Source organism: Chamaea fasciata, unplaced genomic scaffold, assembly GCF_029207755.1.
Source record: "Chamaea fasciata isolate MVZ Bird 193981 ecotype frontalis unplaced genomic scaffold, bChaFas1.0.hap1 SCAF_7, whole genome shotgun sequence".
Classification (NCBI taxonomy): Eukaryota; Metazoa; Chordata; class Aves; order Passeriformes; family Sylviidae; genus Chamaea; species Chamaea fasciata.
This window is the reverse complement of record NW_027094092.1, coordinates 39,873,697-39,978,320: the sequence shown is the minus strand read 5'-3', so window position 1 is coordinate 39,978,320 and position 104,624 is coordinate 39,873,697. Positions and strand designations below refer to the sequence as shown.

Genomic DNA, 104,624 nt, shown 5'->3' with positions numbered 1-104,624 from the left:
CTCAACCCACTCTCTGTCAGCAGCGCTGACTGTAGCATGGCTCCATGTTCCCTCTCTAGACACACAACATGATGGACATCTGCCTGCAGCTAACCAGGGACTGTTGGGGTCATTGGGAAGGAGACCAGACAGCCAGAGTTCAGCAGCAAAGCTGTCATGCAGGGTGCACTGCTGTGGACACAAAGAAATAGCTTCCCTGCACTGAGAAGTCATCAATGTCTGGCCAAGTGATGTCATCACTATCCTGTCCATACTATCAGAGGACCTGCAGCACCATAACCTGAGCACCTGTTGTGGGACAGACTTTATGGGCAGGATCCAGGGGAATAAGTGAAATTCTCCCTGCACACACCTGCAAACTCACTGCTCCTGGTGTCCCCCAATGCATTCACTTCCAGCATGGCACAAGGGATCTCATCCCTCCCCTTGGCCCTAGAGAGGCTTGTAAAGCTGGGCAGAGGCTGCAGGGCTCAGAATAAAACAGGATGGAAATGCAGAAAAGGGGATTGAAATACCAGTGGTGGGAGCCTGCCCCTCTGTGGATGTGGCTGGGGAGCAAAGGGTAGAGAAAGGGCTCATAGGATGTCATCTGAGTGGCCTGAACTCCCCCCAAGACACACTGCAGCTGTCACCCTCCCAGCTAGTCTGGGAGCCTCCAGGAGCCAGGGTTCCCACCTCTGTTGGTCTTAAAGGTACAGTGCATACCCAAAGCAAAGTATAAATAGTAATTAATAATCACAGCAGCTGGGTGTGTGACAGGGACATCCTGAAGAATAAACACCATGAGCAGAGACATCCCGGCATCTTGTGGTCACACAGCCGCGTGCCATGGGCCGCCAATTACTGCAGATGATGCTGTTAAGCCATCCCAATTATTCTCACCACTTTTTACCTGCACCATGCTGAATACTAACTCACCAGGCAGATCTGGACTTTGCTGCACCCACTGAGGAACCCATGCACTGCTCACAGCCAGCGAGCTTCACTCATTGAAGCACTTCCTCTGCACCTTGTTGCCCCAAGGCCAGGCTGTCAGCCATCACTCCACTAGACAGGGTTCACAACCCGGAGTAATTCAAGCACAAAGTTCTCCAGATAAAACTCCAAAACTCCTGCTGCTGCCGCCACCAACGTGCCGTGTGTGCCATGGCATTGCGACAAAGCCGGAACACCATGGTGAAGCTGGCCACTTATCTCCTGCCAGCTCCAGCACCATAAGCCCATCCCAGGGCATTGTGCATGATCACAGTTATAGTCCCAGGGCACTGATCAGCAGGGAGGAGAGGAGAGGAGAGGAAAATGTGCTCAGTAAAGGCAGCATATTCAAACCCAGTGACAGATAGGATGATGCAGGACTTTTCTGATTATCAGACAAGATCCAAACAAGGTGAGCACAGCTGTGATTTATTTCCTTGATGGAACCCCATGAGATGCCTGCAATAAAAACCCACACAATCAAGAGAAAGCTGGGGTTTCCTGTTGTGTCCAAGAGCTTTCTGAAGATGGATGGTCACATTGCACAAGCTGCCTCTTTCCTGTGTGGCTGGGCAGCGATACTGATGCTTCTGCTGGGGGCTGGGTAAAGGGGTCCTGCTACTCTCTTGGTGCAGTGGCTCTTGAGTAAAATGGGTCAAAGGTAGCAAAGGAGGAAGTGCTGAGAAGAAGAAGGAAAATGCCACTATACTTAGCTAAGGAGATTTTGTTACAGATGGAGAACAAAGCAGCTGAAGTGAAGGGACAGGATGTTGAAGACTGTTTAGCACGGGACAAAAAGAAACCTTCTTTTGTTGTGACTGGGAAGTGCTCTGGGGAAAGAAAGGTTCAAGGAGACTCAGGACAAACAAAGGATCGCAAAGGATAGTCTGGGAGGAAGAAGGACGCTCTAAGCCTTTGTAACTGCCTGGAGAAACAACCCTGTTTCACTGGCGATAGTGCCCAGGTCACCTTTCTCCTGCACCATTCAGCGTCAGACACCAGCATGCCAGGTGGGCTGGCTGTCCTGGAGGACAGTCATGAGCACAAGTAAGGCCTCCCTTTTTGAGTCCTCAACCCTTGTAGTGATATGGCTGTCACAGGGACTCACAGAGACTCAGCCTGCCCTGGCCCACGGGCAAGTCACATTCAGTTCCTGCTGCTGAAAGGAAATGCCAAGACTTGAAAATGTGTTTTGCACCTTTCTCCAACTGAGCCATACCTCTGGCTGGACAGCCAGGCTGCACTCAAGGCAGAGACAAAGGGAGCAGTCAGCTCAGTGCAAAGATCCTGCCACTGCAGGAATAGAGACCCCAGTAATGGAGAAAGAGGAAAAAATAATAAGACATGGTTACATGGTGAGAGGCCCTAGGAACAAACATTGGGAATACCCCGGGAAGCTGAGGTTCCTTAGATGGTATTTAAGAAATGTAACAAATACAAAATTCAATATTATTAAATTGTCTGGGGTGAACAGTGCCATGAATACGTAAACATGTAAACAGTGCAGAGCACTGCCAGCCCAGCCCCGAGGCTTTGATCCTCCCTATGCATCCAGCTCTGCCAAGCAACTTGGTTTGGCAGGGGGTAGCTGCTGGAAGAGGAAACATCTTTTGTGTTAACTCATTCCTATGTATCTGTGCAACCAGAGTTAAGCACATGCTGTACAGAGAGACCTGGGAGTAGGACATTTACAGATCATCTGTGTGCTCTGCTCCACCTCTGCACAGTGAACAGGGTTTGGGGAGAGTCTCTTGCTCACAGCTCATCCCAAGTCATCCAGGCCCTATACCAGTCTCTGAAGGGATTGTCCATTTTCTTCCCCATCAAGGTCATACATTAAACATGTAGACAATAAACATATGACATAAACATTTGTGAGGGTCTAATGCCTCAGAAAGTCTAGGCCTGAAAACTCAAGGACCTCTCACAGAAGAGGGACAGCAGTCCAGTTTGGGACTGTTTGACTTGGTGATTGCACATGGAGGACAAGTCCTCTATACTTTCCTCCCAGGAGCCTGGCTGCCAGGGCCACAGCTGCCAAGCTAGTGGAGTCTGGTTAATTTGCTTTGTCGCTGTTTGCTTTAGGATCTCAGTAGAGCTTAGTGGGCTGCAAAACTGGCACCTCCCACCCATGTGAGACACCAGCTGACAGTGCTGGCCTCCCTGGGCACCGAGTGCCAGTGTGGATGTGGGCAGGCACTGGCCTGGAGAGAAATGTGCACTGCACTTCAGCACAGAGCCCCAGTAAGGTAAGCCTGGAGGGATCCCCATTCCTGGTTCCTCTAAACAGGGGTTCCCTCCTGCCTTCTCCAGGCAAACCTAGCATTTCCCAGGAAGCTGGAGACAGCCTGGAGAGAATGGCCTGCTACTGGTGAGGAACTGGCATATGGAGCTGTGAGTTTGGACTCATGCAGCTGAAACGGGGCACCACGCACTTGGCCCCACACAGCACACACCACCCTCTCAGGGCCCACTGTCTCCCTCCTGCCGTGCAGCACAGCTGTGCAGGACCCCTCCAGGCTGCCAGGCCCACCTGGACTAGACACTGGAGTTTTGGGGTGCTTGCTGATGCCAACATCCCAGCCAGGCTTCCAGATCTCCCCACCCTGACAGCCTGCAGGTTCAAAGTGGCAGGTAGTGTGTGTGGGATTGTATGAGCAAGTACGTAGGGCAGTGGACACATTCAGTGTATTTGCACCCTACCTCCAGACAAGTGCAGAATCCAGAAAAACCAGCAAAACATTGTTAAAAGCTGTGCTGTCAACCTGGCACCCTCAGAGAGACACAAATCACTGCAATGTACTGGGGTCTGGCATTGGTTAGCGGGTGGCGAGCATTTGTATTAACTTGTTAGATTTTATCTCCTTTCCCTTTTATTATCATTATTATTACCATTTGCCATTATAATTGAATTTAACTTTGTTTTCAATTACCGTTCTCATCTCAACCTACAAGTTTTACCTCCTCCCCAAGTTTTACCTCCTCCCCGTTTCACCAGGGTGGCAGGGAGAGAGGGCAGTTGAGCGAGAGGCTGCGTGGCGCTTGATTTCCAGCTGGGCCTAAGCCCCGACAGTCCTTTTAGTCCCCGCTGGGCCCCTCAGGCCCGGGGCCACCAGAGGCGCAGCCCCGGCCCGGCCGCCGCGCCCCGGCCCCAGGCGCGGACCCGGCGCTCGCCGCACCCGGCGCGGCCCGGGGAGGGGGCGGTGGCGGCGCGCGCGGGCCCCGCCCCGCGGCGCCCCCGGCCAATCGCGGCGCTGTTGCCGGGGCCGGGCCGGGCGCCTGACGTTGCCCGGGAGACGGCGGGACGTTGACAACACACAAACCCGTGACGTCGGCGCGTGGTTCCCGTGGAAACGCGATGGCGACGTCATCGCCTCCCCCTCCCGCCTCCCCCCGCCGGAGCGCGCGTCAGCCGCGCGGGAGGGGCGGGGCCCCGTGGCCACGGCGGCGGGCGGGGCGCGGTCGCCACGGCAGCGGGAGCGGCTGTTGTTTGTTTGGGAGGCGGCAGCCGAGGGCGGGCGGGGCCTGCGGTGGCCCCGACCTCCCCGCCGGCGTCCCGCCCACGCGGCTGCCGGCGGGGCACCTTGGTCTGGCCGGGCCCGGGCAGCCACGCAGCCCAGGGTTCCCCGCGGGCAGAAGGCAGCGGTGTGGGTTGTGGGTTAGCGGAGGTCCCTGCAGCCGGCAGCCCCACGGGCGGCTTGTGGCTGCTGGGCGCGCCCCCGCCGTGCGCCGGGAGGGCGCGGGCTGGTAACCTGAGCGCGGAGTTGGGTCCAGGGTTAAAAATAATGCCGCTGAGAAGGAGGTTTATTTTTAACTGGAATCAGCGGTGCAGCCGTATGCACTGAGGAGTCCGGCCGGCAGTGCGAACAGCCCAGCTGCAGGCAGAGCCCGGAGCTGGGAAGGTCAAATGGGGGGATGGATGGATGGATGGATGGATGGATGGATGGATGGATGGATGGATGGATGGATGGATGGATGGATGGACGGACGGACGGACGGACGGACGGGCCACAGAGGTCACTATGCAGGCACTGCTCTGAGAGAAGTGCACGTGAGCTCTTGCCCTGCTGCAGGTACTGGCTCGGTACCCCCAGCACATGTGCCACAGGTCTGCTGTGCCCATTATCCAGGTTGCTGAGTGGAGTGTGGATGTAAAGTGCATGTCCAGCAAACCTGAGAAATCTAGCCTTGAAACTAGTGGAAAGAAACCAAGAGGTGAACCACAGATGTTGCCGTGTTTTCTGGTCCATCTCTTAAAGACTGGCCTGATCCCTCAGCATCCTTTGCCAGCCGCATCCTCTGAAAAGCCTGCTCTGCCAAAATTGCCCAGCAGACCACACAGTGTCATCCATGCTCCTGTCACCAGCAGAGGCCAGACAGGCCAAATGCTCCTCCCTGCATCCCGGGGCAGCAGGGACTGCTCCAAAGAGCCCTGCTTCTGGTGCACTGTTTCCTCCGCGGCAGCCGGCCTTTGGATGTTCCTTCGGGCGTCTTTCTCTCTGACATCAGCTTCCTCCCTTACAATGTGTGTAGGCCAGATCCCTTCTAGGTGAAACACCCGACGAAGAGGGCGGCTGGCGGAGGGACCCACCCACCGGCATCCCCGGTTTCCCCCTGCCAGGACCGGCTGGGCGTCTCCCTGAAATCCCAAAAGCTGTCTTAGCACTGGGGGTTGCGCAGGCGCTGCTGGCAGACGCGAGCGTAGGGAACCTCGGGGCCGCCCCGGCCTCGGCCGCTGAGCCGGGTGCCTGCGGGGTGGGAACTCCCAGCGACTGTTCCCGCCGCCGCCATCTGCTGAGGCCAGCAAACTGGAAACCAGCTGCTTGCCCAACCCTCGCCAGCAGCCAGGCTGTTGTCATTGCTATTTGCTTTACATCAGCTCTGTTTAGTTTGGCAGGCTGAGGGCAGGAGGTTCAATCCCGGCGATTTTACGAGGGCTGGTTCCTGTCCCACACCCCTCGGTGGGGAACACGGCGTACATTGAGGATACCCTCCCCCTGCAGCCCCAGGGCAGGAAAGGGTGCGGCTGAAATTAGTGTTTGCTTCTCAAGGGCAAGCCTGAAGTGCCGGTGTTTGGGAAGGTAATCAGCGGGCGTGAGAAAAGGCTTTCCGCACGGTCACGGCAGCTCCCCGCATTCCGCGGGTACCCGGTCACCTGCTCCCGGAGACTGCTGGCCGTGTGGGAAAGTGTGGGTAGGTGGTCAAAGGCAGGGATCAGGCCGGGGGTTTGGAGCTGCAATGCAGAGCATGTCCAAAGGCACCCGCCAGGGCTGGAGGGATGTCCCATCAGGCCATCAGGAGGTACCCAGTCCCATCAGGAGGTACCGTCCCACAGCCCCTGCCCCGGTTAGTGCCTGCTACTGATACCCGCACAGGGGGGATACTCCTGATGCATCCAGGCAGCTGGTGCCCATGGTATGCATGAGAGGATGTTTACATGAGAAAGGAAAAATATCACTAATTACTCCAAATATTCTTGCTGCTCCCCTTGTCCCAAAACAGGCTGGCTGCCCTCTGGTCCCATCCTATCCCAGGGCACAGGCAACAGTGATGCTAGCACAGGCACTTAAAACTCCTGGGGAGCCACAGAGGCCAATTAGCCCAGTGTCCTCCTCATTTGCTCATGCCGCATCTCAGTCAGCTGGATATTTTCAGTCCCCTATCCTGCCAGCCACGGCTGCCACTGGGTTGCCACCCTGTCTACTATGGGACCTCACCTGCAGGAAGGGAGGGAGCAGTGGGGCAGAGGACAGGGAAGGACCAGCAGAGCAGAGGGCAGAGTTCAACACCCAGAAGTGCATCTGCCCAGCCCTGTCCCTGCTGCTCCATCCCAAATCTGTCCTGCCCTGTGTCACACAGGCCTGGCTGAGTGATGCTGTGGGACAAGAGCAAGGAGCTGGACACCTGAGATGTGGGGGGAGGGGCAATGTAGCCCTGTGGTGCTCCTAGTCCCCTCCTGCTTGAGTTGCATATTTCGTTTCTTTGCACTAGACATAGGAGCATGTAGACATATGACAAGCCAGTTCAGAGAGCTGTTTCCTGCAGGGAAACAGAACATTTTATTTCAGCAGGTTTTATTTCAGAAGGTCAGCTCAGGCCAGTTGCTGCTCAGGCTTGCCATGGGCTGAACTGCCAGGGTACCCTCCTCACTGGGGACCCCATTCCCAACTCTTTGTGAGGTCCAGTTCTCAGCTGTGGGGTGAGGAGTTGCCCTCTTGTGCTACCCCAAGAGAAAACACTTTGCCGTCTTTTGTCAATCTGTCCTCTGCCATTTTATCATGGTGAACTGATTGAGAGCAGTGTCAGGAGTCAGCCAGTGCATGGAGAAGGCTAAGGTCCCATGCCAGGAGGAGTGGGAAAAGCCAGCCTACGGCAGCTTGGCTTGCATTGCTGCAGAGCTGCAACTTGAGTGTATGGGCACTTGCCTGTGCTGGCACAACACAGGGTGTGGTGCTGGCAGCTACCCAACTCTCTGTATCAGCTGATTCAAATCTGGGAGGCACAGCCAGCCACCTTCCAAGCCAAGCCGGGGTGCACAGTGCTGCTCAGGAGCCCTGCAAGGAGCTGTGCTGGAAGACGACTAACCCCACAAAGACAAAAGATGATGGCTCCTCTGCCAGAACAGCTCCTGGATCTGGTTTGCCAGGCAGTTGTGTATAATGTTGTGCTGGCACAACAGGGAGGGTCTGAGCGAGCTCTGTGGAGTTGGTATTGCTTACACCACTTCAAACAGCCTCAGCACCAAAAAAGTATAGACATGGCCACAGAGGCAACTTCAAGCTAACAGGACTCCAGTTATCAGCAGTGTCTGAGTACAAGCCTGGGGCACGTCCCTACTGAATTGCTGCATTAGGAAAGGAGAGCTGGAGCTGAGCTCCTGCAGGAGGACTTGCCCTTTCACACAATATTTGAATATGTTTGCACTTCTCTGCAGAACTGAGAGGAGGCTAGCTGGCTGCTCTTCCATTCCAGTATATTCCAAGTCTATAACATTTTCGCTCCCTGAAGTATTTTTCATTTCTTCGTGCATTTCTTTTTTGCTCTGGTGCCAGTTCTGGCAGGTTTAGTGACCTTTGCCCCCGGGCAGCATTCCACATCAGTATTGGAGGGGGCTGCCTTACTGCATTACTGTGCAATAGCATTACTCCACTCCTGTGTCCACACCCCATCTGTAGGTGCTTACAGAGCTGCTGCACTCTCCACACATATACTCTCTCTCCACACACACTCGCATAATCTTTGGGATGCTCCCCCATATCCTACACTCCTCCTCTCGGCTCTGATTATCCTCTCCCTCCCTAGCAAGAAGGAGCACTCTGGAGTGAACTACTCACTGCGATCGTGACTGTTGTGAAACAGTTTATCTTCCTACGGGAGCGGCAGCCTTGCCTGTCAGCCTGTGCCTGGCGCTCACAACGCCTCCAGCACTCGCAACCCCGCTTCCTTCTCCCTGACGTGCACATATGCACGCTCCTGCACGCACACCCGGCCCTCCTCCGGCATGCCTTTTGCGCCCGCTGCTTTCCCCGGGGATTGTGCCAGCAAAGGGGATGCGGTGGTGTGCTGAGGGGGCTGGGGCTCCTGGCGCCAGTAGGGGATGCATGAGGAAGACAGATATGGGTCCTGTTGGGAACACCCCAAGGATGTAGTTCTCCCACCCCAGCCAGTTGCAGATTGGGTGGGTGGGTGGTGGTTGCACATGGACCACAGCCCCCTTGTCCTGCAGGTTATCCCTCACCCAGCAGTGCCTCCTCGGGAGCAGCCAGACAGAAGGTATGGGCATTCAGGCAGGCACATGCCCGGAGGGGGAGGGAGTCGGATGCCGTGGCCACCGCAGAGGCTCGGCGGTGTTCCCAGGAGGTGACTCTTTAGGAAGTGGGTGCGTCCTGCCGGTGCCACGGCGGGAGGCCCAGAGGGAACTGCGTGGGAGCGAGGAGAGCCACGGAGCAGGCTGGGTCCTAGCCTGACCCCTGGTCATTAGGGAGAAGGCGGCTTTGACATGAGTCAGCAGGAGAGCTGAGCACAGGGTAAGCAGTACCCAGGGACTGGAGAAGCAGGGAGGTGCCAATCAACATCGTGACACGTCCTAATTACTTTAGCTTGTGCTATTAAATTTGCTTGCTTGTACAAGAAACAAAAGCAAGAGGCATTCCCTAAAACTCCCTCCAGGCAGAGGGCTCTAGCACCTTACCCAAATGTTGGCAAACTCTTCCTATGTCAGACACAGAAAGGAGTCCTGGTCATGCCACCTCTTGCCAAAAATTCCCAAGCAGGCAAGCCCAAAGCTTGCTGCCCTGCCTTTCTAGCCTGGGACCAAGCACTGGAGCATCGCTGACGAATGCACCACCCGTGAGGGCCAGGCGTGGAGGAGCCACAACCCACATGGGCGAGAAGCCCTGCGTAATGCCTCCCCTCCCTGTAGTTGGGAAATGGCCATTGCGCGGAGGCTGGGCGCTGCGGTCAGCCAGCACAGGACAGGATCCCCACCGGTTGCTGACCACGTAGTGCCTTACGTGCGGGAGGTTAGCCCAGGGAGCGGCCCCTGGCGTGTCACAGTGGCTCGGCCAGTGCCAGACAGAGGTACCCCAGAGTACCAGGAACCGCAGGCAGCTAGGGCAAGAGCCTCCCACATCTCCTGCATCCAGTGGCAGCAAGCTGCCCAGCGCCCAGTGCCAGTGCTTGCCTGGCTCTGCCAGTCACCTCTGTGGCCCATGGGCCTCCTGCACACCCACATAGGTCCCACCAGGAGAGCAGCCTCCTCCAGCTGTGGCTGCTGCTGCTGCTGCCACCTAATGGAGCCGCTCCTCTTGCCCGGGTGAGATGAGAGCGGCAGTGCTCTGCCAAAGCCTGCACACCGCGGGCAGCCCGCTGCCCGCTTGTGCCCGTGCCCGCTGTGCTGCTGGCGGAGCAAGTATGATGTGCTGTCTCTGGAACGGGTGAAACCCCTGGGCGTGTCACTGGAGCCAGTCTCTCCCTGTAGATGGTGGCCCCTGAATCTCGTTGACACACTCTCCGTACGCAGGCACACACGGCACACACCCACGGCACACCAGCCCACGCAGCCGCATGGAGGTCTCGGCTGCCGGCAGCCAGCGTCCGAGCCTCTGGTTTGTAGCGGCTGAAAGCAAAGCAGCTCCCAAGCGACGCGGGTCATGGCAAGATGCTTTATATAACCCACCGCCACAGAGAAAACCAAAATAGCTGCCTCCCTGCTGCTCAGTTCGTCTCTTCCATCAAACACGGATAAAATTAGAGCAGGCCGTGACGTGCACCTACGTCTGCGCAGGGACTCCAGGGAGACGGAGGGAGCCGGCTCAGGGCTCTGCCATTAGTGGCACAGCCTGCCAGTGCTTTCAAGTAAGATCTGTCAGCAAGGCTGGTGTGTGGCCGCAGGGGATAGATGTGTGGAAGAGGAGGCGGCAGGGGGGAGCACGGCTGCCAAAGGCTCACGGGGACGGCTCCACGCCTCATCGCTGCCTTTTGGGAATGCAGGCTCAGTGCTCACACAAGCTGGGCTTCAGCGCTACGCTGACCCTCGCTTTTCCAGCATGGACACACCACCGTGGGTGGAGTAGCGCTACTCTCAAGGCTCTGAATTCATAGTGTCTGAGACCAAACTCCCGAGCAGAGAAGTACTGGAATAAGAATACTTCTGCCAGAGCTTTCTAGCAAACTTGCTTCTGTGGGCTGGAACCCAGAGCTGTTGCTGTTCCCTGGGAGGTGACCTGCAGAACTGGCCAGCTCCCCTTGTCTGCTGACTTTGCAACCTGGTAGAGCCATAGGCTGTGTAGTACTGAAAGGAGGTGAAAAGCTGACTCAGAAACACTGGGTGTAGACTCAGACCCTTTTAAGAAGAAGAAGAAAAAAAAAAAAAAAGAAAAAAAAAAGAGAGAGAGAGAGAGAGAGAAATAAAGCCAGGAGAAAAGCCTATAAAGAAGCTGGAAAACAGTTACTCACACTCCTGTACAGACACACAGATTAGGTCTATGAGACTTTCCCTGCTGACATGTGAAACCTCAATTGCTCAAAGCTCCTCATTACTAGGTATCATTACTAGGTAATAGTGTCATTGTCCAAAGCACACACAGGTGAAGTTGTCTAACTTCTCTTTTGGATGTGTTCACTTTGAAATTTTTTTGCCTGGTTTACTGATCTGAACAGAGGAGAGGAAACAGGAATGTGGTAATCTGTCATTCCGTGATATTGCTCTACTCTGTGACTTTGGGCACAACTTTCCCTGATGTCTGTCTGTATGGGTGCTTTGGTGTCCCATCCATTCTGGGGCTACTGTTCTCCATCCTTATTCAGATGACAGGTTGAAGACTTATGAAAGGGAGCAAGTTAGTATAATGTCAAACACTAAAGATGACAAGAGCCCTGGAGAAACTTGTTTTCCCTTATTTATTGAAAAACAACAACAACAAAAAAAGGATAAAAGGTTTAAAACTCCTTTCCTATCCTGAGGAGCATGTGCCCATATGCTACGTCCCCTGGACCTCTGCCACCTTCTCCCTCCACCTCTGTCATATGACAGTGCTGAATACATCTCCTTTTGGAGAGGTGGCTCGGATCCCAGACAGATCCTGGAGACAGGAGTCACTGATATATATATATATATAGCAGTATGGCAAGAGGTGAGTGAGGCAGCCACGGGAACAGTTCCTCATGCTGGGCTCAAAAAAACCAAACTCCAAACCACTCAGAACAAATGAAGTCTGTTCATCTTCCCCATGAGTTCCTGGAGGTGAAAGCTCAACAGGAATGAAGTGGCTGGATGAGAGGGGGAATATCTGTGTCACATGGTGAGGTCCCTCCTCGTTCAGTCCTGCCCTTAGCCTGGCAAGTTCCAGCCCTCAGCTGGAAGTTTCTTGCATATCCTTGGGGACTTTGTTTGCTGAGTATCCATTGATTACTGTTATCTCACTGGTTTCTGAGGAATTGTCCTGCTGCAATCCAAATGTCAACCGCATGGTGCAGAACATTTGGTGTGTCCCCTGTGTCTTCTGTTATTGTCTTCTCCTTTGGCCCATGACAATTCCATGGGATATGGAGTGTTTGGAGTGGCACAGACTGGTATTGTGTATTCAGTGAGGCAGTTCAGAAAGTGTGTGTGGGAATCAAAGGGCCGTACAGCAAAATCCAGCTTCCCTGGGTTGGTACTGAGGTCTGTGTGACTCCCCCAGCCACAAACCCCTGAATGCACAAATCAGTGCAGCCTCATGCCTCTGCAATGCTAATCCCAGTGGGTCCTCCCCAGTGCTGCCCGTGACAATGACCCCACGTGCAGGCAGAGCTCTGGGTGCTTCCTGCCATTAGGCAGGGGGCATTAATCTTCTGGCTGCCCAGGTTGCCAAGTTCTTTCATTCCACCAAAATTGCTTGTTTATTTGTAGAAGAAAACCTCTGAGAGAGCAGAGAAGACAGAAGTGGAAAGCGCCAGCAAGAATAGGACAGGCCAGGAGAGGCCACAAAACATGTCTTTTCCCCACAAGCTACAAGTCAGCCCTGCTCAGGCCCGGTGGGCTGTTGCTGAAGAGTTGAGGCAAAGAGTATGAGGCACCAAAGGCAGGTGAGGCAGCCAGGGACCAGCTGCTGGGAAAGTAGAGAGAGGGTCACACATCTCCACAGCCCAGAATATTGTAAGTCTTTTGTGCTTCCACTGCACTCACACCTTACCTGTGTCTTCTCCTACAAATCAGCTCTGAAGGATTGGAAGATGTAACACATGCCCATGAAACACCAGGGAATATTTGTTGCAGGAAAGGGCAGGAGAGCACTGTGATATGGTCTGGGATTTCCCTGAGGCTGTTGGAGGACTGGTTTTACTAGTGGGATCTCTGCTGGGATGAGATGAATGGGAAGCAGGATTAATTTGCAATCCCTCTTACGTCAACACTTGACAGAAGACTTAATGACTGGGATTTCCCTCTGATTATCCTGGGGGAAATGGAGATCGTTCTAGGAGCTCTCTCACCCAGTGTCAGGCAAAGAGACATTCTCAGGCTGACTCTCTTTAGATGTCAAGAATAAAAATTGTTTCTTGTGAGCAGCAGCATTGAGTGTCCTGGCACAACTGTGGTCTGAAAAGGATACTTAAAACAGGAGCATCTTTTTCCTCAAACCCTCAGCATATTCCTCTTTCATAACTGTTCTGTAGCTCAAAATAACCTGTCCTGGCAGCTGGTGTTACTTGCATAAAGAGGAAGCTGATGTCCTCAATGAGGTCAAAGGGAAGAGCACCCTGTCTAGACCAACATCCCTGGGGATTTCAGCCCCTGCCTCCTGGAAAACCCCTCGGTCCAGAATTGCCCTGGTGAGTCAGAGCCGCTTGCACAAAGCCAGCACTGAGACAAACTCCAGAGCTATCCCATCACTCTGACACTTCTGGGGAAGGCTTCTGCAGGGCAAAGGAAATTTCCACTTTGCTCTTACCACTTGATCCTCATCAGTCTTCATAGCCATGCTACAAGATGGATGAGAACCTGTGATTGCAAATCCCATCCATCTTCACCGTGTGTTTTTCCATTCCCTTCAGCTAGAATGCATTCCTTGTGCAGCTCTCCAAAAGGCCTGTCTACTGATACTCTCCATATCAGACATTGCAATGGCCAGGCAGGTCTTTGGTGCTCTCTGAGACAGGCACACTGGCAAGGGCTGCATGTTCCACTGGCCTTGGGTACAATGCTTAGGAGTGATTTAGTGACTTGTTGCCTATGGCCCACAGTGAGCAAAGCAGTATCTCCTAAGTACCTCTTCCCTGGATTTTGGGGTGCCTCCTGCACCCCACCCAGCCTAGCAGCTCAGTTTGCCTTTGCAGAAGGAACTCTTCAATGCAGAAGTTGCCCATCTGCACCGAGTGGCCATGGAGGCTGTGGTTTGGGTGAGCCATCCTGCCCCCAGAAATCTTGCTGTAGAGGAGTTATTAATATTCCTATTGCCCACGTGCCATGCTGACTAGCTTCCAGAGATAAAAGTGCTCTGCTCATGTGCCTGTGGAGAGAGGGGACTTCCCAGGCCTAATTCAATGCTTCCCATTCCTGCTTTCTTACACACCAATCTCTGCCGAGGCTATGAATATGTCCTGCTGAATCAGTGTTCATCCAGCCAACTTCCCTTTTTCACAAGGGGAAATATTTATAATCTAACAGTCAAGCCACCACGCAGTGCAGCTGGTGGAAGACATCCAATAAACATCCCATCTAACTGCTGCCTTCGCTGCCAAGCCTCCTCCCGAGAACTGGTGACTTGAGCAGCATTCAGCTGCGCTGTTGTTGATATACAAGAGCTAATATTCATTAGGCATTATGTTTGTTAGATCCTGGTCATTCGGACAAGTTGCAGGAAGGAATGTTCTTCATGTTAATCTTCAAATAATCAGCAAGGTTGTTCTGAGTTGAAAAAAATATGTCAATCTGGAAGAATTCATTAAGCGTTCTCTTCAGTGGGGAACCGGGCTTGGTACTCCCCATTAGATCTCGCATGATGATATCTTTGAAATAGATAGCATTGCTGTGCATAGATGTCCTCTTTTTATTCTTACCAGGTGATATGAGGATAATATAATTCAGAAATCATGGCTCCATAGCTACAGCTGAGATTAGTTTAGTGTTTCAAATTAGAAATTTGAGCTCTCTATTGTCTTGGTATTTCCTCCCCAGTGTTCTTGCACTTATTCTCAATGTATAAGAAAGAAAGAAGGTCTAAGAACAGAGAGATAAAAATGCCAAATATCTGAAAAGTTAAAAAAAAATTAAAATTAGGCCTTGAAGAAATACAGCCTCTAGTAATAAAACGTTTCGACATTTAATCATCACTGTCGTAGAATAATTGAAAGACTTCAGGCTTCCTACACAATAAAAGCTTCTTGCTGTCATGTGCAAAGCCTACACAAGTGTGTTTACCTTTTTAATTCCTGAGTATTTTTCACATAACTTTTGACATGTGAAAGTCTCTCTGGATGGTTACATTAAGAATTCAGTTCAGAATTTTTCTTTGAAAAATGCCACTGATGTCACAGCTTGTCTTAACTGGAAATCATTTGGAAGAGTTGTCTGTAGACACACTGATACTCAAGCCTTTCCTGGTACCTAATCTGGTACTTTTTCTCATCTACTTCCCTCAGTTGCTGTCTCCTCGCAGCTTAGGCAACCACCTTCCTTGAGAGTGAAACTGACTATGTTCCTATCAGGTACAACTGGAAGACAGGTTCTGTGACAGGCTTGCAGTTGCCAATATCTGAAACTGATTTTAAGGAAATACCTTTGCAGGCATCGGACAGCACCTGTGGAAAGCATCTGATTAAAGAGTTCAGCAGTATTAAAAACATTGAAATTTATTTGGCTGGCAGAAAGATCCAGATTTTTAAAAGGGAGTGTATGTTTTAAAAAGGATAGCGTGTCTTCTTCTGAGGGCCTCTGGTTAGGTCTACCTCACTTGTTTGATGCTGGAGTAAATATGTCCTGTCTTTCTGCTGTGGACTTCTCCATTGTCCTATGCCATAGCCATATCTAGCTTTTATCAGAGAGAGGACAGTGGAAGAACTGGTCTGAGTGGTGTGGAAGCTGGCCTGGGGGTCCTCATCAGGTGGCAGGGATGAGGAGAATGAGGACTTGAGCTGAGCTGCAGGGTGGACCTGGCCAATCACCTCTTATTTAAGATGTTGTACACTGGTAAGGACACAGCTCAGTCAGACTTCTGTATAGCATCAATACACAATGTAACTGCTGATTAGACCTTGATTTCAGCATGAATTCAGTTTGAAGAAACCTGGAGTGAGATTTATCTCACCAGTCTGGTTCAGGATGAGAAGGCCTCCCTAGAATAACTTCTGTCTCTCCATTGCTTGGAAAGGGGATGCAGCCCTCACGGCGCATGAGATCTAGAGATATGTATTTAATCAGATGGATCTCCGCTATGGTCTTTTAAGAAAAAGTAACTATAAAGTTATGACCCATACATCAAATATACTCTCTTCTGTGTTGTTTTGAGCCTGCACTGTGATTCACAACTGAAAGAAAAATAATGGTATGACTTAACACTGGAGAGTTTGCCTGTTGAGACAAGACTATATCCCAAGCTTCTATTTCTTTAGAGTTGTGGCTTAGGTATCAAAACCTCTTTTGCAGAGATTCTTGTAAGCCTGTGTAAACAGTAATTTGTTACCCTCCCTGAGCAGAGGCATGTTTATCACAAAGGTCAGAGGATGACAGGGCTGGGGCTTGAGAGGAGGTAGCAAGGTAGCTGCTTCTTGCAGAAGTTGGGGGTTTCTAGGTGAACTCTATATTGGTGTTTGCCAGAAAAGTTAATCCCAACACTGTTGCTAGTGAGCAGGAAAGGCAACAGGCCTCTGCTGGACAGGGAGCTGGCATGGTTCATGCTACTGGGACTGTGAGAGAAGCAGGGCTTTCCCTGGAGTGATCTGTTGGGAATGGAAAGGGATATGGGCTTCCCTTGAGCTCCAGGAGGGCAGCAGGTGAAAGTTGTTGGGAAGTGAAGTAGGAGGTTTCCTCAAAAAGATAGGAGGCTTCTACTTAAAAGCTGAAAACCTTCCTGGCAGCAGGAAAAGCTCTGGGGAGAGATGAGAGAAGAATCATGAATGCTCGCTTCCTCAAAGTGGTTTGTTTGTGATTGAATCTGGGTTGTCTTTGATGAAGGATGTTTTGTTTCCTTAGATGAACTCACAATTTAGATTAAGCCGTGTACGCTTGATTTCAAGCAATTCACATCCATGCAGGATTTTGAAGTACATTGTAGGAATAACTTTACACGTGGTGACATGGAAGCAGATACATATAAATATACAGTAACAATAGTTTGTCTCCTGAAAGGATTCAACTTAAATGATTCTTGATATCTAAAGTTGCTTTGTCCCATGCCTCTTACCCAAACACTATATATTTTAGCTATATGGCCAGCACACAGGACATGTGGTCTCTGGGACAGATTACAGGAGAGACAAAGCAGTGCAACACTGTTTTATGGCTGTTTAGCCACTGATTTATTTTTAGTTGATTGAAAAACATCTCTATCTGGATTGTGATCATGATGATGACTGTGAGAGTTATATCCCAGCAGTGAGTTCAAATATAGCCCCTTAAAAGAAGTGGCCTTGCACTTTCTAGAAGTGGTGGATGGATAATTTTACATGGTTAGTAAAAACACTGATTAGCATCCTAAAGCATATGTAATTTTTATAGAATTTTCTCAGTAGCTTGTAGTGGGTTGCCAGGTGCAAGGCAGAATGCAAAAGGATTAGAGCATAAAAGTAAGTCTAGAATAGTTTTTAAGAGGAACATTGTTTCAACTTTTTATTGTCCAAAAGAAGAAAATGCAAAAATGCCACAGCAGCTGACGCAGAAGCAGTGAGAAAAAAAGTTCTAATTACGTAATTCATACACATTCATACACATTGTTTCACAGAGAGAGCAAATTAGTGTTGTTTTCTGCCATTTACCATAGACAAAAGATACATTTTGATGTGGCAGGAATTCACTACTGCTAACAATCTGTGAACTTTGTCAGTTGGGAAGAATTAGAAATTTGGTGGGAAAAGGCATATTTTCTTCAATGGCCTTTGCTGTCTCAGACTGTAGTGACATCCAAAGGTTTCCATTGCTCTTTTGCTAAAACAGAACTGAAAGCTGAATAATTAATTGCTCTCTTCATCATTTTCAAGATGGCAATAAAACAACATTAGGGATATTTGCAGAGATAAAAGATATCTTTTATCACACGAACAAAATGGCTTGAATTTTGTCAGTGTATTGTGATTGGCAGCTGATGTTAATGTTTACTTTGGGGATACACCCATTTGTCTATGGATTGGTGGCAGTGAGAAAGAATACCTGCTTCCAGCTGACTGCCAAGCTCCCACAACGCTAAATGCAGCAGATTAAGCTAAAATAGGTCATAGCTTCATCTGGAAAGTTGTGTAACAAGTTATCAATCTCCCCTTCACCTCTGCTCAGGGTTTTTGAATTACAGGAAGCATTTCATTTTGTTTAGCGTCCACTATGTGGAAACATTAAGACATGTCCCTGCAAGACTGTTATTTCTTAACCTGCAACTGAAAGGATCTTCAAATGCTTTCCCTCTGCTCTAAGTTATTTGCACACTCAAGGGAGGTTGCCCCATTGCATGTTTAAGTGCTTTAAAAAGCCAGAAACTGGGCATTGTGAGGAGACTCACAGCAGCTCTGTACCATTTTTATTCCATAACACACTGAATCACTAAAGGAACTCTGAGGGGGTTTTATAATTAGATCTAAACTTGCCTATGTGGCAGTTTCTAGAATAATGTTTCACCAGGAGGAGACTACAACAGAAAGCAGGGATTAAATTTGTTGGTCATAAATGTAGCTCATCTAATAATGTACCATAACAAAATGGCCACAATAGAAAGGGATTGTAGTCAGTCACACATATGCTTTTTGATGGTTGAGTTGACACTTTGATTTACAAAAACGAGGCTACTTCAACATGAATGAACCACTTTCTCTGGAAAATAAGGCATTATTGAATGTTTTAAACATGTTACAAGGCTGGATACATATCATTGGTTTGAGGAATGTTCTGTATGAAGAAATTTGTTATGCTGTGCCTGTTTCATTAGGAATTTTATGGTACAACATTTCATATCTTCATATTCTAGTAATCTGTGTTTCTTAAATTTTGTGAAATAATAGCTATTTCTGCCTTAAGTGCAGAATGGAAAGAATGTTTTCATTTGCAAATATACTTTGACATATTGCAGAAAGAGCAAAATATTTATTTTATTATAGTTACGTTTCCAAATAATTTAATTGTCCAAGTAAGGGAAGGTTTGTGAACTGAAAAGAGAAACAAAAATGTATTGAAATGTCTATCAAGTGACTGTAAATCCCACTTTAAACAATAAACTGGAGCTTAAAGTAAAGGCAAAGGTCTAGTGCTAGGAGGTTTTTATTGGTTTGGGGTTTGGTTTTGTTGGGGTTTTTTTGTCAAGGTTCTTTTTATTTCCCTCCAAGCAATGAGGTCACTCCACAACTGTACATTGGGGCTTAGTGCGTATTCCTGCAGGAGAGCTTCATCATATTTTCTCAGTAAGTATGAGCACAAGCAGGTAAAAGCGCTGAACTGTTCTTTAAAATATTCTGCAACTGAACATCCAGGCATGAAATTTGTCACTTAAAGCTTCTTTAAGTTGATGTTTGTACCAACTCCTTGTTATTACTTGTCATTAAAGACATGTTTTGACCAGAGAGAGAACACAGCCGGTGATATTTAAGGAATAAAACTGGAACAATGGTGTAATTATTTTTTACTCAAGCTAAAAGAAATAAAAAATATATTTTGCTTTCTAGCAATGTTACTATCCATGTCTTTCTTCCTGCTTTTCCTTACATCTTAGCACATCCAAATGTTTGCAGCTGACCACAGGAGCTGACTACACCTGTGCAATTTTCCTCCTCCCTGTTCCCAGGTCACACCGCAGAACAAGTCACTGCTCCCATTTGTGCGTGTTCTTCCCGGCAGCTCCACTACCAGGCCAGGAGGCTGGGAACGGAGGTGATGTGGTGCCAGGGGAAGCAGCAGACTAAAGCCGGGCAGTGGTTACTTAATGTTGTCTTCCTAAAGAGTAAAATGTATCAGGAGGAAAAAAAAAAAAAAAAAAAAAAGAAAAAGTAGATCTGAGTATATGCTGGAAAAGGAGAGAAAAAAAGTAATGCTCTCTTCAAAAGTCATCATAATTTGATTTGCTGTTAAAAACACTTTGATACTCCTATTGAATGGTATTCGCAAGGAATTGATGCAAAGCAGCGAGACATCTGATAAAACCGAATTTTCTTGTGTGAAGAAGTCAAGAGGGAAGTTACGCGTCAGAAACGAAAAACCCCATACAACAAACTGCAAGTGTCCCTCCCAGTGAAGGACTTCAGCCGTGAGGCAGTCCCACCGAGACTCAAACTGCTTGACGCCCCCAGAACGCTCCTCTGCCTCAGAGCACGGTTTGGTTTTGTTCTGATTTTCCAATTCTTTAACGAGCGGAACCACTGTTACTTGTTCCCCTCCGTTATTAGTGGATTAACTGCATTACTCATTTGTTTCATAAGCAGACAGCCCCACGAAGGCTCACGCGTGGGCCCCGCGCCCCGTCCGCGCCCCGCCCCGCCCCGGCCCCGCCCCGCGTGACGCACGGCGGCGGCGGCGGTCACGTGCGGCGGAGGCAGGCCCGGCCCGCCGCACTCGGAGCCGCCGCCATGCCGCTGCCGCCGCTGCCCGGCCGCCCCCGCCTCGGGCGGGCCCCGCTCCTGCCGCTGCTCCTGCTGCTCCTGCTGGTGGGCCCGGCGCGGCCCATCTCCTTCCAGCTGCCGGGCAAGGCGCGGAAGTGCCTGCGGGAGGAGATCCACCGCGACACGCTGGTCACGGGCGAGTACGAGATCACCGCCCCGCCGGGCTCCTCCAGCGGACCCTCCGCCAACCTCAAGGTGCGGCCTCGGCCGGCCGGGGGGCGGGGGTGGCCGGGGCGGGCGGCGCGGCCCCGCCTCCCTTCGCCGGCCGTGCGGGGCGGGGAAGGAAGGAAAGAAGGAAGGAAGGAAGGGGTGACGTGTTCCACGCGTGACATCGGCCCACGCGTGATCCGAGCGCTGCCAGGCCCCAGCTTGCGCCGCGCCGCGGGACTCGCCCTGTGCGAGGGGCCGCCAGCCCTGCAAGAGCTCCGGGTGCTGGGCAGCGAGGGACCAGAGCAGCGTTTTAGTTTGAGCCAAATAGGAGCTTTTTCTCCCCAAAGATCGAGCTGCAGCGGCCCGTCCCGCAGTCTGCCATTTAATCCGCACACGATGCAGATTATCTGGCGCCTGGCGAGATGGGCCGCTGCGGTAAAGCTGTACCACGGCTGCTGACACCGTGTGAGCTGGAAAGAGTTATGGTGACGTGGCTTTGCGAGGGCTCCCTCCATGCCTGGGGCCTGGCACAGCAGGATCCTGGCACAGGGGAATGGTGGCTGAGAAACCAGATTCTGGTATATGGAATGGCCATTCTCATCTTGCTGTGTCGTGGCTTGCATGGATTTTAGGTAGGCAGATGTTCGCTGCAGGGAAGAAAATGATCCTGAAGGATCTTCAGGAAGTACAGGGTTGGCAGAATATACGTGACTAATACACCTATGTGACACGCGGGCATTAAACTTCAGCAGCTTCACTTTAATTCAGCAACTTCACTTAATGCTGCCCACGATCTGCCTTTCCTAGGCTTTCTTCAAAATTCCAACCTAGTTAAGTCTGTTGCTGCATACTCAGTTCATAACAGTCTTCTGTCCCCTTTTTTTATTTCTGTCTACATTCCCAAAAGTTTCAATAGTAAGCATGCAAACAGAGACAGAATGGTCTGCTCAAGAGTTCCTGAACTTTGTGTTCTTGAGTATTTTAGACCTCATGAAATCAGGTTGCCTTTCCAGCATCTTCATGCCAATGCCTGAAGGCCCTGGCATCATTGGCAGTTGTGGTTGGTTATGGCTGGAGGAGGCTTCTTCTGGAGTCTTACTTTTTAAAAAATCCTATTCTTCTGTTCTTGTATCATTTGTAAGAGGAGACTTGTCTGTGTATAGGCAGAGCCAAGCAGCATTAAGGCTTTAAAATGTTGACGTAGTATTTGCCTGGTAAGGCACATGTATTTGAGATAGAGTGCCATGTTCCCATTTGTCTCTTACTGCTTGGTAAGCAAGCCTCCTGGTTTCTCGGGTTCTCAACCGACTCTTAGGTCAGTTGACCCCAAGGTCTCTTCCAAAACTCACTTTTATGACATAAGACTTATCTAGGGAGATGATGGTGAACCAGTGAGTCCCATGTATGAGTCTTGGTTGGCTTTGCTGATGAAGCTGGTATCTAGATGGTACTGCTTATAGAAGTTCTTTTTTGTTCGAACCGTAAAATGAAATAATTTTTAAAAGCCCTGTATAATTTGAAAAGCTACAAAGGAGAAAACATAATGTATGCAGTTCTTGCTTTCCTTCTTATTGTTCAGGTATGCTGTGTCCTCCCAGTATGCTGGGCTTGTTATAAGTGCTGAAATCTCTCTGATAGGTGCCTGCTTTCTCTGCGGTCTGTGTGGGAAAGGTCAGTTCAGGACATGATATCTGCAGGTACTCTCTGTTCTGCACCGGATGGTCTGCTTTTGGCTCCTTGGATTGGGCCACCGAGCAGGGGAGGGAGGAGGTTGGTAGTTAATTCTGTGCAGGCTCAGTTCTGTTCCTGCCGGTGAGCTGAGATTTGTGTGTGTGATAGCTTAGCGCTAACAGTGGCACCCTCTGTTTTGGAGGAATCCGCGGGTTCTGCCAGCTGGCGGCTGCTGCGGGGGGCGTCGGGCGCCTCAGCTCTCCTTTGGCAGCCACGTGCCTCTGCCCCATTGTCGAGCCCGACGGTATCGGGCTGTTTGTCAAGGGCAAACAATGCCCTGTCTGTAGGGGATTGCCTTACCGTAAATAACGTTAGAATAGCATGAAAAATCCCTTTCAGGTCGACTCCCCCACAAGCGTTCTGGCTGGGCTATTAGCAGCTTCTCCCGCCCTCGCACACCCGGCTGAATGGGCAGTGTGTTTGGCTGATTTGGGCAATGCTATTCAGTTTTGATGAGAGCGGATAGCAGAGCTTTTACTGTCCAGAATGCCGTTCATGAGCTGCAAAGGGCAAAAATGGATCAAGCTGCATAAAGATTAGCTCTGGTGTCTACAAAGGCATAGGAAAATACTGCTCAAAATAATAGGGGCATCTGAGAGCTATGTTGTTCTGACTACTTTTTGTGATGGAAAACCCGGTTTGCAGAATGTATGGTGTCACACTCATGAGGCAGCTAACATGACTGCTTCACTAAACAGCACGTACCATGTGGTGGCCACATCATGGGCTTTTACATTGTGCTGGCATGGTCAAACATACACAGTCCTCTACTGCAGATGGGACTGCTCACTAGGGCCAAGCTTCCCAGTGCCTGGTGGCTTCCAGACAGGAGGTAGCTGGTGGCTTGTGGCAAGGGAATGGATGGCAGCACAGCTGCCTGCGCCTGACTGTGCAAGTGTGCTTTCATCTGCTTGCCACTTGAAAACAGGTACAGCTCTGAGCTGCTGCACAGAGAACAGTGCTCCTCATTGGTTCTCAGACACTGTCAGTGTACGGTGCAGGGCCAGCTACAACGAATCCCCTAATTGTGGGGTAATCTGTATATAGAGGAAGCTTGTTCCTAAAGTCTTGCCTGCTATGGTTTATACCATAAAATGTGAGAATTTATATACTTCATTGTATTTCCTGCCTAATGCAACAACTCTCATCCATGGGTAGGTCCACACTTGTTTCAAATCCAGTGCCAGAGAGTTAATTAGGTGCTCTAATTTAAAGAGTAGAGTGTTTCCTTATAATAGTTCTGGGTATATAGCCCTTTTGCATGGCCTTTTTACAGAGAAAAAGGCTGGAGTAAAGTATAGTGTCTGACTTACCTTTTCCATGCCACTAATTATTTTGTGTACTTCGGTCTTACACACCTTTAAAATTATTCCCAAGCCTTTTACTTTCTTCACTCTAAGACTTTCAAAGACCCCTCGTAACTTTAGTGTCCATGCTGTTTCAGACATACCTGGTAAAAATTAGCACCGAGGGAAAATGGGTAGCATTCCAGTGGAATACACACTGTTCATTTTCACGCAGTGTTGTGACACCTTCCATTTTTTTCACCCCTCTCCCCGGTCAGAGTGTTTCAGCTGGATGAAGCCTTTAATTGAGCACAATTATTCTCAAGTTTACATCATGAAATGTGTGTCCTTTCTTTTTATACTCTTTGTTGGAGCATTTTTGTAGACCTTCCACGGTTTTTGCCTATTCTTAGTAGTTGTATAGAGTTAGCACAAAGCAGTCATTATTCTGTCTGTGTAGTCTGAATTGTCCTCTGAAGTGGCCACTTTTATGGATCTTGGCACCCAAACCTTGTGTAACTCAGGGCCACACTCATGCTTCATTTCTAGAGGAATAGATGTAGCCTTTTCCATTCCATCCTCTGGGGAATGTGACTCTGTCGCATAAGCCTTCTCCCTATATCTGTTGCTATGGGAATTCATGAATTTTGCTTGCAAAATAAAGGCAATGAATGACAGTTTGGTTCAGCTGTAGTTCTTACATGTAGTCTGTATTTGGGATACATAGGAGGAAGAGAAATTAGTGTGGATTTCAGTTTGGGATTTTTTTTTCTTTTATTCGTTGGTCAATTGCTTTTTGGTGGTATTTTTTGGGGGAGTGGGTTTTTTTGGTTGGTTGGTGATTTTTTGGATCTAAAAGTCAATGATTACTTTATAGTCACTCTGACTGTCAGTTCCTGGTGTGTGGATGAAGAGGGGAGCAACTGATGAAGTCACAAAGAAGGAGGGAAACTGTTGAAATGAGAAAGCAGCAGATGCAAAGGGGAGGCTAGGATTACTCTTGCTTCACAGGCAGCATGAGCTCACGGCAGCAAAGTACTGTGTTTCTTACCTTCATTGTCCTTCTTCCAGATAACTGACTCGGCTGGGCACATCCTGTATGCCAAGGAGGATGCCACCAAGGGCAAGTTTGCCTTCACCACGGAAGACTATGATATGTTTGAGGCCTGCTTTGAGAGCAAGCTTCCTGTGGGTAAGTGAAATGAAAGGTGTGCTGGCTGTTTCTAGCTTCTGATAAAGTTTGTGTAGCTATGTGGATTAGGAAAACGAGTAAAGTGATCCTCAATGTGGTCCACAGAGCACTTTTGACTTTTAAAGCTGATCTTCAAGAGGCTGTGAGCAGTCTCACTGCAGAACATCTGCTCTGTGTGTTGCATTTGAAGTAATCCTCTGTGGCTGTTGTGTTGTGCACTTGGGTTTCCTCTGAAAGGGGAATTGGGCATTTCTCCTGCAGAGGTCACCACACTTGCAAGGAGTGGCAGTACCAGTGAGCAAACCACACTTCTTTTGCCAGTTTAATGCTTCTCCCCATCTTGTAGTTGAGCCAGGACAGAACTGGGTGCCATAATCTCCAGGACCTCTCACCCCAGTAGGCCATTTCTTCCCCTTTGGTAGAATGTGATCTGTGCACGACGTGTTCTTGGCAACTATCCCGTGATAGGTTGACAACTATTTAATGAGGTTGGATTGTGTGTGTATAGTGAATGTGTCCTTGATTTGCACCCACAACTGCTCTTGAAGTGGTCAGTAAAGGGAAGGGGAAATGAGCAGGATGTCAGCTTTGCATTTGTGCTACAAGAATGGTTGCCTAACGGATTCTGAGGCTTATTTCCTGTGGGTGTGACGCATGTGCTGCTTTGAATGCCCGAGCTCAACTTCAGGACAAACGTGCTGAAAGTGGCCAATGTGCAGGCTCTAGTCTCATCAGTGGTGGTGGGAGCACATGCAAGTTTGTAGGTGCTACATCTTTTCGTGGTTGCTGTCAGAGTTCTGCTTCTTGGGCCCAGTTTTTCTTAGATCTTATCCTAAAAGATCCCAGAGTGTTTCACAGAGCATTCACTAGCAGCATTCCTCAAATCAGTTGAAAGGCAGCTGCTGTTTTGCTGTTTCTGCTCCATATACAAGATGCAAATAGTTTGCAAGTTGAAAACTTTACAGAAAGAGAAGGCTATATTCTTTGCTGGGATTGGAGGTGATATGGCTTGTAACACCTCTTCTGTGGTATCTTACAGATAAAATAGTGATCCCGAATGCTCAGGATTATGTTTTTATTTTACTCCAAAGGTAGGACTTCCAAATGTTCCTTAACACATTGAGACATGCAGGCACTAGTGACTCATCTTGGAGTCACTCATACTATTTACTTTCCAACACCTGAGTATTTGAGAAGTCTCCAGACAGTCCTGCAGATCTTTTCATAGCTTCCATGTGATCACACACTGAAGTGGGAAAGGTTTCTTTCTTTAGTTTTGTCTAGACTCTTAGTTTGGTGCTTTTGAGCAGAGGTTTCTTGCCTAGACGGAGCCCCTTACAACTGTTTTGACTGTAGCAAATGTTTGTTCCCTGACTCCCTTGTTGCAAGCTTGTTTTAAAGCTTTTAACGTGGTTGAGGATTAAGTATTTCTAAATGCAGTTTCTACCTTGATGACCCGTGGAGCACTGAGCTGCCAAAATCTAGGGCTCATCAACTGAACAACTGGATCCTCTTCTGGAGGCTTTCTTTTTAAGGCTTTCTTTTTGGACCCAGGTGCCCCAAATTCCACCTAGAGTATCTCCAGACTCCCATGTCTATGCTGGAAGTGAAGGATGTATTAAAATAAGGGACATGACAATCTGAGGCTTGATCACCTTCAGGACTTGGTTGCAGTACTTGGAAAGAAGTAACCACGTCACAAGGAAGTACCTTGTTTCCTCTATAAGGCCAGCGTGGGAGTGGGGCAGCTTACCAAGTCTGTTTAATTCTCATGTTTCTCTTTAAAGGTTAGGGTCTTTTCCCCAGTCTCATCAAGTAAGTAATCAGGACTTAATGGCAGCAGCCAAGGAGGATGTTTGTAGAGTATTGAAAGAGACAAACCGTTGGTAGAGGGCTAGAACTGTTGGATCTGAAGGGTCCAAGCAACTGGGATTTCTCAATGCCTAACCACAGAAATGAGGAAGAGGAAGTGAGAAAGATCTTATATCGCAGGTTCACCTTATCTGAATGGAGGAGTTCTTAGGGTGCTTCTTGGAGCTGTGGGTATTTGCATGATGGGCTTTTTACCCTCTTCCAGGCAGAATGGTCCTGTCTTCCTGACCACTGCTCTGCTCCCAGGCACATTTACTCTACCACAATATGCTAATCTCAGGCGAACAGCCTGGCCTCATGGCATTCTCCCTCTAGGACTTTTATGTGTGCTAATCTTTAACTGTACGCTTCTTATGTCATCCTTCTCTTCCCAAACTTTCTTAAGAGTGTTCGGACTCATTTTTTCTGGAATTCCTGTGGGAAAACTTTCTGATGTTCAGTTCGGCCATCCTGCTTTTCCACTGACTTTGCAAATTAAGAGCTCCCCTAATTTCCCAGGGAGCAGTTCAGATGAGATGACCTCTTGAAGACCTGAGGAGTGTAGGTATCAGTTTAGTTCATGATCTCTGAATCTTGACTGTTTTTCTCCTTGCTGCTGATCCAGCCTGCTCTGGTGAACCTTGGTTGCAGAAGCAAGGGGTTTCTGAGGTTCTGATGACTGTGAAGGGAGCTGCCTTGGGCTTAGTAAAGTTATAGGAGAGAAGCTTGAGTTTTTCACTGCCAGTTCCTGACAATGTTAATCTCTTGCAAAATGTTTGCTCTCCATCCCTTTGCACCTGGAAGCTTTAAGGTTTCTGGTTTCTTACTGCCTCTTGGCAGCTCTCTCTCCAGTCTAGTAAATTAATTCTTCTAGTTCTGTTCTTCTGTTCATTGGCCTTTTCATCTTTCTTATCTCTTCCTTCGAACTTCAGCTCTCAACTCAATTTGCTATAAATTGAGCACCATTAAAAAAACCTCTCACTGAACTGTGTGCTTTGAATTTTTTTCTGCAGCTACTGTTGTCTGTCCTACTTGCCTGTCTCCCTGCATGCCAGTAACGTGTGTGGCATAAGCAGTCAAAACTTGTGGCTGGGGAAAGGAGTACTGGGGGTTGTATACAGCCTGTCTGTTAAAGAACAGTGCTGGGACTTCAGAGGTTTCTTACAGTAACCAGTCTTATAAGAAAACAACAAAATTCCATCCTAATCATAATTTATATGTTTGGCTTTTATACAATGCATTCCCTTAAGGAGTCTTAAGAAGCAGTTTGTAGTTGATATGCACCATCTTATCAGTAGATTATTCATTGTCCTGCTAGCAGTAGAAGGTGATTCTAATCTGGTGTTGAAGAGCTGTTCAGTGGGTGGGTAGAGAAAAAATGTGGGGATGTTGTATTGAAGGAGTATCTTCCTAGCTCCAACTGGACTGACCCAGTGTAACCTGTACATTGAATTTGGTTGTGGACTGTGGGAATACCCACCTGGCAGCCTTCTGAGACAAAATGTGAGTATTGGACATTCTCCTGGATAGAGACTCTGAAATTCATAGTTTAAGTAAATTCAGACCTCGTGTTTTGCTGGCAGCCAGTTGAGGACAGCTGTGTGTCCCAACATGCTGGGATTTGGAAATGTGTTACATACAGACATTTTCTTGGTGGGTGGTATAGTAGAGAATGATACTCAGATATGCTGATGTGCAGCATTTTTGAGGGTATCTGATACGACTATCTTATATATTTTTTTTTCCTCTTGTGAATGTTCTCAGATGTGACAGTTTGTAGCAGTTGAAAGATGCTGTAAGCCACGGTTTCCCTAGCCTGGGGCTTACAGTCTTGAAAGATACCTGCTCTGCTGGTGACTGCAGCCTTATGTGCTGTTTGTGCAGCTCCAGCTGGCAGCTCTCTCAGGCAGCGTTCTCCCAGCTTCAGAAGCCTCTTTCTCTCTTGGGGTTTGCATCAGCAGTGTGGTTCTTGGGTATTTGAGATGGCTGGTAAAGGGATTGCCTTGGCTTCTGCAGACATTCCAGCATGTGAGGGTCAGTAGTCCTCATATGCCTTATTCCTCAGTTGGAGCAGTTTATCATTTGCTCCTTTGGATGTAAAGCCATTTACAGCCCCAGTAACCCTGACTAGTTGCTGGTTCACTTCCTGTGAATGTGGGCTTCCCAGTTGAATATTTGCCCCTCTGGTGACTTGTCTTTCACTAGGTTGTCTCATAACAGCTGCTGTTCATATTCTAATCCTCTGCAGTTTTTACAGTGATTTGCATCCTGTAGACACTGAGTGCTTTTAGTTACAGCTTGTTCTCATTATCTTTGGAGGCTCTCCTTCAGCCAGGATTTATTGTGAAGTCTCTGTATTTTTAGGCTGGACTGTGCTGCCTCCGCAGTTAGCTGCAGACATGGAGGGAGGGGAGGGGAGGGGAGGGATTTGAGTTCTTCCTCACTGGTGGGAAGAGCTGGTGATTTCCTGGCAGGCTGAATGTTTCACACAAGGAATCCTTTCATTATGCTTCCAGGAACAGGGAGGATGCCGGACCAGCTCGTGACTCTGGATATGAAGCATGGCGTTGAAGCAAAGAACTATGAGGAGGTATATCCCCTGGCTGCCTGCACTGCAGGCTCCCCTTTCCCAGCACTCACGTGATGCCTTTTGTAGATCTGGGCTCGTGATGGGAAGCTGTTTTCCCAGTGGTGATGAAAGCCTGTCTGCAAAGTACAATTGCAGTGAAGCTTTGTGTGTTACGGGAGGGGAAGGGGAAAAAAAAAAAAAAAAAAAAAAAGACAAACATCAACTAGAATTGATTCTGTAATTGATTCTGTACTCTGGGAACTAGAGCCTAATGTGTGAATTTCTTCGCCAGGCCAGCATGACCCAGCTTCTGGGCATAGGCACTAGAGGTAACAAGACACTGAGAGGTCAAGTTTCCCCAGAAGCAGAGGTCGTTTTAAGTTAATATCAGACCCTCTTTTAAAGGTCAAGTTTCAATGTTACTGTTCTTACCTTCCTGCCTGTGAGATGTACTGGCTCAGCAGGCCTGAAATGGCACTTGTGTGTTTCTAAGAACTGGCAGTGTGTCAGTGTAAAGGTGTTTGGCAGAGTAGTAGCTGCTGTGGAATGGGTATTTGGTTTGAAGGCATGACATTGGGAATAGGCATAAAAGCCTAAACATTTCAGTCTTAGGAGGACATAGCTTGCTTAGACCCAAGAGCCAGCTGTGTAGAAAGAGTAGCAGTTACTTTGTGACTGAGACAGTCCTGACTGGTTTGGATGCTGAATTTTTATGGCAGCTATCATGCTTTTGTCTCACTAGAATTTGGGATCAGTCATCCCCCAATACAGAGCCTATGCCTGAGAAAATGAGAATTATTGGTGGAGAAAGAGTCCTGCAAATGATTGCCGTGTCCACTGTGCATAAGAGCATGGGAAATGCCGTAGAGAGAAGAGTGGGTAGCAGAGGAGGCTGTGCATGCTTCCAGATAGAAAATTAACAAATTTCTGAGATGGTCATGCTGGTGTTTTTATATCCTTTCAAACTTTGGGCTGTCTGATCTTGCACAATTTAAGTTGTGGGAGTGCTTCCTATGTGGACTTTAAGGAGGTGCTTGGGGTCAGGAAACAGCAGAGGAATCATAGCTTCAGTCAGTCTGGAGCACATCCTACATGGAGAGTAAAAATGTTCTTGGGGTCAGGGAAGAGTGGAGCACTCATAGGGCCAGCTGTCTGTCAACCTGCTACTAAGGGATTGCAAGATGTTGAAATTTTATGGGGTGATTCCCTGAGAGTGTAACTGGGAGGGTTATGTTTGCTATATTTACAGAGTCCCTTTAAATACCACCCCACAGCATACCCTAGAGTTACATTACTGCAGTGCTGCCTAGAAGCACTGTTGCTGTGCAGGAAGGTTCTCTTATGCCTGTGTATCTACAGACTCACTGTTGTACTGATAAAACTGCCTTGGAATAAATGCATCTCTTGTGCTCAATGAGGGAAAATGTCCATGGACAAGTACAAGAAAAGAAGAATTTAGACTTGCAGTCCCACTTGATACCAAATGCAGATCTTGGCAGCCCCGGCAAGCATCCTTGACTTGTGAGGACCTCTCAGAGTGGTAGACTGTATTGAGCCTTGTTGAGCAGCATGTCTACAAAGGACTCAAACTGATTTATTGTTTATACAGCTGCTATAGATGTTTAACCCCACTCCTTTGCAGTGTGTTATCTTTTTTTTTTTTTCACCATGTCTCTTCTCAGTTTGCTGTCGTAGTTGTGAGTTTTGGCTTGACAGGTTGCTGTAAGGCCTCAGAGGGCAGGAATGTTGCTTGGGTGTCTCATGGAATTGCAGCCTTTCTGAGCCTTTTGCATGTGGTGTTCATCTGTTGGTGGGTACCAGAGACCTGTTGTACAGCCCTAGTTCTTCTTGTTGAATTGCTGCAAGGAGACTTGATTCAGGGAGTGTAATGAGGGTCACTGATACTGCCTAAGTCTGGCTTCATAAACTTTCATGGATCCAGATATGCTTGGAGCGAAGCAACTGGAATAGTGAGCTGGATTAGAAGATCTAACTGCAATGTCATACCTTAGGTATCTGGGTTTGGAAGGAATAACTTTATCCATTCAAGAAGTAGAAATGAAGATATAGAAAAGTGAAAAGATTTCTGATGGCACTAAAAATACTTTATGATCTGTTTTTTTTTCCACATAGGACTACCCCTTGTCAATTCTTGGCTATAGTGTATTTCTTTCTATGCTAGGAAGAGAGTTAGCCTTTGTCAAATCTTTAACTGATCCCTGGGAAGCTCATTGGAGTTGTTATCCTGGTGCTGGTGGTCCAGATGTTCTTTCTAGGATGATGATGTTCCACCATCACAGATGCTTGGTGGGCTTTATTACAAAATCTCTTGGAGCAGCTGCGCATATTTGGTTCATTAGGGGCAAAAGATTGCAGGACTGCCCAGGGAGGTTGTGGTGTTTAAGGAAAGACTGGACATGGTGCTTAATGCCATGGTCTAGTTGTTGTGGTGGTGTTAGGTCTTAGGTTGGACTCGATATCAGAAGACTTTTCCACTCTAATTGATTTTGTAATTCACGATACACATCTTAGAATACATGCAGGACTAAAAGTAGCTATTAGATGTTAGTAGCTACACCTCTTAAGAGCAGCTGAAGAGATGCAGATGGAGCAGATAAACCTTGTTTTCTCCTGGTGGAACCTTGGTAGCCTTCTGTGAATGAGGAAGTGAGCCCTCAAGGGAGATAATGGAGCTGGTCAGTGCAAGGCTAGCTTGTCAGTACAGCTGCCCAGGACCTTGTGTGTGTTACAGACCTGCTGCTCCAGCAGTGTCAGCAGAGTCTGGGCTGTAGGCTTGCAGACACTGGTGCCAGTTTTTCAGCAAAGCTCTCTGCTGGCAGATATGTGGCCAGGCCACAGGGTTTTGTCATTAACAGCCTATTGGCTAGAAAGCAGGAGAGGGTTAACCTACTCCTTCCTACCCCTCCTCTCAAACACACTCCAAACTGACACTGCTGTGCTGGCAGAGCTATAATATACAGCTTGTCTCAGCATAAAAATCCTCAGATGATTGTTTGATGGCTTGCTGCTTGCCAGGATATGCGTGTCATGTGGAGACCCTTCAGTGGAATGGCTGATTAGCTAGCTCTGGCTTGGTCACGAGCATCTCTTCAGTTCTGGCTCTGATGCCCAGGCAGCTGCCTCTGGAAGTGGCATTTTGGGGATACCTTCACGCTGGGTGCCCTGTTGCCTGCCTGTCAGCGTGGATAACTGAGAGATGGCAATTATGCAGCTTATATCTGAATAATCCTGTGAGGCTGAGTCTGCTGGTGATCTGCAGGTGCTTTGTTGTGTTTTCTGTAACTCATCTTTCTTCTGCTGCATTACTTGGGGACACAGCATCCGGCCTTCATGGCAGGGGCCTGTCACTTCTTGGTAATAGTGACAAATTCTATGCAAGAACCGCAGTTACCCAAATTCTCCACTGGAGAAGTGCCAGGAATTGCAGTTAGCTTCCTTTGAGTGTCCTTGTGTCACAGGTTTTATGTAACACATGTGTCAGGTTATAGCCACAACTGGGGCAGAGACACATCTCTACACATTCAACTTGAATAGTTGCTGTTGTGTGCTGTGTTTTCTAGTTGGATTTTGGTTTTGGATACCAAGCGTGTGAGCCGTGGTGGCGCGCTGGGCGCCGTGCACGGACGCGATGTCCCGCGGGCCGCAGAGTTCCTGAGGGAAGCGGGTTGTTCCCGACGGGAGCCGGGCCCGGCAGCGGCCCCGCAGCGCCACCCTGTGGCCGTGGGGTCCCTGCCGAGGGCCGGTGCTGCCCTGGAGGTTCCGTCTGAGGGAGAAAAGCCGCGAGCTCTTGTGGGATAATCAAGCCGCTGCTGATGGGAACGGGGCTGCCTGGGCTTTCTGGAGCATTAGCGAAGTGAGTCTCGGTGCTAGTAGCCTGTGTGCCTATGGAGCTGCATCGTACACATACGTAAGTTAGTCACCTCTATCTCAGTCTGTGACTTATACTTGCTGGAGGTTTAGTCATGTGGCAAGATCTTCTACCCACTCCTGAGAAACCAACTGTGAACAAGCTAACATTAAGCCGAATAAGGAAGAAGTGTGCTTGTATGCATGCTGTGCTCCTCCGTTGTGTAGGAGGAGTAGTAGGAAAGTGTGTTTCAGAAAACAGGTGGGAGAAGTGATAGTGTTTTATGCAATGGTAGTTTCTGGCTTGTAGAGGTATTTCCCGAGGGGAAGGATGCCCCAGATCTGTAGTGTGTGGGGAGGAGTGGCTCTAACTGGCAGTAAAAACCCATGTGGGAGCTTTTGGTTTTGGTTCAGTGATTTGACTCTTCGGTTTTCTAGATTGCTAAAGTGGAGAAGTTGAAACCCCTGGAAGTAGAATTGAGGCGCTTGGAAGATCTTTCAGAGTCCATCGTTAATGACTTTGCCTATATGAAAAAACGAGAAGAGGAGATGAGGGACACAAATGGTAAGAGACTGTGTGCCCCTTCAGAGGGATGGAACTCTAAAACCCCTCATTTCTGCTAAATGCGTTATTAGGGCAGCATTTGGAGATCAAGCAATTATAGTGGTCTCTGCCTGTTCTGTTCCTAGTAAGGGAAACCTGAAGCAGTCACTGACTCTTGTTGCTCTGTCTCTAGAAGTCATTTCTTTCTGTCTTCATTCCTAATGTGAATTGTTCTGTTCTATTCAATGCTGCCCATTAATCACAGCTTCACCTTGTTCCCTCTTATTATCCTTTTTCTTGTTCCCTCTGCTTTTGTTCTCAAGTGCTGCTGGTTCACAGGTGACCTTGCCTTCATGCTATCTCGCTTTTGCATGGGGGAGGAGAAGTCATCCTGGGAACTTTGCCATCTTGGGGTGCATCCTGTGATGCCAGACTCAGGTACAATGGTTTGTTGTCTGTTTCAGAATCAACAAACACCCGGGTTCTGTACTTCAGCATTTTCTCCATGTGCTGTCTCATCGGACTGGCCACCTGGCAGGTTTTCTACCTGCGTCGCTTCTTCAAGGCCAAGAAGCTGATTGAGTAAAGGAGCAAATCTTCTTCCCCCTCCTCTCAGACCCAGCTGGACACCGCTGGGACTAAGCCATGGCCTCCTGGAGCCATCTTACAGATGATACCCACTGACTGGAGCTTTTCTGGAGGAACTTGGACCCTGAAGGGGGAGGAGAGCCTGAACATCGGAGGCAATGGGGGACTCGTGAAATCCTGTTGGATGTTGAGGGTGGGGGAGGTCATTATGGGTTTGGGTGTTCCTGGGGCAGCGATTAAATAAAAAAAAGATGTTTCCATGACAGCTGCAGCAAGTTTTTTGCGCTGTCTATTCTCCTTTTATAATCATGGCTTGATGATGTCTCCCATCTGTCTGTGACTGCAGTGTTACTCAGAACCACCTGACCCTGCTGTGCTCTTTAGGTGGCATGCAGGTCACACTGGGGCAGAGCAGGGGGATTCCCTGTCCTCACCAGCTGGGATCTTAAGCCTGGAGCAAATGGAGATGAGTGCAAAGCAATAGGATTCATCATTCCAGCAGGGCCTGAGAATAGAGGGTCTTCCAAGGTTTGGTCCCTGTCGTGGACCTCTGTGTTTCTCCCTGTGGGAGCTGGTGTCTTTGTGCTGACAGGTCAGAGTGCTTGAGCATATGGTGATTCACCTGGAGGAAGGGGAGCCTTCTAAGGCAGGCTTTAAAGTGTGTTTGAGCTTGGAAAGAAGCCTACTTTGCTCAAATAAGCTATCCAGCCTTGGTCCCACCCTTCCCCCACATGTTTGTCTTGGATTTGCCTCTCTTGTTTTGAAATGGTGCAGCAGTTTTCTTGAAAACCTTGGTCAGGAACAGCCTTTTGTGCAGGCAGCCTCAGTCAGATACAGTCACAGAGCAGATGGGAGCAGGTCATGCTAGGAAACGGTCTTACATTGAGCAGGAGACTTCTTACCTACCCAGGCAGCTGGCTTAATGTCATTTTATGAGACCTCAAAGCAAGGTGAGCTGATGCTCACATGAGGCATGAGGGCCTGTACCCTGCATTGAGGTCTGAGGGTACCATAGTGCTGTTCAGGGTAGCAGAGGAGTTGGAAAAATGTGGATGAACTGAAAAAAGCAGTACAGGATGGGAACAGGCTAATTCTGCATCTGAGGGGGCAGTCTGAACTGTGCCCTCAACAGAACTGTTACTTTCCTGTGCAGTACTAGGTAGCAAGAGCCAGGAGGTTCTCACCATTTCTCAGCTGTCCAGATGGTACTATGTTAAATAAACCAGGCTGGGAAAAAGCAAACAGGTTAACTTCCTGGACTTGCTGCAGTTTTAAGGCAGTGATTACAATTCTTTCATCATCTCTGTATTCCTTCAGAGCAAGTGGTTCAGCAGCACAGCATTCTGGTGTCCTGTGTCTAGATACTACTGGGTAGGGGTGGGGTTGTCATGGCCCTGGGCCCAGCCTAGCAGTTTCAAAAAAGCATAGTTCTATAATTTCTGACCTGAGTCTGATCTATTACTCGGAAGGAAACAGTTGTCCAGGGTGAGGCAATGGAAAAGAGGATGTTAAGGTGATCTTCTGTCATCTAAATACATTAGTTCTTTGCCATTCCCAAGTTCCTGGAGTTGTTAGTTCCACTGCAAGTACTTTGATTGCTTTTAGTTTGTTTGGTTTTTGATAAAGCCATATTAGGATCCTAAGTCCACTCCTCTGCCCTTGCATCCATTTCATCCTTGTATGTTTTTGAAAGCTGTTGAAGTGCAGAACAGCAGCAGTGCCACAGGACTGAATTAAAGTCATTTGAAGGTAGTTTTAGGTCCTACAGTTTGAAGCCTGTAGATCTGTTAAGGTTTTGCTTTTGTTTTTATATAACTTGAGAAGACAGTACAAGAAAGGTTTTTTCTGGTCTTGTCTGTTTTGATATCCTCTCCCCATCCTTATCTGAGTGCAAAGTTATTGTAAAAATGATGGTGAGGCCTTAAGTTCCCCGGGTGACTGTTACACTCTCATCGTTCTGGTGTTATGTTTGATCTTCACTGTACTGGTGTAGTCACTGGGGAGCAGGTGTGGGGCACTGGTGTGGATTTACCTGTAATGACTGGTGGGGGACTTTTGTCAGCTTTCTCAAATAAAAATTTTTTGGGGAAAAACAACCCACCTCACCTTGTTGCTGTGAGTCTTGTCCTCTTTGTGGATGTTCCTGCAGACTCCTGTTTCCTGAAAGTTGACCTGTCACAGGAATCAGCAAGTAAACAGACTCCCCACCAGCCTTAGGCTTCTCTAGTAACAATTAATTCTAGACTTGGGAAGAGTGCGCAGGCTTCTCTGTGGAGTGGGACCATCACAGCAAGTGAGGTGTCCTAATACAGATTACCATTTTTTGCCTTTCTCCCTCCCCCCTTCCTAATTACATTGCTCTTTGTGGAGGAATTTTGAGGCTGGTACTGAAACAAGGGCTGGTGCTCTCGGTTACAAGATCCAATTTTTCACCATCAGCTGTCATGTAAAATTTTGTTCATTAAGACAAACAGAAGTACTTTCAGTTTTATACTTTAAAGGGGATTGAAAACTGTTGCAAAGATGAGTTGGTACTATGTGAGTGGAAGATACTGAAGAGAGTGGTTAGGTATTTACTGAAATGCTGTCAGATCTCCTCTGCTGACCCTGCAAGGCTTTTGTTACACAGTAGCCAAGTGAGATATGCCACATAATAAGACTGGGAACATGTAAATGCTAGATAACTAGTTAGTACCATCAGGAAGAATTTCAGGAAGGGAAATCCCCAGATCTCTAGGTAAGGATTAGCCTCTGCAAGTTTTTTCTCAGATGAATATTTTGAGTATGTGAAATCATACAGCTGCTTGCATGCGATAGGTTGGTAGTGGGTCTTGGTTGTTTTACAACACTGGGCATGCAGGACTGGTGTCTTCATTCCATTTCACTTCTGGGAAATAGGCTAAAGTTGAGCTGTTGCAGATCCTTGGGTCTGAGCCCATCTTTGTGTGTGACAGATGCCTCACTGGTAAATCTATGATTGCCTGTAGCAAACTGCATCAGACATTTCCAGCCTCTTCCACCCACTTGTCAATGTGACTAACGATTTAATTATCACAGTACTTAACTCAGCACGTGAGCATTCCTAAGTAAGGTTTATCTTTGTATTCCACCTCCTGCTCTGCCAGCGTGGGCTGCAGCCTCCACAGGGTGCCCACCGCAGCTGCTGTTTGCGTACATGTGTGAGGGGATGAACATTTTACACACTTGCTCATTTTTTACAAGCTGCTCAGGTATGTGAGAAGTAACCCAAGTGTACAACATCTGTGTTTTCTTCTAACTGGCAGATGAGAGACATTTGACTCAAACTAGTTTGGCAACTGGTTGTCAAGATTATGAGAGGATTCCCACCCATACATTTTGACAGGTCCTGAGGCAGAGGTTTGGGAAAGTAGCGTAGCCTCTCTTTACCTGTCACTTCATGTGATGTATTTCTGTCTCGCATATCTTTAGTTGTGTCCCTCTGCTGTACTTGTCTTTCAGATACCTGAGATGGCCATGATTTTAGTGAACAAAGTCTTTGGGAAATGAACCTCTCTTATGTTGAAGGTGGCTTATTGGGAAAGAGACCACAAACCTGAAATTGATAAATCTTTCAGAGAAGAAAGAAGAAGAAAAAAAAAGTTGGGTCTGCTGAAGACTGATGGAGTTCAGTGTTGGCAGGTTTTTTCTGCTACCCCTTATCCACATGGAAAATCTGTCAGACTTGTGCTTGTTTTTACTTCCCCCAAATCACTGCACGTGGTGGTGTGGTAGCTCGGCCGATCAGAGGCAGGTAACCTTTCTCTGAGGAGGCTGAAATGAGGAGAGCATTTAGAAAAAGTGCCAGTTGGCTTTTCTTGGACCTTTTTGTTAACCTGAAACAGGTGTGTCCAAGCCTTTGCCACTGGTCTAAAACATTTGTATTTGCTCAGTAGTGTTTGTAGGAATCCTATTTTGCTTTGCACTGGAAGAACTGGCAGGAGCTAGAAATTTCTCTGTTCTGCTGCAGCTGAAACTTTCTGCAAAATTGTAGTAACGGATTAATGTTTTCTCCTCCTATTGCCAGAGATCCATGTGTTTTAGCACCTCAAACTCAATGCATTAGCATCTGCATTTCCAGCTCGCTGACACAGCCTGCCAGAGGACCTCTGATCTCTTGATGTCTGTCCCAGTGATCTTTGCTACGAGGATCATTGGTATAGCTCATGTCTGGAGAAAGCTGCTATGTCCTAAAGGACTAATTTGTCTTGTATTTCAGTTTCTGCAATAAAAAGTATATGTTGAATAACTTCCTTTGGGGGCATATAACCCCAAAAAAAGCAACGTTAGGACCTTTATCACATTGCTTTCTCTCACTTCTGTGGTTTCCTGTCACTTAATTGCCTTTCACAACTGGTATTCCTGAGGTAGCTTTCCCCTGAGCTTTTAAATCAATTGCGTTACGTGATCTTTGCATAAACGGCACCGAGATGTTCTGTTGGAACTGTAACGGTAAGAACTTGCTTTTCCTTGGTTATTTGGTGGATGCTGTTCCTACAGCTGCCAGTAGACAAGGCAAGCAGAGGATGTGAGGTGCTTGTGTTTTCCTGCTATGTCCCATGGCAGCTCTGGTCTGACCTGCTGCAGAGTTTTCCCCTCTAGCATTTTCTCACCCATACCAGCTGCTTGGGCTTTTATTTCTCCCAAGTGTACTTTGGACAATCTTCCCTCACATGTAAAGTATTTGCTATACATATGCAACTGGGTTTTCATGATGTTGTCTTCTTAATTATAATTAACCACGTAGATGCCTTGTCACTTCTTTCTCAGCATGGGCTGATCTTTCCTTAGTAATATTACCAATGTACTGCCTTGACTCTGAAAACCAGGAATGAGATCTTTGAAGTCAGGCAGGTGCTTGCTATGATTTGGTTTAAATGACAATTTTCCTACCCTCCCCCAAATTCATCCTTCAATACTCATTTTGCAAGAGGGAAGATGATGCATTGCCACTTGATGGGGGCTTGATGGTCCGATTTCTTAAAATGCTTGAGTAAAAAATACCGTGTAGAGTCAGGTATGCATTCTTCAGTCATATTACAATAAACCTGAGTGCACAGCAACTGCTACTTACCTTAGGGGCATCTTGCTGTGAGACTTACAGCCTGCGTCTTGAAGGGTAGTAAAGGCAAAGCTTGTGGGGTGGATAAACCTGATCATAGCTATTACTGTAAGCACTTTGTTGAAGAATTTGTCAGATACTGTAGGTAATAATGGTCAAGATAGCTCTACTTTTCAAATAGGGAAAATGGACAGTGACTTTTCCAGTTAGTCTTCTGATTTTCTACAACTGTTTCAAATTCCTTAATCCCAATTTCATGAGATTTTTGTCATGTAGATTTTTTTAAATGGTTACTATTTGCCAGGTGTCGTTTTGCCAAGTACTCTCCTTCCAAGGGAGGGAGTAAATGATCTTTAGCAAGACACATCTGAGCTTTTTTCATCCATTTCTACAAGCTTCTTTATCCTAAAACTGACATGCTGTCTTTGCTACTCTTAAGGACATCATCTTTGTATGGAAGTAGTTTCAGTGCACGACAAATAGCTGTTGATGTGTGAGTTACAAATAGGTGTATATAATGCTAAACAGCTCTTTAACCTTCAGCACCCTGCAAGGAGCAATGTTCATTCTTTCAAGCATCTTCTCAAGGTAGTGAAATAAGAACTAACTGGGCTCCGTCATGCTTGGGTTTAGGGCTTTGTGCTTCAGTTCCTGAGGTCTCCTGAAGGCATTGGATCACCTGTCTTGAAGTGAACGTTCTCCGTCATTCAACTCCGCTTTCCCACCTGTAGCTGTGACTGCAGAACTTTGAAAATAAAACGTTGAAAGCATTGTGGTGTGCATCATTTGTGAAGAAAATTAATCACAAACCTAAGATTAGGGTTGCGAATACTTCATGACAGAGAAGTCATTGCAGCTTCAGCTCTAAAATTTATGAAGCTTTTAGTTTATTTCTTCGTCAGAAAGAGAATCCATGAACTGTGAGTGGCACAGAGAGGGAGATGGCTGTGCTATGTGAAATGTGCATCCTCTGCAAGTGCTCTCACTACTCCAGCAGATCTTTGTGCTTGGGGTATTTATAAACACTCGTGGTGTTTATCCATATGTGTGCTCTCCCTCGTGTCAATTATTTTTCAATAATGTATATTATGTATAGCATGGCTAAGCAAAAAGAAACATTAACATCTGTGCAATGAGAAACAGTAATTACTTTTTTTGATATAAATCAGTTACTTCAGACAGTTTTTTATTCCTAAAAGCTTTCTAAGAAACTGACGTTGGACGCTTGTCTTCCTGGGAAGCGAATTCGCGCACAGCCGTGCTCCAACGCGCCCCGCTCCCGATCGCGGCGGCGGGCGGGGCGGGGGCCGGGCCCGGCGGGGCGGGAGCGGGAGGTCGCGGCGGCGGCAGCGGCGGGAAGCTGTTCCGGGTCGCCGTCGGCAGCCGACATGGAGCCCGCGGGGCCGCGCTGAGGGAGCGCCGGGCCGGGCCGAGCGGGGCCGCCATCGCCATGTCGCTGGGCGAGTACGAGCGGCACTGCGACTCCATCAGCTCCGACTTCGGCAACGAGTCCTCGGGCAGGGGCGGCTCCCGCGGCGGCGGCGGCGCGCCCGGCGAGCAGGAGGAGCTGCACTACATCCCCATCCGCACCCTGGGCCGCGGCGCCTTCGGCGAGGCCACCCTGTACCGCCGCACCGAGGTAGGAAGGGGCCCCGGCGGCGGGAGAGGGGCCCCGTTCCGCCGCCCCCGCCGAGGGGCCCCGGGGCCGCTCCCAGAGGGGCGGGGGCCGCTGCCAGGGGCCGGTGCTTGAAGGCGCCGGGGTCTGACGAGCCGCAGCAGGGCTCGGCCCCCGCGGTGACCGAGAGCCCCCAGGGTGACATCCCCCGGCACCGCTCTGGGAACAGCCCGGATACGAAGTGACAACTTCAGCCCTCGGTGTCCAGGGGTGCAGGGTCTGGGTTTTGTACCGTTTGGGCACTGCCAGTCTCTGGGTCCCCTGAAGCTTCGCAGGGAGGTGTGGATATTCTTTTGATGCTAGTAGACTACTCATTTTTCTGTTTTGTTCCAGTCACAGAGGACATGGGGGCATCTCATACAGGTAACTTATGTGCTCAGCATTTCAGTGTAATCAGGGCAGACTGGATGAAAAGCCAGTCCTCCCGTTGCTCCCAACTCGTTTAATACCACCCAGTTCAATTGTAGTTGTGGTTTTAGCGGCTGTCAAGAAAAAAGGCTTGATTTAGTTCCAAAGGTAAGTTCTTCAGTTTTTTTATGGCCATCTTGAGGTGTCATGGTTTGGGCAGGTGTAAGTGAACACTGTTCACTTGAGAGATCACTCATAGCATGGCTGACAATGTCTGTGGGCCTAACAAGGGCAGACTGAATCTAAATTCATTCTGGTTTATTTTGGGTTTGGTTTTGTTTTGTTTTTCTTTAGGCTTTTTCCTTTGAATATTTATAACAGCTTATGGTCTCGTACAGTATCCTACAGTTACAGCATTAAAGATACAATGTTCTTTATTAAACAGGAATATATTTAGTCTTGACTGAAATAAAACAAACCCCGTGTCTTTTCCTTAGTTTGGTGTTTTGGTTTTGGGTTTTTTTCCCCAGAGTGAGTGTTGGCCACCTACAAAGATGCCTTCAGGCTGTCACTATTTCTAATGACAAATAACAAACTTCAGAACTTAAGTTGTGAAGAATATTTGTCTGAAATCCATAAGAGACAGGAATTTCAATTCCCTGCTATTTTAATTTCCTGCTCTAAAGGCACATGCTGTTCTCTTCATAACTGTGTTTTTAATTGAAAGATGTTTTTGTGTTTCAGGATGACTCACTTGTAGTGTGGAAAGAGGTGGACCTGACCCGGCTGTCAGAAAAGGAGCGTCGTGATGCTTTGAATGAAATCGTTATCCTGGCCCTGTTGCAGCATGAGAACATCATTGCGTACTACAATCACTTCATGGATAACACCACACTCTTGATTGAGCTGGAGTACTGTAATGGTGAGGTCCCTACTCCCATTTATAAACAGGCAGCTGCCACGTGTTTGGGTCACCTGCCTGCAGAACCTGCAGCAAGTATTTCTTGTGCAGTGTCATCTGGAGAGCAAAGGAGTGGAGTTGAATTCTGCTGTGTAGCTCCTGAAGAAGAGACTGAGAACCCTTCTGATTTGTGTCTTAGGTGCTAAAAAAAGAGGCCCAGTAGTTAGAGGAGGCAGTCTATGCAGTAGATGATTTCTTGAGTTTTCTGAATGGCTGGTGCACTGGAAGGAGTGGATTATTGGTGATAAACACTTCTAGTGCACCTTGCTGTGTTCTTTTAGGAGGACAGTGGGAAAACACCGTCTGGGCCTCTTTACCTGTACAAAGCAGAGCTGTTTTTTCAGTACTGTCACTTAAATAGGTTTATAATTTGGCAATTATAAATCAGAGCCTAAAAATGCCCTGGTACACTGCAGTCAGGACTTTTTCCCACCTTCTGCTTTCAGCTTTTACATTTACAATTAAAAAAATCCAAATGACAAACCTGGTCCATCTGGTGGTGGAGAAAATTTTAAAATTCTGTCCAAGAGTAGCTCAGATGGTGGTGTTTGGAGTTGCAGGGGAAGCAGTCCTAGCTCATATGGAGGGATAGATGGATTTGCAATGAGGTTGTGACTAGCAGCTGCTCTTAGACTGCAGGAAGGGGAGCCCATACTCAGCTTACACTGCTGGAACAGGGCATGTGCCTGCACTGTGGTTCCTGTTTGGGTGAATTGGAGAGCCCCCCAGGAAAAGTATCTGGGTTTTGTAGAGGGCTGTGTTAAGCTTTGGCTCATCAGTAGAAACAGTTTTTGCTGGAAAAGGCTGTCATTGTGTTGTGATCACGTTATGCAACAGATTGCTTTCACTGGAACAGGTTGGAGAGCACAACAGAGTTGTGCAAAGTATTTTTGAAGGGTGTCAGACACCCTGGTTGGCAGCTTGGCCAAAGCTGATTTTTCTTCTCTGCTTTTTGTTCTTGTTGAGGGTGGAGTCCACTGCAAGCATAGGGGACTGTTAGCTCTTTGAGGCACCTTTTATTTTAGGGGGTCTCCCTGTGTGTGGATTACTTACTTGCCCTGAAAAGACTGCATGCTTGAGACCATCATAAATTTGTTGGAGGTCATAGAGAAAAGCTGCATAGTATTGATGTCTGTGCACATTAGTAAATGCCTCAGTTGGCTTTGAGATAATAACCAAGAGATGAGTGTATAGCTGGTGTTGCCTGAATGTGTCTGAACGATAGAGAACAAGGGACATGAGAGAGAGGAAATCTTGTTTGGACTTCCACATAGTGGTTTTGCCAATGCATTAATAGTTGGTTCTTTGGCTTTTTTTTTACAGTGTACAAGCCCAAGATAATTTGTGAGTAATTTTTAGAGTAAGGCTGGGCTGGTCACTGTCAGACAGTCTTCGGAATCCAAAGGTTTTTCTGTTTAATTGGCTTGTCTCTTCTGAAGATCTAGAAAAGAATTTCAAATTTCAGTGAATGTTGCCCCTATTTTACAGAAGAGGAAGCCGAGTTATTGACTTATTTGCATTTAGTTCCATGAGTATATCATGATCCTGTAAGACTTGGATTTACCATAGGATAACATCAGTAAATACAAATGCAATATATTTGGAAAGATAAAATACAGTCATTGAAAAGAAAATAACCTATGTTGGAAAGTTAGATGTGATTAGATGAAACTAATTTGGTTTTCATATGTGTGCATGGAGGTATTGGTTATATGAGTCACGAGCTGACTTGTCTCCTTGTGTAGGATTTTGGCAATGTAGTACCTATCATGCTGCTCTTTGGTTCAGAAAAGCTGCAAAAAAAGTGGGAGAAAAAGAGAGGTGAAGGACACAATTGACTAAAAGTCTGCAGAGTTTGAATGGTTATAAAGGACATTCATAAGAAGAGGCAGAAGTGAATAGTTTGGTAAAATTGTGAATGTGAAGAGTAGTTTGTAGCTAATTTATAAATGTGAACATAAGGCAGAAAGAAGAAATGTTGAGAAGTTACAGCAAGGCTGACTGAGAAGAAATTAAGTGAAGAGAGTCTTAATTAGAAAAATCTTCCTTAGATGGAAGTCTGAATTAAGTCCCTCAAATAGACAAAGGAGTCCTTGCAGCCTGTTTTGGACATTTACCACTCGACAGGCCCATGGAAATTATGCAGCCAAAAGCTGTCTTGCACCATGGGAATGGTCTTGGTGATCCATTACAATTAAGACATAATATATGATAATTGGGAATTGGAATAGCAATGGGAGGTGATCAGTGTTTTGGGATTTACTGTTTGGGTGCTGATCTGACAAGGACTTTCTCTACCTGCAGCCCTCAGCATCATTTCTTTTAGCTCTCCTTGATTTTCAGTCTGCTGTCTTGAAGTCGTGGGGTGCACTGAAGATTTCTGCTGATTTCAGTGGTACTGCTGTTATCAGTGCTTTGTGAATTCTGCACCAATCTATTTGGCAGGGCAGATAAAGGAGAGGCCAGTCAGAGCTGAGGAGTAAGTAGGGAAAGACAGTAAATTGTGCTTTCAGGGTCTACTCTGACTTAAAAATTGGTTTCTTTCTCTTTTAATGTATTATTTGTATATATAATGCTTAGCTGGACAATCTCACATGATTTGGTGTACAGCTAATACATGGTTACATACCCCAAGAAGCACTTACAAAAAATAAGTAAAAAAATAGGGACTGCTGGCCAAGCTTACTGATTTGCTTTTCAGAGTGTATTAGAGGGTGGTGTTAAAGAATTGTCTCTGCTTAGGCTTAAATACACCACTGAAGTTCTTAGATGGAAGAAGAACTTAATTTTGTGAGTGCCTGACCAGTTTAAATGAAGAATGCTGAGAGAGAGCTGTAGTGATTGATCAGATCTCTTAGGGGGTTTGAGTATTCCCAGCAGCCCTTGAGCAGAGTGAGTGTTGCCATTAACTAAGATGAACCTCTCTGTCTTTCTCACTCACTTATAATTACAGGAGGAAACCTCTACGATAAGATTCTGCGACAGAAAGACAAGCTATTTGAAGAAGAGGTAATTTGGAATGGTCTGAGGGAGCAGTGGGGCTGGCCTAATGTTCTGGGGATCTGTGGGGTTATTTGAATATTTCTTCAAATGTTTTTCATTGTGATGGCAGGGAAATTCTGTGTTTATCTGGGGGCTGGCTTCCTCCTGGTTCAATATGGCAAGCATTTATGAACTATCTGAAACTTACTTTCCTTTTTAACTGTCTCTAAGCAGCATGTAGTTCCAAGGGAGGAATAATGAAAGAGAGCTGTCTTTCTTCACCTTATCATCTTGGCAAACATTTCACTTTTAAACCTCCTTCTGTGTATCTTCCTAATGGGCCCTCATTTCTCTCCCTTCTTAATAATTTTGTAGGTTTTTTTTTTCAAGTAATTTCCTTGAATGTGTCTTACTCTTCTCTTTTTCTGTTTTTATTTTATTTAAACTTTTTGCTGGCTGCTTTCACTGCATGCTGAACTGATTAATGATTATGCTTACTTGTCTTATATAGTGACTTCTAAAGCTTTTTGGCTCATGGAGAGTATTTAATGGTCCCAATTCATATTTTGGAGACCACAACTGTAGATGTTTCCCAAGTGGTCATTAGTTGTCATTCTTAAGTCTTTTCACTTACTGAATCTCTGATGCTTGTCAGGACAGACACTGTGAATGGAAGTAGAAGAATCTACCTATTGAAATAACTTTTTTAGAGATTTCCAAACCAGGAAATTCTAAAATTTTCATACTCCTGAAAGAGTATCTAAATGGTATGGTCAGGCCCTCTTGCTGTGCCTCAGTGTGACAGGAATGTGTAGGATTTTGTGGTTTTTAAATTTTTTTTGAGCCTCACATTATGCTTATATTCCTACCTATGTAGATGGTGGTTTGGTATCTCTTTCAAATTGCATCAGCTGTGAGCTGCATTCATCGAGCTGGAATTCTTCACAGGTGAGTGTGGCATGCAGAAAGCTGAGGTAACCAGAGCAGTTCATGCGGGTGAGTGAAGAACTTCTTTGCTTCTTTGTTAAAAGCAAGCACTGAACTTCTCTCCAAAGTGTAATAGGATTTCCTAGATGTTAAGAATCCCTTTTTTATTGGGCTAGAAACTGTCTTGTGATTAATGTGCAGGAAATCTTGTATTTGAAAATGGAACTGCAGCTGTGTGAACAAAGAGTTTATCGACATAGGAAGGAAGTAAATTTGCCCTTTATTGCAATAGCACATAAATTATGTTTGTTAAAGTGGGTAGGAATAGCATTTACCACAGGTCAAAGGTACTTCCAACCTCTTTCACAATTAATAGCTGCAAGCCAGTGTGTGCACCATTCTGTAGTTCCTGTAGGCTGATGGTGATGAAGACTTTGCATTTGTCCATTGCTCTAATATAACCCTTGGGAAGATTTGTCCTGCATTTGTCTGAATCTTATTTCTTTGGCCTGTTACTTCAGGAGCTAATAGAGTCTGTTAGCTTGTAGTGGTAATTTTGACAGTTATTTTGAGATTTTAATGTGTAGCTAATTACCTTTTTCTGTTGCTCTTTTCTCTTTGGGAGCAGCAAATTTCACGTCTTATGTGTGTTTCAAGGAGGCTGCGATGTTCTGGGGAATATTGCACATGTAGACGGCCACTTCCAGCACAGCTGGATCATGTGCTACATTAACTTATGGGCATAGCTGTGTGAGGATGTTTTCTATAGAACAGCATCCTGGCTGCTGCCATTCTGAATCTTTAGTAATTGGCAAGCCTTGCTAATAAGGGGTTGGTAGCCTACACTCAGTAAAGTAGTGCCTAAGTTTTTGGCCTGAAGCAGATGTCATGTCTGTCCTGCTTTGCAGTGATTTCCTGCTTACCACCTCTGAACACGTGTGGCCCCAAATCCTTCTGTAATAATGAATTGAACAATTATTTAAATGTTTGCAGTGATTTCCTTCTACTGCAGACATTGTCAGAGTGACCCACGACTTTGCGATGCCCCAAGTGGATGAATGCAAAGTGCTGCTTTACTTGATGTTTTCATGATCTACACTGGGAAGTTGTTGATGGTACGTTAGGAAAAGAGGGTGTTATGAAGTGTTGGCCATGAAAAGCATATCATGCTGTGGGGACTTCTCCCTATTTCCAGCCTCTTGTGTTGATCTGTGAAACTACACACAGATTACTCTGTCTGGGAGAGAGTGTTTTCTATCAGTTTTAGAGTTCAGTGTTTTTGTGGCCATCGACATTATGATCTCTTGGACATAGTGTGTCATACAATCATGGTATCATTAAGGTTGAAAAAGGCCCCCAAGATCTCAAGAGTCCAACTGAACACCATCATGTCAACTAAACCATTGCACTAGATGCCATGTCTACTTGTTTCTTGAACACTTCCAGAGATGGTGGCTCTACCACTTCTCTGGACAGCCCATTCCAATGCTTAAAAACCCATTTAGTGAAGAAATTCTTTTGATATCCAACCTGAACCTCTCCTGGTGTATCCTGAGGCAGTTTCCTCTTGTGACAGCTGTCACCAGTTACCTTGAAGAAGAGGCTGACTCCCATCTTGCTGCAACCTCCTTTCAGGCAGTGGAAGAGAGTGATAAGGTCTCACCTGAGCCTCCTTTTCTCCAGACTAAACGCCCCCAGCTCCCTCAGCTGCTCCTCATCAGACTTGTGCTCCAGACCCTTCAGCAGCTCCATTGCCCTTCCCTGGACACACTAGAGCACCTCAGTGTTCTTCTTGCAGTGAGGGCCCCAGAACTGGACTCGACGTGGGGCCTTGCCGGTGCTGAGTATAGGGGAACATGGTCCCTGCCCTGGTCCTGCTGGACATGCTTTCCCTGATACCAGCCAGGATGCCACTGGCCTTCTTGACCACCTGGGCTCACACTGGCTCATGTTCAGCTGCTGTTGAGCAGCACACCCAGGCCCTTTTCTGCTGGGCAGCTTTCCAGCCATTCTGCCCCCAGCCCATAGCACTGCCTGGAGTTGTTGTGACCCAAGTACAGGACCCAACATTTCACCTTACTGAACCTCTGCAGCTGGCCTCAGCCCATCCATCTAGCCTGTCTAGATCCCACTGTGGAGCCTCTCCTACCGTTCAGCCCATCAACACTCCTGCCCAGCTTGTCTGCAAACTGACTGAGGGTGCTCTCAATCTTTGATAAAATTTTGCTCCCAAAATGTTGATAAAGGTATTAAACAGGACTGAGCCCTGGGGAACACCACTGGTTACTGACTGGATGTGGCACCCGTCACCACCGCACTCTGTGCCTGGCTACACGGGCAGCTTTTAACCCAGGAAAGAGTGCACTTACACAAGCTTCTCCAGCAGCCTGTTTCTCCATCTTTAAAATTTCCTTCTTAAAGTATGTCCAGCCTTCCTAAGCCCTTTTGCTTTTAAAAGCAGTTTCCCAAGCGTCTCTCTCTGATCCATTGTCCTGAAAAGACCAAAGTCTGCCCTCCAGGACTCCAAGGTGTAGAGGTTTTGTTGACCCCCTTCCTTACTTCACCGAGAATTGAAAACTGTCATATTGTTTTCACTATCTAAGATGGCCTCCAGCCACCACATCTCCCACCAGCCCTGCTCTGTTCAGAAACAGCCGGCACTGCTCCGGTAGGCTTTCTAAACAGCTGTGTCACAAAGTTATCTTCCACACCCTCCAGAAACCTCCAAAACTGCCTCCTCTCTGCTGAGTTTCCAGCAGACATCCAGCAGGTTAAAACCTCCCACAAAAACTGGTGATCATGAAACATCAGCCGGATGATATTCTGGCTCTTCATCCTGGTTGGGCAGTCCTCCCCCTGATTCTCACCCATAGGTACCAAGCCTTGTTGTCACTGACCCTGGGTTCTGTGCAGTCGAAATGCTCCCTAATGTCAGAGCCACCCCACTGCCCCTCCTTGCTTGCCTGTCCCATGTGAGGAGCTGCACTGCAGCACTCCAGTGGTGTGAGTCCCCCCAGCACATTTCCATGATGACAGCTATGTCACAGCTTTCCTACTGAACAGTGGCTTCCAGGTCGTCCTGTTTGTTACCCATGCTGTGTGCATTAGTGCAGATGAACTTTACTGGGCTATTGCTTTCACTCCCAACACTGGTGTGCAGCCTCATGTCTAGCCAGCCTGGTCTTATCTCCTTCCCCCTTCAAACCTAGACTAAAGCCTTCTCAATCAGCTCAGCCAACTGATGGGCTAGAATCCTGTGTCATGTTATAAAGAGTTCTTCTTGGAGGATAAGGACATTATGCATAAGTTCTAGAGTGGCATCTGTTTCACACCCTCCGTGTATGTGTTTATATTTGCATTCATACATATTCATACTTACACTTATGTTTTTATTGAACTCAGTGTCTCCTGGCTTGGGTCTATTTATAAAACTAGCAAAAATAAGACCTGCTCAATGACCTTCATACAAGAAGAAACTGAGAGGGGGAAAGAACTATCTTTGATCAGTGGCCTTTACGTAGGTGTCTGACCCTGAGCTTTTGACACTGTGTTGTGTTTGCATGGGGAATGTGATAAAACGTGGATAACTGCAGTTACTGCCCTGATACTTGGGGCAAAATTGCCTTTGGAGAACTCTGTGCATGTATGTGTGACAGAGTGCTGGCAGAGTAGTAAGTAGCTCATTTTGGGGGGAAAGTGTAGTAATGTGTGGAAAGCTGTGAAATCTGGAAGGGTATTTGAGTCTTTGAATTTTTTTTTTTCTCGTTTCAGAGACATAAAGACATTAAATATCTTTTTAACCAAGGCAAACCTGATTAAATTGGGAGACTATGGGTTGGCAAAGAAGCTGAACTCTGAGTACTCTATGGCTGAGACTGTGAGTATCTGCCATCTTTATGTGCAAACTGAGTTGTGTTTTTCTTTCTTCTCTGCATGCCTTGCAGAAGACCAGGGACACTGTACATTCTTGCTGCTTGTTTTCTGTTATTTTCCTTTCCCTCACCCCTCAGTTTCCCTCAGAATTACAATATCATAGAATTAAGGTTGCAAAAGACTTCTAAGGTCATTGAGTCCAACTGTTAACCCAGCGCCGCTGTGTGCACTGCTAAACCATGCCTCAAGTGCTGCATCTACAGGTTTTTTTGAACACTTCCAGAGATAGTAACTCAACTACTTTCTTGGGCTTCTTGTTCCAATGCCCTGACCCTTTCAGTGAAGAAATTTTTCCTAGTGTTTTGTGTAGATTTCCTCTGGCACAACTTGGGGCCATTTCTTGTCTTGTCACTTACTACTTGGAGACTGACCCCCACCTCGCTACAACTTTACTTCTTAACTTTATCTCAGTAACTTTGGCATATTTACTGATGTGTTGCAGCATGGAGTCATCCTTGCTCCCAGGTTTTCTTTTGGAGGTCTGTCTCTCTGGAAAGCAGCAGTAGACCAAAGATAGGTGCCGCTATGGGAATAGAATTGTACCAGAGCTAGCATAGCCATGCTAGAGAGCACTGCTCTTCTTTCCCCTAGGCATGGCACTTCTAAAGGTGAATCTGTGTAACGTGAAGGCAGTGCTAGCTGAAGGGCAGAGGCAGCATTATAGCCATATCAGAACAATGCTCTCCCTCTGGGCTAGTTAAGGCCAGCTTAACAAATTAAATTAATTTTGTTACGCTGCTCTACTACCAGGTAAATTTTGCCTCCGGTGGATCTGACATAGTTTGGATGTGTGTGCCTGACCTTGCACTGTGACATAGGCATGTCTCAAATCTCTTTAATATTCAGGCTCTGAACTGAATTATGAAGAAGAAAGAAAGAAAGGCACTTGTGCTTCTTGTGGTAACCAGATGTGTGGTTTATTGGTAATGTTCCTGAAGGGGGGAAAAGCTTTGTAGGCGAGATGAATTCTACCAGAAGGCAGTCAAGGTTGGCCTTGTTCCAGACCCTGCCAAGAAAGCATTTTTGCAGCCAGTTATGATACAGGGTAAGCTGTATTGCAGGCACCTAAAAGGTTCAGTTTGGATTCTCAACTCCATTTATTTCTGTGGTGAGTGTTAGGCATGGAAAGGGAGACTTTATCTGAGGTTCCTGTATGCTAAAGGCCTTTATTGTAGTTTGGGACACAAGCCAGCTCGTACTTCCCCTTACCAGGCTGTATTATTCAATTTAATGCCAAGTGTTGGTGTTCTGTTAGGATGTGTAGTTAAATACTTGCCAGTCCCCTTCCAGAACATGAACACTATTGTGCAGTTCCGCTGTATGTGGGAACTCAAGGCTACTGCATAAAGCCATCACTAGGCTGGGCTGCAGCAGAACCACTTCTGTTTTGTCACACTTTTCATGGCCTTATGACTTTCAGAGGCAGTTTGGTCTGTGCTGTGAATTTCTAGGTTTGTTTTTGCCTGTGTTGTCTATTCATCTATACTTACTGCACCTCCAAGCATTGTTTTTTTCCTTTTTCATGCATGAAAGGTTTTGAACTACACACCTTCAATCATATTTTGATTTTTATATGCTGGCTATACTCTGGACTAGTTGCTCAATTTGTAGCCTAATGACCAGTGGCAGACTGGAAGTAATTTTTTTGGGAAGTGAGTGCAAAACATGTTACTATCAGTATTTGTAATTGTAGCAGTCAAATTGTGATTTTGTAGAATGTTCACATCCTGCTTACTAAACACTTGATTTCTTAATTTATCATTTTCCACCATTTCCCAAAGAAGATGCAGAAAATACTTCTGTCTTAAAGATAGCTTACATTATCCTTTGCTTAAAAAAAGTTTAGGTGCGGTGTCCTAGTTCTCTATGTGATACTCAAAATCTTGGGACTTCTAAACCTTCCCATGGCTGGGACTCGTGTAGCTCTGTAGTGGTCACGCTCCGTGACAGGAAATGGGAGGGAGATGGCACATTCTGAATGTGCCCATTAGGTAGCCAGTGTACTTGCAGAGTCTCATGAAGGGGAGGCTTTGTAGTCCTTGGAGCTTTGCTGAGAGAGTTGAAAAGAGGTCATCTATAAATATTTCTCCTTTCTCTAAATTCTGTCTTGTTTTGCTGTCTAGTTTCTTTCTAAGGAGTGAGCTCCATTCATCTGGAAGCTTCATTCTTGTATCTTTTATCATGTTTGTTCTGTGTCTCCTTCTTGTGACTTTGGGCTAAGCCACTGCTTCTGCAGTACCTGGGAGGCCTTTTTATTTATGTGCAGGGTTTTGGATTTTTTGTGTGGTGGGGGTGTTTGTTCTACACGAAACAATTGTTCAGGAAAGTCCACTTCTGAAGTGAAAGCCTTTTGGGTGGGACCCAAGCCAGCTTTCTACATACTGCCCCAAAAGGAACCCTTCTTTTCTTTTGAGACACAGCAGACTTTGTCCTGGCAGTATCTTGTGATTAGAGTGTCTCCATAGCTAAGGTCTGGCATCTGTATTTGGAAGCTTTGCTAGATCCTTTTTTCTTCAAACTCATGTGATATTTTCCATATGCCTGGTCAGTACTTACAGCCCTGATACCTCTAAATGATGTATATTTAAGAGAGGGGAAAGTTCTTGCTGTGTTTTTGTGACTATTAGTGTAGTGGGAAGTATGTGCCACATCAGGTACATGAGAGGGGAGGTGTCTAGGATCTTTTAGGAAGCTCAGGACCAGACAGGTTTGTGAATGACTTGGGAAAAAGTGTGTTTACTGTTCCCATCCCTCCAGCACATTAGGGAGGTATATCACTAGAGTGCTGTGTCAGATCAGTGTCTAGCTCTGTCCTGTGTGAACATAATGGATACAGAGCTCCTGAATTGAAGGCTGTGGGATCGTTTCTGATTTTTAAATGTTATTTTTCCTAGCTGGTGGGAACTCCATATTACATGTCCCCAGAACTCTGCCAGGGTGTGAAATACAACTTCAAATCAGATATTTGGGCTGTGGGCTGTGTCATCTTTGAGCTGCTTACTTTGAAGAGGACCTTTGATGCTACTGTAAGTCTGCAAACCAGTATGGACTGAATAACCGTATTTTTTATTGTCCTAAGATTCACACTTGGCTCATAGCTTTCTTCAGTCATGTTTTTCTTTCACTGTTGTTTAAATCTGCTAATTAAAAGAACAGTGGCCTGAAAGTGACACCTATAGCCAGAGAAAATGTCTGCAAGATTCTCCTTACCCTTTGTGCAGATTTCCCTTGCAGGATGCGGCAGCCTCGCTGGCTTCTGCCAAACCCACCCTTGTCTGCAGCTCATGTTCACAAGGTGCAGAGTAATGACTGTGCTAATTTGTATCATGGTTGTGAACGAAGTATCCTTTCCACTGCTAGGAGGAAGTTTGTGACTGTGTAGTCTTTTTGCTCTTGTAGCACTACTAGCTGTGAATTTTCTGTGTAGCATTCTCTGGCAAAAAGTTCTGGCCTTCATATTTCATAGGATGTAATCCTGTTACTCTTTGTCAAAGCTTGGTTGCAAGAGAAGTTTGGTCAAGCTGGCATAGGGAGGGTGAAAGGAGCATTGCTGGCTGACACAAGTAATTTGCTAGCTTGTGCCATGTGATGGGAAAAGCTGCTAGTTGTTGTAGGCAAGATTTTGTAACCCTGAAAGAAAAGGTGTGAAAATATCATCCTTTCCTGACTTTTTCCAGTGATGGCTCTCTAGTCCCCAGCAACTTTGCTGCTGTGCTGTGTTTAATGGCAATATGCAGCATAGGAGATTTCATGCCAAGAGAAGCCTCTTCTCCCTGCGCTGTTAGAGAATTTGGTGAAAAGCTGGATGTTGCCACTAAGTCCTAGCTATCAGAGGTACCATTTCTGTAGGAATTGTTAGTAGATTTCTGGAGAACCTGCTAGGTAGGGAAGAAGAGGAGTGTGTTTCCTATCAGAGATGGAGGAAGAAAATAACAGTGGCCTATAGCATCTCTCCCCGCTGGACACATTGTCCAATTTGGTTCCATTATGGCTGGTTTCTGGTTTCTGCCTAGAATCCCCTGAACCTTTGTGTGAAGATTGTACAGGGAAATCGTGCCATGGAGGTTGATTCCACTGTCTATTCCTGGGATCTGATCCAGATGGTGAACTCCTGCCTTGATCAGGTTGGTGAAATACTTTCTAACTTTCAGATACCCATTCCCACCTGTCTCAGCTATGGAATTCAGGGGTGACGGGGAATGACATGCCCATTTCAGTATGTGAGCGGTTGATGCAGGGTAATTTTTGTGAGGCTTGAGGCTTCACTAAGGCTGGGCTTTCTCCAGTCCTCTGAAAGCATTGTCTCAGTCCTGCAGGCTCTGGAGGTGTGCTGGGTTTACTCTGTAGACAAGTATTTAATGGGCTGGCAGAAGCAATTATTTTTTCATGCAGTGCTGTGAAGGTAGGAACATCATCTCAGTACAGTCTCTTAGGGCTCTAGCTTTCTGTTGGGAATTGATTTATTGAAAGCAAATGTAGGATTAATACCTTTGGAGCATGCAAATCTCTCCTGCATATGGTATTTATCCCTATTCATTCTAAATATTTGAATTAATTCCTTTTCCTTCTGAAGGGAGTCAAGGAATGAAGTCCATGCAGGCTTGAATGAGGTCTTCTGGCCCAAGATTTTGTTGTAGACTACAAGTGTTTCCCAGAGAATTACTTATTGCTTCTTTCTTTCAGGACCCAGAAAAGAGACCCACTGCAGATGAATTGCTTGAACATCCCCTTCTCAGCAAACGCAGGAGGTAATCAGATGCTCTTGCCTGAAACCTAGATGGCTGACAGGGAAAACAGGAGGGTTTGTGCAGAATGGTGGTGTTTATGCTTTCATAGCAGCGTCCTTAAGTGAATTTAGACTGATGTGAGGCAGATATTTAAGCACTTCATTCTCTTTAGGGGAAAAATGCATTTTTGCAGTCTTGTCTTCTGATCTGATGTTCTGTTGGTGCATGGGAAAGGTCTCTGCATCCTTAGAGTCTGTTGTATTGAGAACCTTGAGGTATTCCCTTCTGAGACTCTTTGATGGATGCTTCTTTCTACTATTTAAATTTCTGTGTATGAAGAGTCACAGAGATCCTCTTGCGGTCATTGGAAAAAGCCATTTTGAATATATATATTCAAAATATATGGATCATTCAGTATAGAGACCCTTACTTTTTCCTTTAGTTGCCTCCCTCTTTGGGAGAGACTTGGATTGAAAGTGGCTCATTTTAGCTTAGTTTGACCATCAGCCTGCACTCCCTATCTTGTCATGAAAGCTGAACAATAATTCTGGGCTGTTTCTATTCTACATAGGTTTATTTGGGAACAGCAGACTTAGTCCTTTATATCAATACTCTTTTGCTCGGTGATCAGCAGAGTTTGAGTTCTGTCTTGCTGTATGCATTGGTAAAAGCCCAAATCCTGATATTATTTAGCCATTTAAGATTATTCTTGTGCAATGTGGGTATTGGTTGGCTGCATTTTCATGCAGACGCAGTTTGTTGTCCTCAGCTCTTCTAGAAGTTTGTCAGCTGTGTGGTACATTACTTCTGCCCTACTTACTGTTGCTGCAAGCTGGTAAACAGCTGCCATGCTTCCTCCAAGAGGCAGCACCATTTTGTTGGAAAGGAAAACAGTCTGTCTGTGCTGCTTGCCAGTAAATTGCATAGAGCAATGTTACTGTTTCCTAAAATCCTTTTTCTCTCTTGGCAGGGAGATGGAAGAGAAAGTCACGCTGCTTAATGGGCCAAATAAGCGACCAAGGTAATTATTTAGACATGTGTTTGAAAGGAAGTATGGAGAGAACAGCTCCCCAGAGAGGAACTGAGAGTGTTAGTCTGTGACAACCTTATTGGAATACTGTAGTTTAGAAGATCCCTCAATGCTAGAAATTTGACACAGCACTTGCATGCTTTTTGTCCTGTGTTTTACTCTGCCTTTTATTTCCTACTTATTTGTATGGCTGGAACTGTACCTCAGCAAGTCCCATCCAGCAGTAATCTGTCCTACTGAGGACGTAGTCTTTGCAACCTGCATATCTGAGTTGTAATGTAGATCTCTCCTTTCACAGAGATTCCCTTCAGCAGGAGGAATATGATTGTCTGAATGATGAATATTACATTAATATAAATATCTCCTATAAAGTCTGATATAGCAGAGGTTCAGCACAGTTCCCAGCAAGTCTGTGAAGCAGGTAGCTTCTGTGTCATGTATAGCTGGTTGTCTGTTATTTATCAGATAGAATTTGACCATTTTTTCCTCATAAACTTGAAAGTACTGACACTATGTGAGCACCTTAGGTGAAGTTGTCCCAGTTCATGGGCTGTTCCCAGTTTGCCGGAAGAACAGTTTTTGACAATAAAATCCATGACTGGTTGTGAAGAAGAAACTGCTAGATAACAGCAGGAAAATGGGTGATGACAGAGAATGCAAACTCATTATTAAAAGCGTGTGTGTTTTGTTGGGGGGGTCTTGTGCAGGTCAACTACCATGAATGAGGCTCCCATTGCAGTGGTGACTTCACGCACTAGTGAGGTGTATGTTTGGGGCGGTGGAAAGTCCACCCCCCAGAAGCTGGATGCCATCAAAAGTGGCTGCAGTGCACGCCAGGTGTGTGCTGGTAACACTCACTTTGCTGTGGTGACAGTGGAGAAGGAGCTCTACACCTGGGTGGTAAGTGAGACAAACTGAAGGAAACGGGTAAGAGTGGGAAAGGAGGGTTCACATCTACTGCTGACTGTTCACGAGCCTTTTTGAATCAGATGGGCAGGAAGCTTGGAAAGGGACAAATCTGACTGCAGTGGACACTGAGAACCTCTGACTTGGGGCTGACCCAAGCCTCTCAAGGATAGTGTGTTTCTGGGAGACATTTTCCATTGTGACAGGAAGTGTCTTGGAGACCTGCTGTCCACTTGAGGTTTGTAGATGGTGTTCTTGTAGGCCCAAACACTGAGTCAAGCATCTCTTCATTCCATTCCTGACTACTAGATGTGCAGTGGAGACTCAGTGATTCTCTGTTGGCTTTTGTATTTTCGAGGAGGGTTTTTCAAGATGAGAATCGGTGGGATGAGTGATCTTTTTGTAATACAGTTGTCATCTGCAAGGCAACTTGTGTCTGAAAGCAGAGGGATCTTATGCTAAACAACTCTGCTTGTTATGATGAGTGGAAATTCTGGAATAGTTTAAAGTGAATAAATAATGTTGGCATATAATGCATTTTAAACAATTGCACTCAGTCTTCTCAGGTTTAGATGATCTGTGACATGGAGATGTTCTCCATCTCTAGCCTTCCGTGGGTTTTTGTACTGATTATACAGAAACTGTTAGAACAGATTGGAAGATAAGTCAGTGAGAAAGGAAGAAGATCCAAATAGGAGAACAACTTGGAGTAATTTGCTGGATGTTCCTGCAAGAACAACCACTGAAAACTTTCAGCTGGCTATTAATAGTTTTAGTTTCAAGGCTACTTGTTTTGCTTTTCCTGTGTAATTGCTATGTTAGGCCATTCAATGACATTTGTTTCAGGTTATGCATTTCTTTGCAGCCATTAGGATTTAGAAAAGTAGTTCTAAAAGCTGAAGGATGAATTTCAGTCCTGCAACAGAGAGCAAGTTCTGTAGCCTGGCAGGTGAGAAAAGACCAGGGATTCCTCACCAGCTGCTGGTGGAATCACTCCTTGTTAGTGCATCGCTGCCATTGAGGTTGTTGCCTGCTGTATACACAGGAATAGCTGTCTCTTCCCAAGAGCACACTGAACATTTTCTCTTGCTCCTTGCAGTCTTCTGTTCTTTGCTTGAGGTGCTGTTAACTATTGATGCCATCTCTGGGATTGTGGAAACATCCCCTTACCAGGTGTTTCTGCCTTGCAGAATATGCAGGGGGGCACCAAGTTGCATGGGCAGCTGGGACATGGAGACAGAGCTTCCTACCGGCAGCCAAAGCATGTTGAGAAGCTTCAGGGAAAAGCCATTCGCCAGGTGTCCTGTGGAGATGATTTCACAGTGTGCATCACAGGTGAGAGCTGGAAGTCCTTTGGCTCAGACTATTATGGATGCGTAGGCATTGACAAATGCCCTCACGTTGCTGAGCTGATGGCGGTGTTTGCCTTCACCATCAGATTAGCACAGCTTTGTGCACAAAGGAGAAAGCCCCATATGTTACTCATCCCTCAGTTTTGAGGATACTACCAACATTATTACATGATTATATCTCAACATTTGAGATCCTTTTTGGTGATAAAGCTGGGTGTTGACCACAAATCCACATGTCTGTGCAGAATCTCTGCTTTTACTAGTGCATATTTTGCCTCCATACATGCTTGTACTAAAGACAATGAAACCTGAAGTTGAGAATGTAGATATGTTTGAAACTCTCTTTGGACTGTGTGGGGAAGGTATCACCCAGTGATGAAAAGAATGTGTATCTGGGATTTGCTGTTTAATTCAGAATGCTTGACATCTGATAGCTGTCTCTAGTCCCTGCTCATACTTTAAAGGATGTGTTAGGTGTGGTGTTGTCCGTTATCAAAGAATCTGACTCTTGTTTTACCTCTGCAAATGATTCTCAAGCAGGTAGTTTGAAGCTTATTTTGCCAGTGCTGAAAAGGCAGAGATTTGACAAACTCAGGTGATCATTTTAAGGAAGGAGTGACTTAGGTAGCCATAGAATCAATTTGTGGGTTACTGTTAAAGAAATTGGCAGGTTCAACCAAAGATTTTTTGGCACTGAAGTAGCTGCAGGTTGTCATGTAAGATCCATCTTAACATGAACAAGAAAGGACTCCATAGTCAGATATTCTTCTGCACTAAAGAGGATGATTTCAGAGAAGAAGTTGCTCTGACCATGTCCTAAGAGATTAATAGGCAGCCTAACATGAACCCTGTGTGCTGACCAAGCTTCCCTTATGTCCTTCAGATGAGGGCCAGGTGTATGCCTTCGGCTCAGATTATTATGGATGCATTGGTGTTGACAAGGCTTATGGCTCTGAAGTGCTTGAGCCCCTGCAGCTGGATTTCTTTCTTACCAATGCTGTGGAGCAGGTCTCATGTGGAGATAACCATGTGGCAGTGCTGACCAGGAACAGAGAAGTCTACACGTGGGGCTGTGGGGAGTATGGTAGGTAGAGTCTCCCTGAACCCTAAAGGCACTGGGACATGCCTGCCAGAAAGTGGCATGTCATTATATACGTGCAGGTGTATAATGCAGGGCCTGGGTGAGGGCTGCCTGGTATATACCCTGGGGGTAAAAACCATGGTTTCTTTGGGACTTGCCTTGTAAAAATGGGGAACTGGAGACTGAAGCCTTAGGACTTCACTCTGGAAAGCTCTAGGGTGCCACTTGGCTTCCCTGTGGGTAGGGCAGTAGTTCTGTGAGTGGGGTTGGATCCCCTTGAGAATTGGCAGGTGATGATGGATGTAGGGGAGCAGGGAGATTGTAGTTCTGTAGGGAGATTATTTTTGGACTATGGAGAAACAATACCAGTTCTTAGATGTGGGCACCTGGTGAGGCCATTTTTAACTGCTGTATTTTCATTGATGCAGGACGCTTGGGCTTGGATTCAGAAGAAGATCACTACACCCCTCAGAAGGTAGGGCTGTGACTACTTTTCAAGATCTGCAAGGGCATAAATCCAAATTAGTTGCTGTTTGGAAGTGCTATCTCTCTGAGGCTCAGGTGGTTTTTCTGAGACATTATGGGGTTTGCAAGGGTTTTAACTTTGCTTCCTGTCTTCAGTTTGCTTCATTTCTCTCCTAGAGATTGTGGCAGAGTCATACCACTCACAAACCAGACAGAATCATAGCTTAGAGCTTCATTGCTCTGATTTCCATGATGGAACTGGAAATGCCAGCTTAATGTTGTAGAAATCATAGTGAGAAATACCAAATGGCTTTCTGTGGAGGAAACTCACAGCAGTGCAACTACTGCGAGTCTTTGAATGTAATATAATGAGTTAAAGATTAGTTGAAAGTAAAACCCTCTTGAAATACAGTGCTGAGGTAACTGGAGTATTCCAACCCAATGGGGGTTAGAAACAAATAAGGATGTGCCTGGAAGCCAAAGATCTGTGATGACACAGTATCACACCCACACAGCACAGACACAAGCCCAGCCCTGCTCATCTGACTGGATTTGGTGTTTGTAGAGCCCGTCTGGCTAGGCTGCCTGTGCATCATATTTCAGGTTCCTGTGCTGGTCACTGGTGTCTGCCTTGAATATCTGCATTGTGATCAGAGTTTCCATATGCTACAGACTTCATGGTATTCTTACACAAAATAACTGTATTGGCTATCAATAGTGTCCAGACTAGCTGTGCCACTGTTCTACCCTCATATGTTTTCCATGTGCCAGCTTCCATGTAATAGGTGTTGGGATTTTTATTTTCTTAGGATATATTTCTTCCACCTAGGTGGATGTTCCGAAGACCTTAAACATTGTGTCTGTTCACTGTGGCTGTGATGGAACTTTCCTGCTTACCCAGACAGGCAAAGTCTTGGCATGTGGACTCAACGAGTTCAACAAGCTGGGCCTGAATCAGTGCACATCAGGGATAATCAATCATGATGTAAGTGTTTGGATCCCTGGCTCCAGCTCCTAGCAATCAGTAGTATATGGGGGAATGGAAGCCCTGTGACAAAGTGTTCATTAACTTCATGCCAATGCTTTACTTCCAGTCAAGACAATGGATACTGAGATTGTGGGAAGAGGCAATTTGTTCCTCAGTTTTCTGTCTGCCCTGTGGGCTTATGTCAGAACTGAGGGAGTGAAACTGAGTGAGCTGCTCTGGTGACTTATCCAGTGATACGGTTTCTGGCAGTTTTTTATCATACTTGTTTCAGTACTGTCTTTAGGTCCTAAAACCTAGACTTTAGGTCCATTAAACCGAAACCTAAATTTTAGGTTTAGTATTGTGGTCAGACCTGAACTTGCTCAACTAGGTCTTAGCTGATGAATGTGTGATTTTTTCACTCTGTGCTTACCCACATCTTTTGTCAGACATACTGTGAGGTGCCATACGCCACTTCCCTTACTTTGGCCAAGCAGCTGTCCTTCTACAAGATCCGTACCATTTCTCCAGGGAAGACACACACAGCTTCTATTGATGGTGAGATCCTTGTGCAGTAGGAACTGAATGCTGAATTACATCACATCAACTTTGCCCGTTCAGCCTGGCCCTTGACACTGGGAGTTCTGCTCTTGGTAGCAAGGTTTATGCCTGCTTCAGGAACTCGGGATTCCTTTTTCTCAGCAGTCTTTTCTCCTGGCCAGCTGAAGCAGCAATGTCAGCCTGCCTGTTTTTTTAAAGGGGACAAAAAAAGTTTTGGGAAGAATCATGCTCTGGGCTAGTAGAGGAATCATTTATGATCAACTTAGGCTTTGCCCAAGTGACATTGGTCAGAGAGCTGTGAGGAGTCCCAGCCCCCAGCATCAGAAAAGGGAAGCAGTGGGTGAAGGAACTGGGGAGGTGTTTCCAGACAGAACCCATTCCTTTTGGCTGGCACTGTCCCCTTCCAGCCTGCCATTCCAGCAGAGCCATTCCTGTCCATGGGCTGTTGCTGCCTGTGCTCTGTGTGCATGGCTGCTTGCAGAGCTGGGCCCTCGCTGTGACTGTCTCCTTCCTCCTGGCAGAGCGAGGCCGCCTGCTGACCTTTGGCTCCAACAAGTGCGGACAGCTCGGTGTTGGGGACTATAAGAAGCACCTGGGAATAAACCTGCTGGGAGGCCCCTTGGGGGGTAAGCAGGTGATCAGGGTTTCATGTGGAGATGAATTCACCATAGCTGCTACTGACGGTGAGTGAACTTTGCCAAGTTGCGGTGGGTTACTTTAAACTTAATCTGCAGAGTGGTTAACTGGATCCCACTGATCATTTCTTTTACCAGCCCCACAGTGCAGTGCTGAAATAAAGAAATCCTCCTAGACTGGGGCTGTCTTGGCCTCTGTGCAGCCCCAAGTATTTGCTGTCACTAAGTCGCAGAGTACTGACTTGGTGGCTCCCTGTTCAGTTTGTTATTGGTTTGTTCTCCCACTGTCAAAATGGAGCTGGTGGATTAGATACTTTGGGATAGCAGTTACAGCAGCAAGACTCATCCTTACAGTAATTGCAGGCTGAGAAGAAGGAAGGGAATTGAGTCTCTGAATTTCTCTCTCCTCAGACAACCATATCTTTGCTTGGGGTAATGGTGGGAACGGGCGCCTGGCAATGACATCGACTGAGAGAGCTCATGGCTCAGACATTTGTACCTCGTGGCCTCGGCCAATATTTGGTTCATTGCATCATGTTCCAGACCTGTCATGCCGTGGCTGGCACACCATCATCATTGTTGGTAAGTGTAAATTTAGGCTGTAGTTTTGGGATCTTGTTCATGATGATATATTCTCTTCCCAGGAGAGTGTAAATCTTGCCTGAGAGCAGACTAAATTTCTGGGGGAAATGTGGCAAGCTGCTCTGAGCCATAGGCCTGCAACGCCAGCTTTGTAGGAGTTACCCTGATTTCTGGGTGGCAGGCTAACTGAAAGCATGCTTCTCCCCTTGCAGAAAAGGTGTTGAACTCCAAAACAATACGATCCAACAGCAGTGGTCTGTCCATTGGTACTGGTGAGTAATCTGCCCTGGGGAGCTCTGGTTTAAGTCCACTCAGTGGTTAGTTTGAGTAGATGAGGATTGGTCCTGCAGCATAGTTTCTCTATGTTTGAAAAGCCTCACAGAAGAGCTCAAAGGGAAGAAATCTAGTTGGTTCCATGCATGGGAAGGGATGGCCCAAACCTGAGGAGGCAGCAACTGAAATAGAGGAGAAACAACATGGGTGCAGAGAGGCCTTTGTAGTTGAGGAACTTCAATTTGTCAAGGAAAAGCAGAGAGTAATTCACTGAAGGGAGCTGATATGGGAAGGGGCTCTATGGGGCAGTTGCTGTAGAGACAGAGTCCAGTTTCCTGGACCTGTGGGGGGCCTGGGGCCAAGAAACTGCAAAAGCCTGCTGCACACAAGCCCTTATGGAGAGGCCTGCAGGGAGTGTTAGGAGCTAAACTGCTGAGGGAGATAATACTAGCATGTGCTCTCACTCTGATCATACAGTACAAATTTGTACATCTTCTCTGCTCCATCTGGGGATTGGCAACAGGGATAGCATAGGTGGGGAAAAGTATAAAGTTCTCACTTTTGTTTGCTAGTGGCTCAGAGCTGCGCAACTGGGGGAGGAGAGGAAGAGGATAATGAACAGGAAGCGGAAACCCCCAATCCCAGTGGCGGCTTTCGGGGAACCATGGAAGCAGATCGTGAGTTGGGGGGCTGGATCAGCACTACAGAAGCTAAGGGAGGCAACAGTGCTGACAGCAGCTCCTGCCCTGGCTGGCTGCGGCAGGTAAAGTGGTTTCTCAGAAATGCCTTAAAATGGGGATCTAGGCTGGGAAAACCGGGTGGCCCTTCCACCTTTGAGGGATACTCCAATAGGTTCTTAGAGCTGTGTTGCACAGAGGCCTTAAGGCCTTGCTGCCTGTTTAACCACAAGAGGGTGTTGGTGCATCGATTGAGAAGATGAAATGACCTGCTGGAAGTTGGCAGGCCTGACAGAGCTGCTTTTGTGTATCCAGGAGCTGGAGAATGCTGAATTCATCCCCATGCCTGACAGCCCCTTTCCTCTGAGCATGGCATCTTCAGAGCCTGAGAAGGAGACTCTTCCTTACCAGAAACTGCAAGGACTTAAAGTAGCCTCTGAGGAACCTGTTGGATTAAACAAGCCCAAAACAGATCCCTGGGTAATGTTATCAAAGTGAATGCTTGGCTAAAAGCTCTTGTGGACCATAAATGGCAACGTTTGAATTATGGGGAGAGCTGAGAAAAGACTGTTGGATTGGCCTAATTCATCTGGATGAGGAAAGGAGGGCTGGTGATAATCAGAGTTGAAGCTGCAAAGAGAAAAAATCCCAAGGATTTAGAACACAAAGCTGAATGTAGGTCAGATTAAAGTAATGAGATCAGTTCTATGGGAAAATGTGTATAATGCAATTGGAAAATAAAGAAAAGCAAAGGGCTCAGAAGCGTAGCAGAAAACAGAAATTTAGAAAGCAGAATTTGTTGTGAGATGGGAAGAAGAATTGATACAGAAAATCAATGAGAAATTGCAACCTGTGAGACTACCTAACTCTAGGAGTTTTCTGTCCCAAGAGGAGGCATGGATCCTACACTTAGGGAAATAGGGGTAAACTAGATGGATTTTGGTGATAGGAGGACAGGAACAACCTTTCCAGGAAAAGGAGGATCCCAGTGGCTTTGTACAAAAGACAGAAGGAGAAGGAGCTTGTTGACCCTGCCTGCTAGAAGTTTGTCAAGTATGGGATAACACTCTGGGCATGTTTTTTTCTTGTGGCATATACAACTCCTGGCCTTGCACTCAAACCTGGCCTGACTTCCTTCCATGTCTCTGCAGCCTACTTGCCTGAGTCCAACCTTACCATGTGGTGAAGGGAAGGATGCATCTCCTGGTGCAGGCTGCATGTGCAGTGCTCTGCAAGTGGAGGTGACACACCTCCGAGGCCTGGTTTTACAGTGTCTGGATGATCAGAAGAAGCTGCAGCAGGAAACCATTCGTCTGAGTGCCCAACTCCAGCAGTTCTGCAGGAAGATGGAGGAAATGCAGCAGGTAAGAATCCATCATCTGGGTGCACATCCATGCTCAGGGCTCACCATGCTGCTGCAGATTGTGGAGGCTGTGCAGAAGGAAACAGCTCTTAACAGCCATCTCTACCAGAGCAGAATTTACTGGGACTAAGAAAGATATCTGTTTCTTGTATAAGCTGCTGATGCAGGCTCTGACAGTAGCAAGACGGGAATGAAACCAAGAAGAGTTTCCTCTGATGACAGCCCACTCTTTGAGGGCCTTGGGATTTACCTTTATTTCTCCCGATGAGAAGGGATGGGCAGTCGGATGTTGCGAAGAGTCACAAATGGCTGTGGAGAATACAAACTGGGCCTTGTGCAGCTTCTAGCTTTCCTGCAGCTAGTCCTGGTGCTGTTTGGGTAACTGCTATGTGTTTTGACAGGTGAAGGTTCATTCCAAAGGAACACAGACAACCAAAGAGGAGATGGAAGTGGATCCAAAACCTGATGTGGATTCAGATTCCTGGTGTCTCCTGGGAACGGACTCGTGCCGCTCCAACCTCTAGTCTCCAGAGCCCACTGGGATCCATCTAACTTCACAGCACACTAACCGAATGCAGAGAGCGGCTTTTCTGGCGTCAGGTCACTCGCAGACAAGGAGCGAGGCCGGAGGCTCCAGAGCAGCACCCATGTACGTTTGATATGAACTAGGAGTGAGTTTGAGAGGGGGAGGGCCCTTGAGCTCTAGGCCAGCTCAGTGATTGAAGCAGCAGCAGCTCCTCTTTGTACCTTATCTGTCAATTTTGCACGGGAGGCAGAACGGCCCCATTATGGCGATGGCTCCAGTAGCAGCTTGTGGCCCTTTCGTTGTTTCACTGTTTCCCGGGAGCTGCCTTTGGGACCCCAGTATTCATCACTGCATCTCTAGATGAGAGGAGGAAACATGTTTTGTGCTGAAGCTGGCTGAACCCTAAGACTTGCCACCTTCATTTCAGAGGGATGAAGGACTAGGATTCTCTTCTTACCACATGGTAAGGTCCTGCCAGAGAGGCTGCTTCCCTCTGCTCAGGTGCAGAGGGACCAGTGAATACATCATTCTGGAGGCAGTGGAGATGTTCCTCTTAGGGAGATAGTAGTAGACAGCATGTCCCTGGCCTCGAGGCATAGCTTCTGGCCATATGGCTGTGTCCACTGGTCTGCATAGACAGAGTTTGAAGGCTTTATTCTGGGTGCTGAGGGCTTTCCAACTTCCAGGCAATGCACTGAGATGAGTGTATCAGGTGTTTCCCGTAGCAGTAGTCGGGAATGTCTGAGATTGGATCTGTAGTTCATAATTTCAGACCACCTTCCTCCCAACCAGATGCCAAGTATCTGGGCCTCAGACTAAGTTACCCATTTCTTGCTCCAGCTGTTCAACTTGGTTTGAGTGCCAGAGTTTTTGGTTTCTTGGCATTAGGCTGTAGCTGCTCCCTGCTTGGCTTCTCCTCCGCTCAGTCCCTGTGCCTGCACACTGTGTGGGTGTGGGAAAAATCTGTGTTTTTCCACTCAGTGTTCTGATGAAGCTGGAATGCCATTTCCCACCCAGAATAGGTCACTACTGCTGTGGTCACAGGATGTAGCCTTCCCCAAAGACCATGAATGATCAAATCTCAGTCCGGAATTCACCTTCTTTCAAGAAGTGAGAAGCTTTTACAAGAAGATTGGAGGTGGGAAGAGGCATGGTCTGATGCTCAAGATTTACTCATTTTCTGTTAGAGAATGAGGTTAATTTTATTCCCCTTAAATTTATTACCAAACTGAAGTAAAGCTTATGGGATTGGTAGGAACCCTGGGAGCTGCTAGCCTCCCCTGCCTTACGTGGTGCCTCCAAGCAGTCCTAAGTTCTCTCACCTTTGCTGTGAGAGTGGGGTTATGATTTCATCAGGCTTAAATGATCCCCATCAATGGCATATTACTAGAATTGCCTTAGGTCTACTGGAGGTGGATATCACATCACCTCTGACAGACTTCTTTTGAGAGACTCTTCCAGGGAATCCAGCATTCCCCATTTGTCTCTAGAGGTGGATGCCAAACCATTTGCTCGTGACGTAATGCTCCTTAAATACTTCTTTGGTGCCTATTGCTAGTATCTAGGAGCTGAATCAAATGCTGTCTTCCCAATGCAGTGTCCAGGGCAAGGATTGTTCCAGTGTGCCTGTCCATTGCTACCAAAAGTAGGGCCAGGAGGAGAGCTCTCCTGGGAGGTGGTGAGAATCAGGTGCCCTGGTACAGCCAGGCTTGTTTGCCCTTGTGACTCTGCTCTCCTTTCCCCCATGTGCATTGGAGCCAGTTCTCAGGTCAGGGTCCCAGCTTGAGGGTCGTTGGTCACATGTAACAGTGCCTTTGAGGACTGAAAAGTTGAGCCTGAGCCATGTCCAATAAGCAAGCACCAAGCTGATGAGAGTCGCTCTCCTGCAGTGCACTGCTATCCTCATTTCTCAATGCTCTGCAGTTGGGAAGCTAGGTGCACAGACTGGATTCCCCTTGGATCTAGTGGAGGATTAGGGTTCCCAACAGAGGATGCCCTGTGCTCCGCAATCTCATATGTGCCTTAGAGGATTCACGCTATCCAGGTTGTGCCTGTTACAGACCACGGATTTCACACCAGCCAGCTATGCAACAAAAAAAGCAGTTTAAAGGTAGCACCTTTTTCTTGGGCTGAAAACAGAAAGGCAGGCAGGCAGAAGTGCCTTTGGACAGTTTCAAACCCTTTTTACTTCTCCCCTTCTTGCAGTGCTAGCTCCATATCTGTTGGTCTCCTGCTAGTGTTGCTACTGAGTTGTTGTAGTGCAACACAACTTATGCCTGCTCTGACACTCTGGCTGAAAACTAGTTTGTCGTTGTCTTTGAAAGGTTAAAGGGTGGAGTGGTTTGGAATTTCTGTTTAAATAAATGTTTAAATAAATTAAACTCATACTCCTGTGTTTGAACTCTTTTTGTCTTTTTTTTTTTTTTCTCCAAGAGAGGAAAGGGAAATATGTATACAGTCATCTGGTTTTGTCACATTCTGGTTTTGATTATTTTCTTTTGCTTATAGAAAGAGGGTGAAAGGGCTTTTAGGTTCTTTGCTCTGGTTAAAAAAAAAGTCAGTTTCTCTGTCCCTTCCTTAAGAGAAACCAACAATAACCAAACAAAAACCCCATTCTTTCCTCATAGGGCTACATGACATCAGGAGCTTTTTTTTTTTTTTTTTTTTTTTTTTTTTTTTTTTTTGTGTGTGTGTGTGTGTGTGTGTGTGTGTGTGTGTGTGTGTGTGTGTTTATTTCCACAGTTTGAGTGCCAAGTGGGGAAATGAGTAACGGGAAGAGAGCCTTAAAGGGAAGAAGTACCTGTTTCTCTCCGGAGATCTTCACTGATCATTAAGGCCTACAGAAGGGAGAACCTGCCTGACACCTGCTCAGCCAGCTGTTCTGCACACTGTACTTAAAGCCTGCCACTTTTATCAGAAGTTTTGTTAAATTGTGAAATATCTTGACAGGCAGAGCAGAGTTAAAGACTTAAAATTCACTCGAGATTTGGATGCTGAAAATGCAGCATATCTCTGAGAGGGGGATTGTCCTGCAGGAGCAAAAGAAGCAGCTGAGCTGGCATGAATAACACAGCTTGAGTAGCATCAGAATAGCTAACCATGAAAGCAAAGCAGCGCTCTAAATCTCTGTGCTGAGCCTGATACTTTGTGTAACATGTAACTAAGTTTTAAACCAGTTATTAGAGACTTTCTGGATTCTGAAACAATAGCAAAGAGGGGTGAACTGCCCACCTTAGCTCCAAAACAGGAAACAAATGAAGCCTGGCAATTTTAGTAACCTTTGTTTAATCTACAGTTTCAATCTTTAAAATCTGAGTGTTAGCCATTTGCCTGTCAGTTATGAAAAATCCTCAACTTGTGGGTTTATTTTACAGTATCAAATGCTTTTCTGTGTGTATCCACGTCACCATTTACACTGTTCACCTTTAGGGTCCACTAAATATTGTCAGTAAAACACAGTGCAAGGGAAACAGAGTTAATATTAGAAGACAGACAGTGGTGCTGAATTTTTTAACTAATGTGTTCAAATCACTTACACCTTTCATGAATTCAAGGAAGCTGGAATAAAGGTTTCAGCTGACCCCTTTCCTACCTCTTGTCACCTCTTGCTATCATGTTTTTTGAAACTCTGAAGTTAAAGAATTGGTCTTGCTTCTCTGATCAGTTTGAATACAGTAAATTATTTTCCCTTCTTTTGCGTCTGCTTTTTCTCTCAGGTTTGTACACACATCGTTGGCTGGCACAGTGTAGCAATGATCCTTTCTGAGACCTGCATGCTTTTCCAGGGTGTGCCAAGAGATTGAGATTTCTGCTCACATATCTGTAGGACAGAAGCTCTCAAAGCTCTTTCAGGAGTCAGGGTCACTCATTGAAGGCTGGAGTATTTCTTCCTATTCAGCTTCTGACTATTCCAGCTTAATCTAGTCGCTTTAGATCTTTTCCTAGGTTCCCATGAGCTGCTACTTTTGCTGCTGGGGGACTTGCAAAAGTAGCTGCTGGCGTTTTTTTATTCCTTGTTTGCTTCTTGTTGCAACTTCCTCATACAAAGTAGTCATTCTTACTGTGAGAACACAGACCACTCCGTGACCATTTAAAATAACTTTTACACAAGAGAACTAGTTTAATATATTTAATAATCAGAATCTAGAAAAATAACGTCTTGAGAAGAAAACAAAAGAAGGGATATGTTTTAGTCATAATTCCCTACCGTTGTGGCAACCAAGATGAATATAAGCAGGTGACTTAAGGAAGGGTGCAAGCTTTGTGTTTTAGAGATTCCTAGCAACATGGCCTGCAGGAAAACTCCATTTTTAAAAATATTAAATCTGATTGTGATGGTTGTTCTGTTGCCTCAAGGGCCTGGCTGATTCAGAGTATCCCTGTTGTTTCATGCACATGAATCAGCATAAGGATTCAAAAAGAAAGTGCCAGCTATTGCCAGCTTTTCTAACCCCTGGAATTTCTGATCGTGAGCTTCTTGTGCTGAGGAAAGGGGCATCTTATGTGGGGCAACCTAGGGTACAGGTCAGAGTACACAAGTTCCATTATTCAGCTTCCTGAGCTGTTCACCAGCAGCTGGGCACTGCTTCATGAGCGCCTCTTCTGTGGTGGAGGTGGGGGCCTATTCTTTATGTTTTTGCATTTGGGAATATGTCTCTCAGCTACCTGGGGAGCAAACTTGCGTCCACAGTAGGTGCAGGCAACACGGTCTGGATTTTCATTGGGAGGCAATGGGGGCAGGTCAGACACCTTTCTCCCCTTAGCGAGGGTTTGCTGCCCCTGGCGAGCCTGCGACATGGTGTGGATAAGAGCCTCGTGCTTCTGTTTCCAGTTGTTCTTTCTGGGTGGTGTTTTACTCTGCAAAAGGGAAAGGCAGTCAGGGCAACTGGGACCACCATCAGCCTCCATTCTCAAACTTACACTCAGAGCCCAACCCATGTCACCCGTCCCTGTGCATTCGCTGTTGACCTAAAACCCAGCCTGAAGCTCAGTCCCACAAAGGGAATCAGAAAGATCAGCACAAAGGAGGATGTAAAGGAAATACTGATTGAAACATCAGTATTTAGAAAGCTTGAGGATAACTAGAAAAGCAAGCAGTAAGGCCAAGGAACTACAGAGGGTTGCTACATCTGCTGTGCACAAACAGAGCTGCATGTTTCCACTGCCTTCATTTTAACAGACCATGTTATTATCTGGATTTTCAGTCAGTTCCCTGCAGCCCCTGATGTCACAGAGCTTTACTGCAGCAGAACCAGTCTGCATCCTAGCTACAGCAAGGAAGTGAGCTTTCTCCAGGAGTACACCCTTGACACATTATAAAGCCAAGTCAGGACTTCTGCCTCCATCTATGTGATTTTAAATGGATCTATTTATCCATTTGGCAAGAACCTTTCAGAGGCAATAGCTGTACTGTACCCCTTAGCCCCATGCACATGGGAAAGTGCTTGCGTCTCTGTCAGATGTTGAAGTGGAAGGAGAGTGAACAATAGATGTGGATCCAGGGAGGCAAAGGGACTGCACATTACCTGAGGACTCCTTGAGCTCTTCCACTGCTGATACTGTTCCAGCTCTGTTCCTCTAGCTCTGGCCTTTCTGGAATCAAACACTTTCCTCTTGGAGACTTGGTTCTTGCCACAGATACTCATGTGTTTCTCAAGCCTTGTGCAGAGAAACTTACGTTTGCAGAAGCTGCACTGTCCTAACACCTGCTCTGCAGCACTGGCGGCCTGCATGTATAATATCTCTGCAGATGAGTGGTCATCAGAATCTTGTTCTGAGAGGGCAGAGAGAGAAAGGTTATGTTTTGAGGCCAGTTTTGAATGAGAAGCTAAATGCTCCATGCTTACATTGTCTTGTATTTTGCTGTTGTTTGTTTTGTTGTATTTTGTGGCCACCTGCCATTCCTTGAGTTTCCCCACAGCCAGCTCTTGGGGGTTAACAGTGGTGCCAGGCTTGGGGATAGGGTCCTCTGCAGATTGTGTCCCACTGAAGATCCCAACACCTGGCCTGTCTGCAGCTCTGAAAATTTTCTCTTCAGGGTGCCTTGTGGCCTTTTGCTCGTGGGTCCTCTCCACTTCACTTTCTCCTCTCTCCCCTACATTGATAAGCTCCTTTTCTCTTTGAATCCTCCTAAGTATCTCCTCTGTCCTCTTTAGCTTCTCTCCAAGAAGGGCCTTTTTCTTCTGAATTGTCTCTTCTATGTTCCTTCTATCTGCCTCCAGCTTTAGGATGTATGCCAGCTCTCTCCTGTATAGCTGGGGAGCTGATTGTTCAGGCTCTCCTGTCCAAGGACAGAGCACTGCAGCTAACTGAGACCTCCCTGCTGGAACCATCCCTTTGCTTATTGAGCTGAATCTCCTATTTGGAGCTTCCTGCATGTGTGGGGAACTTCCAGTGTTGAGCAACGGAGCACTTGCCCTCTTCTGGTGAGAAATTGGTTGCAGGGGATATGCACGGTCCACTCCTTCCTTATGTCTACCTAATAATTCAGCTGACAGAGTACAGGCCTGGCTAATGTGATACTTGGTCTCTAGTCCACCTGACCACAAGCTGCCATGCCTGGGCCTGTCCCGAGTGCTTTCTGCTGACTTAGAATAGGAGTATCTTCGGTTCTTTTGTGCATAGAGATCTTTTAAACTTTCCTCTTTGTCAAGTATGAATACATGCTGAAAGTTGTTCTTCTGGTGTTTCAGCTGGGAACCAGGAGAAAACTTAGTAGCTGCCACCACAGGAGCCACCACTGGAAGAAAGGCCATTTGGCACCTGAGAAAGAGCCTGAGGTTAGAAGCAAAGCCATTACAGACAATTTTGTCCAAAACTGGACAAATCTCCTCACGGTTTATGCATGGAGGCTGTAGAAAAAAAGTTATGATAAGTAAATGTTTTGTAACTTTTCTGCTTTGTATAAATCTTTACATTCCTTCCATCTAGGGAGCTCCCATGCTGCCTCTTCTAGTCCTAACCGTTTATACACCCAGAAATAAGACACACTTTTATTTCTCTTTCTGTCTGAGCCCTGCCTTATCATGGTAGCAGCAGAAATATACTACAATGACAGAGGAATTGTTATACTCCCCAGGCAGTTTCCCATAACGTGTCCCTTCAGTTCTGACAGTGTGATCCATCACTGTGTCACACAGATCTGACATGCAGGAGTCCAACCAAGCTCGGCACAATCTTCCTGTGGCTCGTTCCACCACATCCCCCGAGGTGTGTGGGGCGCTCACGCCGCGGGGTGAGCCGGGTTACCTGCGGGGCTGCGCCCGTCGCTCCGCCGGCCTCCCTCATCGGCAAGCTGCGTCGCCACACGCTGCGCTTACGGCCGAGAGACCCGACCCCTCCTGCCGCTGCCGCTGCCGCTGCCGCTGCCGCTGCCGCTGCCGCTGCCGCTGCCGCTGCCGCTGCCGCTGCCCGCGGCTCCCGAGGCCCCGGCACGGAGCTGCGCCCGCCGCGCCGTCCCGCACCGAGCTGCCGGCTGTTGCCGGGAGACCGGCGCCGCTACGGCCGGCGCGCGGCCCGCGATCGCTCCCGGCCGTTCCACCCCGGCACGAGCGCGGCGCCCGGGGTCGGGGCTGATGCGTTATTCATGACGCGGTCCGATTTGTGTTATTCGTGAGGCGGCCCGATATGTATTGATGCCTTGGGAAGGCTGACCTGCAACAGGGTCTGCACAGAGCTAGAGAATAAAGTAGACCTTTATTGAAAGGCCTTGAAAGTAGACATTTACTGAAAGGGTACAACATTTATTGAAAGGGTACACCTTGAGCAGCACAGGAGCCTGGCCAGGGCTACACCCAAGGTGGACTTGAAATGGTCACAAGACCTCGGCCGGTCACGAGGTCTTACGCTTTTGTAAGTTTTGGTCCATTTGCATATTGGGGTTTAATTGTCCGCAATTTAATTGTTCCCAATTACAGCTTCGGGTTGTGAAGCCTCATCCTTGTTTTCCTTCTTCAGTCCACCGTTGCTTATGCTTTTGGGCCTGAAACTTGTACTCGTTTTCCTTGGTCTTCAGCAGGAAAAGGATTTGTTTTGTCTACCTACTCTGTGAAGAGAGCTTACTAGCACTTAATATGAGGATCAGAACTACACCCCTAGGCAGCCCAGAATCTGAAAAACATGCAAGTTAAAACTCAAGGCATGAGTACTATCCGTGAGGCGGTCGGTACGCTTTATTCATCTTTATTCATGAGGCGGTGAATGAGAGGCCGGCCTGCGCCGCTACGGCTCTTCATTGGCCGCAGGAGGAAGGCCACGCCCGCGGAGGCCGCCAGGCGGCGCAGGCGCAGCGGGTGGCGCGGCGGCCGCTGCGGCCGGAGGAGCGGGCGGAGGCGGCGGTGCCGCCATGGCGGACGGCGATGGCTTGGTATCCGTGGACTACGAGGTGTACGGCAAGGTGCAGGGTGTGTTCTTCCGCAAGTACACCCAGGTGTGTGCCGCGGTCCCCGGGGGTGGGCTGCCCTGCCTGCCGGCGTGCGCCGTGCCCGCTGTCAGCCCGCTGCGGGAGCCTTGGATGGAGGGGCCGAGCCGCGGGCGGGCGGGGTCGTGGCCAAAGCCGAAGGCTGAGCTCCGGCTGCTGCTGATGGGGGCTGGCATCTCGGTGCTGCTGGCAGCCCGGCCGGGTTATGTAAGCATGACTGAAGAGTGAGTTTCAGACCCGGTTTTTCTCGTGAAAGAATTTGTTGAGTAGTTGAGTGAATCCTCTGCTGCTTCCCTGCTGCCTGAGCCACAAGAAAATTGGCTCCTGTGCGCGAATGTTGTTCTATTGCTGTCTTACAGTTTGGATTAACCTCATTTTGCTCTGCATTGTCTTCTCAGGGGGAGGCTAAGAGACTGGGGCTTGTTGGCTGGGTCCAAAACACCAGCCACGGCACTGTTCAAGGGCAAATCCAGGGTCCAACTGCCAGGGTGCGGGAGCTGCAAGAATGGCTCAAGAAGATAGGAAGTCCCCAGTCCCGGATCAGCCGTGCAGAGTTCAGCAATGAGAAGAAGATCGAGGCGCTGGAGCACAAGGAATTCCAGATTGTGAAGTGACTTTCTCCAGGAAAAAACAGTCTGGGGTGTGAGCTGTCCTTACGGAGCCTTTCCCCTCTTCCTCACTCATTTGGTCAGCCAATGTTCAGCTCTAGAGAACTTAATTTTATTTAATTTCTAATTTATTGTTTTGCTGCACTGTTAGTTTGATGCTCAGCTTTTCGCAGAATTCCATTGGGTAGAGGAAGAGGTGCGTTATCTCTGTTGAAGGGGTTGTTCAGGGCTAGAACCTCTGTTTCCATGTGTACGTGGTTTGGGCTGTTGTACATGAGATAAATCTGAAATTTCTAGAGTGTGGTGCTCATGTGAAGGAAACATGAGAAGGGTCAATGCCGGTAGAAAACATCGCTAAAACCATTATTTCTGTGCACTAAATGCCTCAGAAACAATTTATTTTACTCCAGAACTTCATATTTTCTGTAGAATAAAATTGCTTGAATTTCACCTCCTGTGTGTCATGGATGTTGGGTGGAGGGGCTGAGTGGATGACGGCCCTCGGAGCGGGATCTTGTTGCCAAAACTGCTCCTCTCTCTCCCTCCTCGGTGCAGCGGTATGGGAATAGCCAGGGGGAAGCCGGGCCGAGCTCCCCCCCCTTCCCGGCTTCTTTGGGCCTATTCGGGCGGGAACTACAACTCCCGGCATGCTCTTTCCCGGGCCCCGCCCCCTCGCGGATGCGCACGCGCCGTGGCCCCGCGGGAGGAGCCCGGCGGCCTGTCCCCTGGCGTCGCGCTGGGCGGCCGCCCCGGCCCGGTGGGTGCTGAGGGGACGAGGGCGGGACGCGGGAACGGGCTCGGGGCGGCCGGGAAGAGGAAGCAGAAGGTGCTGCGGCTGTGAGGGGAGGGCACGAACAGCGTGTGGTGGCCAGCTGAGCCTCGGGTGCGCGCTGCCTTCCTCAGCCCCGGGGCCAGGGAGCCTCGGGAGACCTCTCACAGCGGCGGCACCGGATCCCCAGGCACGGCTAGCAAGCCCCCTGAATGCCACTAGGAAAACAGTGGGCGCCAAGGACTTGAAAGCAGTGGGTTCTCTTTCGCATAAACAGCATGTTCTTTGCCTGACACCCCTTGCCAAGCCCGCTTTAGTCCTTTCCTGGATAAGTAACAGCAGATGCTCTTTTACCAGGACGAAGCACTGAATTTTTGTGGGGACGTCGAGGTAAGAGTAGGAGGAAAGCAGCTTTCGGCCCAGTTCTTGGTGATTTTTACTCTATAATTCTGGTGAAAATTGCAGTAGAAAGCTTTTGCTTGCAGGTCCTTTGAGTTTTGCCTCCTACGGTAGGAATGTGATTTGGGTATGCTAAGTTTGAGAAGACATCGTGTTGTTAGTAAGGAGGTTAGACTCAGACTCTGGCCATCTGCCCTGAAGGCACTGACAATGTGTAGTCAGAGCCTGAGCATGAAGCCTCTGAATGCCAAGAAAACTAAGAAAAGTGTATTTATGAGGGTGAATGAAATAAATGAAAGTATTTTCAGGTCTCTAATTTGTATTTCTTGAATTTTTTTTCCTTTTCTCTCAGTGTTTTAAGGAACATGGAGCAGTGAGCTTCCTGCAGTTTCTTGTGTTTGTCATCTATCAGATTTTGACATGATCAAATGTTTGGTGGAAGACGTGCGAGCCAGGCTGCGTTCTGGAGTCACTGTCAACTCATTTGGACAGTGTGTTGAGGAGCTTGTCCTCAATAGCATCGATGCCAAAGCAACATGTGTAGCTATCAGGGTGGATTTGGAAGCTTCTAAGATCCAGGTGGTGGACAATGGCTCTGGGATGGAGAAAGAGGACTTAAAGGCTGTTGGAAAGCGCTACTTCACCAGCAAGTGCAGCTCAGTGAGAGATTTGGAGAACCTGACTTTCTATGGCTTCAGAGGAGAGGCTTTGGCAAGTATAGCCAACATGGCCAGTGTAGTGGAAATCTCATCTAAGACCAGCAGGACAGCAAAGACATTTATGAAACTGTTTCACAATGGGCAAGCACTGGAAGTATGTGAAGCTGAATCGAACCGACCAAGTGGCGGAACTACAGTCACCGTGTGCAATCTGTTCTACCAGTTGCCAGTGAGGAGAAAGTGTATGGATCCCGTGTTGGAAATTGAGAGGGTGAGACAGAAGGTAGAGGCTGTTTCCCTAATGCATCCTTCTGTTTCCCTTTCTTTAAGAAATGATGTTTCTTGTTCTATGATGCTTCAGCTCCCTAAGACAAGAGATGTATACTCTCGGTTTTGTCAAATTTATGGATTGGGCAGATCCCAGAAGTTGCGGGAAATAAATCACAAGTCTGGTGGATTTGAGATAAGTGGTTTTATCAGTACTGAGGGACATTACAATAAGAATATGCAGTTCTTGTATGTGAATAGAAGGCTTGTTTTAAAGACAAGACTACATAAACTAATTGATTTTTTATTAAGAAAAGAAAGTGTAATTTGCAAGGCAAAAAGTATCCCTGCAAGCCGACAGGCTAATTCAAGTCCTGGTCGCCATCGCTGTGGGCCAGAGTTGTACGGGATCTTTATTCTCAATGTAACCTGTGCATACAGCGACTATGATGTGTGCCTGGAACCTGCAAAGACTCTGATTGAGTTCCAGAACTGGGATGTTCTTCTAACTTGCATAGAGGAAGGAGTGAAAATGTTTTTGAAACGAGAGCATTTATTTATTGAACCATGTAGTGAGGACATCAGAGAATTTAATGAACGTAATGACTTTTGTTTGCATAACGCTCCAGTTCTGAAGCCTTCAATTCTTGACAAGAAGAGCATCCAAGAAAGTTTTAAGAAAGCATGTAATGAAATTGTGGATTCTTATGAAATGTGTACCTTGCAATCAAAAGATGTCAAGAGGAAATCCATTACTGGAAAAAAAAGTTCAAGTCTTATACAGTCAAGTAAAAATGTACAGGAAACTGACAATGCCCCAATTCAGAACACTGCTGAGTCATCTGATTTATGTAGAAACCATAAAGCAGAGATTCCATTGCCAGGCAAAGATGACACAGTTTCTGATGTAAATAAATCAAATACCTCAGAACAGGAGCCAAAATGCCCTAACAGTTCCCAAAAAGTATCTGATACTTGTCTGAAACCTTCAGAACATCTTCGTTCCTCTTTCAGTGGAGGGGCCATATCAGAAATAACAGAAGTAGATGGTTGTGGCGACCTAGGGGGTTGTGCAGAGAATAATATAAAAGATGTGGGCAGCCAGCAAGGTCAAGTAATACAGGAAAGTAAAAAGGTCCATGTCTTAAATAAGGGTATTATTCAGTCACTGCTTGAGAGAGAAGACCCTACTGAAACAGCAACAGGACCTGAAACTGTCTCTGGAAGTTCATTAATGAGACTGTGTAATGCAAGAAGAAACAGAGAAACAGCTGAGGTGAAAGATGACGCCAGAAGAGGGACTGTTCACTCAATACCGTTAAAGTTGAGCCTTACAGGCCTTATAAAAGGTGTTGTGCAAAATGAGCCCCCACGTGACAATGAACAAACAGAAACAAGTCTTGCATTAAACACACAGTGTAGGCCTGGCCCTGTCAGTGCCAAGGATATTTTTGACCACAAAGTGAATGTTGTGATTCAGTCTTCAAATGCTAAGGGTATTTCCAGTAATGCTAATAAAGAATATAGAGCTTCTTTTACCAGAGAAGTATGCATGACTGATGGTAGTGAGGACAAACCTGTGTCACATCAGGTGAGGGAGGAGATAGCTGTGCCTGCTGCTACCAATAAAAGACCTTATGAAACACTGAATAGTACGGAAGTGCCGCTGGCAACTTCTTCGGGTATTCCTCCTAAGAAAATTGTTATCAAAAACACTAGAAGACAGATAGCTGTGCCAAGAACTCAGTCCTCCAAGAAGCTGAGCTCGTCCACACAGCTGGGATCATTAGAAAAATTCAGGAGGTATTATGGGAGAGTTAAGTCTACACTACCAACACCCACGTCAGAAAGGAGTGGATGTAGTCTCCCAGTTCTTAATTCAGAAACTAACTGTGACTTTTCAAAGAATGGAAATGATAATCATGATAACTTCAGCAGTTGTGAAATTCCTCCTGCAGAAGATACAGATTCTAATAATATTAGCAAAGGTTTGGGTTCCTTGGAAAAGACTTTATTTTGCAGTGGAGAATTGTCACAGGACAAACGAGCCCTATGTCAGAGTCCTTTGACATTGTCTGATTACTCTCTGGTTAGTAACAAAAATAGAAGTTGTAAAAGATCTCCAGAATCATTGTCATCCAAACTGTCCAGAATGAAAACTGATCACAAAGAAGTAGAACAACTTGGTAAACAAACAGATTCAAATAGAAAGGATGACCATTCTTTTGATCTCGAATCCTCAAATAATGATTTTTTGTATGATGTTTGTCAAACATATAAATCCTCAGTGGAAAAAGTGAGGGAGTTTAAGTCCAGCATTTCTAAGGAGACTGCGTGCTCACAATCAGGTGTTGTGATAGCAGAGTCTGTGAAGAGTCCTGTCAGCTCATCATCGCTCAGCAGTATAGGAGAGTACACGGTCTCTTCAGGCAGTGCTTTATTGTTACCTGCTGAAAATGATTGTACTGACATCACCTGTAAAGATAAAAGTGCGTTAAGTGAATCCTCAGAACAGAACAGGAAAGATGCTGAGGTTCCCCATGTGACCTTACAAAGGAACTTGGAATTCTCTGCTGACAACACAAGCACAGGCAATCCCAGGAGTGACTCCTGTTCTGTCTGGCTGCAAGAGTTTGATGCTTTATCGGGTAAGACAGTGTACATCAATAGAGCAACTGGACTCAGCACCTATGGCACCCCTCCTAGTGAAGGATTTCAAACTGCCTGTATTCAAGACATTACAACAATGGCTGTGAATGTTGTTTCAGAGAATGGTAAGAGGGGTGGTGGTTGTAAAAATGGCATGAGGAATACTGTTCTTCTAGTTGCGTGAAGTAATCTTGCTGGCAGCACCTGGGAGTTTTTACTGAATTAGTCACTGCCTTTTAGGTAATAGCTGCATGGAAAACAAGAAAGTGTTGGGAACTATGGAGACAGCAAAACATTAACAGTAAAGATATTAAAAGATGAGTTTTATTAAAATGGTAAAAAGAAATGTCAGCATCATGTCACTTAACGGATAGCTGCCCAGTTTTCGCTGGGCATTATGACATTCTCTGTGATAACAGTTACATATAATTGTTGTCACATATAAAATGAGAAACATACTTCAAAGTAAGTGTACCAAAAAGTACCATGTTTTTTACCATTTTGTCCTGAACAGTTAGGTTTCTGAGAATGTTAAGGAGAGCCTTATATTAAAATAATTTTTTCCAACTGCATACAAAATTTAAAGCAACCCTTGAAAGATGAATTAAAAAATCTAACTTCATGGAGAATGTGTAGTCTCCTGTCCATTGATTTTAGAAGGCAGGCTGTTCTTTCACACTTTGTAGCAGATGTTGTACTGCATTGTTGCTGTTTGGGTGGTAGACCTTTTCCACTAGTGAAAGAATCCTGCACTGTATTATTTTTTCAGGGACATGGTGTTCATGAGTCTTCACTCATCTGTCTCTTGGGTTTTTTTTTGCTTTCTCTATCTTCCTAATCTAGTTTGTCTGTTTAGTATTGTCTTGGATAATTTTCCCTTCAAGGGATATATCTGTGTTCTCAAGTTGTTGTTCATTCTGTCTATAGGCAGATTTTCTGAGTGAAGATGCAGCCGTTCTTTGTGTAGACTTTATTTTCTAGTGCATAATTTGTTTTGAAAAAGTAGTTTGGACTTCTTTCTGGATAGCTATCATGTAAACGAATTGTCTAATCCATTGTGATGGTCTTTGGTTTGTTCCATTTTTGTCTGTTACTTCCTTGTTTGTCACCAGTCAAAAAAAACTGGTGCAGTAAGTGTTTCAGTTGTTGAGCTATTCCCTTTTATGTATAATAATTGATGCCAATTGGTTTTAGTATTTATTGTGTTCCATTGAAGAACATTTGATGCAAATTTTTATTAACCAAAAATTGCAAGCGCAAATATACAGTCCTTGACTAACATTTTAGTTTCTGTGGTATACCAGGTTTGTTGCCCACAGTACTCTTTAGTAACCAGCCAAAGCCCTGAGATGTAGAACTTGACCTTCTATCCAAGATGTTGGAAAGTGCATTCCTGTTTATAGAGATAATAACCTCATGTACCTTTATACTTTCAGATGATGTACAGTCTGTAGGCTTTGAAGACATATATTGTATTGCATCTTCTTACCTCCCATGGCACTTCTTGGTTCTTAGCCTTAGCATTGATGTTACTTCCCGTTGTTTCAGTGGTGCCAGTCTTTCAAAACTCTGACAGTTCTTTGGGGAGATGTCTGATTTTGTTCTTTTCTTAGGCTGAGTTGTACCTCCCAGACCTTCACAGGGTGTTCGACCTGTGGCTAGATCCTTTAGGTCTTAGGTTTTCAAAGTTCAACAAACACGTTGTTTCATATGTTTTTGAAACAAAGGGTGTTTGTTTCTTTCAGCCATAGGAATAAATATAACTGTCCTAACACAGCATTCATGTCTCTTAATGCTGATTGCTGTTTTGGGCTGCTCTTAAGATCCAGGAGCAGAATGATTTCTTCACTTGTATGCTTGCATTTTGCTTTTTAGACTAGTGTCAGTGACCCCATGGTGCTGACTTAGAATTTCATAGCCCCTAAGAATAGTACACAATTATGGGGAAGTTACACTGCTTAGCAATAGGTGGAAGTAGGTAAGAATAATTCATATCCTCTTTTTCATGACAGCAGTGGCTGGCTGTCATCTTTTCCAGCCACAAGCCACATTCTTAACAGAGATGTTAGACTTTGTAGGCCAGACCCAGGCATCTTCATACTGATTAAACTGAATGCTACTGGAAAATTTATCAAACTTCATTTCACCATTGGATGCCTTTTTGAACAATGCATTTGTAGTAGGAAACTATCCTGGCTCAACCTGGTCTTGGTTGTTATGCCAGCTATATTTGCAGTTTTTGTTCCTTACATTATGCTGTGTCATTACACTGGTATATCTTCATGATCTAACTGTGGCAAGTGAAAATGAATGCTCAAATATGGTAATTGAATGGGGTTTGCCTGCATGAAGTGTATACATTATTATCCTCAGCACCTTTTCTGATGTTACTTGTCAGAAGAATCTTATTGATAATATCTCTGCCAAGTCTGAAGCCTCACCAGCCTTGAAGCAAGTAAATCCTAACTTTATGAACAATGTATATATTGAACAAGGATTTTCCCTTCAAGAAGAAACAGGGAGATGACTCTTTGTCTATTACATGTATAAAATACTGGACTTAAGCTGATACAGATGACAGATGATTCTGTGAACTTGAGAGGTACTCTCTTTTCATGGCAATAGCTATAAAAGTTCTGTCAAAGTCTGAATTAGGCAGCATTTTTCAATTTGCCATAGTTTAGCAGGAACTACACCAGGCCACTTTGTCCTTTCCTCTGGGTTTTGTGAAAGTGGGATGCTGAGTTAGTCTCCAGTGTTGGGCTGCCAGTTTGGATTCTCAGAAGTATTCTTAGTCACCAGGGTCACTAGTCCTCAGTGGAATGGAGCCAACAGTCAGGAGTCTGTGGACTGGCCTAAGATTTTATACAGCCTTTTCACACTGAGCTTATCAGCACACAGCTGGTTTTCTTTGGCTTTATCACTGTGCCTCTTTTCCTGAATGCACACCCTTAATTTCTTGGTAGAAAGGAACTTTATTAATTTATTATTATTTCACAAAGAATAAAAGACTGAATTGTACCAAAGGAAGGGTGAAATGTTTACCAATGTGCTGGAAATCTGAGCCACTTTTTATTAATACTCTTGATAGCAATACAAGTTTGTAATGTTAAATCATTTCTGGGTGGGTGGGAACATATTGTTGGACTAACTCTGTTATCTCATGTGGGCTCACGGACTTGGAGTTTTCAGTATTACAAATTCCTGGTAACTGTATGAAGTATTGGTAGGAATGGCCATAAACTGACAGTTTTGCTGCCCCTTAACAGGGAATTCAATGGTGTTTTGATCTCAGATAGATTACTGTATGTCTTCTTTTAATTTGGGGGAAACACTTCTGATTACACTAATTCTGGAAAAAATATTACAAGTTTGAAGCAGAAGCCAACTTTTAAATACAGTCCTGCAGAAATCATGGTAATATTTTTACCTTTCCCAAGGCATGTATGTCTGATAATTCTCAGCTTTTTACATATGTGTTGTTATTTCTCAGTCTCAGGTTACCAAATCTGTGGGATACTCTAAGTTTTACAGGGCTAAGCACATGCTCCTTTATAAGAACATAATAATGGCATAGCTTTTAAGAATGCTGATTATGCAGCAGTAAATTTATTTTTTTGTTTAGGGTTTCAGTTCAGATGCCATCCCTTTAGAAGTGAGATTGTGCTTCCCTTCCTTCCTAGACCTCAAAGAGAGAAGACTCAGGCAAGCCAGAATCTGAGAGGTAGGGTCAGCTTTCCAGGACACAGTGTTCTGTGGTAAAAACAAATCAAAGAATTCTCCCAGATGTCCCAACAGGAACCCAGAATTACTCAAGGTCTGTTAACAATGGGACTGTGTGAGTCATCTCAGATCTAGAACTGGAAAAAAAAAAAATTGGGTTGAAGGCAGGTTAAAGGATACTTATTTACAGGATGAAATACCCAGTTCTTTGTTGAATTATGTCATGAGTTTAAAGAATGATTACCCACTCCCTTCTTTGTACTCATTCCAGCCTTGGAATGTGAAAAATAGCTTCAATCATCACACTTTTTTTTTTTTTTTTTTTTTTTTTTTTTTTTTTTTTTAGTGGAAAGAGTGAAATAATCTTTTTGGTATGTAACTTTGTCCAGAGGGAGTCGGTAGCTAAACAGGTCTTTTTTTCCCTATCGTCCTTCCACCCCTTTTCCAGGCCTATTGAATTGTGCTGCAGCATTTTTAGGAGTCAGAAGGATGCACATTGCCCTTCCTAGTTCAAGCAGACAGTACAGAAGCCTAGTGCCATGTTCCATTATTTATTTGTACACTCTCCCCTTTTTATGAAGGAAAAAAATGAAATAATACTTGTGTGAGGTTGAGGTACCCAGTGAACGTTCTGTTGACAGATGGTGGTAGCCCCTGTATCATCTTTGTGTTCTTTCCTAGATGCTGAAGGGAACTCTCTCCAATCATTGCTTTTGGAATGGAATAATCCTGTTTTTGTTCCCTGCCCAGAGGTAAGTGTTACCTTGCATCTCAGGCTGAAATAGGAGTAATTTTAGATTTTTGTTATTTTCTGACATTGGGTCCAAAATTGCAAATATACTGGTTGTTGCATATAAGTTATGCAGAGATATATTACACTATGGACCTGGCAGTTTTGGTTTTTATAGACTGTTTAGATGCAAGTCATTGTTATGGATTTATTCAATGAGAAGCAGGTATCAGGCTAATCTTTCATTTTACAGAATTGCAAAACCAAAACATTGTAAACTGTCTTTCCCTCTACAGAGATAGACATCTCAAAATTAAAAGTTATCGAATGGCAAAATTGTAATATACAGTCTGTCTGCTTTGTGGGCAGGGATAAAATAACCCAGGTTTGAACAGGTCTTAAAAGTGTGTTTTACCATAGCTGTTTTTAAAGCCTGGCAGGATTACAGCATGTGAGAGGGAAACAATGTTGGAGCTTTTAGAAAAACTTCCTTTGCTGTCATGAGGTAGCATTATCTTTAATCCTCATGTTGTGTGTGTGTAAACATATGTATGTAACCATTTCCACCTGCAAACAATAGGCATGGAGCTGCAAACCACCTGCTGGTGAGTTTCTGGAAGGGAGCAGTTCTGTTCAGTCCTTGCAGTGACGTGTGCTCTGACTCACTGTGGGTGATACATCCTTTGTAATGCCGTCCCCTGAGAGCTCACAGAGGCTGATAATTAACTTAAGCTTTGGATAGGTACTTGGAATCTGCTGGACACTGAAATTAACTGGTGGGGAAGGATGCATGAGATAGAAGCAGAGGAATTGCCAGGTGATTTTTTTTAGTTGGTGTTATTCTTGTGTAGAAAGCTTGGTTTGTGAAATGCATAGTTATTTCCAATTTTTATTAAAGCTGGTTCATTTGGAGTATTTGCTCTGTGTGTTTGGGGTTTATTTGCCCTATCGTTGGGCCTTTCCTTGATGTGGAATCCTGTTTTTACAGATTGCAGTTGATGTGACCAGCGGTCAGGCTGACAGTCTGGCTGTGAAAATTCACAATATCTTGTATCCTTATCGTTTCACCAAAGACATGGTTCATTCAATGCAGGTACAATATCATCTATTACTACCTTTCACCCCCAAATTCCCACTCAGCAAATGGGTTTTGCTGATGTTTCTACCTGGTAGGAAAGAAATATCCAGGAAAACAGTTCATGTTCTTAATTTTCACAAGCACTAACAGAATTTTTCGTCATGTGTGCCATGCCATGTCTTAGTATCATCTCATGGTTAATGAGCTATCTGCAAGTGACTCTAAAATTACTTGACTAGTGTGATTAAATCAAAATCAAGAGACAGCCCTTTTGCTGCTGCTTAGAAACAGTATTAACTAAATGGTAGTTCAAAGTACAGTTTTTATATTTGTTGTAGGCATTTTCTTAGTTCATATTTCTCTTAAATCTATGTCCTATATCTTCCTTTTTTGTTTACTTTAGAAATTTCATTCCTTAGCAGAGTGATTTCAAAATCAGATCCAAGATTTAATGGAAAAACTTGAAATTTCACCCTAAGATTTATATCTGTCCTTAAAGGTGATTTTTAAAAATGGCATAATAACATCAAATTTTACTATTTCCATGTTTTTTTTAATCAAACGTTTTGAGTGTTAGCTTAAAGGCTGATGTAAATATATGTCTTCAATTTACATATTTGATGGTTTGCTTGGGTAGAAATGCCAGAGTGGATTCTCTCCCTCTCTTGCATCCCAGTGACAAAAGGCTTGCAGGTCCAGCAGGCCCTACTCTTATGCAGTCAGGTTGCTGACTGAGATTGCAGGTTCTGACGTGTGAGGCATGGTGGACATTCATCTCCAGGGTGGACAAGGATCCAAATGATTCCCTTACTTATGTTGTGAGTGCATAAATCACAGGAGTAAATAAAGTTACTGTAGTGGACAGGTTATGTTTCTCAAAGACAAGAGAAGAAAGATGGAGAATGGAAGGTACTGTTTGTCTGTTTTCTCATAATAGGAACTGTTCTTTAAAACTTACTGGATGTTTCCGTGATTACCTGTGTCATGTTTTCCTTTCTATGTTTTAGAAAAGGCAAAACTAGAGGAAATTACTACTTCCTATCTCTGAAAAAGCTAATTACTGTCTTCAGTACCCAATGGCAATTTTGAGAATCTCTCCAGAAAAGATTAAAAGCAGAAAATGTTGTGTCATGCAACAGGAAAGGAATAAAAAGAACCATTAGTCTTGCATCCCTGCAAAGAAATAGTCATCCATTATTTTTTACTTACCAGGTGAACAATGCACATGTTGTGAAACAGAGAATTCAGGGTGAACTGTCTACGTGACATTGGGAGAAATTCCTCCATAACACCATGTCTGTATATTTGAAATCTAACAATAAGATACTGAAAGCATTGTGCACCTCATCTCAGTATTGCCTGTTGCTCTGGTTGATTTCTGATGCTTGAGGGGAAAGTAGAATCAAGTCACCAGGGCAAATTCTACATCAAAAAATGAACGGAAAAATTGCTTCCTTTCTTCTGTGGATGATTAGCAGGTTAAAAAAGGTTGTTTATATTTGCTTGTGGTGATATAAACAAATCAATTACTCAGAGTCACTGTGTACAGCTTTCTTTCCCAATTCAAGGAGGTTTCTATGTGACCATTTCATTCACCGTAGAACAGTTAGTGCTCATGCTCTTACTACTGTCTTTGAAAAGGTTTATCCAGATTTTTTTTTAAGATTTTGAAACTTTCTCTTAGATCCAGACTAAACTGTTTCATGACCATTTAATGGTCAGCTGACCTTCTAAAAGTATTATCTTTTAGCTTAAATAATTCCTGCCTTTTCCATATTTAGTTCCCCACTGTATTTATAAAGAATAACTATATAGTTTCTCAGTCTAGTTTTGCTAGGCCTTTTGGGTTAGGAAAGATGTGATTTCCACTCGTCTAGTTGTCCTACTAGCTATTTGTTGGTCTTGATCCATTTTGATTGTTGTTTCTTTTGTTTGCCTTCATTTTAAAAATAATTTTACTGCTCTGCAATGAGTTTTATGAGTTTTTATCTTACAGGTTCTTCAGCAAGTGGACAATAAATTTATTGCTTGTTTAATTAACACTAGGGATGGAATGGAAAAAAAAGCAGGTAAGACTGGTTAATAGCATGAAATTGAGGTGGCTGTCAAGTGGACTGCAGAGGGAGCACTGTCCTATTTGTAATCTCTTCTTGCCTTGGGATAATACTGTTAGTAGAGGAAAATCTTAGTCTTTGCATGAGATTTCTTGGATCTTCTTTATCTTTATTTTGGACATTGTTGAGTGTTCCTACTGCCTTCAGATTAATGTTATAAAAATAGATTGTACTCAAATTACTAATATCCTTCAGGTTCTGTTCACAGTGTCTGGACATACTCATTGTTGAAGCTCTCTGAAGCTGTACAAAAAAGGCATTCAAAATCAGTAGTTTTTGTAACATTTTAGAGACTGTCAAACGGAACAGTTTAGGGGTGACCTCAGCTCTCATTCTGAAGTTAGATGAAGATGTCAATAGACAAGAGTTTCTGACTCAATTTAATTACCTAAGTTAACCACCACTTTGGACCACTGAATTTCTGTTCTCTAGTAACTTTGTGTTCTGCCAACACAGCCTCCTCCTCACTTTGTTTCTGTGAAACAAGCTGATACATATCTTCTAAATGTGGCCTCTGGGAAGTGGTTATTCTTCCTGAGCTGTGCAGTTGTCTGATACAAAGTTGCCTATTTCTCATCTGTTGTGGTACTTTTTTAGATGGAAACCTCTTGATTTTAGTGGACCAACATGCAGCTCATGAACGGATCCGCTTGGAGCAGCTGATTGCAGGTGAGGTCTAAGAAACAAAGATAATCCATGGACATAAAAGTACAAATGAGCTCTCTGGGGTGTACAGAACAATAGGGTGCCCATTTGTCATCTTTATCCTGATCCCTGGAAGAGTGCAGACATTCAGTATCTGTAGCATTCATAATATTGGCAGCTAAAAATTCTTACAGCCCTTCCAAAAATAAAAGATATACTCCCTACCCACAGAACCATTGAACTAAAATAGTCCTGACATAATGAAAGAGCAGGAAGACTGATAGGAAAAACAATGAAGAGGAAATAGAACAACATCAATAAGTTTATGTGGTTAAACTGTGAAGAATAAGACATGGGATGCCGAGTAAAGAGCCTAGTTAATTTGGTTCATTTTTAGCTGAATGCTGTGCTTAAAGCCTAAAATTTCCACAGTCTGACTGTTTGCAAAGGGATAATAGTCTTCTGTGTAAGCTCATTAGCCGTTGGTTTCAATGTTAAAAAGCACAATAGCCATCCATCAAGTGCTTAAAAATCGTTGACCTTCTCTTACATCAACAAACACTGTGCAGTTCCTGCAGAGTGTTCCAGGAATTCTGCTCCTTCTGGTCAGGTACTGAAAAAAGGTAAAGACTGAAGGGAGAAGTGCTTCATGAAGAGTATTTTAACTCCGTTTATATCTGACTTTTCTGTGGAAAAATTGTTCTGTCTGAGTTGAACCAAATATATCAGCAGGGTTTTTTTTGCTATTTAGGGTGACTCTTTTTTGGAACTGGTGGGAAAAAACAAAGTGGCATTAACCAACCTTTCCCCAGAGACTGGAAGTCTGGTTTGTGACATTCCCAGTCCTCCACAAGTTTCAAGACAAGGCATTCTGTGGTCACTTTTTAATCCAAGCAGGGGATTACATGCCAAACCAGCGGGTCATTAAGGGTAATGTCTCCGTAAATATTTTAAGAAGGATACTTCTAAATGTTTCATTCACAGATTCCTATGAGAAGGAAGCTGCAGCATGTGGCAAGAAGAAAATACTGTCATCCTCCATCTCTCCTCCTTTAGAGATTGAAGTTACAGAAGAGCAAAGAAGATTTCTACGGTTAGTAGTGACAAATAGCTCTCAGTTTTTGGGGATGGTTCTGTTAACCAGGAAGATCTCTATGTATTGCCAGGTTGCCATGAAATTCAGGAGAAAAGTTGTTGATTCTTTCCTGAGCAGAGCCCAGTTGGCACTGCATGTACGGAGGGAAATAGATATGCTTCTTAGACACGTTGTTACAACATCTCAGGACAAATCCTGGGGTGTGCCATTTCTGTGCCTTTGCAATGTGCTCTGATTTCCCTGGGAAAGTAGACCTTCATGTGTGGGCCAGAAGACTGCCAAAGCAGCTTCCAACAGTTCCTCCTTTCCGGGGCTCAGGACTTGGGAGTGCACAAAGGAGTGCAGTGCCCAGAGTGTTGACCTAGGTACTGACTTTCCAGGCACTTTTTGAGAAGAGGAGGATGGGGTATGGAAAGTCTGTATTGTGAATCCTTCAAAAACACATTCCTTTTCCCCAGGTGATTGCCAAGAGTAACTAATGAACACTGTTTCCTAAATGTTTCAGAATGGTGACCTAGTTACAATTAGGATATTTAACTTTAGTACTTCAAAAGTATAGATACAGATTTATTGTTGGACATTTGCAGACCTACTGGACACTCATCAAACTTTCTTTTCCCTCAAATCCCTGTGTCACCTGCCAAATGCATTTGTGAGGTTTTTTCAGTGCGTTATTCTGAATTTTCAAATGAAGTTGTGTCAGTACTACCTCATTACTGTTCTTTTTTGGGTTTTTTGTGTGATTTCTATGGCAAGCTCAACAGCTGCTGATTCAGTCTTTATTATGATTGTTGCTTATTACAGGGATACACTTGCTTAGTGTTGTTCATAGTTCAGTAATGTTTGGATGCCTTTGTTGTTCCCACCTCTCAATGATATTGTTTCTAACATCACAGTATTTGTAATGCCTCTTGTTCAACTTTGATTTATTTTTGCACTCATCTGTGAATGTCTTTCATTTCTAATAGATCTACTTTAGAGAATGGATGACTGAAATTGAATACAATATACCAAGTGAGAGAATCCCATTGATTCAAACAGTAGCTTTGCAGCTGTGCCCGTATTTTCTGTTCATTATATCCACACCTGATATTTTGTCTGCTTGCATGAGCGGCTTGTCTGTGGATGGTCATGACAAAGAAACAGATTAGTGGGGGTTATTTTTTGAATTTGTGTTGTTTATGTAGAAGCCAGCCAAAAGTAAAAATAGATTAAATTACCTATGAATGTTTGTATTTATTTGTCTTTAGGAGCAGTAAATTCAAATTTTCTGCCCATTTTTCATTCATCCTACTGATTTCATTCTTCATTTTTCTACTTGTTTTAAATTCTGATTGAGTTCATTCAACTTAGTCTCTGGCCTCAGCTGACCTAAATAATTTTGTGCTTTCTACAAATTTGCTTGTTTGACCGTGCCTCTTCTTTTCCACATCATTAGTAACAAATCATGAGGATACAGATCAGGACTCGTGTTGAACGCTGACGATCTGTTGCTAGCATACCTTGCTTCCGTAGTCTCTAAATCATAATAGATGTTGCTTCTCTATCCATGACAACCTTTTTCATTTCCTTTTTTATCATCTTTTTAGTGGTGGCATTAAAAGCTTTTTGAAAGAGTTAATAAATTCTGAGAGCTACTTTTATCCATCAGGTAAATCACAAACATTCTACAAAAATTAGTAAGGACGTAAATCAAAAAGGCATGTGTTTCTTCCAAGGACACTGATTGAATATTCAGCACAGAGGGATGCTAGTTGTGATTTTCAGCAAGAAGCTTACTGGTGCTGGCTTGCCAGTGGTTCTGTTATGTGACTTAATAATTTTTCAGTCTGTATTAGCAGTTCGTCCCTTTGCAATTGCTCTGTGAGACTATCATTACTAAAAAGTTATGAAATAAAAGTATGTGAAAATCTAAATTCTGTTGTTATTGTTACTGTCAGATTCTGACTGTATTCTGTGGTAAAGTTTGGTGTAATAAAATAAATTAACTTGTCTAAAAGACCTTTCACTTCAGCTATGCTTGCAATTTAATTGTTCACCTGCAGCTTTGGTTCCGTTATTTGTCTACTAAGCATTGTAGCAATGCATTGTTCTGTTGACTCTCTTGAACATCCTTCTTTATTTTTTCTCTTAATAATAATAAAAAAACCCCCAAAACAACAAAACAGAAAAGACCAATTGACTTCAATAGCTGCTTGGATTTTGTCATTTCATTCACAATGGGCTTTTTTCACAGAATCACAGAACAATTAGGTTGGAAGAGATCTCCAAGATCATCGAGTTCAACCCATGCCCTAACACCTCAACTAGACTATGGCACTGAGTGCCACATCCAGTCTTTTGTATAAACACATCCGGGGATGATGACTCCACCACCTCCCTAGGCAGACTATTCCAGTACTTCATTATTCTTTCCATGAAAAACTTTTTCCCAATATCCAGCCAGTTTTGTCTTTGTGTGCTTGCTGAAGGCTATATATGTGTCTTCTTTTTTTTTGAGTAGAATTTCACAAGCCATGTTCATATGGAGGCCAGTAATTGTACTATTCTCATGATTGATTTAAGTAAGTTTAGATTTGCGTCTTTCTATTTTTGTTCAAAGGATTTCTTGTCTAGAACTAACCTTTACCACCTTTGTTTTAAGTGAATGTTCCCTGAATTAATAAAGTGTATATTGTTACAATTGTTTTCATTTTGAAGATAGGCTCTCATCTGTCTGTGAAGTTTAATTTTTGTGTGTATTTTTCCATCCACAGGCTGACATATGTCATCATTAACTAGAGGTTGTTCTTTCCTGTGTTCTCTGTGCGTAACAGGATATTAAGTTCATTAAACCATCACAAATTTCTTACAATATGTTTTTCCATTTTAAGTATTTGCTAGTGCATGTCAATTGAAATCACAGTTCTTTTAGAATAGACTTAAAGTAGTCTTAATGCTGTGTAATTTCAATATTTGGAATGTTTGTATGTTGAACCAGACATCTCGTGCATCTTCAGAAAAGGCAGATTTATAGATTTAGAAATAAAGCCTCTTTTCACATAATACAGGAACTCTTAGATCTTGTGGTTGTGGAACATGAAAAGTGCACAACTGATTGAAGTGAAAAAACATGTCTGAATGTAAGCTGAAAGGATAAAATTACTTGGAATCTCACGAGGCATGGATTTTGAGATGGGAGACTGTTACAGGAAGCGATAGAAGGAAACCATATATGTGGACTACAGAAATATTTACATGTGCTGTGGAGTCATAGATACAGTGGTTGATGTCTTATTTCTATTTTTTTTTTCTTCAGATGCTGCTACAAAAATTTGGAGGACTTGGGTCTTGAATTATCATTTCCTGAGAAAAACAACTGCTTGATTCTTGTGAGGAAAGTGCCAATGTGTTTTATAGAAAGAGAAGCCAATGAATTACGACGCAAAAGACAACCTATAACTAAAAGTATTGTGGAGGTCAGCTGTGGATATGGGTAAAGTTATGATTGTAGGTCTTGTTCTGTATTTATGGCCCTGGGTATTACAGGATCTCTGTTGTGAAGGAGAAAATGAAGTCCCCTGGCAAATGTGAGTGCCATCCCTTTTAGTAGCTAAATAGTCCCAAAACTGAAATCACTGAACTGTAACTGAAATGATAGAAGACTGTTTCAGACTTGGGCTAATGGAGAAGCTAAGAAAAATTTATATAGCAAAGATATTTCAACAGTTTGCTGCACATGGATGCTTGAATGGACGATAAATGCTTGAAGGAACAGAAAAATGATGAAATGGAGGAACAGTAAAATAAATAAGTCCTAATAAATAATATTTATATATCAGCAATATTAAGTTTGTTTTCATGAAATCTCTACATGGGCAGTGGGGCTTTCTAAAAACCACTATTTCAGATGTTCTGCAGTTTGAGGGAGAAACTCCTGAAGTGATTACTTGCAGTGGGAGGTCAGGACTTCCACCTAGATCTTTCACACTCTGGTCAGTGTACTACCAACAGTATCACTTTTTCTGATTCTGGCAGTCACACAGTACATTATACACAGATGTGAACAAAGTGGGGTAGAGGATAGAAGGGAAAAATAGCAACTGATGACATTGCCTTTTTTTTTTTTCTAGGAGCTTATTCAAGAACAAGTTGAGGTGAGTTGCTGTCTACTTCTAGAGTTGACTGTAACAATCCAAAGTTTACTGTGTGAATCAAAGGGAGCAAGCACACTGAGCTTCAAATGAGAGAATGGACTAGATAATCCCATAACTTTTCCTCATTTTTAGTTTCCTTTGTGTTACAGTTCTTTTTTCCTCATATTAAATGGAAAGTAACATGATGTTCCCTTACTGCTTTTAGCTAGTGCAGACCACAAGAGGAGGAGCACGAGGGACACTGCCTCTGACGTTTCTGAAGGTGTTAGCTTCCCAGGCCTGTCATGGTAGGGAAACTACTTTTCTTTCATTCTTTCTCTCTTTATTTTTATTTTCCCCCAAACCTTTCTCTCTGCACATTCTCCCTGAGGCAGTGTTTGGGTGTGTTTGCAGCTATTGCAGGGTTAAAGAGACTACTTCTTAGGGAAGAGGAGATAATGCTCATGGACAGCACTGAGAGATAAGCAATACTCCCCCAATATATTCTTGTATGGGCCTAACGTACTTTCCAACCTTCATGTGAAATAGACAGTTCTGAGATGCCTTCGTCTGTGTGAGCTTTAAACCATTCAAATAACAGCTCTATGATGAGCCAAGGGGGAAGGTGCTGGAATCTGCTTGAAAGCATGCAGGAAAGAACACCTAGCCACTCTTTCCAAATTTTTAATTTCCTTTTAAGTATCCCAAGTGATAGTTTAAGTGTGCCTGCAACATTTCAAGTACTTTGAAAGGAGTGCTGTAAAAATTTTTATCTTCTCGGGGAACTGTTGCTTTCCAGCACCTGGCAATGAACAGGCTTTACTGGTGTAGACTGCAGTAGCTCCAGCCTCTTGTTGCAATTCCTGTGCCATATACAGTATCAACAAGATCACACTGAAAGGGCAAACATGAACCAGAAGTATCTGTTTTCTCAACAGTGTCTCAATTTACAATTGGCAGTCAATATGTTTTGGGGTTTTGTGTCTAAAAAAGTCCCACGGCTGAAAGCATATTGCAGATGGTCTTGTGCATCTGTGAAGACTAAAGTTGGCAAACACCTCTGAAACAACTCCCTAATGTTCTGTTTGAATTTCCTCTGGATGCCTTTTAGTGCTCACTTGTGAGAAAGGACTTAGTGGCAGGGCTGCACTTGGTCTTGGAAGTGATACCTGTCCATGGCAGCCACAGAGAGCCACTTAAGTCTATGAAACTGTTATTAACTGTTGTCTTTAATACTTCTTGATTTATGAATTGTTTCTAACTTCAGCTGTAACATATACACACAAAAACCGCCACTTTGCCTATTGCGACGTTACCTGAAACACCAAAATGTAATAATCTTACCTCCATCAGACTTGGGCTACGTGAAAGTTTAAGATGTGGAAAGCTGATCGCCTTATACAGCAGACTCTTTAACTGAGCTAATCTTTAAGTCTGCCATACTGCAGCCTTTGGGTTGCCTTTACAGCCTCTCAGCTCATATTTGGGAGATGCCTTGTTTTCACTGAAAACCACAGCTGTGGAAGGAAGTGGAGTCTTCTTTGGCAGCAGGGGCAAGAATGTGTCTCTCTTTTTCAGGAGCTATTAAGTTTAATGAGCATTTGACTCTGGAGGAGAGCTGCAGGCTTATTGAAGCTTTGTCATCTTGTAAGCTACCCTTCCAGTGTGCTCATGGAAGACCTTCAATGCTGCCTCTTGCAGACATAGAACATCTACAGCAGGAAAAACAGGTACTGTGTGGGACACACCTCTGGTAATCCATGTTCTGGATTATCAGAGGTGCATCGTGTGTGTGTGTCAGAACTAGGATTGCCCAGTTTGAAAACATCACCACTGGCCTTGTATTGCATTTTACATATTGTTAGCAATAAAATGAAACTTCAGGACATAAGCCATCTGTCCTGTAAACATTTTACCTAGGATCTTACCATATATTATTTGAATAGTCACACTGACTTGAATAGTGTCCTTAAGGTTAAGCATACATTTAAAGTGTTTGCATTTTTTAAGTGTAAAATTTGGAAAACATGGAAATTCTGAAATTCTGCTAGTAGCAAAGATGCTAATTAAACAAATGCTTACTTTCCCAAAGTTTAAGATGCTGTAAAATGGGGATAAAGCACAGGAATAGCAACATTTACGATAAAATCATAGAATAGTTTGGGTTGGAAGGGACCTTAAAGATAGTCTAGTTGCCATGAGTAGGTCTAGTTGCCACTAGACAAGGTTACATTTAAATTATATTTATATCAGGTTACATTTAATTTTGAAATTTTGCTATGACTGTGCCTTATTGTTATTAAATTGGATTCTGTTGAAAGTCAGGTGGGACTTTGATTTAGATACTAACTTGGGAATGACTGTATTAGGGCAAAGAGTATAGAAACACTGAAAATTATTTACTCAGTTATGACTTGTGCTTCCTAATTTTTCTCCCTCCAGCCTAAACCTAATTTGATTAGACTGAGGAAGATGGCACGAGCATGGCAGCTATTTGGGAAAAAAAAAGAACCTATTTTAAAAAAGTTAAGACTGTAAACTGCAATCACTAGAAGCACTGGTATGATCCATGAGCCCTGTTGTTAGACTACAATGCCCTGTGTGGAGCCAAGTTCTGAGCCAGTGCAGTCACCACAGCTCACCTCTGACTACTGACCAAAGAAGCAGAGACCAGCCAGGAGAACATGGCAGGAAGAGCTCACCCTTGGAGCCTGGAGAAGCATCTTCAACATTAAGGAATAGTGCTGTAAGTCTGGATCTTATGTCAGTGCTGTACTGTTGGGTGCGAGGAGTTTGCAGTTAAAAAAGCAAAGTACTTCTTTTCTGCAAGCACAGCATAATTCTGCATAGTAGAGAGGGGAATTTTATTTAGTGTATTTTATAGTACTTTGAAAATTGGAAGGTATTTCTTAATAAAGTTCCCAGTAAACTCACTCCTTGGGTTCATGGCAGTGGTTGGAATGAGAATCGACCAGCTTCATAGTATATATAGGCCAACTTAGAATCAAAGAACAGGTAACTTGGCAATGAATGACACACCCAGCTGCTTTCTCCAGCTCCCTGCAGTTTGTGTTCTTGAGTGAGAGATTCCTAAATCCCCATCGAGCCCCACAGAAATAACTAAATAGTTAAATATCCATTTTGAAGACAACTGTTGATGGTTTCCTACTCCTATCACATTCACGTTCACTGTAAAGCCTGCTACTGCATCATGCAGAGAGTGCAGGCAACTCACCACACTGGTAAAACTCCTGCTAGTTAAAGAACCAAAACAATTGCATATGGAAAATGTGCTTAACAGTGAGATCACTGTAAACAGCTTTTATTGCAGCATACTTTGAAGTAACAGCTTAGCTGCCCCAGAGTTACATATGCCTTGCTATTTAATAATCAAAGTGGGTTAGCAGCTCCACATGGTTTCTGACACAGCATGTGATAAAAACCTGCACAAGAGCTCTGCCTTCTCTTGCTTTTGAGTAGGAAAGACATTGCTGAGCAAATTCCCACTGGCTCCCCACAGCAACCTGTCTTTTCAACATACACTTTAATTAGCTGCTGTATCTTTCTAAAGAGAAAGATAAAAAGAGTCTTGAGTAGTGATGTGCTTCAGAGTATTAGAGCTCATAGTCATCTGGATGGTAGAGCTCACTCATGAGGCGGTAGATGTAGGAAGGTGCATTACCCCCAATGTTAGAAATGAAGAGAGTAATGAGCTCCGGAGGGACGTAGTCAAACACTGGGCAGTGAACGTTGATTTTTGCCAGGATCTCCCCTGTGAAGTGAACAGCAGCAATATTAGTCAAAGCAACTCAAAGTACCTTTAATCTTTTGCACATCTTTCTTTGTCCCTAAACAAACTGGCTATGCACATGCCACCCTGAAGTCAGTACTTGAACATCCTGAATACCTTCCAACATCTTCATTGGTGTCATTGAATTACAGGTATACAGCAATCTTGAATGAATGGCAAAACTCTGTTTCTGGTCATTTTTGTTGGTAGAAACCCCAGATCCCCTCTGACGTAGACTTGACTAATTGCCAAAAAACCCTACCACTATATAATACAAAAATCCTGATACTGCCAAAGATATTATTTAAAGAAATGCTCAAAAGGCCAAAACTAAATTCCGGTGCCACACCTGCTATCTTCATTTCAAAAGTCTTTGTCACATAGAAATAGGGCTCTGAAAGAGACTTCGCTAACTGAAAATGGGCTTGGGCACTGATGCCTTTCTAAAGATGGTGCTTGTGTGGGAAGCCCATGACAGAGACATTGTTGTTTCCATGGTTGTATCATGTAACAGTTTCAAGAAGTTATAGGAAAGAAGCGAAGCTACCCTTGGTGTTGGGCATCTGCCCTGTCCCACAGGAAACTGCTACCTATCTGGAATCATTATCACCATCCTATAATAAAACACTGTTTCAGAGCAGAAGCAAAACTGCAAAGACAGTGTTCAAAAGAAATCCTTTTTCTCTATTTTATGTAATATATACAGTTATAAAACTGGATGGTTCACAGCGCTCTTTTCTGTCAAAGACAGTAAAAAAGGATTTTCTGTCTTGGGTTGTAACTTCGTCTGATGTTTGATTTTTTATATGAGTTACAAAAAAAAAATAAAATTATAGTCTGAACCAACTTGACCAGATGTATAAAGAATAACCAGTACCTTCTGTGAATGGCAGCACTTCCTGTGGTGACACAAACTTGTGGAATGAATCTTCTTCATTAGGGAACTAAATGAGAAAGAGTACAGGAAGATCAGGAAAAAATCCCTATCTGATTATCCTTGTGAAAACAGATCCTGGCACTGATGGAAGGAACTAATGCAGAGGAAGATGACTTGCCTTGTCTGTTTACAATAATTACGTAGTGCTTTTGCCTAGAAGCTCTCTAACATTTATAGGTGAAAGGTTTTTCTTCAAAGCTTTTAGAGCCTTCTATGACATGGCTGCCCTTATCAAAGCCTAGTTGTCGCAAGACGACATGGAAGAACCATACCCACCTGTTATGTTGTGAGATGAAAAGAAAAAGGGAAGTTTATTTGGGGGATCTCAACTTATATAGTTTTGGGGATTTGGTCAAGGATTGGGGGACAAGAGGAACACCCCTCTGACCCTAGTGGTCAACTCAGAAGTCTTTTAATTTGTCCCTCCCCCAGAAAGAATGCGCATTTACAAAACATCAGTCTTTGTTTCTGTCACAAGCTGAGAAAGCTCCAGTAGAAATGAAAAACAATCAGAAGGCTGAAAAATCAGGGCGACACCTAGTCAAGTGGAGGAGTGACTTCCTCAGTCTGCAACTTCATCTGACAAAGTACTGAGTGTAAGAAAGAGTTTTGAATATCTCGTTCTACATTCTCTGCCTTTCAGCACTAGTGGTATAAACTGAAATCTGTCATGGCTGAGGAAAATGAGTATGGCAATGCCAGTCTCATCAGTCTAGGCAGTGGTCTACATCCTTATACCCCATGTACTGCTTTGCACACGTGGCAGAGAACAGTGCTTCAAGGAGATCCTGAGCTGGGCCAGATTTGGGTGAGGATCTCCTGTCGGAAGTTACAGCACTAGATGGGGGAGATGGCTCATTTACTGACCTTGCCTTGGGACAGATGGTGCTCTCCACCCTAAGCTCCCATAAGTAAAAGCCCCTGCAGGTGCAGTCCTGAAGAGCTGCTGTACTTACCTGTGGTGAAAGCTTGAACATGGGGGCACACACGATGAGAGGAGTGGAGTGGTGCTTAGCTGCCAGTGCCAGAGTGTGAGTCCCACTCACAGCTATCAGGGCGCCATTGGCCAGGATTGTCTTTGTACCAATGATGACCTTAAAAGGGCAAATCAGAATTGGATAGCATGTTCCACAGCAAACTGGGGAAGGAACACTTCCTGGCTCTGACCCTGACAGATGAGCTGGAGGAGGGCTGTGTCAGTACAGCCAGCCAGCAGCTGGAGTTATAGGGCAGCTGAATGCCTAATCTGTTTCATCTGGCACTGGCTCTACACTGAGACATTCCTTGCTAACAAAAGCATGACTCCAGCATAGAGAGGCCAGAACAGAGAACTTCAGAAGGCAAATGTATGTTCTACTGCAGGGAACACCAGGCAGAAACTGGGCTGTGGTTCCTGTTCTACAAATCTACAAAGTAAGCTTTGGACAAGTTACTTGACTACTCGCTGCAAAAATTCCCTTGCATTATGGTTGAGGGAATAATATAAAGCAGCTCAAAATATAGGAAAGAATTGATGTGGCTGGATTTTAATATGTTACAAGTCCTTTTTTTTTCCCCCACTTCAGGGTGCCAAGTTTTCATCTCTATAAAAGTACAGAGCAGGTCTGTTTAACAAGACTAAACCTTAATGATTCCCTTCATCAGTCATCTTCTGTTTCAGGCAAAGGGGTGCTTCTTCCCTTTGGAAATGCTGCTTTTTGTTCTATCTCCTTTGAAAACTGAGGTTAAACCTTTGAGGCTCTCTTGTAACCGTAGCCACTAAGCCAGAAAAACTAATCACCATTCAGTCAATCATCACACTGACTTGGAGTTCCACACTGAATCTCCACCCCAGCAGTGAAGAGGGACTATTACAATTTTGAGTCTTCAGTGAAGCAACACATTCATCACTGCTGGGACTTGCAGCTGATTTGAGAGGCCTTAGAACCCAACCTGCCATGAATTCCCTCCTCCAGTGGAGCCCTCCTTACCTTGTTGACTCGAGACATGACAGCAAAAATAGCTGCATCACTCATGACAGTAGTTTCAATATTCTCTTTAGACAGTCGGACAGCCATTTCATGACCCTGAAAAGAGGGAGAATCCAATTGGTTCCTGTGACATAGCTCCTGCAGTGCAGCTGTAGAGGTATCAGCACTCGGTTCTTGTCTGAACTGCAAAAATACCAAGCGATGAAACCTGAACACAGCCTTTCAACTCAAGGATGCTGGGATGGGATAATGAGCTGTCTCCAACCTCTCAGCTGCAGAGGAATTACCAAAATGTTCACCTTGATTCCAGACACAAGATTTCAGTAAGAACGTGCAGGACTATAGGGTCCAGCCAGCCCAGGCCTTACCTGGCAGAAGGGCGCGCACTCTGCCACGATGACCTGGAACTTCCTCTTGCGAGCGGCTTCCTTCAGGAAGGCCTCGACAGTGCGTGAGTAGCCAATGGTCATGATCACCTCATTGGAGTGGATGTGCTCCAGTGCCTGCATTGCAATGTTATCAGTGGTGCCCTCTGGAACCAGAAGGAAGACGTGGGTGGAAAAGCAGCCAGCAAAAGCAACACTTGTGCTGCTAGGTCTGTCCTCCAACAAGATCATTTTTCACTAAAGCAATGTTATTAGCACTGGTAGAGCAGGAGCAGCTTTTCACCCCATTCTTTTTGTCAGTGGAGTGGAACCAAGAAGCTGGCCTTTGAATGTCCCATGCTCCCTAGCTATACCCTCCCCATATATAAAAATGGCTGTACTGAAAAATCCATTGTGAGGGGAATGGATTGTGTCAGCATTATTCCAGATAACCACCAGGCCCACAAAACTTTTGAGCAGTTTTGCAGTTCAATAGCAGGACAACTTGGGCCTCAGAAGGTGGGTGGGATGCCTGATTTGTCACGAGTATCATAGAAGAAAGAAAACTGTACCACAGTTCTTTGTGACAAGGGTCAGGTTTATATGCACAGGGATTTTAGACTCTTCTTCAGAGGACTCACGACTTCCCAGAAGACCAAAAGTGCAGGCCTACAGCCCCCCATATTGCTTCTTCCACAATCTACCCATCTCCCCAAAAGCCAAAGAGGACTTGAAACTAAGTCCTGAGCACAGCAGGGCTTCAGTCCCTTGGTTCCTTCAGCTTAAGCCTCCCAGGTCCTTATTGTTTTATTTTCACCTAGAGAAGGGGGAAGCATCAGTCCCATCCCATAAGAATGTTCACTCAGGAGCAATTCAGACCCATCCGTACCTAGCTCAATTAGCATCTCATTAATAGCTTCAATAACATTAGCTCTAAGGGAGGGGTAAGGGGTTCTGAAATCTTCGCTCAGTCCTCCAGAAGTCAGGAGTTTGTGCAGGGATTCTTGCTGGTCACTTTCCTCACTGCGCCCGTGGAGCCTGTGGAGAGAAGTGGCCTCTTCAGCCTCAGGAAGGAGCACAGGGCCACAGCACTGTCCCCACAGTGTGGCACACCTGGATGTGAAGAGACAGGAAGGAAAGCCACCCACAAGAGGCACACCATGCCACACCAAAGTGCTTCCATAGCTGTCTTGGCAGAAAACCAGCCAAATCTCTGCCAGACAGTGCCTTCTTAAGTCATGTGCAAACACTGCTGTCTGTGGACAAGGAGCAGGCTCGAGGCTACTGCTCCAGTGGGATGGTCCCCCCTGGGTACAGACAGAGAGAACAACCCAAGGCCAGGGCCCAGACTGCTCTCATGCACTCACAACACATACACCAAGTGGTTTCTAAAGAGGAAACATCATCACCCACAGTGGAAACAACAGGGGTTTCTTTGGCGTTAAACTCCCTGAATCCCTCTGTAGGAGAGCTGGGAAAAGGGGGTGATGGAAACTAAAAGAGTTTTATAGAAGCAACTTAAAGGCCACTTCTGGGCTTTCAGAGAGTTACAGGGAGCAAGAGGGGCACTTTACCTTCCATATTCCTCACGAATGACCTTCAACACCCGTCGCACCATGTTGCCCACTGTTGTTTCCGACGGCTGGGCTGCCGTCATCCTCTGGCCCTCTGTCCGGATCAGATCCATGAGCTCCCCTACAAGAGGGGAGGGCCTCGGTTATCGCTGCCCAGAGCAAGCCCATGTCAGCATCAAACCAGCACACCCCCCTCAACATCCCAGGCCAGCAGCTGCTCCAGCACAAAGACCACAGGACAAGGAAACAACAGGAAGGGGAGAGCAGAGAGCCCCTCACAATGCAGCCGGTTCCACTAGTGGGTCTTCCAGTCCAAACGCTTGGACACAACACAGAATCAGCAGCGCATTTGGTCTTTTCTTTGAAAGAGAAAACCTCCTGCTGCGGGAAGGTCCGTGCTCGGACTGACGCCGCTGAGGGCAGAGCGAGGCTGGAGCAGGGCAGCCCCTCAGCTAATGCCGCCCGTGAGCACAGCAGGCTGGGAAGGGCTCCGCCGCGGCAGGACGAGCACCGGGAATCCGCTGGTCGCTGCTAGCGAGGCCCCAGCTCCCGGGCGCCGCAGCGCCAGCGGCACCGCATCGAGCCCGCCCCGGCTTTCCGGATCCCTCCGCACCCGACGGCCGCCACCCGGGGGCAGCTGCCCTCCCGCGGCTCTCCCCGCCGCCGGGCCCCGCCGCCGCCTCGCTCCCGGCGCTGGGGGAGCCGCACCCGCCCGGGGAAAGCGCTGCCCCCGCCGCCGCCTGCTCCTCACCGGCCCGGCTCCATCGTCCGTTCCCGACGATCTTCCGCAGCAGCGACAGCGTCTGACGCGCCGTGTCCTCGGAGCGCGGCCGCTCCCCGCCGCGCCGCAGCCGCGCCGCGAAGGCCTCGATCTGCTCCGAGAGCTCCGAGCCGCGCTCCGCGGCGCCCGGCATGGCGGCGGCACCTCCGCTTCCGGCCCCCCGTCGTCCCATTGGCGGAGACTGCCGAGCTGTGCCCGCCCCCCTGCGGCGGCTCGGCCAATGAGAGGCGCGTCCGGCGGGTGGGCGGGGTCGGGCCGCAGAGCCGCCCCGGGAGCCGCCATGGCCGGGTTTGCTTTGGAGCGCGGCGTGCGCTGCGTCTGTAGAGCCAAACCAAACGGGTCGGGAAAGGCGCAGTTCCTGGCAGTCCAATTGTTCTTGCTGGCAGAGCCAGCACCGGCCCTGGATAAGGCAGGAATGTAGCTCCTTTGTGTCTAGTTCCTGGAGCAGTATGTCTAGGGAACAGGCTGGAGCCATGGAATAATTCTCATTGCGCTACTGCTTTACTCTATCGTTCTGCTCTGTGTCCTGTTGTTTGAGATTAGGAAATAAAAGCAAACCAAAAAAGGTTTATGCTGGGAGCTTTCAGCGACTGCTTCATGCCGAGGCCTGTAGGGCCTTGGATGTTCATGACATCTTTTTGCATTTGTCTGGTTAGCTTAAGAGTCACCCTACAGCCAGCTCCTGTCCAGAGACTGTTGGGTCCCCAGCAAAATACCAACAGCTGGTGTGCTGGCTCTGAGGACTTAATGCAGGTGATGGTCACCCAAAGCCTGCAGGGGACTGAGAGTTCTTCCATACCTCTCTTTTCCTCCTGCTTCCTTAAGTGTCCCTGTGTGCCTGGAAGCCAGAGAGCCCAGCCTGGGGAGGGAAGCTCACTGTATCCCTCCAGTGCCTGGCAAAAGGCCATGCATCTGGGTTTGGCTGGGTGTGTATAAGGGGTGCTGCAGCCCTGGATGGAAGTCAGAGCTTCACTCCTTGATTAGCTTGTTCCATCCTTTGCCCCTGGAGAAAGTCAGTAGAGGGTGACAGGGTTTGCCCAGCTATTGGCTCCACTGTGCTGGGCCCCACTGTGCCAACTGGGCAGGGTCTGGTTCCCCACTGCCTTGTCTCCTCCCCAGATTCAGGTGTATGTTCTCTTCCATTGTGCATAAATTGGAGGCTCCCTGGAGCAAGGTCTGCCCAGCTCTACATTTGTGCAGGGAAACCCCATTCCCCCTTTGTCCCTGTGCACAGCCACTCAGGCAGGGCTGGGGAGGCTGGCTGTGCCCGTCGGCTGCCTGCTGCCGGTCCTGCAGTGCTGTGTGCCAGCTGCCTTGGTGTGCAGAAACAGCTCCCTGGGACTGGGACCTGTGGATTGGCCAGAAAAATAAAAGTGACTGTGTTGGAGCTTTGCTTTGTTTGTTTACTTATCTTGCTAGTAAACAGAGCAGCTCTTGGAGATTAGACGGGATGGAGAAGAGGAAGGGAAATGGGGCTCTGAGGTTATGACCTCCTTGTGGATGCTGGGCTGTTTACATTCCCTGCTTTGGTCCCAGTAACTATTGCAGGACATTTTTTTCCCAGCACTTTGCCAGGCTGCAGAACTTTTCCCGTCTGTGCTGTTTCTGTTCTTTTCCCTACAGCCCTTTCTGGCGGACACTGCTGCCACAGCTAGTTTAGGCGGCTGGCAGGCTGGCGTCCCTTGAGGGACAGAGTCCTGCACTTGGTCTGCTGCCTTGTGTTTCATGAATGAAAGCCTCTGAATGGGGATTTCAGGAACTGTTAGCTCTGCGTTGCTGAGCTGAGCCAAAACCTGTGGCTCTCTGGAGAGCTGCGAGGCAAACCCCAGGCTGCTCAGAGGGACCATGGCTACGAGATGTCTAACTGTCATTAGCCAGGCGCTGCTGTCAGGACCCAATGAGTTAGATAAGGGCTGCCCAGCAGGACTGAAAAGGAGGGGTTGAGGACGAGGGGTGGCAGCAAAGACAGCAGAGGGAGTGTAGGGCAAGTGGGGAAGGAAAGATGCGTGTTGGTGCCCTGGTGTGCTCTGCTAAAATCCCACTGCCTTGCAGGCTGTGGCAGAAGTGATGGGGGGTGGGGAAGTGCAGCCTGTTCAGCAGGAAGGAATCTCACCTGGTGGTCCACAGCTGCTGAGTGTTCAGGAGCAGGACCCCCCTCCATTGCCACAGGGAACTGTCTCCTGCACAGCCCACCCTCCTTTCCTTCCCTTCCCGGGTGTACCCTGGCCAGAGTTGGTGGCTGCACAAGCAAGCAAGGAGGCTGACACAACTGCAAACAGTGCTGGTGATGTGGACAAAAGAGCTGAGTAGGGAATGGGCTGGTCAGCCGAGCATGGCAGCACATTTTACGGGTCTGCAGAGGAGCTGAAAACCATCTCACCTCCTTGGAGAGCTGCCAGCCTAGCCAGGATGGTATCCTGCTCTGTACCATCAGAGCTGACTGCTGGAGACACTGCTTCCCTCCACCCAGGGAATTCTGTATCCCTGTGGGCTGAATGTCAACCCCCAAGTGCTCATGTGAAGGAGGACAAGGCAGGACAGAGGCTGGGTAAAGCCTGGAGCACTGGAACATCGTGTGCTGGGAGGCTGTTTGGATTAGAAACTCTCAGCGGATAAGTGGGCTGGATAAAATGCCAGGGAGAGGAATCAGTTTGCTGAACTCTAGTAATTGGACTCATCTGCAGGAGTTGGGTAAGCAAAGTGAGCTTCTCACACTTAGCACAGGCAAGGAAAAGAATCCAGCAGAGGAGAGCCAGCCGAGCCACGGCCCAGCAGGAGCAGCAGGGCAGGCTGTCAGCTCGGCGTGGACTGTGAGGGCTGGGTGGGTGACATGAGAAGAAGCAGCATTACTGCTGGATGCCTA

At 45.7% G+C, this 104,624-nt stretch overlaps 7 protein-coding genes across 8 annotated transcripts; 5 read left to right on the top strand and 2 right to left on the bottom strand.

The window, feature by feature from the left end:
- Positions 1-20,177: 20,177 nt before the first annotated feature.
- TMED10 (transmembrane p24 trafficking protein 10) lies at positions 20,178-36,118 on the top strand. The gene is made up of 5 exons (XM_066188519.1): positions 20,178-20,439; positions 24,483-24,603; positions 28,971-29,044; positions 33,329-33,455; positions 33,899-36,118. Exons 1-5 carry the CDS (start codon positions 20,212-20,214, stop codon positions 34,018-34,020), a joined length of 672 nt encoding a protein of 223 aa, XP_066044616.1. The 5' UTR covers positions 20,178-20,211; the 3' UTR covers positions 34,021-36,118.
- Positions 36,119-40,485: 4,367 nt separating this feature from the next.
- NEK9 (NIMA related kinase 9) lies at positions 40,486-67,460 on the top strand. 2 transcript variants are annotated; one of them, XM_066188517.1, is made up of 23 exons: positions 40,486-40,741; positions 41,111-41,140; positions 41,870-42,047; positions 45,040-45,095; positions 45,946-46,016; positions 49,767-49,872; positions 52,823-52,954; positions 53,942-54,052; positions 54,612-54,676; positions 55,626-55,676; positions 56,393-56,585; positions 57,782-57,926; positions 58,827-59,027; positions 59,453-59,499; positions 60,319-60,474; positions 60,906-61,014; positions 61,539-61,700; positions 62,064-62,234; positions 62,447-62,506; positions 63,080-63,270; positions 63,500-63,664; positions 64,336-64,548; positions 64,949-67,460. In XM_066188517.1, the coding sequence occupies exons 1-23, from the start codon at positions 40,553-40,555 to the stop codon at positions 65,069-65,071; spliced, it is 2,925 nt and encodes a 974-aa protein (XP_066044614.1). In that variant the 5' UTR covers positions 40,486-40,552; the 3' UTR covers positions 65,072-67,460. The 2 variants fall into 2 exon arrangements, with proteins under 2 accessions (XP_066044614.1, XP_066044615.1); XM_066188518.1 differs by lacking the exon at positions 41,111-41,140.
- A 2,173-nt stretch (positions 67,461-69,633) lies between these two features.
- Positions 69,634-71,835, bottom strand: ZC2HC1C (zinc finger C2HC-type containing 1C). The gene is made up of 2 exons (XM_066186904.1): positions 70,599-71,835; positions 69,634-69,930 (listed from the first exon to the last, which is right to left on the bottom strand). The coding sequence occupies exons 1-2, from the start codon at positions 71,826-71,828 to the stop codon at positions 69,661-69,663; spliced, it is 1,500 nt and encodes a 499-aa protein (XP_066043001.1). The 5' UTR covers positions 71,829-71,835; the 3' UTR covers positions 69,634-69,660.
- A 1,486-nt stretch (positions 71,836-73,321) lies between these two features.
- Positions 73,322-74,550, top strand: ACYP1 (acylphosphatase 1). Its single transcript, XM_066188515.1, has 2 exons — positions 73,322-73,501; positions 73,891-74,550. The coding sequence occupies exons 1-2, from the start codon at positions 73,418-73,420 to the stop codon at positions 74,104-74,106; spliced, it is 300 nt and encodes a 99-aa protein (XP_066044612.1). The 5' UTR covers positions 73,322-73,417; the 3' UTR covers positions 74,107-74,550.
- A 350-nt stretch (positions 74,551-74,900) lies between these two features.
- On the top strand, positions 74,901-79,138 carry MLH3 (mutL homolog 3). The gene is made up of 2 exons (XM_066188512.1): positions 74,901-75,259; positions 75,621-79,138. Exon 2 carries the CDS (start codon positions 75,689-75,691, stop codon positions 79,025-79,027), a length of 3,339 nt encoding a protein of 1,112 aa, XP_066044609.1. The 5' UTR covers positions 74,901-75,259; positions 75,621-75,688; the 3' UTR covers positions 79,028-79,138.
- Positions 79,139-83,914: 4,776 nt separating this feature from the next.
- On the top strand, positions 83,915-95,548 carry LOC136292595 (DNA mismatch repair protein Mlh3-like). The gene is made up of 10 exons (XM_066188514.1): positions 83,915-84,113; positions 84,285-84,389; positions 86,371-86,443; positions 87,086-87,157; positions 88,118-88,226; positions 91,528-91,687; positions 92,342-92,365; positions 92,571-92,652; positions 93,923-94,074; positions 94,787-95,548. The coding sequence occupies exons 2-10, from the start codon at positions 84,372-84,374 to the stop codon at positions 94,880-94,882; spliced, it is 786 nt and encodes a 261-aa protein (XP_066044611.1). The 5' UTR covers positions 83,915-84,113; positions 84,285-84,371; the 3' UTR covers positions 94,883-95,548.
- A 76-nt stretch (positions 95,549-95,624) lies between these two features.
- EIF2B2 (eukaryotic translation initiation factor 2B subunit beta) lies at positions 95,625-101,900 on the bottom strand. Its single transcript, XM_066188513.1, has 8 exons — positions 101,732-101,900; positions 100,981-101,101; positions 100,296-100,444; positions 99,410-99,573; positions 99,042-99,137; positions 98,028-98,165; positions 97,012-97,078; positions 95,625-96,116 (listed from the first exon to the last, which is right to left on the bottom strand). Exons 1-8 carry the CDS (start codon positions 101,892-101,894, stop codon positions 95,959-95,961), a joined length of 1,056 nt encoding a protein of 351 aa, XP_066044610.1. The 5' UTR covers positions 101,895-101,900; the 3' UTR covers positions 95,625-95,958.
- Positions 101,901-104,624: the final 2,724 nt, after the last annotated feature.

Coding starts and splice junctions, on each gene's coding strand:
- TMED10 (XM_066188519.1), top strand. CDS start 20,212: ATGCCGCTGCCGCCGCTGCCCGGCCGCCCCCGCCTCGGGCGGGCCCCG. Junction 24,604..28,970: donor TGAGAGCAAGCTTCCTGTGG/GTAAGTGAAATG, acceptor TTATGCTTCCAG/GAACAGGGAGGATGCCGGAC. Junction 33,456..33,898: donor GGAGATGAGGGACACAAATG/GTAAGAGACTGT, acceptor TGTCTGTTTCAG/AATCAACAAACACCCGGGTT.
- NEK9 (XM_066188517.1), top strand. CDS start 40,553: ATGTCGCTGGGCGAGTACGAGCGGCACTGCGACTCCATCAGCTCCGAC. Junction 57,927..58,826: donor TTTCACAGTGTGCATCACAG/GTGAGAGCTGGA, acceptor TATGTCCTTCAG/ATGAGGGCCAGGTGTATGCC. Junction 63,271..63,499: donor GCCCTGGCTGGCTGCGGCAG/GTAAAGTGGTTT, acceptor TTGTGTATCCAG/GAGCTGGAGAATGCTGAATT.
- ZC2HC1C (XM_066186904.1), bottom strand. CDS start 71,828: ATGGCCTTTCTTCCAGTGGTGGCTCCTGTGGTGGCAGCTACTAAGTTT. Junction 69,931..70,598: donor AGAGCTCAAGGAGTCCTCAG/GTAATGTGCAGT, acceptor TCCCTTTTGCAG/AGTAAAACACCACCCAGAAA.
- ACYP1 (XM_066188515.1), top strand. CDS start 73,418: ATGGCGGACGGCGATGGCTTGGTATCCGTGGACTACGAGGTGTACGGC. Junction 73,502..73,890: donor TCTTCCGCAAGTACACCCAG/GTGTGTGCCGCG, acceptor TTGTCTTCTCAG/GGGGAGGCTAAGAGACTGGG.
- MLH3 (XM_066188512.1), top strand. CDS start 75,689: ATGATCAAATGTTTGGTGGAAGACGTGCGAGCCAGGCTGCGTTCTGGA.
- LOC136292595 (XM_066188514.1), top strand. Junction 86,444..87,085: donor TGGAATGGAAAAAAAAGCAG/GTAAGACTGGTT, acceptor GTACTTTTTTAG/ATGGAAACCTCTTGATTTTA. Junction 92,653..93,922: donor AGCTTCCCAGGCCTGTCATG/GTAGGGAAACTA, acceptor TCTCTTTTTCAG/GAGCTATTAAGTTTAATGAG.
- EIF2B2 (XM_066188513.1), bottom strand. CDS start 101,894: ATGCCGGGCGCCGCGGAGCGCGGCTCGGAGCTCTCGGAGCAGATCGAG. Junction 101,102..101,731: donor CGGACGATGGAGCCGGGCCG/GTGAGGAGCAGG, acceptor CCCCTCTTGTAG/GGGAGCTCATGGATCTGATC. Junction 99,138..99,409: donor AGTGCGCGCCCTTCTGCCAG/GTAAGGCCTGGG, acceptor CCCTCTTTTCAG/GGTCATGAAATGGCTGTCCG.